Source organism: Onychostoma macrolepis, chromosome 19 (assembly GCF_012432095.1).
Source record: "Onychostoma macrolepis isolate SWU-2019 chromosome 19, ASM1243209v1, whole genome shotgun sequence".
Taxonomy (NCBI): domain Eukaryota; kingdom Metazoa; phylum Chordata; class Actinopteri; order Cypriniformes; family Cyprinidae; genus Onychostoma; species Onychostoma macrolepis.
The window spans coordinates 8,108,156-8,251,706 of NC_081173.1; the positions used below are offsets into that span (position 1 = coordinate 8,108,156).

The 143,551-nt window shown below is 36.7% G+C and overlaps 11 protein-coding genes across 18 annotated transcripts; 3 read left to right on the forward strand and 8 right to left on the reverse strand.

Moving 5' to 3' along the window:
• Nucleotides 1–4,206: 4,206 nt before the first annotated feature.
• Nucleotides 4,207–9,413, reverse strand: neu1 (neuraminidase 1). The gene is made up of 6 exons (XM_058753938.1): nt 8,994–9,413; nt 8,280–8,469; nt 7,929–8,191; nt 5,574–5,756; nt 5,236–5,455; nt 4,207–4,852 (listed from the first exon to the last, which is right to left on the reverse strand). The coding sequence occupies exons 1-6, from the start codon at nt 9,057–9,059 to the stop codon at nt 4,632–4,634; spliced, it is 1,143 nt and encodes a 380-aa protein (XP_058609921.1). The 5' UTR covers nt 9,060–9,413; the 3' UTR covers nt 4,207–4,631.
• Nucleotides 9,414–10,298: 885 nt separating this feature from the next.
• On the reverse strand, nt 10,299–15,791 carry LOC131526200 (sialidase-1-like). The gene is made up of 6 exons (XM_058754361.1): nt 15,526–15,791; nt 14,744–14,933; nt 14,400–14,662; nt 13,987–14,169; nt 11,501–11,720; nt 10,299–11,415 (listed from the first exon to the last, which is right to left on the reverse strand). The coding sequence occupies exons 1-6, from the start codon at nt 15,598–15,600 to the stop codon at nt 11,195–11,197; spliced, it is 1,152 nt and encodes a 383-aa protein (XP_058610344.1). The 5' UTR covers nt 15,601–15,791; the 3' UTR covers nt 10,299–11,194.
• A 1,647-nt stretch (nt 15,792–17,438) lies between these two features.
• tmem268 (transmembrane protein 268) lies at nt 17,439–24,925 on the forward strand. 2 transcript variants are annotated; one of them, XM_058754363.1, is made up of 11 exons: nt 17,439–17,995; nt 18,080–18,138; nt 18,455–18,504; nt 20,052–20,184; nt 20,564–20,658; nt 20,744–20,851; nt 21,999–22,157; nt 22,269–22,379; nt 23,307–23,396; nt 23,796–24,008; nt 24,596–24,925. In XM_058754363.1, exons 4-11 carry the CDS (start codon nt 20,073–20,075, stop codon nt 24,758–24,760), a joined length of 1,053 nt encoding a protein of 350 aa, XP_058610346.1. In that variant the 5' UTR covers nt 17,439–17,995; nt 18,080–18,138; nt 18,455–18,504; nt 20,052–20,072; the 3' UTR covers nt 24,761–24,925. The 2 variants fall into 2 exon arrangements, with proteins under 2 accessions (XP_058610346.1, XP_058610345.1); XM_058754362.1 differs by having other exon boundaries at nt 17,444–17,995; nt 20,049–20,184.
• A 4,828-nt stretch (nt 24,926–29,753) lies between these two features.
• On the reverse strand, nt 29,754–38,924 carry prrt1 (proline-rich transmembrane protein 1). Its single transcript, XM_058753864.1, has 4 exons — nt 38,649–38,924; nt 35,775–36,133; nt 34,531–34,722; nt 29,754–33,421 (listed from the first exon to the last, which is right to left on the reverse strand). Exons 1-4 carry the CDS (start codon nt 38,665–38,667, stop codon nt 33,245–33,247), a joined length of 747 nt encoding a protein of 248 aa, XP_058609847.1. The 5' UTR covers nt 38,668–38,924; the 3' UTR covers nt 29,754–33,244.
• A 584-nt stretch (nt 38,925–39,508) lies between these two features.
• skic2 (SKI2 subunit of superkiller complex) lies at nt 39,509–64,462 on the reverse strand. The gene is made up of 29 exons (XM_058754026.1): nt 64,377–64,462; nt 63,968–64,089; nt 63,746–63,867; nt 63,532–63,649; nt 62,372–62,486; nt 62,215–62,289; nt 62,074–62,127; nt 61,643–61,800; nt 61,371–61,541; nt 61,115–61,260; nt 59,505–59,651; nt 59,322–59,406; nt 59,130–59,236; nt 58,890–59,036; nt 57,719–57,818; nt 57,385–57,597; nt 56,168–56,278; nt 54,726–54,837; nt 53,221–53,339; nt 49,300–49,431; nt 48,984–49,121; nt 48,086–48,190; nt 47,302–47,437; nt 46,977–47,103; nt 46,690–46,900; nt 45,194–45,304; nt 42,181–42,399; nt 40,721–40,861; nt 39,509–40,392 (listed from the first exon to the last, which is right to left on the reverse strand). Exons 1-29 carry the CDS (start codon nt 64,387–64,389, stop codon nt 40,192–40,194), a joined length of 3,756 nt encoding a protein of 1,251 aa, XP_058610009.1. The 5' UTR covers nt 64,390–64,462; the 3' UTR covers nt 39,509–40,191.
• A 128-nt stretch (nt 64,463–64,590) lies between these two features.
• nelfe (negative elongation factor complex member E) lies at nt 64,591–68,838 on the forward strand. The gene is made up of 11 exons (XM_058754027.1): nt 64,591–64,702; nt 64,872–64,956; nt 65,258–65,327; nt 65,430–65,575; nt 65,673–65,747; nt 66,180–66,217; nt 66,313–66,572; nt 66,736–66,880; nt 67,185–67,239; nt 68,329–68,431; nt 68,557–68,838. Exons 2-11 carry the CDS (start codon nt 64,882–64,884, stop codon nt 68,625–68,627), a joined length of 1,038 nt encoding a protein of 345 aa, XP_058610010.1. The 5' UTR covers nt 64,591–64,702; nt 64,872–64,881; the 3' UTR covers nt 68,628–68,838.
• Nucleotides 68,839–70,937: 2,099 nt separating this feature from the next.
• Nucleotides 70,938–74,980, reverse strand: LOC131525764 (zinc finger and BTB domain-containing protein 12-like). 3 transcript variants are annotated; one of them, XM_058753695.1, is made up of 4 exons: nt 74,870–74,980; nt 73,681–73,897; nt 72,667–72,939; nt 70,938–72,306 (listed from the first exon to the last, which is right to left on the reverse strand). In XM_058753695.1, the coding sequence occupies exons 2-4, from the start codon at nt 73,888–73,890 to the stop codon at nt 71,266–71,268; spliced, it is 1,524 nt and encodes a 507-aa protein (XP_058609678.1). In that variant the 5' UTR covers nt 73,891–73,897; nt 74,870–74,980; the 3' UTR covers nt 70,938–71,265. The 3 variants fall into 3 exon arrangements, with proteins under 3 accessions (XP_058609678.1, XP_058609676.1, XP_058609679.1); XM_058753693.1 differs by lacking the exon at nt 74,870–74,980 and adding an exon at nt 74,667–74,829; XM_058753696.1 differs by lacking the exon at nt 74,870–74,980 and adding an exon at nt 74,667–74,828 and having other exon boundaries at nt 72,667–72,936.
• A 6,168-nt stretch (nt 74,981–81,148) lies between these two features.
• LOC131525957 (uncharacterized) lies at nt 81,149–84,172 on the reverse strand. Its single transcript, XM_058753976.1, has 2 exons — nt 83,895–84,172; nt 81,149–82,533 (listed from the first exon to the last, which is right to left on the reverse strand). Exons 1-2 carry the CDS (start codon nt 84,091–84,093, stop codon nt 81,296–81,298), a joined length of 1,437 nt encoding a protein of 478 aa, XP_058609959.1. The 5' UTR covers nt 84,094–84,172; the 3' UTR covers nt 81,149–81,295.
• A 7,892-nt stretch (nt 84,173–92,064) lies between these two features.
• Nucleotides 92,065–104,621, reverse strand: zbtb12.2 (zinc finger and BTB domain containing 12, tandem duplicate 2). Of its 4 annotated transcripts, none has more exons than XM_058753085.1 (5): nt 104,540–104,621; nt 102,178–102,400; nt 98,576–98,767; nt 96,038–96,229; nt 92,065–95,342 (listed from the first exon to the last, which is right to left on the reverse strand). In XM_058753085.1, exons 1-5 carry the CDS (start codon nt 104,545–104,547, stop codon nt 94,323–94,325), a joined length of 1,635 nt encoding a protein of 544 aa, XP_058609068.1. In that variant the 5' UTR covers nt 104,548–104,621; the 3' UTR covers nt 92,065–94,322. The 4 variants fall into 4 exon arrangements, with proteins under 4 accessions (XP_058609068.1, XP_058609067.1, XP_058609069.1 ...); XM_058753084.1 differs by having other exon boundaries at nt 92,066–95,342; nt 98,576–98,770; XM_058753086.1 differs by lacking the exon at nt 104,540–104,621 and adding an exon at nt 102,837–103,151 and having other exon boundaries at nt 92,066–95,342; nt 98,576–98,770.
• Nucleotides 104,622–104,848: 227 nt separating this feature from the next.
• On the reverse strand, nt 104,849–129,003 carry sacm1la (SAC1 like phosphatidylinositide phosphatase a). Of its 2 annotated transcripts, none has more exons than XM_058753082.1 (21): nt 128,876–129,003; nt 121,058–121,193; nt 118,378–118,475; nt 116,569–116,643; nt 116,329–116,456; nt 112,535–112,684; nt 111,964–112,023; nt 111,850–111,883; nt 111,495–111,596; nt 111,331–111,416; nt 111,137–111,223; nt 110,853–110,921; nt 110,687–110,766; nt 109,510–109,608; nt 109,273–109,411; nt 108,926–108,995; nt 108,749–108,821; nt 108,578–108,671; nt 108,410–108,502; nt 108,157–108,214; nt 104,849–107,124 (listed from the first exon to the last, which is right to left on the reverse strand). In XM_058753082.1, exons 2-21 carry the CDS (start codon nt 121,084–121,086, stop codon nt 106,988–106,990), a joined length of 1,761 nt encoding a protein of 586 aa, XP_058609065.1. In that variant the 5' UTR covers nt 121,087–121,193; nt 128,876–129,003; the 3' UTR covers nt 104,849–106,987. The 2 variants fall into 2 exon arrangements, with proteins under 2 accessions (XP_058609065.1, XP_058609064.1); XM_058753081.1 differs by lacking the exon at nt 128,876–129,003 and adding an exon at nt 127,338–127,467.
• Nucleotides 127,144–129,714, forward strand: tnfa (tumor necrosis factor a (TNF superfamily, member 2)). The gene is made up of 4 exons (XM_058753089.1): nt 127,144–127,459; nt 127,563–127,590; nt 127,704–127,775; nt 128,702–129,714. The coding sequence occupies exons 1-4, from the start codon at nt 127,289–127,291 to the stop codon at nt 129,139–129,141; spliced, it is 711 nt and encodes a 236-aa protein (XP_058609072.1). The 5' UTR covers nt 127,144–127,288; the 3' UTR covers nt 129,142–129,714.
• Nucleotides 129,715–143,551: the final 13,837 nt, after the last annotated feature.

Sequence of the window (143,551 nt, forward strand, 5' to 3'; positions counted from 1 at the left end):
AAAAGAAGCAGCTCAGCAGATGATGAGTTTGCTGAAGAATAAAAATCTGACTGAAATCAAAGAATCAGTTCTGCCCTATCAGGGGAAACTGTGGCATCAGTGGTGTCAGAAGAACAAAGAACTACATCGACCTCAAGCTAATGAATTAGACACGAGGAGTAAAAAAAGCAGAGACTTGATGAAAATCTGTGAACAGCAGCATGAGCATGACATCAGTGAGTTTATGAAGCTCTTCATTAAAGAAATGAACTCAGGTTCTGCAAAAAAGATGTTTTTCCTAAAATGGCTTGGAATCCTCCTTGATGAAAACATCTCAGCTGACCTTTCTGCTCTTCATCAGAAGTATGATGAACAGTGGTCAACAGTCATAAAACGGAAAGAGAGCAACAAGAAATCTGAACAGCTTAAGACTGAACAAACAAAACTTGAGGCAATATCTGAGGAACTTCAAGCTGCAGCCTTTGGCTTGGAGCACATCATGAGGGAGATCGGTCAGATCTATGAGTCATGTTCATCTGTGCAGAAGATCAAGGTCGGTCTGGAGTCTGAGATCTCTTCTCTGCCAAGTCTTGCAGCGGAGATGATGATCTCTGGATTTCCACTGGAGCTGATGGATGGAGATGCTGCTCATGTTCCTGTGATCTGGATTACTGCTGTTCTAGATGAACTTATCAAGAAACTTGGAGACATGAGAGTGTTTGTGATATCAGTTTTAGGGGTTCAGAGCTCTGGTAAATCCACCATGTTAAACGCCATGTTTGGTCTGCAGTTTGCCGTCAGCGCTGGCAGGTGCACCAGAGGAGCTTTCATGCAGCTGGTCAGAGTGTCAGACGAGATGAAAGCACAGCTGAACTTTGACTATATTCTGGTTGTAGATACTGAAGGTCTTCGTAGTTCTGAAATGGCTGTAAGATCAACAAGACATCATGCCAATGAAATGGCCACATTTGTTGTTGGTCTCTCAAATGTGACATTGATCAACATCTTTGGAGAAAACCTATCTGAGATGCAGGACATTCTTCAGATAGTTGTTCAGGCTTTCCTGAGGATGAAGAAGGTCAGACTGAATCCCAGCTGTGTGTTTGTGCATCAGAACGTTTCAGACGTCACAGCTGGAGAGAAAGACATGGAGGTAAGGAGACGACTGCAGGAGACTCTGGATAAGATGACAAAACTCGCTGCTAAAGATGAAGTCTACGATGCAGAATGTTTCAGTGATGTAATTGAATTTGATATAAGTAATGATGTGAAGTACTTTGCTCAGCTCTGGGAGGGCAACCCACCCATGGCACCAACAAACCCAAACTACTGTGAGAATATACAAGAACTGAAGGAAACTATTATGTCTCATGTGTCTAAATCAGATAGAATGAAGCTGATAGACTTAAAAGATCGCATTCAAGAGCTTTGGGAATTATCGTTTTTATTATTATTCTCTGTTTTTGATTGAAATAAACAGAGAACATCCATCCTTTGGTAAGAGTAGAAGTCACAATTTCAAACTGTAGCTGACTTATTTGGGGGATATCATATTCATAAATTAATTTCCACAAAGAATCCAATTGTTCACTTTTAAGACGTTACTGTTGTGATTAGTAATTAATTGGTTATTCTTTATTAATTGGTCATAGTTCACAAGTAGTTCTCAATGAGGAGATTTTTATTTAATAATTATCACATATCTAATAAGGAACTACCTTTCTCCTAAATTTGCTATTACTTACTGCTTAGTTAATCTTGCTTCTCTATTAGTTAACAGTATTAAGTTGAGTGTTAATGTAGTACTACCTATTACTTCCTGCATAGTTACTTGTTAACAACGGACCATTATTCTAAAGTGTTACCCATTAATCATCCCAGAGAGCACTTTGAGAATTTGATCAGAGATGAAGTCAGTCAGTATATGACTCGTAGGTTCGGTCTCAGTGTTTTGCCCACGATGCAGAAGAACACTGAACTCCTGCAGAAGAAGATCACTGATGCTGTTCATGAATCTACTGAACGAGTTCAAACAAACAGTGGAAATGTTGATTTGTGGTTGAAGACTTTCACACAGCAGCTTTCAGATGTGCTGATATTCTCTGAAAAAGACCTCAGTGGAGTCAAACATGATGATGTTGATGATTTCAACCTCCTCAAAGAAGTGATAACAACAAAGCTTCCTGCTATAATGCCTGACACGAGCAAAGAGTTCAACACAGATACATTTTATGAAAAACTGGACCTCAAGGACAGGCCAGATGAGATTCTGATTGATCAGTTCTGTCAGTGCTGTTGGGTTCAGTGTCCCTTCTGTAAAGCCACCTGCACCCAAACAGAAAACCATGATGGAGATCACTGTGTTCTTTCACACAGAATAACTGGAATCAGTGGGCACTATTATGATGGAACTGATAATCTGTGTAGAGATTTTTGCTCAGCTGCAGTGGCAAGTAATAAATGTTTTAAATCATCAGGTAAGTGGATACCATATAAAGAATACAGAATAGCAAGAGAAGTTCATGATGACCGGTTTTGGCGCTTAGTATTCACAGGACCTTTTCCTATCTGGATTTACTGGAGGTGGTTTGTGCACAGATTCCAAAAAGATCTGGAAGAGTACTATGAGAAATCCTGTGAGGGGCAGGGTTGGTTCCCAATAATTAGGAAATTCCACACAAAAGAAGAGGCAATTTATAGTCTACATTTACACTGGCCATTTGAATACATTGGTTAGAAACACCCTGTTATTTTATATATTTAGTGCTGTCAATCGATTAAAAAATGTAATCGCGTTAATCACAGTCGTGATTATCACCTCTATGATAATTAGGCCCTTTGGGGTAATGCAGTTATTCTAAACAAATCTAGGTGTGAGTGGAATTAACATTTTAGAGCAAGATTGTATTTTTTACAGATGTCTTTGAAGATTAAACTACTGCACATAAGCTTGAACATGAACAAGCCATTGTGATAGAAACAAATAAGCAATTGTTCAGCATGAAACCTGAAGAAAAAGACTGATACTCAGAACATCATAAAAATACTCTCTTTGAAAAAAACTTTAAAAAACTGAAATGTCTTTGTAAAAGTGTGCTTGGGCTCTGTTTCTTTCAACTAAATGGCACTTGTTTTATTTGCTTATAATCCAAAGCTTACATTTATACTTTTTCAATTGTGGCTTAAGTGTCCAAATATGTTTTGGGGCCATTTTTGCTATTACAAGCAGTATCAGTAATAATAGTATTAGTATTACACATATATTAGTAGTAGTAGTAATTTGTACATTTTGTTCTCAGTTGAAAACTGACAACTAAGAACATTCTCAATGAATAAATAAATAAAATAAATAAATGGTTATTCATTTGTTTTTGTTTTTTCTTGATGTGTTTTGATTAGCTGTGTCCTGTTTTCTGAATTTAATAAAATCAACAACGCAGCTTTAAGGAATAGTGCCTTGTTTTCTCTATATGCAGAGCTGGGTTTCATTGTCACCAATTTCTATCACCTTACCCTAACCCTACAACTAAACTTACCCCTCACAAAAAACTTCATGCTATTTTAGATATTCAAAAATATATAAATAAAATAACTTCATTCTGTAAGATTTAAGGTGTTTTCCTCGTGGGGTCCAAAATATGTCCCCACAGGGACAGAAATGACTGGTATTAATATACTTGTGGGTCATTTGGTCCTCATAACATAGGGAATACCAGGACCAATTTCTAACTCAACATAAATACTAAATAAAAAAATACTAATATTTTATTTTCAAATATCTATGTACATTTTGACTGTACAATTTATAATAATTTGAATTTGTTTTAACATAGGAGATCTGTCAATCCATGGAGTCTTGCAACCATCTACTGGCCAGAAAATGCAATTTCACCTTTTTGCAATTTTCAAGTACTTTTTCCCTCCAGCAGAGGTCACCAGAGATTCATTAAATAATTCATTCATTAAAACAATTTGGACAAATCTTTTCACTGACTGAAAGTTTTTCTTTTTTTTTTAAAGTTTAGATTAAAAAGAATAACACTAATTTTATATAAAAAAATAAATTAGTCATTTTGAGGTTATAAATTAAAATAAAAACACCACAATCCTAAAATAAATGTATACATATCCTGTTTTTTATTTTATGTTATTTTATATTAGTCTGTTTATATTTCATTTTTGGGAAAAAGGCCTGTGGGTGTAAAAAGGGTGTCTTTCACTGCAACAAAATTCTGTATTAGGCTCTTTTAATATATAACTAGATAAAAGGGATAATAATAAAAAATCAGGATCTCAGACAAGCTTGTATGCCATTGTATTTCTATATTTCCGTATTAATCCTCAGAGAAATAATAGACAGGTGTGGTAAAACAAATTAAAACATGATTAAAAAAACAAAAAAAAGTCTGTGTAAAGCAATATGAAAGATGTATTCAGAGATTGTCACACCACATAAAAATGTGTTATTAACCAACCAGCCAAATAAAAAAGAAAAAACCGCCAAGTAAATAAAATACGATACAAAAATCTTGAAGAAAAAAAAGCAGTATTCTCTGGTCTCAAACGCTGGGGGCAGTCGTCATATCATGCCTGTCCTCTTTTAAACCATTTTCATAGGTTTCATGTTAAATTGTTGGCTTGGAAAATATGTTTCATTGGTTGCTGTACAGGTCGATTTTCACAAAGGAGATGGATTCAAAATAATCCTTTTGGCCTTTCTCATAGATGGCATAGATGTACTTATGATCCACAGTTTCATTGCCTTTAAGTGACGTCATACATGAGTATCCACTTGGTCCAGCCCAGATCTTCAGAGTATCTTTCACCCATGATTTACCGCGATTCAGAGACCAGCGAAGGGTGAGGTTCACTCCTGAGGAAAACAACACCACATTTAAAGTAGCTTATAGCTATATGTATAAGCATGAATGAACTATCACACATGCTGCTTTTATCAATGCACACACAAAACCACAGACATCAGAATCAAAACAACAGAGAATAATGATTTGGAATCAAGGTATGTGTAAATGGTGGTCAGAGAATAATTTCATTGCAGAGTTCACAGAAAACCTTAACAAGAATTTGAATTATTCTAAAAGTTGTTTGTTAATAAAACTTTTTCTCACAATACTACAGCACAGCACATTTTGGAGGTCTCTCTAATGAGGTGTGTTAAAAGAGAAAGCTCCATAAGGTGCAGTCCTGTGGTACTCCACAACCAGGACTCAGAAACACTGATATCATCATGCTCACTGCTGTTAGTGTTGGCTGGGTTGGTGAAGTAAAGCACTCCTTCCTTCTCTAAAGCTCCAGCTGCGACCGCAGGATCCTCCAGTGTGTGATCAAACACCAGCTGCTCCACCGGCAGAGACTCTCCTCCATCCAGACTGCGTACGACCATACGACAGCGGCAGTGGTAGTTTTTATTGTTGCGCACATTAATCACGATGCTGCCGTCATCCAGCTCCACTGGCTTTGACGAAACACAAGACAGAAGTTTGAAGATTTTACAAACTCTTCTGATCCATATTTCTGTCACACAACCACCAATATTGCTAAAACAGAACAGTGAAAAGTTATCATCTTCATACCTGACACTCATCTGGTTCAAAGTCAAGGTTGTTTTTGCGCTGGTTGTAGGGAATGCTCTTCAGTTCAGCTCCATATCTCCATGTGTTTCCATGATCGTCACTCAGGATACAAAACACTCCGTCTCCAGCGATGCTGCCGTGGCCACACACCACCAGACGCCCAACAGCAGGCGGATGGCGTTTCTGTAAGCACCATTAGATGAACACATGGTCTGAGATCACGAAGAATCATTTAATGAAATGAGTATTTTGCACAGTCTGTGGTATCAGTTATTTCAGATAAACCCAATGCTAAGTGTCAAGAAAAACTAAAAATATAATATGATGCTTTTATGTCACTCAGTAATGACACTAAAATATGACACTTACACCGTAGACAACAGAAATCACTACAATTTATTAACGGCATATAAAACTAATAATCATGTATTAATAAACAAATGTTCATCAAAAAGTGTGGGTCTCAGCCAACTGTTTCCATATGAATATTCCAGAACATAAACATATTTCCAGTGTTGGAGAAAGTTACTTTTAGAAATAATGCATTACAATATTGTGTTACTCCCTGAAAAAGTAACTAATTGTGTTAGTTACTTTTTTTTTTGGAAAGTAATGCGCTATGTTAGATTTACGTTACTTTTTCTCATCTGGGCTGGACTTGCTTGTTTGTTCTTAATAATAAAAAAGTTATATTTCTGGCAAATGTAAAAGCCCTTTCACACCAAAAGTGAAATTAATAAGCTTCAGGCTGAAGGAAATGTAAATTTACGTCTGTAGAGGATGCAGAAGAAGAAAGTTCAACACTCTTCAGCAATAAAGTATCTAAAGTCATTTTTGCTTACTATGATCGAATTTGATCATTGAAATTCAGCAGCAAAGACATTGGTTAATAAAATGGGATATTTATGTTAATTAACATATTTAATTATTGCAAGTTTGCATCATATTCTGAGTTTGCATTTCACTGTTTTATTCATTTTGAGGAATACCCAATCTGTTTTTGTGTAAGTGAGGTGAGTAAATGCATGTTCACATTTAGTCTAGAACTACAGTAACATCATGTTAACACAGTTACAATGCCTCTGAACTTACTTCTGATTTCTCTCAACATGGGGACATGAGCTGTCTATCAATATCAACATGGAAAAACAAAGTAACTGGCGTTACTTATTTGAGAAAGTAAAAAAATTTTTTTTTGTCAATTAAAAAGTAATGCGTTACTTTACTAGTTACTTGAAAAAAAGAAATCTGATTACGTAACTCGTGTTACTTGTAATGCGTTACCCCCAACACTGCATATTTCAGCTGAGCATCTGTTGGGAGAATTCACGTTATCTGAGACAGCCTCGGTTAATGATAATCAGCTTATGTTTTCTTTAGGTTTCTGTGTTCATGGACTCCTATTTTGATCATTTTATTTTGCGCTATGTGTGTTCTTTTCCTGTTTGCTTTGTTTCCTTGTTTTCAAAGAATGTGCTTATTTGTTTCCATTGTTTCTCATTTTGTTTAGTTCTTCTATACCCTGTGCATGTTTAGCCCATGTTTCAGTTCAGTGTTCGTCTTGTCAAAATATAGTGCTGGTTTGCTATTCTCAGTTCCCTTGTGCTCACAAGTGCTTTGTTTCATTTAAAAAAAATACAGATCCTATGTGCAAACAGATCCTCACCTTGCCTGCAAACAACCTGAGACACAATTATTGAATTCTGTGATCAATGCATTACATTTTAATTCTCAAATCATACATATAAAACAAAATTCATAAGTTTTAAACCAAACAGCTTACTAGCTACATTTGCTGGTATTAACTGAACTTATGTTATACTTAGAAAAAACACAAATATTTAAATAAATATATTTTAAACAATTTGTTTATATATTAGATCAATTTAAATATTCATTTAATTTTTAATTAAATAAAAACTTTTTTAAATATGAATACATTTTTGAGTGCATTAAAGGCACAAAAGTCACATAGCAAAGTTTTGGTGCAATATCGCAGGGAAATTTTTTTACAATGTCCATTATCAATAGTGTAGAGGTGCACAAAACACAGCTCACACTTCAAATGAAGTAGCTTTCTGTTGACCATCGTGGTGAATTTCAATGACCATCTTAAACCTGATGCGAAATCTGCATAGATAATTTTTTTTTTGCATTTACATTAAATTCCATAGCATGCAAATTCCTATGAAATTCCATGAAATTTCACAGAACAATAATAAATTTAATTATTTTCATAATCATATTCTGACTGACAATTGGCCACTTATTGTAGCCACTTACATGGCTATGTGAGTCTATGGGAGTTGTGAGTGAGGTGTAAATGATATGAAATTAGGCATCTAAGTGGAATACCTGTATACCAAAGCCAGGTCCAGGAACAAAACTCATGAGCCCCAGTTGAGGGTTAAGGTTTCGTGGGGCGCTCCAGGTGAACCCGTCATCCAGACTCTGCACCATCATTGTGTCGGAGGGCTTGCAGTGGTAACGGTGGAAACACAATGAGTAGATGAGTATCACAGCACCAGTCTCTTCATCCACAACAACCGAACCTAGATTCAACCCATCTGCTAGAGAACCATCATCCACTATAAATGAAGTGGGAGACCAGGTGGCTCCTGAGAGCGTGTCAGAAGAAAGAGATGGTTGGAAAAGAAAATGGGAATGAAAACAGAATCTTGTCTAGGACGACTCAATCTGACACACCTCTGTCTGTGGAGCGTCTTAAAGCGATGAACTTGGCTCCGATGTCCTTGAACGACAGCTTCCGGGCCTCTGCAAAAGCCAGAAGACTTCCCTGAGTAGTGAAGGTGAGCAGGGGAATTCTGTAGGTGTGAACTTCTCCAGCTTCACCACCGACCCAGAGCAGCTGCTCATCAATGATAGCTGGATTGATCTGTGCATGTAAAAAAGTAAAGGAATAAAATGATACAGGTCAAAACTATGTAATGAATAGCTAAATAAATAAATAGCTGAGATGAGGCTAGTTGTGTTTACTCTTGAAAGACAAGTTCTGTGTAGGCACATACCAATGAGACTTGACTAGATAAATTGAACATTTCCTCAGTTTTTGCTCAGGAAAATATTCAGATCAATGAACATCAGAATTCACATACATTATCCTCATTTAAGACAGTTTTGAGCAGTGTTAAACACAATACAATAGCTACACAAAATAACTGCTAGAGAAAACACATTTGTCCGTGGACTTCTGACACAAACATGTATAGCCTAGTTACTGATATATAGCCCATAAACTTCCTCTTGTCTTGTGACAACCTGCCACCTCACTTTAACAAGTAAAGTACAGCTACCTTGCAAAATGAATGTTGTATTGTGGATTCATTCTTGGAATATTTGTTCGTAATTTGATCTTTCTAATCGACATAGATATGATAGAACAAAATCGTATTAGCCTACCGTTTCATTTTGCGCAAATGAACACAACACCGAAAGAAGCAAAATCCGCAGAAGAGTCTGATTCATGACGGAAAGTTTTGTCAAGTCATGTGCGAACTACTGTGACTTCTTCTGAAGGCTATAAAGTCCACACAAGCGCTCAACGGAGTCAGCCGACGAATGACAAAAGACGAGAGAACTGGTTTAACAGACCGGTTTAGTTTACAGTAATGAGTTAAGCGGCAAATCAATCAGCTGCACCTTTAGACTTCACTTGACTAACCTACTTGGACACCATTAGATAAAACTAAGTCAAAGATGGTAAATATCGACAAATCTTTAGGTACTAAAACGACCTGTTTAAATGAGTAAATTTATCTAAAATTTCTTTCTTTATATTTGTGTGACAGTTGATGGCTGTGATAGAAAATGTGACAATCACAAAACAAACAAATCTTGTCCTTCAAGATTAAGGCTGAGTTACATAATTTTACAAATGTTTTCATAAATATGACAGTGCTGACAGTAGGGACCTTATAAAATAGGTTCGTTCTTAACCTCTTCCTTTTTTTTTTTAAAGAAATGAATACTTAAGCAGGCTACTATTTATTTATTTACCATAAATATAAATTTGTTCTTTAAACTTATCTAACTTCCCATCAGCGAAGCACCAGATGGACCCCGTGCAAGAACAATGTATTTTGATTTCCACAAATATTTTAAGCAGTCCAACAGGTTTCAACACTGATAATAATAAATGTTTCTTGAGCTGCAAATCAACATATTAGAATGATTTCTGGAGGATCATGTGGCACTGAAGACTGCAGTAATTCAGCTTTGCATGAGAGGAATAAATTACAATTTAAACCATATTCAGAAAGAAAACAGTTATCGTAAATTTTAATAATATTTTACAATATTCACAACATGTTTAATGAAATAACTGCAGCCTTGGTGAGCAGAAGAGCCATTTTTCAAAAAAAATTACTTTTGAACAGTACTGTGCTTGTGTATTTTTCTGTTTTTCTTAAGTGTGATATGTTTTAGTCTCTATGAGTTATTGTGTGAGGACAGGTGGACGGAGTGATGTACCATGCAATTAAATATGGTTCATTTGTGTTCAGAACCTTCTAGTGGTCATCTCTGATTAATTAGTAGAAATGCTGCTCTACTAAAATATAACGTCAGGTAAAGCTGTATTTTTATTTGTCTTGGATATGGTTGGAACTAAAAGAAACAAGGAGTTGCTGTATCAAAATAGAAAAATTTATTGAACAATAAAATGTGTCCCTGTGTAATCCGGCAAATAAAGTGAAAAGTCAAATGTGTTACTATGAAATTTAATTAAGTGAAAGCCTTTTAACATAAACTTGCATGTACTATTTAAAATTCACCTACAGTAAGATGTTACCAAAATAATTGTCTGACATCTAAATGTACAACATCTATGGCCACAAAAAGGCCACACTGGGTAAATAACACCATATAACCTGAAGCACATGAATGACACAGTTCAATATACAATGAGGTTTTCTGACTTCACAGTTGTATAATTTGGAGAACAAACACTGAATGCTTAGAGTGTCTATGTGTCTCAAACCCTTGTGTCTTCCCGTTTACGTCAGTCATTTTAGAGGCCTTTGTTCATTTAAGCAACATCAGGGATTGGAAAACACCTGATAATTCAATACAATTTCTGTATTCAAAACATTAATTCAAGACTTACAAATCAATCACTGTTATACAGTAGGAAACAACCATTTTAAGAATGTTGTAGCTTCGTGAAGATTCACTTAATTTACATTATTGTAAACAACACAAAAATAAAAGGATCAGCAAGACAAACAGCGCCTGAGCGATCAAATAGTCCCAAAAACTTGTGCGACCAATGTGCAGCTCACCAGCTGCACAAAGTATGAGAACTTCAAGACTTACAGAAAGTTTTGTGCACTGACAGGTAAACAACCAGTGGGTACAATCATGGTTGTTTTTGTATTATATTGCTGTATACTGCAGATCAATCTCACACTGAAGCAGGGTGTCTTGATTCTTTCTGGAGTGAAATTCATATAAAACAGTTCATAGCATAGACCAGATTTAATGAACGTTTAAGAAACGTAGAAATTACTTTGCATCAGGATGATACCTTGGCTTTCTCAAAAAAAAAAAATTAATTTTTAAATTCCTAAATATCCCTTTTTCTTGGCTCCTCCACCTGTATGTTATTTCCCTCCGTATAGATGGATTTTGACAAAAGAGACTGTCTCATAGTAATCTTTATGGCCCTTTTCGTAAATGACAAAGATGTATTTGCTGTCCTCAGGAGAATCTTCCTTGAGTGATGTCATAGACGAATAACCGCTTGGCCCCGCCCAGATCTGGACTGCCTCCTTTTCCCATGACTTCCCATCAGTGAAGGACCAGCGAAGAGTTAGATTGACCCCTGTGCAAGAAAATAACAATTAATCTTCCACGAAGCTTTAACGTTGATATTTCTGAGTAATACTTTGTGAGCTGCTCTTCCTCACGGTGCTGAGTGCTGGAGGGGTTGGTGAAGTACATCACTCCTTGTTTCTGTAGTGCTCCGGCTGCGACGGCGGGGTCGATCAGTGTCTTGTCAAACACCAGCTCCTCCACAGGAAGAGTCTCACCTCCGTCCAAACTCCGCACTATTATTCGACAGCGGCAGTGGTAGTTGTTCTGGTTGCGCACATTGATGACTATACTTCCGTCCTCTAGTTCCACTGGCTGTTAAGGATGTGAGAGAGTATGTCAAGTCAAATAGGAGGAAGTCAATTGGTGCAAGTTTTATGGTGCAAACATGTTTGCACATTTTATTAGAGGAAAAAAAAAAAAATAGAATACAGTAAAGCAAAAACTTGTAAATTGGTTAACTGCAAAATACCTTACCATTTACAGTGATGGTTTAACATCACATTACACGTAATTTTACCGTGAAAATAATTTTTACTTTATGGTGTTTGGACTTAAACTATGAGTTACCATATAATTTACAATGAAAGACAGTAAAATGACCCAGAAGTCCCTGTGTGACACTTCACATGATATTTTATATATTATAACATATTTTGCTTCTGATTTTTGTTATCATTATTATACATTAGGGAGTTTTGTGTTACATTTTTTGTTATTTATTGAGTGTATATTGCATTATTTTAGTGTCATGTGTGTTACCCTGATGGCGTTTGTCTTGACTCTGTGCACAATCTACATTTGAGTATTGGCAATGTTTATGGTCGAAATAATTATGATGAACTCTTATGCATCATGTGCTTTTTTATTTATATTTTACCACTTTATTATAAAGCAGATTTTGGTAATTCAGATAACATAATATCACCATAAGTTGTAAAATATGCTATCCAATAATACAAGAAAAATTAATTGTCACAACAGTTTTTTACGGTGAATTAAATTTATTTATTTATTTTTTTCACAATTTTAACACACACACACACACACACACACACACACACACACACACATACATATATGTGACCCTGGACCACAAAAGCAGTCTTAAGTCGCTGGGGTATATTTGTAGCAATAGCCAAAAATACATTGTATGGGTCAAAATTATTGATTTTTCTTTTATGCCAAAAAACATTACGATATTAAGAAAAGATCATTTTCCATGAAGATATTTTGTAAATTTCCTACCGTAAATATATAAAAACTTCATTTTTGATTAGTAATATGCATTGCTAAGAACTTCATTTGGACAGCTTTAAAGGTGATTTTCTCAATATTTAGATTTTTTTGCACCCTCAGATTCCAGATTTTCAAATAGTTGTATCTCGGGCCAAATATTGTCCTATCCTAACAAACCATACATCAATGGAAAGCTTATTTATTCAGCTTTCAGATTATGTATAAATCTCAATTTTGAAAAATTGAAACATTATGACTGGTTTTGTGGTCCAATGCAGCACACCGAACGAACGACAGTCGCGCATCACAGATCAGATTTCATTTATCACGTGAGGAGAGTGAGTCGAGCTGACTGACAAGAAGAGTGAGGTGAGACAGACAAGACGATGGCAGAAGAGTTTCAAAACGAATGTAAAAGCACCTGTTTTAAAAATATTTTGGATTTTGAAAAGCCTGTTGACCTGCTAAGGTGATATTGGAAGTTTTTTTTTAACATTCGTTTCTCATTTATTTGGTTCCACGGTATTTGCTGATTTTTATTTTATTTAAACTGTAATTTTTCCCCATTATTTTACATCGAGGTGTATGCAGTCCGTGCCTCCAAACTTTCTTAATCGTTTTGCTAATAAACATTCCACGTTTTATAATTAGGCTATTTGTTCCCTCAGTCTTTACTGATTTTCAGTTTTGTATAGGCTACCTATTTAAAATTTATAAGTTATTTATTATTTTATATTAGACATGTAGCATGGTGTATTTTTATTCGTTTTGTTAATAAAAGTTATAGGCTATGTTCTACGTTGTATTTTTTTGTTGCTTGAATTGAATTCAAGCAATTGATGCCGAATTGCCGCTGATTTACAAGTGAAAGTAAAATGCGCACGGTGCTTTTACAAGCTATTTAAAAGCGGAGGAAAGTGAGGGAAAGAGGGAAAACTCAAACGACCCCCCACCACAGTGATACCAGTATTACCGGTGTTGTCACACGTCGATTAACCGGTGGGAAAATTTCCTCACCGTCACAACCCTAGTGCCTTGGAGTCAAAAAGCTTAAGAACCACTGACTTATAGGGCTTCAAAGGCTCAAAAAGAGCCACTCAGAAGCAGAAAGTCTGACATACTGTTCATAACATGCAAGAAATAACTCAAAGAAACAAAGCATTGCAATGGCCACATTCAATTAAACCCACTAATTTTTATATAGACTTGAATACATTTGAAGTGGATCAAAACCTTTCATCAAAGTTGTCCTATAAACCCTAAAACCAAAATGTGTTCTTGTTTTAGTAACACTTCAGTATAGATACACATACACACTGTGTGCGGAGTTGTTTAATATTACCTGACACTCATCTGGGTTGAAGTCCAGGTCTTGTTTAGGCTGGTTGTAAGGGATGCTCTTCAGGGCAGCTCCATATCTCCAGGATTTACCATGATCATCACTCAGGATGCAGAAGACCCCATCACCAGCAATGGATCCATGGCCACACACCACCAGACGGCCCACATTGGGAGCATACCTTTTCTGTAAACACAGGCATAAGATGGACTAAAAGCAAATTAAAATAGCTGGAAAAGTACCATGTCAGATTTTTTATTCTGCTTTATAAACCAACACTTAACCACATAGACAATAAAATGTCATTTTTTATAACCCAAGAAGCCATAACAGCAAACATAAAAAACAGGAAGTCATAAACCATGCTTGAGTTTTCCCCTGAAGGAGGAACAGAAACGAGACAGCGCTAACCACACCTGTATGCCAAAGCCAGGCCCTGGAGCAAAGCTCTTCACCCCCAGCTCAACGGAGAGGTTTCGTGGGGTGCTCCAGGTGAACCCTTCATCCAGACTCTGCACCATCATTGTGCTGGAGGGGTCGCAGTGGTAACGGTGGAAACACAATGAGTAGATGAGTATCACAGCACCAGTCTCTTCATCCACAACAACCGAACCTAGATTCAACCCATCTACTAGAGAACCATCATCCACTATGAATGAGGTGGGAGACCAGGTGGCTCCTGAGAGATATACGAAAGAGATTGCAATTCAGTTTCATCTAAAATAGCCATTTATGACTGTAGTGAAAGTGGATGGCCCACCTTTGTCTGTGGAGCGTCTCAGTGCGATGAACTTTGCACCGATGTCACCGGAAGACATTTTCCTGGCCTCAGAGAACGCCAGCAGACTTCCACGCGTCGTGAAGGTTAGCAGAGGGATCCTGTAAGTGCTGACCTGACCCGCTCCACCGCCGACCCATAGCAACTGCTCCTCGTATATCAGCGGGTCAATCTGTGGGGAATTACAACAGTAAAACAAGGGAATAAAGAACTGACTTATGAGAGATATTTAAAATTTCCTCCATATGACAGTCACATGACAAAACTCTGCGTCAACACGTTTAATCAGTGCAAATTATTCTAGGACAAAAAAGCATTTAACAGCAATATGAATAAACAAATAAAAATAATATATAAGCATGAATAAATGAATTAAATAAACCCTCTAAAATAGACCACTTTACTGGTTCTTTAACAGTATCTCTGAAAGAAAATAATCTTAGTTGGTACAGGTTAATGTGCATGTGACTGATTGTATGGAATGTACACAATATGTAAATATAATTATTTTTAATGAGGTCTGTTAAATAGCACAACAGGTGCAAAACTGAACACTGTATTCTTTTGGTGAAAAACCACTAAACACTAGAAGACATCACTTGCATCATAAAACTTTAGTTCAATTACACACTTAATTCTGCATATACATATTATAGTCAAACACATTACCAGCATGTATTTAAAAGCACTAATAACAAAAAAAAAAATAATGCAGTTTGAGGACAGAACAGGACATTATCATGTGACAGAAGTCATGTATTCACCTGAGGCTCGTCTGCACGCGCGCCGGAGAGCACCGCAATTACAAGCAGAACTCCAGTCTGTCGAATAAAATCCATTGGAATAACAAAAGACAGCGACAACAGCGCAGATATGACTGCAATACGCAAATAAGAAGCGACAATTTCTTGATTAAGGTATTTATTTCCTTTAATAAGACTTGTGAATCCTGAAGTACCTACATGGCAACAACACACGACTCACATCCTAAAACCAGAGAGTCATGTGACTGCCACCGCGTGACAGAGTCACATGCCACATCAATTTACATAAGAAAAAAAAGGGCGGAAGTGGGAAATATGTTATTTTATCTTATTTATTAAATTATTTTAAAACGAGTGTTGTTTTAAATGTAATAGCATGATCTTTGTAGACTCGGTTGGTTTTTAATTTTGGTTACATTTTATGAATAAACTAAAAATATTGTAATTGTAATTTTTGTATATTTATACACAATAGCCTATGTTATATTTATAATAGGCTAATGCATTATACAAGATAATATGTAATAATATTTTTTACGTAACAATTTTTACATTAATTTGATTTCTCTTAATAGAAAAAAAAAAAAAGAAAAACTAAAAATTGGGTTTCTGAGGCATTTGGGAGTATAAATTAAGTCTACTGCTATCAGACCGACCTCAACCAAAATATTTCTACATTAACGTCGTGTCTTACCTGCAAATTGGATTCAGTTCGTTAACTGTATTGTGTACTCTTGTGGTCACTTTTATCTCCCAGCAGGTGGAGTCAGTGAGTGAGCGGCCCTGGTGTCTAGTCTAGAGCCAAGAGTTGTTTGTATCAGAGTCCATGATCATATTTTACTTGATTAAAGTTGATTAATGAGTACTGTATGTGTTCATATGGAGCTCTAAACCGATGTATGCAGTATCTTCTAAGCGTGCTGGTCTGGATTAGCCTATAGCAGCAGAGACTAATTCTGTTCACCATTAGCTAGATTAATCTTGAGGGAAGACGACTCTGTAAATTTCACAAAAGTTGCACTTATTACACACATAAATGTCTTTAATAATTTTAAACTGAACCTCTTTAGCCTTTGGGAAGCTATCTGTAAGATTATGATTTTTGTTACTAAATAAATGGTCACAAGATGTTGGTTGAAAAGTAGGCTACATCTTGACAGATGTAACAGATATTATTTTAATAAATAAAGTATATGTGTAAGACATCAGAGGACCTTGAGACAGTTTAAGGAACACATTAGGCCTACTCAAAAACATTTTGACCAGTCCTGTGTTGCATTGAGTGCTGCACTAGACATCTTCAGTTTTGATCGCTTACTTTCTATATTAATGCTGAAGTTAAAATGTAATTGAATTGAAATGAGCTTTAATTGAATTAAAATATATTTCTTACAAATTTGTCTCCAGCATGCTGCGTATTATATTATTAATCATCATCATAGAACATAACACATTACAATAAACGCTTATCAAACATTGCCATACAAGTGTACCAAATTTATATTTTTTAAATAACTAAATACAGCAACAACAAATAGTTTTGTCTTTGTAAATGCTACTTCTGCATATTATTATATAACTACAAATGGTTACGTATGCACCTGAGTGACTGTGATAATTCAGATGCATTTTTTAACAAAGCCTGTTGATGGCATTAGTGCACTGCCAATTTTATTTTCATGCTTTTTATTTTTACATATTTTTTGCCCTAGCCTTAAAGCCTTAGCTAAAAGTAAATAAATACAAAATCCAACAAACATTATAAAAATATAATGAAACTGACATTTTAGTTAGGAGCACTATCAGCAGGTGTATAAAACCAACACACTAAGCCACTCCTAGAGAACCGTGCAACTGGACTTTTGACTCGAAACCTGTTTTGTTTATTTTCTACAAACTCAATGACCAGCACCAATTTTGGCAACAGTAAATACACGTAAAAAAACCATAAAATTTTTATCTCATGTCTCTTTCTCTTTCCTTGTCTCACACACATTCAAGCACAAGCATACACAGATTTCGCCATGGGTCTGTGAAATTGTGTGTACATTCCTGCAGTCATGTGTTCAGACTGAGCTGAGTCACAAGCTGAGAGAAAAAGAAACGACACAAAATAAAGAGATAGAGGAAGAGCATGAGGGGGAGGGTTTAGAATCAGTTTTGCATTCACATAAAGGAGGAAGACACACTCAGAGGGAGTGAAAGAGAAAGAGAGAGCTTACGAGACCACAAGAGGAGCCTGATGGGAAAAAAGCAGAAAGACAAAGCAAATATGAAGATATAAATAAAAGATAGTTTAAATAGTAGGAGGAGCCTAACAAAAAAAAAAAAAAAGGAGTGAAGGTTGTGGCAACAGCAGGCATGACTGAGGCAGACACAATGAGAGAAATGAAGAGATGGTTTTGCTGTCACATTCACACTCTGTTCTTCAGCAGTCAAACATGTTTGCTGTATTAAAAAACTAGCAAAGGTAAGTGAGAATGAAATCATTTTCAGGGTAAGCGATGTATATAGACACATGTTGTATAATATCTGCGTCTATCATTTCCTTCAGCTTGCAGGCTGCAGTGGAGTCAGCTGTGAATGCTATCGCGTCAGTTGCTGTGCTTACAGGTTTGTTGAAATTGCTGTAAAACCATCATGATTTGAGTTCCCCGGGTCACAATGGTGAAACATTAACAGCTCTCTGAAGCATTTTCTCTATAATATATGCAAAGGTTAATGCATATTGATGCATGCTATATAAAAACACTGCTTGTAGCCACTTACAATAACTCAGAAGAACATACAGAATTTTGAAAAATAAAATTGGTTAAGAAATGTCAGTTTCTTTACTGTTGAGAAACCTAACATCTTCCTCACTTTTTTGTATACGAAACTCTAAAAAGAGAAGTTGACTGTAAGTTTTGTGTTTCCTGGTCTTAAACAGGCAGTGCACTGTGCTGAGAGCATCGACTGAGACAAGCTGGGCCCTGACAGGTTTGCCATCATGCTCTTTGTTTTTTTTTTTGTCTTATTTGAAGTTTGAACCTTTCGTCTGAGTTTCCTTTCTGAGTCAGAGATCTCATTTGAATGACATAGCATATGTTCTTTAGAAATATGGAATTATACTATGTACATTATACATTACGTCTTTAGTTTGTGGTGCTTGTTGAGGCAATATATTGTGGCCATAAATTAAAGTTGGCATGAAATGAAATTTCACCCTTTCTAGTTATTAAATGCATGTTATAGTGCATATCGAGGGGTGAGAACCAGAAGGGCGTAAGTGACATTTTTGGTGAAATGGAGATATAAAGCTCTTAACGAGCTCTTTCTACTGGCAAAATTACTGTCATCCATGAGTGTACAAATTTTTATTATAAACAATTGAAATCAGTACACAAAGTCAGATCAAACTATGGTACAATTTTTGTTTTTGGCTCTCCTGTAAAGTTTCAATAATCTGTTATGTTACAGTGTAGAAGAAAATAAATGTTGTTGTTGTGACTTCACTGTAAAAAAAAAAAAAAGTTTAGCCAACATAAAATTTGAAAAACCAGCTTCAGCAGATTTTTGAGTTTTCTCAACTTGTCATTTTAAGTTTATACAACAAAAATTTGAGAATCTCCCATAAGAAATAAGTTGAGCAAACTCAAAACTCTGCTGAAGCTGGTTGCCTTAAAATTTTAATTTGGCTCAACTTTTTTTTTTTTTTTTTTACAGTGTTTAAGAATGTGTTCCAATGACATTTGTTTACTTGATTTAGGGAAACTGTAGCCACAATTTAACTTAATTAAAACTAGGAAACCAATGCAGCCATGGTATACCTAAAACAAAGTAACAAATGAATCAACCGTGGCGATAATTTAACTAAAATGAGGGAACTAATTAATAAGTTGTGGAAACATAGTCTTAATTTGTGGCCACAAAATGTATTTTATTCCTGCATATCATGTGCTCTGTACTTTCTTAAGCTTTAAGGCTTATATTGTTTGTTTGTTTTTCTTTCTTTGCTTGTTTTTGTTTTGTTTTTTAATTGAAACAGAATACAGGCTGCATTGCCACTGTATTTGTCCTTATGGCAAGACACTATAGACAAAACCTTTTTTCATGATTTTTTTTTTTTTTTGAAGATTTTGTAATGTATGTGTGTTGTTGTTGACAGTATTGTCTGATTTATGTTGTAATGAAAACAGAAATCCAAAATCACCAGTGTAAAACCCCCACTGTAAAAAAGTATGTCAACAAAATGAAACAAGAGGTTTATGTTCTTGAAATGTATTCAAATTAGTGCATTTTCAATTAGATAATGCCTTATTTGCATATTTAAACAAAACATTCCAGAAACTTGTAATACAAAACAACTGTCTTAATCTACTGTGATTAAAAAAGTATGGTGATATCTGTTATATTTGCCATTTTCACCTGTGGTGTTTTGCCTGGAGCACACATATTGAATAGTTTGTTCATATATTTCTTTGATATGTAACTCAAACTGCAGTTGCAGTGTCTGGTAATATTTGGGTGCATGTGTTTTCCAGCAGGTTCTGACAGTGGCCGTCACCATGGAGGAGAGGGAGCGGCAGTGTAATGGAGAGGAAAGATGTGATGTTGAATCCCCCACAGGACAGTCAGTCACTGCAGGAGAACCAGGCACAGCGTCCACATGGAGGAATGGTACATATTGCCCAGTTTCTCTCTCAGTATTAACAACAAACCAGCTAACGGAAATCATCAAACACTGAGTGGTAATGTGACTGCAGTGTGATTTTTACCGCCCTGGTTTATTGCCCTGAAGGACACAACGGTACTGAATTAAATGCTTGTAATGACTCTTTCATAACATGTCATACTGCAGATCTTCTTTAAGGCCATGGGAATTAAAAATATGTGATCCAGTAAATCCACTTCTTTCAAATGCATTACTTTCATTTTTAATTCTTAATAGGCTTAATGCAGCTTAAATTCTCCCTGACAACAAGAGACGCTGGCCTATTAAAGATGGGATTTCAGTTTTTAACTGTTTAATTGACCTCATCTGGTGTCTTTCTGTCAGGTCAGTGTGTGGTGTCTGTGTCCACATCCACATGGTTCACTCCCACGTTTGACTTCTCACACTGCAGGACTCTTCTGGAAACCAAAGGCTTCCAGGCTAGTCAATTTACAGCATCCAATCATTTCCAAATGAACCAACATCTTACTTCTATGTTGTATTTTAATGTTCAATCTATTTCAGATTCCAGCAGAAGACTTTGAGGGTCCACTTCGTTTAGCGCTGGACCACCCGTCCGTCAGAAGATACCTGCTTTTCAACTCAAACATTTTTAATGTCATCATGGCACCCGTAAGAAACAGCCTGTAAAAGATTGCAGTTCACACATATTCCAGCACTGAGCAAAGCCAGTAGGATTATGGGAAACTCATAGAACCTGTTATGTATAAGCCCAGGTCATATTTCAATCCAAAATCAAAAGAACTACAAGGGTTAGACAAGTCTCTCAAAGAAATTACCACTGAGATTTCCACTTTCACTTATTAAACCAAATATAAATTAAATAAGTTGATTAAATAAACAAATTGTAAATAGTAAAATTAAATAAATCATTAAAATGTAAATCATTTAAATGTTTATTCAATTGTACACTGAAAACAAACAGACATTTCAGTCAGGACATTATCCATTAACTGTAAAACACAACGCAATGCAAAATTCAAAATGCAGGTGAAACACAGAAAATTCCTTTATATTAAAACAGTACATTGTGGCCTTTTTTGGACAATACACATGTATTTAAATGACTGTAGTTTTGCTTTTATGTATGTGTAAAAAGAAATGTGTTAATGGACTTCACACCAAGAATGACAACTATAAAGATAACTATAACGCTAACTATATTAGTGATCTCACCACTGGGTGATAGTTTTCTGTTTATTTGAATCATGCACTGCTGTTTTTGTTGTCTGCCGTTATGAATGCTCCAACAATATCATTCCTCACTATTCTCATAGAATGATTATTACAACTTTATAGCTACAGACATAGTTATACTTAGTGTTATGGTTATTGCCCTTGGTGTGAATGGATTTTTACAGTAAAGGTTTAAAGGTTGTAATGCAGTGAAAATGACTATATTGTAATAATAGGAATCTAATGAGAATCATCAGTGAAAATAATTACTGAAAAAGTAAAATGGCTTTATGGTGATAAGATTCATTTTCTGTATGTAAAAAGAAATTTCTCATTTTTACGTTTTCATTTTGGGATGAAATGTTACCTGGTCATGTTGTCAAGCGATTAATTTTTTATTCAACAGTACAAGAAAACTAAAAGTAGTACATTTTGGATTTAGAAATCATGCCTGACCTTATGACCACGTTTCACTATTTTGCACACAAACACATCCAACCAGCAGACGGTAGAAATAAGCAGGCATGAATTTGGAGGATCAGGTGACTGCAAGGAAATACAGTGTGTTGCGTTTCTGTTGCAGGTCTTGTATGTGGTGCTGTGGTGCGCTGTGTACTCGACCATTCACATGTACCTCGATGGCAGCACAGCGGAGTTCTGGGTGCTCTGTCTGTGTGTCAGTCTGGTTTCCGTGATCCTCACCGCCACCATCAACCTCATCTTTCACTACAGCAACAAAGAGGTGGGCTGATGTGACGTATCACCTCCGATCACATCACTTGCTCTTTCTTGTAAAAACAAACCCGTATTCCCTTTTGATTGTAGCTGAGATTAAGAGGTGTATATGTTTCAGATCAACATGAACACAGATGTGCGGTTGGTGGGGGTTAATGAGCACATGGTCAGACACAAGCTGCTTTTGGGAGTGGCTGACTGGGTCCAGAAATGCAGAGGAAAACTGCAGGTAATTACTCCTGTGCTTAATATAATGCGTGTTTACTGTATATACTTTATCTCGACTCTTGTCATCATTAAAGTTTTATGGTAGAAGGTAACAGGTATTGATCATCACTGTTGATTGTGCAATGTACTTTGTACACATTTTATGAGATCAAGCTTGCCAGAAAGTATTACTAATTAACCAGTATTTGTTGTGTGTTACTCACAAAACTACATTTCCCATCATCCTCTGCAGCAGCATGATAAATTTAAAGGGATAGTTCCCCCAAATATGAAGACTGTCATCGTTTCTTACTCACCCTCATGCCGTTCCAAACCTGTTTGACATTTTTATTTTGCAGAATGTCTCAGTGTTATTTTTGGAAATCATTGTGTGCCAAAATTGTTTGGTTATGAGCGTTCCTCAAAATATAATCTTTTGTGTTCCAGAGAATAAAAAAGTCAAACGGGTTTGGAAAGAGATTAGGGTGTGTAAACGAAGACAGAATTTTCATTTCTGTGTGAACTATCCCTTTAAAATACACATATGAAGCATCAGCCACACACATACCAGGATCCTTTGCTCTTAATTTTCTTGCATTATTGCTAAAAAGCTTCTTGTTGTTTGTTTGGGAGTGAAATAGAGAAAAAGAAATATTGAGATTTAAATGAATGTGTCTATTTTGACCAAATTTATTTGCATGCATATCACATCTTTAATAAGATTTCTGAATTAGTAAGAAAGTTGAGAGTAACGGTTGACAGTCTAGTGGTATGAGAGTAAGAGAGATAAACTGTACTGTATAATCAGATAACCGAATGCCTTCCTGAGCTACATCCTTATCTTGGTTATTTTCTTCTGTATTCTCTCTGATGGAGCTGATAATGTGTAGAGAGCCATGAACAGACTTGTGTAACTGCTCTTCTGCTTGATCTTCCCTTCTGTCTGCAGCTCTTCTGTATGTACTGGGACTTGTCCCCATGTCTGATTTCTCTGACTGAAGCGCTGGACGACATGAGTTTTGTCAGAGATCAAGTACAGGTTGGCTTTCTTTTGTTCAATGATTTTTTTCTTATGTTGATGCTTCAGGGCTCCATAGAAAACTATGGAGCTATCTCTATCTCACTCAGATAGGCAGACAAAAATTATGAGCGAACAGGGTTATTATAGTTAATGAAAGCTAAAAAATGTAATGCTAACTGAAATAAAGTAAAATATTTTTATTTCAGGTAGTTGACAGCATCATTTCTCATTTTCATTTAGTTTTACTTGATGTACTAAAATAATTAAAAATAAAAACAAAATTAATAAACTATGTAGACATATTTAAAACAAAAACAATAACAAAAACTTTAACTAAAAATATGAATAAAACTATAATAGTATGTCAACACTGCAAAAGAAAGAAAAATGTCACAAAGTTGCCATTTCGCCCTGCAGAACAAACTCAAGAAAAGAATGTCCCACCTAGTTCTAGTGACCGAGGTCACGACCCTGGATCCCGAGGTTGTATTACAGGACGAGGAGCTTCCAGAAGAAGAGCAGCCGCTGCTGCTGGAGGGACGAGAGCGAAGCACATCAACTAGTCAACGGGAAGACTCGAAACTCACCAAAAACTTCAGCTTGATGCCTGACACCACTCTCTCAAATCAGGTGAAAAAATTCATCATATACAAATAAGCATCCCTATATTCTGACCAATGGTGGTTTGAATAAGAACTTTAGATGAAAGCTAATTAAAATTAAAATTGATCAAATACAACTCATGGTAACAATAGAAGATTATAGTATTTTACCATATATATATATATATTAAGAAATCCTTGATCATTAAAGCGGCATAATAATATTTCCCATCACCAAACCAATAACTGGGACAAATCAGGCAGGTCATCTGAAGGTTTAGGCGACCTCCTCCTATAATGTATTTGTTTATTTATATGGAAATGATGTTCCAGGATTGGTTAGTTTATGCATCATAGGAGACTAGTCAACAAGACTCCTCTCTTTCATTTATGCAGTAATTCAAAGTCACCTAGACGTTAATTAAAATACATCTTTATTAATTAAATGCAACTTAATTATTCTCACAGGGGACAAAAATGGTCAAAAAGAGAATTAATTGAATTGCTTTAGTTATATTTTGAATAAACTTCCTTTGCCTACTTTGATTGGTCACCAGAGTCTTTGGTTAAATCTTACAGCAATTCAAGTGAAAAATGTGCCACTGTTTTCTTCAGGCGATTGCACAGCAGCTCCTCATGACCTACAGTGCACTTTATGTCAGACTGCTGGTATCAAACAAGCTTCCTGCTCCTCCCCAGCGGCCTTCAGGTGCAGCGAAAAATCATTCCACTTCCTGTCTGTGTCTGTGTGAGTATGTGGAGCTGAAGGTCCTGCGGTAGATGGACTATCAAATTTCCCATTCAAAAGTATTATTTAGTATAGCCCATTTCTCTGGGATGATTGTTTTGCTGTCAATTATGATACAATCACAGACTGGTCCTGCTGCTCTTGAAACTGTTATGATTTCATCTGTGTACTGAAATATATATTTTTTTGTTTCCTGACTTATTGTGGTTCTCTGTTTATAACCATATGCTTGCCATGTGTGAAAGAATGAAATGACGCTTGATTATTTTCTCTTCCGTGTTAAGTTCTTGACACACTTCAGTGGCACTTCTCCAAAATCTTGTTCAACATAGTTGTATTTTTTTGATACATGACTTGATCTCTTTATGAGATTCTGATTAACAAATTTAATTTAGCAAATTTCCAGATGATATTCAACCAAGCAAAAAATTAGGATGGTCAAAGGACTTGACTTTATCGGAAGCACTTTACAACAGTTTGTATAGTTATAAAGTTTGGGAGGAGAAAGCCAATCTAATCTTCTAATTATTACCAGGATATAAAAGCAGCCTCTTACTTCTTTCCAGCGCCTTTCTTCATTCCTCCTCCTCCCCTTTCCCTCCTTTATGTAGTTTACCAATGTAATCATCCGTAGGCAAATCTGAGCTTGAGTAGAACATCCTCCCTGAGCCCCTCCATAGCAGACATCCAAAAACTGCTTACCATGTTTGCCAAGATTATATGGGTGCATGCAAGGTCTCATTTGTTAACATTATATTTAACATGAACTAACAATGAAAAATACTTCTAAATCATTTATTAATTTCAACATTTTGTAATACATCAAATCAAAACTGTTAAATTATTACTTAAAGGAATAGTTCACCCAAAAATGAAAGTAAGCTGAAAATGGCCATCCAGGATGTTTCTTCATCAGAAATTAAGCATTACATCATTTGGATTAATGAGTCCAAACAGCTGATAAAAACATCACAATAATCCACAAGTAATCCACACCACTCCAGTCCATCAGTTAATGTCTTGTGAAGTGAAAAGCTTTAAACCGTCACTTCTTGCCAAAATACAAGTCCATAATCTATACTTCCTCACATCACATATTTGTTTAGAACAGTTTGGACAGTTTTTGCTTTGTAAACGTTTTTTTGATCTGTGCATATTTCTCTCCTGATTCAGTTGAGACAACTTTTTCACTGGAGAAAACAATTTTATAGATAGAGGACTTTTCGCTGGAAGCAATGGTTTGAAGTTTAAAATGTCTTAATGATGGATTTGTTTCTTACAAAATTTATGTACTGGAGTGGTGTGGATTACTTGCAGATTACTGTGATGTTTTTATTAGCTTCTTTGGACTCTCATTCTGACGGCACCCATTCACTGCAGAGGATCTATTGGTGAGCAAGTGATGCAATTCTCTAAATCTATTCCTATGAAGAAACAAACTCCTGAAGTGGGTGAACTATTCTCTTAATGTGACTTCATGCATTAGCTAATGTTAACGAATATTACCTTACTGTAAAGTGTTACCATTTTATTGGAAGGAAATGGATTGGATAGTGAAAAGTGTCTCTATTTACAAAGTAGTTTGAGGCGCGGGGCTAAAAATTAGAGGGACTGATAATGTCAGCCAAATAGGAAAGTTATTTACATGTACTTTTGCTTTGTTTGGAAGAAAGTGCACTGATGAATCATTCACAAAATGACCAAGAGCATGTTTTAAAGGAAGGGTCGGTTTTGATTTGTTATCTTAATCTGTGGTGAGCACAAGCAGTTTTTAAACATGAAATATGTGATTTTGCTGCTTTTTTGCTTTCCGTGTGAACAGAGAAATTACTTGTCACTGGAAACTTGTCGTGTCTAGTTAGGACACTGTGTAAAGCGCGGGTCTTATGTAAGTCTGGTGAGGGGAGGACAGTGCAGGGAGAGCGGAGAGATAGGGAATGACAGTAAGGGTGTCAACATGAATCAAGCAGCGAGTCAGTGAATATACACTGCACTGCTCAAAGCTTGGCACAAATAGCACTTGGGTATGCAATCCTAACCAACCGAGCACAGAGCGGCTCCAAACAGCACTGCGCCGTGAGGGACGTGTACACCAGATGTAGCCGACCAACACAGGTTGTTAATCAGCCTTGATGGAGCTGTGGAGGTGATTGGTGGGTGAGTACATGGGCGCAGTATGGGCGACATAACACTCGGCGTGAGGGTCAGAGCAGAAGAGACAAAACTGTGTGGAGGAAGACGGCAGGCCTGCGGTGTTAAATGATTACTGAAACGATGGGTCTCTTTGGGAGGCTAAACGACCATCTGTGATCCTACTGACACAGTCTGGCCTGCTTCCTTCTTCTAACTCCATTCATCTCTCTTCTCTCTCACCGCTTTGCATTTTGGATGAAACTCACAAAATCTGTCAAGAACACTTCTGGGTCATATTTCCCCAAAATCAAAGAGAAATCACATTTTAAAAATGAAGAAGACAGTTTTAAGCAGTGTTATTTTAGTATTATTTATACACTATTATAATATTTATCTGTAGTATTAGTATAGTATTTATTTCCCTCCAACATGTTTAAATTCGTGAAACATACATCCAGTGACCACCGTTTAATTCACAAATCAAATCACAAAATGCACTAGATATTACAATTATGCTAGCCTAAAACTTTACAATAAATTTCAGAATAAGCACTATATTATTATATTTAATAACATAACTTCAATATTAGTTTTAGTAATATTAGTACTTGCAAAAATGTTTTCATCTAATATTTTAGGTTTACTTGCAATTGATTTCAGCTTTATTTCAATTAACGAAAACTATTTTAATTGTTCTAGTTTTAATTATCAACAATAATGCTTTTTTTTCAGAACCATTGTGAACCCCCAACACTGCATTACAATACATTTTTAATGTAATCTATATCCATTAGACTATCTAATGAGAATCGTTTTTTTAAGAATAAAGACAAATCATGGTAATAAAATTTGTTTATGACACAGAACAATCCAAAAGATGAACATAATAACTATTTCCTCATTTTACCACTAAATAAATGAATAGTTTAAAACATATAAAGTAACAGGAGATGAAGACTCACATGACCAACATAAATCTACTCACTTTTTCTCTGTAACCCATCTTCTATTGCACACTCTCACTCATCAAATAAATGAATCCTGAATCATAACTTCCTGCAAAAAGTGCATTTTTTTCTGTCCTGTGCAGCCAGGCACGGTCATGCCGATGCTTTCTGATAGCTAGCTTCACTCCCTCACTGTGATGGCCGAGCGTCATATTGAATTTGATCCACAGAGCGACAGATGCCCTCACAGATTGAGAAGAGCTGCAGCCCCTGGGCTATTACTGTACACCACGTAATAGATACAATATGCAAATGAGAGGATTTTAAGAGGCACTGGCGCCCTCCTATCAGTTATGTGATGTGGAGATACACTAGCTCCAGTGACACAAGGGAAAAAGATTCAGAGATGGAGAGGAAAAAACAGGGCAACTATAAATAGCACCTCTGAGACAAAGAGAAAGGCCAAACGCGAGAGAGAGGCAGAGAAAACACAACACAATCGATTCTTGCACAACCAGGTATTCCTCTTTAATTAAAATCACTGGATTCATACACAGCAAATCAATGCTTGGTCTCATTAAGAGGGCAAATCTCACAAAAACATGTCCGAGTCGCAATTCACATCCAAAATCAAAGGAAAGAAAAATGCATTCTTTTTTTTTAATAAAGAAAATGAAGCCTTTTTGACATTATTTTACAGAGCAATTTTTGACAAACACTCTCATGTCTGAAATGCATCAGGATGTTTTACTCTTCTGAGAAATTATCATTGGATTTGCATTACGATAAGAAATATTGTTTTTGTTTTTTTTAAATGGGTAAAATGTTTAATTGCAATCAAAGTTATGCAAAAAATGATAATAGTCCTTAAATAAGCTTCATTTTATTTAAATATAACTTTATATTTCTTTCTACTGACTTGAGGTGGAATGTGTTCTTCGCAGGTTTTTGTGAGATTCAGCTCAGAATAAACCTCCAAAAGCACACAAACACAAGGGAGCTTGCGGCTTTTTGAATAAACCAACCGCATTTACAAGCTCAGAGAAACCGTGTGCAGTAACTATAGGCAATCAGATCTCAGTGGCCATGTTTATAACAATAAAGCATTTGCTTTATATCACAACTGTGTGAAAAAGCATATTGCTGGGCTAATTATAAACAGGAGCTAGGTTCACATCAACTGTACAGTGTTTGCACAACTTTAAAACACCAAAATAAAATGTATCGGACAAGCTTGTCTCATTAACAGACAGGATATCTTTTGAAACTAAGCTCTCTTAGTTAGAAAATGAGGGTCATATTTTTAGACGTAGCCCATATAAACATGACCATGTGCAATCACACCTCTAACAGGTATAAACGATACATCAGAAGTCATTCAACAAACAGTTCAGCGAAACACTTGCAATATGCTGCAAGTCATTTGTTCAAAAATAGATCAGAAAGATATTAGAAATCGATTAAAGAGAGCAGGAAAAGAACGATATGACGCAGTTCAAATTACACAAGCAAAATAAATACATAAAACTGAATGACATGGCAGAAGAGGACAGAAAGTAAGTGCTCAAAATGGATGCAAAAGATGATCTTCTCCCGTCTTTCACATTTGGACACTTGTTTATCAAAATTGGCTGTTCTCTTTCTAGTATTTCACTGAAACAATGAAGCTCGTTTTACTCTCGGCACGACTGTCAAGCCTGAAATGTAGAAATCCTAAAGCTTTATACATAAATTAAAAGATAATCCACTGAATTAATCCAAAAAGGAAAAATCTGGCCTTACTTTTATTTCCATGTTGTTCAAAACCTTTACAACTTTCTTTCATGGAACACAACATGTAGCAGATTCAGGCTGGTGTTTCACAATGAAAAAAAAATAATAATAATAAAAAAAAAAAAAAAAAAATAAAATAAAAATAAAATAAAATAAAATAAAATAAAATAAAATAAAATAAAATAAAATAAAATAAAATAAAATAAAATAAAATAAAATAAAATAAAATAAAATAAAATAAAATAAAATAAAATAAAATAAAATAAAATTTTTGGCCACTATATTACAAATCTTGTTAAAGCCAAATAATATATTTGACTCCATTTTTTAAACACTGGTTGTTGTTTTTTTGGTCTTTTTTGGAGTTTAACAGCCTCAGATTATGGAATACTCAACATTTTGGTCTATTTATCCTTTTATGCTCCATAGAAGAAAGAAAGTCATAAAGGTTTTTGGACTGGTATGAGGGTGAGTAAATGACAGACTTTTCATTTTGGGTGAACTCTTGTTTGAAAACAAAGAGTTTTACAGATTATACAGTCAGTGGATGGCACAAATGGATGCATTTTTTAAAGCAGTAAGAGATTAATTCACATACTGGAGTCCTAAAATAAAAATCTAAAACATTGCATCCATGTTTCAGTACAATATATATATATATATATATGTATATATATATATATATATATGTGTGTGTGTAGGACCACTCTAGGATTGTTTGATTCTTTTCATTCAACCAAACCATTGTGCTAAATGCGTTTACCTAACAAACTACAGCTAACTGACAGCAGCATGTGAGGAGTTTCAATGAGGTCAGAACTGGAAGCAAGTTACACTCTCATCTACAAAGAAGTGAGACAAACTAGCTACTTGCTTACTGAGCATAAAAGTGCATATTATCACATGCGTCATAAAAATATGCCAGCTGAGCAATCATCTGTGATGATTGACTGTTATCTAGGAAAGATAACCAAATATTTCAGCACAACAGTTAGACCTATGATTACATATTTCAATAAATATAGAAGTATCAATTTAATACACAAATGAATAATTTAGTGTTTAAACAATAAATAATACACTAGTTCACAACACACAAATCTCATGTGTTCCTTCAATGAAGAGCCAATTTACAATAGTCAGTAATGAAGTAATAATTTCACCCTAGAATACATTCTTTCAACACCTCTGAACTGGATTGATTCAAGACCGGTTTGCAAACAAGACGCTTGGGAACACTTAGGCCCAAGACATACACTACGCAAGTACATGAACACAAATGCTTTTAGCTATTTTCATATATTGCTGCATTGTAAACTTGTCAGCAATGATACGCAAATACACATTGCAATTCTCAATTCACAGTAGTTATATCGTTTTTTTACCTCTGATCCACCGCAATGTCCAACTGTACTGAGCTCGTTCACAACAACCGGTGCAACGCATTTTCTTCTTCTTCTTGCTTTACAGTGGATAATTGAGATTGTAGATAGTGTCAATGGTCCATTTAAGAGAATGCAAGAAGAAGAAGACTCGTCACGCGCCGGCTGTTGTGAACGCGCTCAGGACAGTTGGACAGTGTGGCGGATCAGAGATAAAAAACGATATAAATACTGTTCAGTTTCTTACACAAACCGATCGTTTCGTGTCTTAAGACCTCAATGTATCGTCACGAGCCGCAGGGTTTAATTTGGTTTTGTCTGTGTATGTTTTTTTTTCTCTCAAAGCCGTGGGTCCCATTGACTGACATTATATGACTGACAGACTGCAACGGTTTGAGTTAAAAATCTTTGTTTGTGTTCTACTGAAGAAACAAAGTCACCTACATCTTGGATGCCCTGGGGGTAAGCAGATAAACATCAAATTTAAATTTTTGGGTGAACTATCCCTTTAATAACGTGTTTTAATGTCGGTAATAATTTTACCACCACCAACGCATCTGCCTTAATATTCAAATAGTTTCCATGTTACCCTTACGAAAATTAACCATGGTTTTACTACGAATAAAACCCAATAAATCATGGTTCTTTTAGCCATGTAACCACAAATTAACCACGGTTTAGTTACATCAAATAATAATTTACAAAAAAGTATTCAAATAATATTTTTTGTGGTAATTAAAACAGACCAGCGAACAACAGCCTTTAAAATGACTTAAAATGCATTGAATAAAAACAATGAGGCAATAATGATTGGTTAATTAATAAAACTGTTAAAATACAAAATGTAATACAAAATAAACAATTTATGTACATTACATATTATTACAAATGCCTGCAAGGGCACCAAAGGCCTGTAATTGCTGTTGTTACACTTACGATCAGATCATTGTTTAATATTGACCAAACAATTAATTCAAATATCCACTTAATCTTTCATTTTTGGCCACCTTTTTGCAATAGAAATCCTACAACCTCTATAATTTCTTCAACAAAAACTTATGGACATCACAACCCTTACAAAAATTAACCGTGGTTTTATCGTAGTAAAACTGCTTAATTTTCTTTTGTGTGATTTCTGAATGCTTGAGACCATAAACTCAATCAGACAACTGTATTAATAAAACCATAGCCATAGGTAACTGTCTAGCTACAACTTGTACTTTTTAAATAATACAATTTAATTGTACTTTTATAATTTATTAAAGTTCTATTTTGACCCCTATGTGTGTGTTTTTTTTTTAAACTTCTATAAAATTTGGGGGAGGGGGCACAACAATACAATTCTGCTAAGGGCTCCCATTTGGCCAGCAGCGGCCCTGATAAACACAACACCCTGAATAGCATAGAGTTCAAATACCCAAATTTAATTACCCAGACATCGGTTTTCAGCTAAATTACAACTTTAATTTGGCTTTCGGAGCATCACTAGCTTTAAATATGTACAACAGAACTGCATGCAAGCATTTGCATCTGTGTTTGTGTACTGCGTTGAGTAGACTTCTGGCTTTGGGTTTCAGAAAAGAAACCACTGAGTACTCAATACTGATATCCACTCTTCTGAAGCACACAACAGAAGTTCCTTTAGGTGAAATTCCAGTTCTACTATATTGAAACTTATTTCAGTAATCTATTAGTCTTTCGACTTAATACATTATGTTACACTTTTCAATAATTAGTGTATAGAAAACACAATTTATCTACACTTTCAGTTACTAAATTTGTCAGTTTATCCTGCAAAGAAATATATTATCTTTCTAAACAGATAAATGGCACAAATAATAGATGGAATGTTTTGAACGTCAAAAAACACAATTATACCAAAATTATGTTCTTGTAATACTTTTTTGGCAAATGTCAAGAGCAAATGATAACACACCTGACCTGACTCAAGTCTTTAGTACGCTATGTTTCTAACTACTGATCTAGCAAAGGCTTTTGTTTAGGAGAAACAGGAAGTGTTCAGGTAGGTTTCTGTGAGTGTGAGCGTACACCGCTTACGACATGGTAGATGCGCTGTGTTCCCCACGCTCGGATTTACCATACCGTCAAACTATTTTGTAACTAATACATGGGCAAATGGCTGTAAAAGCATATTTTGGACTGCAGATTAGGATGTGGTGGCTTGAGCGTCAGAACTGTGCTGTGTGACAGAAAAAGCAGAATACCGACTGGAATGATGGCCTGGGGTCAGGATGGGGAGGTGCATCCCGCGCTGGGCTCTCTAGGGCTCCCAGTCGTCATCGTGGTGCTGAGAGGCGATGATGACCACAACGGTGAGTATGGTGCAGAGCACGATGGAGGCGATTCCCACCGCCAGACTGATGAAGGAGAAGTTACGTGCCTCGCGCGAGGCGATCTCTGCTGTAACCATATCGCCTCGAGCCACAGCGGTACGCACCTGAACCAAGAGATTCTATTTAGTAGATATCTAGGAAAATAGATCAAATACCTGTTCACACCAAATCTGAAATTATTATATCAAATTCAGTTAAATCGTTTGATGCTGAGAAAAACCCTAATTGGACAGAATTCGGTGTAAATCATTGTAAACTTAGATGATAAAATGTCACACTGAAATGCAGCCACTAGACAAAAAATATCCTATTTACTAGAATAAATCGATAAAATACCTGTTCACACTAAGTCTGAAATTAAATTGAATTAAATCATTAAACTCAATTCAATTTCATGTCTGAAATTAAATTATTAAAAAAAATTAATTTGTTTGTAAACCTAATTAAACCAAATTTTGTGTAAATTGTTTGTAATTTTATATAGACAATGTGACAACGAAATGCAACCACTAAACAAATGACAAATAATCCTATTTATATATCTAAAAAAAAAAAAAAAGATAAAATACCTGTTCATGCCAAGTTAAATGAAATGAAATCAAATTATTAACTTGTTTGATGTTAAAAAAAAAAACATAACTGAACAAAATTTTGTGAATCGTTTGTCACCTTTGTGTAACCACTAAAGACATATCACATAAAAATCGTATTTAGTAGATATCTAGAAAAAAACTGAATAAAAATAAAATGCCTGTTCAAAGCAAGTGTGAAATTAAATTAGTACATTAAATTAAGTTGTTTACTGTCAAAACAACCAAACTGAATGAAATTCTGTGTAAATTATTTACAAACACCCACTAAACAAATATGACAAAAAATGTTTTGCTAAAAATCTAGAAAAAGTCTGATATTGAAATTAAATAATTTTTTTTATTTAAATTAAATGAAAACAAAAAATTAAATTAAATTAAATTAAATTAAATTAAATCGTTTGATGTAAAAAGTCGAATTGTGTGTAAATCATTTGTAAACATAGTTAATATTCCAGACTTAAATGCAACCATTTACCTAATGGTTTTATGAACATGTGTTTAGTTCTTAGTAGTTCACTTGTGTGAACAGCCAGCATAAAACAGAAATTATATCCATGAGCTGATTCATATCTCAGCCCTGCTGGCATCAGAGCACCAGAGCTCTGTCTGGGCTCAATTACCTGCACGGCTTTGATGATGGCGATTATTCCTGTTGGCCAGAAACAGCAGACAGTGGTGAGGACGGCGATGGGCAGGTAGTCATGAGGAGGACGGCGAGACTCCATCAGAGCAATGCCATTTGGCATATGCATGGCCATCTGGCCGGGGGCAACACCTGGATGAGGTGCACCGTTGGGCATGTAAGGCTGCGCCTGAGGAAAAGAAACACACAGGAAAGGCCATTTCAGAAACTGGTGCACAATTCTGATGCATAATTCCTATATTTTTACTGGACATGACATTATTATACTGGACAGGCATTATTTCCTTGAAAATGTGAAAATTCCTTAAATTTTTGACAATGACAATTTCTGTTTATCTTCTTTAGCAGCACAGGAACTGAAATAGGGCTGCACAATCAATCGAAATAAAATAAAATCATGATATACCTTAGTGCGATTATCAAATCAATCATGATTAAACACTATGGATTTATCATGTATGCCGGTTCAATTTATTTTCGCATAATTACCAATATTTTTGAGGAAAGAAGTTTTCAGCCTTTTACAAGATTTGTAATGAGAAACCTTTTGAAAGTGAAGACATTAACATAACTATTAGTATTATAACATTACTATTGTAGTGTAAAATATTATCTTTTTACAATAGTTGTGTATTTAGTTTTTTTATTATTAACATATCTCAGTTCAAATTGCAGTTCAAAATAGAATTGCAATATATGACAAAATCACAAATTAATTTTTTTAATAAATTGCAGCCCTAATCTTAAATAATCTAGTTTTTGCTATGGTACAAAAGTCGGTACCAAGAACAATTAAATTTTACTGGTATCTAAATCTAAAAATTCAACATTTACTATATCAGTCAAGAAATGTCGAGATTTTACTAATACATTTTCAAAATTTACTAATATGTTGCAGATAAGAGTTATATTCTGGATATATCATGCACATCATCTCCGCTGGTATTTTTCTAACTTGGAAAGGTATTTGTCCTCCAGGGATGCACAGGAGTCACATCACATTTCACATAATCTTTTAAGCATAAGAGAATCTGCTTATTCTATTTAAAGAGCAAGCCTATGGCTATTAAAATAACACACACATAAAAATACATACTGTTAACAGAACCATTCATCTCCCTATGTTTTACTACTATAGTATGTTGTATCCCGCTCTCACGCTATATACATCTGGATTATCCTGAGCAGTTTAAACACCTTACGAAATGAATCCCCACTCACCCCTGTGCCTATGGGATAGACGGGCACGTAGGCCGTGCAGGGCTGCAGCTGGAGGGGGTATCCTGTATGTAAATAGCCCACCGGGGGATGAGGGACGGTGCCCACTGGTCCGTGCGTCTGCACCGGGTATCCGTTCGGAGCTCCCTGGGGCCCGAGGGTGCCGCAGTGGAACTGGGTTTCCTGCAGGTACCCCTCTGATCCAGGAGGAGGAGGGGGAGGGGGGTAATTGGGCTGCGGGGCACAGCCGGGTGGAGGAGGATGCGGGGGCATGTTGGGGTCCTGGGTGGGGAGGTATGGAGGCGGAGCCATCTGCATCATCGGCTGAGACATGGACTGCCTCCCCGCTGCCTCCTCCAATCCTGAGCCGTGACACAAACACAATCATATACCACAAATATTTATAAGAGCAAAGGCCCGTTCACACCATGGACGATAAGCATAAGAGAAGCTGCATATTTTATTTAAAAAGCCAGCCTATAACCATAAAGATAAAGTTCTAATTCTATGAAAATAGGGAAGTTTACACGACCGTTATAACGATAACAACACAGAGGAACAATATTGTTGGAATCACTATCAGGATGATTATTTTCAAGCTGATGAACAATCAGAATCCATCTGATTTTAAAAATCTCAAACATTTAAAGTGGTAGGTAACAAATCTGCATCTAGTGCTTAAAAGTAACAGAACATTTTTGGTGGTGTGTGGACGCTAATACATTTACAGTTATAGTTATCTTCTTATTCTTGTTTAGTACTGAGAAACGGTGTGCGTGTTCGTGATGGTGATATTAGTTACATTGTTTCGCCATTAGATGGTGACAAGAGACTGTTTTTACGAGTCAGCAGTAAAGACTTTTATATTGGAAAAATAAATGCTGTAACGAAAGTTATTTTTACTTTCAACAGCAGCTTGTATGCAGCCAACAAATGCACTGAGCAGCGCTGTCATCGGAAATCACCCTTAACAGATGAAAGGATAGTACAAGACTATCAGACATTGTTTTATTGTGAATATGAGATTGATCTGAAGAATTAATGTTGTATCAGATGCAGGTAATCACACTCGCTCTGTCAATCTCTCTCTCACAATATCTACTATACATAATACACTGCTTTTACTACAGTAATACAATAAGCTTTTAATGAAGCAACTCCACGTTCCTTCGTTACTAGCTCTAAAGTGACGTTTAGGAATTAGTAACGGAGGCTTGGGCTCAGCTGTTAAACTGTCAATTTTAGATTTGAATCCGTGGCGGAAGGAAGTAGTTCTGCACAAAAGAGGGCTTTTAAAGACACTCCGTTGTTGTTTCTTATGTATTTGCCGTCGAACTGTTGTATAAAAGCAATATCACACTCATAGATGTGAGATATGGCTGTATATCGGCACGCTGTGATTACCTACGGCACTCAGCCTGCGGCCGAATCACAGCCGTGCCAATATTCATGAGTATTTTGAGAGCGTTCCCTGCAGAAATATTTTGGTGTGATTTGCTCACCGCGACTCTCTGATTGGTGGAGGTTTTTTTTTTTTTGCAGAATTGTGGGAAAAGTAGTTTTTCACCACCAAAATAAGTTAAAATAATAACTGATGGTCTCAACTAAAGCATATAACATTGATTAACAACCTCAGAGAGTACGGCAGTTAAAATCAGATTCCCTATGAAGAAAATGAATGGAATTTTTAACTCGACCAGTGAACTCTATCATTTAGACAAATTTCCAATGAACTATTCCTTAACTTGTATTCAATCTTGAATAGTCCTTTACAATAAAGGTTTAATGATATTTACACCAGTTTATGTCGCCCAAGAGAGTTCAGTGTGTGTTTCTATGTGTACTGTAAACGATTAGATCATTATGCAATCCTTCACAATAGGGGGCTTTCAGGCACTTCAATTCATATTTAATTTTTAGTGTGGGGGGGGGGGATACACAGGGATACATATTTAATGCATAATTTTCTGAGCATATTTAAATAATCTTGTCTATTGTGTTCTATCTTTCTTTCTTTCTAACATCCTGCAGGTATATTAAACAATGAATGAATCATTAAAGTCCGCATGAAATCAAAATTTACTTTAATTCTTTGTCTAAATTGACAAAGAGATGAGAGGGATTGCAAGACATTGATTCACAAAAAAAAAAATCAAAAAATCATAAGATTACTGATAGGCGAATCTAAAAGGTTCTTATATGTAAACCATATCTGCGTTATTTCAGAAAATCACATTAGCTTCAAGTGATTTAGGGCCCTCCATCGCTCAGCGCAGTGAATCACGGACCCGAGGGACCTCATGCCTGAAGTAGGGCCTCAAACAACACCCTTTAAACCACATACTGCGCCTATTCTCGCATTTGATGAAACTCCACACAGCCGTTTCTAATGTAGCCTATGTGTTCAACGCGACACTATACCAGAGAGAATAACGGACACGACGGCTGTGTCTCAAATACTAGCGAGCTGCCTACACACAGCGTTTATGGGGATCATCTGCTAGTTTTAATTTCTCGAAAGGCACATATGATGCCCAAAACGCGCAGCATATTAGACTATAACAGGCAAAACTGCAGCACACGACTATAGACATTAGGCTAACTTGCGCGCTGATTTTGATGCCTAGATAGGCAGCTCACTAGGATTTGACACACAGTCTAAATATGACTATATATAGATGAAATAAGGATGAACAATGAAAAAGGGAAGGGGGATATTAACAACACTATTCATGAATGGTCGTATAATAGCGTTTTAAAATGACATTGCTTCTCATTTATTTTATATTAAATACCTTTGATTTAAATGAGTCGTCCAGCTGCATGAACTGATTTAATTAGCTGTGGTATGACCAAATACAAAATAGACATTTTTACCGTGTTTTTCCGACGACATCGCGTTTATTTATTCGTTTCGACGATGTTCAGTTTGTCCCTCAGTTATAAAACCCCAAATCCAAACAGTACGTCTGTCTTTGTGTCAGATCACAACAGAGGATGCTGATGACTTCTCCAGGCTAATTATAACGCATCTTCAGATGGTAATCCTGATGTATGCTGTGTAAAGCCTGGGTTATCTGTGTGTAAAAGCGACTGGATGTCTGTTGCTGCTTTTTTCGTCGGACACACTGCAACATCCAGAGCATCAGCAGCAGCAGCAGAGAAACAGGTTTCAACTAACGCATCTAGTTACACTGAATTAACCAGAGCGTCTTAAAGAGACAGTAAACCCACACTACAGCATCCATGAGGCACATATCATCACGTTAATATGATTAATTTAAAAATACTAAAACTAATAAAGTGTATTTACAAGAAGAAATGAAGAGACAGAAATTTAAAACAGAAAAGACATTAAAAATGCCGAATAATGTGGTTACCATGGTAACTAGTTTCCGATAAACTACCATCGTGTTACAGTAAACTGTGGAAACTTGGCATTAGCTAAAACTGACATTAAAATATTACAGTCACACATTATTATGGTTTTACAATATAATATCTGTAACTGTAGTATTGTACTTTGGGTTGTATGCAGCTTAAGTAAATCATAAAATAAAAAATGATTCAAAATATTTTATATTTTCTAAAATTAGACCTGGACTAACAAAAAACTGTTTTATTAATATGAAAAGTTGGCCTATATTGACTGCTCGTCACAATAGAGATGTATTTGTGAAATATTCATATGGCTCTATTATAAACTGTTTATTTATTGAAAGCAGAATAATACAAAAGTTAATATAAAATTCTTGAGATACTGTGAAAACTAATCAAATATTCAGAACTGGGAAGACCAAATGTAAAACTTAAAGAATCATGAATTAAAAAAAAAAAAAAAACATATGATCGTTTGCCGTATCTGAAAATTGTCCTGACTGATCTGAGGGCTAATTTATGATTTTTTATTTATGAACTATATTTAATGATAAAAAGTGGGTGCAGAGGGTTAAGAGAGAGCAAAAATGCAGTGCAACCAGAATAAAGAAACGTCCCTCATGACAAAAGTAAAATAATAAAAAAATAAAAATGACAGCAAATGTGAGAATAGCAATGATATCGACACACAAACATAAAAGAAAACACCACTGCAGTTCTCATTAAAATGCTCACAATGCAAAAGCACTGTATAATTTTTAGTTTTTCCTGACAATATGGATGAAACCAGTGTTCCACATACAGCTCATTTTATTGCTGTACAATTAATTACAGTTCATGGCTGATGTCAATCTCCATTTTATATTGAGATCACATCTGTGGTCAGGTATGAGGAGTGAATTACTCCTTCACTCGCACATGCATACTCAACTCAATGTAAACATGCACTCAGTAATTCAAGAACAGTTTCTCAGGTCCATAATCTGTACGCTCTATTCTGTATCCAACACACAAACACATTCTGCCTCTTGCTCTCTCTCTCTCAGTGCGTGTAGAGCGATGCGGTGAACACAATGTCTCTGCGTATGGCCAGTGAGGCTCTTTCCATCTTGCTGCCCAGGACGGAGTCGCCCACAATGCGCGCAGCCTGTCTCACTTCCTTCAGGACCTCGTCCAGCCTCTGGATGCAGCGTACGATCGTCCCCTCCTGCACATCCGTCAGCTGCGCAATCTCAGAAAACGGCTACCAAACACAAAAACATAACATCATTATCCCAATAAGGTCCTACTTTGAAAATGATTTTCTTTATACAAAGAAGAATATAGTGACTTTAATATCATTGCATTACAAAAATATGAATATTTGTGCAAAGTGCTATTATTAGAGAAGCTACATTTAATATAGATAGATAGATGGACAGAGTTTCATAATTAGGTCTTCCTTAAAGGATAAATTAATTTGTCTCTATGATATTATTATATAAAAACTATAATATCAAGTGAACTAAATGAGCACCATAATAAGGCCACTGTGATGGTTGGATCATTTGCGTTTTAAGGTCAGTGCTCACCATGCCTCTTGCCCAGCAGTATACAACCTCAGTCAGGCCAAACTTGAACTGGGCCACAAAGTCTTCAGCAGTCTGAGCTATCCCACAATCCCTCTGCAGCTCACCAATACGCTGTGCCACATTGAGCACTTGATTGATGCCCTACAAAAGCAAGAGAATGGAAAAATGATTTATAAAATGATTTACACAATTATAAAATGATTTAAATTACATTTTGAAATACACACACAGCTATGGAAAGAAATTAAGAGACCACTAGAAAATTCTCAGTTTCTCTGGATTTTCTCTGGTTTGAGTAAAATGTAATTTTTGTTATATTCTGTAAACTACTGATGACATTTCTTCCATATTTTAAATAACAATTTTCATTTTGAGCATTTTTGACAATTAGTCAAAATAACAAAAAGATGCCTTGTTTTCCGACATGTTTATGTTCATGTTTAGACAACAAACAATACCAATTTTTTTTTAACTTCGGAAGAGTTAAGAAATCAATATTTGGTGGAATAACCCTGATTTTCAATCACAACAAATGAAAACATTTATTTTGATTAAATTAATTGTCATTTTCTAAATTTTATTTGAAATTTGGAAGAAATGTTACCAGACCTTTATAGAATAAAACAAATATTAACATTTTTCTCAAACCATACCTAGTAAATCCAGAGAAACTTAAGGATTTTCAAGCGGTCTCTTACGTTTTTTTACATAGCTGTATATGCATTGTGTAATATCTTAATTATTTACTCATCATTTAATGTTTTATCTTCAATTAAAGTTATTGTTATTGTTATATGTGACAAACAGTGATTAATTCAATTAATTAAGTGGCTTCTTGTGTAATTAATTAAATTAGCTGGCCTAAACATATAGTTTTACCTATTAGTCATAATGAGATCTCTTAGCACTGCGTCAGTTTCTTTTGTCCTGTGCTCCACTCTCGTCTCCATCTGCTGTCTAAGTGCTTACACAGCTAGAGCAAGGCAGGCAATGTAGTCATGCAGTCAAACTGCAGCTATATTACCTGTACACCCTCACCTCGCAGCGTTTGAACAGCAAGGGCTTTTTCATATTGGTCTACGAGCCTCTGTGAACTATATAACTCTTGTGTGTCATGACTTATTCACGGTCCCTTTAAAGCAATTCCATGTTTCTGGGCCATTCGACAACACACACCTACACGTTCGTGTGCGACTGCATCCTTTGCTAAAGGCATAAAGCTAAGCATCCTGGCCGCATCCACTACATTCTTATGAACATCTCTTGGGTGTTGAGCTCAGAGAGCCGTATGAATTCACATCCATCCATAACCATGACGACAGGAGTATCTGATGCTTTATATTCTAATGGCTGTGGGCTCAAACAAATTGCTCAATGTTTTTTCAGATGGGCATAATGCATTAGCATGTGTAATTCACAGGATTTCCTCAGCTTTTAATCTCCGGCAAGCTCTGCATTACCTCTTGTAGCGTGTTGGTAAGGTGCGGGTTGATCTGGGTGTTTTGCGTGAAGATGAGGCAGGACAGCAGGGCGGCGCTCTCCTCCGGGGCGAGAGGACTCAGTGTGTTCTCAAACAGGAGTTCAGTCAGCAGTAGCTCATGACTGCTGATCTGACACGCCACACGACCCTTCAGCTGAACCGCCCCAGTGCTGTCCACATACTGCAGCGCTTCCAACACCTGCGAATACAACACTATACTGTTAGCACTGACTGTGGTTATAATATCTGTGACATTAGCAAACATATAATGATGAACAAAGCATGGCAAAAAAATGTTAATGACTTGATGCACAAAATATCATCCGCTGTATCAGTATTGGCCAATATTAACATTTAAATAATTAATTCTGGTCTGATCAAGATTTTTTTTCTTCCCATAATTAGAATAGTTCACACTTTTCTGTCCCAGGTTTCAAAGGCATTATACGGTTATCTATTTTTTTCTATTGTACATACAATAATGGTGTATGTACACCAAATAGTTCACTCAAAAATGAAAATTTGCTAAAAATTCACTCACCCTCAGGCCATTTAAGGTATAGATGAGTTTGTTTCTTCATCAGAATAGTTTTAAAGAAGTTTAGTATTACATCACTTGCTCACCAATGGATGCTCTGCAGTGAATGGGTGCCGTCAGAATGAGAGTCCAAACAACTGATAAAAACATTATAATAATCCACAAGTAATCCACATGACTCCAGTCCATCAGTTAACGAGCGTCGCTTCTGTCCAAATTATGATCCTATAATCCATAATAATGTTTTCTCCAGTGACAAAGTCCATCTCCTGATGTTCTCTCATATCAATATCCACTGACATATTTGTTTAGAACTGTTTTGGCTTGTAAATGGTGCTGGATCTGTGCATATTTCTCTCTTGATTAAGACAAGAAGACCTTTTCACTGGATAGAGGGCTTTATTTTAGCTGGATTTAAATTAAAATTATGGATTTGTTTCTTACAAATACACAGCTTTTTGCTTCACAAGATGTTAATTGATGGACCGGAGTTGTGTGGATTACATGTGGATTATTGTGATGTTTTTATCAGCTGTTTGGACTCTCATTCTGACGGCACCCATTCACTGCAGAGGATCCGTTGGTGAGCAAGTGATGTAATGCTAAATTTCTCCAAATCTGTTCTGATGAAGAATCAAACTCATCTACATCTTGGATGGCCTGAGGGTGAGTAAATTGTCAACATATTTTCATTTTTGGGCTTTTAAGGAATAGTTTGGCCAAAAATCCCATTGATAATTCTGTTGTTGTTTATTTACTCAGCTTCTTTTATTCACACATAAACATTGATCAAAGCACATACACTGTGTGCAGAATTATTAGGCAAGTTGATATTCTGGTCAGATTTTTTTTCCAAGAACATTTTACCAATTCCAAACCACATCAATCTTAATAACTACTATTGATTTTGTATTTAATAATTTATAAGTGATATATAATTGTCCATGAAGGCTGATAGTCAGAAACTTCTTATTTCAGGTGTGCAGAATTATTAGGCAGGTTTTCCTTTACAGATAAAATGAGCCAAAAAAGAGATTGAACTCAAGAATAAAAGTTAAAAAAATTATTAAATGCCCATGAGAAGGATGCAATACTAATGCAATAATAGAATTAGCAAAGTTAAGGCATGACCACTGGGCAGCTAAATGCTCATTGGGTCAGCAAGGTCAGAAAAAACAGGTTGAGAGGAAAAGACACGTTAACTGCAAAAGAATAAAGAATTAAGGTGAAGAATTATGTGAGAAACCATCAGGAATCATTTAGCATCACATCCTCTTGTACCACAGTTTGAAGAATTTATCTTCCAGAATCTGGCAGTAAGTTTTGGGAGCTCATTTTAGTTCATCTCCTATCCTGAAAAGTCTGTCTTGCAGGATTGATTAAAAATGAGCTCCTAAAACTTACTGCCAGATTCTGGAAGATAAATTCTTCAAACTGTGGTACAAGAGGATGTGATGCTGGTCCTTCAAGAGTCACTCTCAACTTATCTGTCCATAAATCCTATACAAAATCAGTCTTCATGTATTTCACAACACTTCAGCATGTTATTCTTATTAAGTGAGGGCCATTTTAAAGAATTTTTTACCCAAGCAAAGTCTCTGAGAACCTGACACCTTGTAATTCTGGAGACTCCAGGAAGGTTGCAGTTCTGGAAAATGATGGCGCTGGAGACTAAATGATTCCTGATGGTTTCACACCTAATTCTTCACCTTAATTCTTAATTATTTTGCAGTTAACGTGTCTTTTCTTCTCCACCTGTTTTTTCTGACCCTGCTGACCCAATGAGCATTTAGCTGCCCAATGGTCATGCCTTAACTTTGCTAATTCTATTATTGAATTAGTATTGCATCCTTCTCATGGGCATTTAATTATTATTATTTTTTTTTTACTTTGAGTTCAATCTCTTTTTTGGCTCATTTTATCTGTAAAAGAAAACCTGCCTAATAATTCAGCACACCTGAAATAAGAAGTTTCTGACTATCAGCCTTCATGGACAATTATATATAACTTAGAAATTATTAAATACAAAATCAATAGTAGTTATTAAGATTGATGTGGTTTGGAATTGGTAAAATTTTCTTGGCAAAAAAATATGACCATAATATCAACTTGCCTAATAATTCTGCACACAGTGTATATAGAGCACAACATTATATGTGAACAAAAGCCTAAATTAAATAAAACATGAATATTTGGTCATTAATTACTTGTTTGAATTATACAGTACCAAACTTTAGTCTAAAAAGTATAAAAAGGTTATAGGCAGGCCCACATATAATTAATGGATGCTAATACACACACACACACACACACACGTGCTTGTGTCTGCATGTTTATATACAAAATTCTTGTTATTATTCATTTCATGACTGCATATCAAAGAACATATTACTGTGGTACTGAAACATATCCATTTATAACGTGGACATGCAGCAGAATGAGTAGATGGACTGACCTTGATTCTCTGATGGTAGTCAGGCAGCAGTGTCAATGACTGATCTGACACCAGGAACAGAAGCTTGTCAAGCTCCTCCTGTACACTCATCCTCTCCTGCACACGCGCAAACTGAGCAAGACATTCACACACAGAGAGAGAATATGAAAATGACAGTGAGAAAGAGCGAGTTTATCACTCTACTCCATCAGTACACTGCAGAAGGTGAATGCTGGAAGTGATTACTGAGAGCTAATGAGACACATCCTTGCTCCTCCCTGCCACTGTCACACTTGATAAATTAGAGTCTGTGCACTTGGGAGAGTTACTGTGCCAAATTACTAAATATGGATGAGAAAATACAGCCGAGGATACATTTAGATTAGAAATTTATTTTTTTTCCTTTTGTCTGCACAGTGGACTTGGACATGACCTAAAACAGAAGGAAAAACACTACCAATCAAAAGTTCGGGGTCGGTAAGATTTTTTGTTTTTGAAAGAAGTGTCTGAAATATTATTACAATCTAAAACAACTGTTTTCTATTTGACACGGTTTCTGCAGGCTTTATGACTTTTTAGAACCAAGTAAAAAACTTTTAGAAATAAATTGAATAGAACACAATACATCAATATGGTCTGTAAATGTAAATGTCTTGTATTAGCAATGCTTCAAAGTATAAAAATTAGTGCTGTCAAACGATTAATTGCAATTAATCGCATCCAAAATAAAAGTTTTGGTTCACATAGTATATGTGTGTGTTATTATGCATATATAAATAAATACACACCCATGCATGTATATATTTAACTTTTATTTTTATTTTTTATGTTTATATATTAAATATATTTATATATAATATAAATTCTATGAATGTAAATATAAATACATGTAAATATTTTCTAAATATATACTGTATTTGTGTGTGTGTGTGTGTGTGTCTATTTATATATACATAATAAATATACACAGTACATATAAACTTTTATTTTGGATTAATTGTTTGACAGCATTAATAAAAATACAACTTCCAACAGATCTAGAGTAAAACAAACAAACAAACAAACAAAAAAGTAAATGTCTAAAGATTCTTAAATCAAAATTCATTTACCTGAAAAGCAAAAATATATAAAATAAGAAGTCTTGTTTTATGAGAAATTGATCAAAATGAAGTGAATTTGATGATTACAACAAGAACAAATATCTTCCAAAAGGCTCAGAAAAATCTATTTAATTCAAAGGGAAAACATGTTGAGAGCAAATTTGCTGCTTAATATTTTTGCGGAAATGTTATTAATTTTTTTAGGTTTTATTTGTTTATTTTTTGATGAATTAAAGGTTCAAAAGAACAGCATTTATCTGAAATATAAATATTTTGTAACATGTCACTTTTGATCCATTTAATTCATCCTTGCTGAATAAAAGTATTAATTTCTTTAAAAAAATAAAATAAATCTTACTGGCCACAAACTTCTGAGCGGTGATGTATGAATGTGACACATGAATATAATAAACAGACCTGTTCAGTGAAGGTGGGCGAGTGGATGCAGTGGAAGTCTTTCAGACAGTCCTGTAACACTCGTTGCCTTATCACTCCCTCCACCACATCCACACCCTTCAGGTGCAGGTCATTCACAGGGTCAAGGGTTGTAATGCCATTTGGATTGGCCTCAGCCAATCGCAGGAGCTCCTGAGTTGCTGTAGAAATAGCTTGACCTGGTGGATCCAGTCTAGGAAGGAAAGTTTTTTTATTATCAGTACCACAGTTCAACAAATGCAAAACAATCGAGATGAGCACATACACACCTGAAGCGTGGCTGCTGTCTTTTATTGTAGTTGTCGATGATTCTCTCTGGAATGACCTTGAGGGTTTTGGCTGTGATGGCAGAGACGTCCTGCAACTTCAGTTTCTGCACCGTATGACTGCAGGGTCCTACACACACAGTCACACTCTAATGACACTTTAACAACAAAAGAAGCTGTAGAAGTAGGTGTGACGTTCATGACGGTACTCTCCAAGCTAACCGGTGGTGATTTACTGTGTGGGCAAGTAAGATTTGGGGGTGGATGTGATGCTGTGTGTGTGTGTGTGTGTGTGTGTGTGTGTGTGTGTGTACACGTGTCTGCTCACCCTCTGGAATAAACAGTGAAGTGCTGTAGATGAGATGTAAGACTTTATTAGACTGATCATCACCCGCCGCCTCCTCATTACCCTTCTCACAGATAATGAGAGCGGTGAAAGTGCGATTTACTGCATCGTTGGACACCTGTGGGAGGAGATGATGGGAAAGAGAGAGAGGAAAACAAATAGGGGCGAGTGAGGTAAGCTGTGCAACTTTCTACTTAAGTTGTCCTCTCGGAAATACACTACTGTTCAAAATTTGGGGTCATTAAGATTTTTTTTTTTTTAAAGAAATTAAACGCATTAAATTGAAAAAAAAGGGACAGTACAGATAGTTACAGAATATTTCTATTTCAAATAAATTATGTTCTTTTGAATTTTATATTTATCCTTGAACTTGAATCTATCCTTGAAAAAATGCATTATGGTTTCCACAAAAATATGAAGCAGCTGTTTTCAACACTGATAATAATCAGAAATGCTTCATCAGCAGCAAATCACCATATTAGAATGATTTCTGACACTGAAAACTGGAGTAATATTGATGAAAAGCCTAACTGTGTGATGAACCATTAAGGAATACAAAAATAACTTGCATTCAAATAAAATTATAAACACAAATGAGTAAAACAACTAATGCACATTGCATCTGCAATAGTAATAATAACAGTGTTTGGTGGATTAAGTGTTGGCCCATCTTACCCGACTTTCCCCAACTGAATATGTGACAGTGTCAGTGGTCATTGTTGCAGAGAAGATGACAGTAAAATGTGTTCATTATTCAGTCACACACCTGTAGAATGACTCCCAGGGCGTTGTGATGCTGGCCATTGTTCACTATTACCACCCTCCCCACAGACAGAGCTTTGAGTCCATTCATTGACTCCAGCACAGCTCGCTGCCACACACACAGAGAGAGACGTCATTATTATAAAATACAATGCAATTTATATATATTTTTTTTCTTTCAATGTTATATATAAATAATAATATACTAAAAATAATAAAACAAAATGGTATATATAAATTAGCTTAATGTTATCATAATGACAATTGTTTTATTTAATTAAGAAGAAAGTCATTTTTGCTCACATCTTTTATATCACCTGTTATATTGTAATGTGTAGAATTGTAAATATTTTAACAATTTAAATCATATCAGTGTTATTTTAGTATCATTTCACTGAAATACTAGAATCATTTTTAATAACATTTAATTAGTTTTTATTTTTATATTTTTTTGTTTATTACATTTGTATCACTTTTATTTGTTTTTAGGGAATTTTTAAGATGTCCATGTAGCTTTTTATTACTTTTATTTCAGTTTTAGTTATTTTAGTACATCAAATTAAACAAAATGAAAATGAGAAATGTTGTCTTAGCAAGTTTTTTTATTTATTTTACTTAACATATTTTTTTTTTTAAATTTTGAAGTAATACAATTTTTTTTTTATGGTTTCAGTTTTTGTTTAGTAACCCTGAATAAAATTTAAATCAAGATCATTCTTTTTTTTTTTTTTTTAAATTCGATCAATTCAGTTCTGTCATTTAATCTGAAATCAACTGCCCAGTGTTTTTCTTAGCTGGTTTGTAACTGAATATAATTGCTCAAATGCTGTGAATCAAGTGTACAGCTCTGTGATAGTGCTCACTGTGCTCATATAAATGTGTGTGTATGTGTGTGTGTGTACCTGCAGGGTCTCTGTGGTGATGCGCAGCTCTGTGATGGTGTGGTAATATGAAAGTATATCAGATAACTGCCCCTCCGTGTCCAGCGGAGGGAGAGAGGAGACTGTGTTCCTCAGTTCACTTATTCTCTTCTCGTGAGCCTAAGCAACACAAAGACAGAAATGACTTGGCTAACCAAAAGGGTTTCATAACATTTCATCACATATTTCATATTTCGGCCTTTTGCAAGATTGAATTACCGAGGCAGTTACTGGGGCATGCAAACCCCACAGACATTTCAGCGTCACCCAGGGGCTGCTGGGAAATGAGGCCGTTTACCTGCGTATCCCTGTGGTTCTCAGAAAAGCTCCTCCTCATCATGTCGGTGACCCTCAGGGCCTCCACACGCAGCAGATTCAGGATCATGGTGTAGGTCAGTCTGAACTGAGACTGCAGGACTGTCGGCTTCCCCTGACAAAGAGAGAACCGCCACACATTAACACCATCTCTCTGTGCTCTTGCATATTTAACTCCATTTCATTTAAAGGTAATAGATCATGAAAATCAGACTTTTTCCGTGTTTAAGTGCTATAATTGGGTCCTCAGTGTATCTACCAACCCAGAAAACGTGAAAAAGAACAACCTAGTAATTTTGTTGAAAGCTTGTGAACAAACGAGCCGCTCAGATTTGACGAGCCCCCAGTGATGTATAAAGGGGATCTTATTATAATATTACCGCCCCTTAATCTGCAAGTTTCCACCGACAATGCCGCCATTGTGTTTTCACAAGCGTCAACGGTGTACCAGTTCTAATGCCATGGCGAAAGTTTGAGCAATGCATGCTAACTGTTCTGTCTTTGTCTGCACTGACGAGCACAGAACACTATTTATAGTCCCAGCCTCAGAGGAGACGAGCAGTGGATTTATTGATTTATTTACTGTATATTATGCTGCTGCCCCACAGGTCGAATATAAACATGTGATTTCTTTCCCAGCTGTTTACCTTCACAGACATAACCTACTGGTTTTGTAACTCATGTGTTTTTAACATAAACTTGCATGTATTTGACAGTTTAAGCGCAATAAGACATGAAAGAGAGCTTATTTTGTTTAAACTAATATGGCTTTAAAACATGATAATCAAAACCAAACAGATGTTTTTTTAGCAGAGTCTCTGAGGTACGAGCTGTAAAGACACAGCTCTATTCTGGAAAATGGGGCGGGGAGCAGCAGCTCATTTGCATTTAAAGAGGCATGCACAAAAACAGCGTGTTTTTGCTTCCACTCAAAATAGGCATTTTCAAAATGATATAATAAATTATCTGTGGGGTATTTTGAACTAAAACTTCAGACACATTCTGGGGACACCTGAAACTTATATACATATTGTAAAAAGGGACATAATAGAATGAATGAATGAATGATGCATTTATATAGCGCTTATAATCGGTCTCCTTTAAAACAACCATCATCGATTAATTTATCGATTGCCAATATTTAAACTAAGACTATGGCGTACAGACTAGGGCTGCAACTAATGATTATTTTAATAATCGATTAATCTGTCGATTATTTTTTCGATTAATCGATGAATCGGATTTAAAAAAAAAAAAAGCATTCATTTCCAACCCTTTATTCAAAAACAGAACTAAAATCTTTAGAAAGTGCACAAACATGTTGCTCCTTGAACATCCCTGAGCTGTTATAATAATAATAAAATAAAATAAAATGGACTAACACAAAAACATACACATGTATGCTTTACATCTGCCACATATATAGACTTTTGGGAGTGCAAAAATTAAATAATTTACAACACTGCGTCGTTAGCGTTGGTATTGTATCAGACACCTGCACTTAACATTATATGAAAATCAAGCTCAAATGGAGTTAATAATGTTTTTGACCAGAGAATGACGGAGATGGAGTGTTTTGTCTGTCGTTAGAACGGCTGTTATGCAGTGCATTAAGTGCATTATGCTTTCATCAACTTTTACAGGTTATATAACTTTGATTGTAGCTATATGGGCGCTTAGTTTTTTCTTGTTGTTTAATACACTTGGCCAAAATCTCAAATTAAGCGCTTATGCACATAATGCACAGGATATTTAAAACGTATATAGACAGCAAATAACTAATTCTTCTCCACTCTTCAAACACACAAAACATTATCCTTTACTGACATAGTGTTTGAGTAAAGAAAACGCTGTACTATTCAAACACCAATTATTTATTCACCCTTGCATTGCGAAAAAGCAGAGATCTCATCTTCTCCAGGCTGTGCGCGCGCGTCAATCTGAACGGAGGCGGGTGAAGTTACGAGGTCTCGCTGAGAGCTCGATGATCCAATGGCGTTACGAAGTTTTACTGACAAGTTATTTTAATGCTTATCATTGGTTTACTATTTTTAAAACTCTCTGATTTAAAATAATAAAACGAATTATAAGCGACTCAAGTTTGGATAATTTTTCACAGCACCTGACTGGGCTAGGGTATGGCAACTGCCATACTCTGCCATACGCAAACGCCGCCCCTGCTCCCACACCTTGGATGACTTGGGTCGCACGGATTTCTCTGCCTCCGCCATGTATCTTTCCTCTACCTCCGCTCTTTTTTTTTTTTTTACTTTTGTTTTTATTTATGAGGCGCCAAACTCTGCTAGCATCCGTGCGCGAGAGAGACCGAGTGTGTTCACTCCGCTCCTCGCTCAACTAAAGTTTTTTTTTTTTTTAATAATCAAACGTCTCCGCGTCGCGCGACACAACGAATCGATTATGAAATTCGTTGCCAACGCTTTTAGTAATCGATTTTTATCGATTTAATCGATTCGTTGTTGCAGCCCTAGTACAGACAACAACAAATTGGCTTCAAACCATGAAAATAATAGCATGAAGACACAATGTAAGGATGTGTGTATCATGATACTCTTTGTGCTCATCCAGGGTAATTAGAGTGGGGAAATGGAGTTGACATACAGCAGAGATCCAATCACACAGCGGCCCTTGACAACATACTGTGCGTTATTACAGCATCAGCTGCTGTTGCCATGACTTCCATGACATGGAGCTGATCAGCACACAGATTACTGGCCCATTTGAGAAAAAACGCATCCCGCAAGGACTGGGTCAAACTCATCAGCAGCTCAAATGGATGGGGAAAATCTAATTTTTCATGCTCTGTCTTTTTTTTTTTTTTTTTAAACAGTATGGAAATTACTCGTAAAACTAACTATATCATTACATTTTCTGAGGATCTGCCTGTGGAAAACTCACCACCATGATGCTAGGGGTTGTGGGAGACTGCCAGGATATTGCTATGCGTTTGCAAACATGTCAGAGTATCTTAAGCATATCACTGAGGTGGTTTCTGACTGATCCAATTCAAAAGAGTCCAGGTCTCTATATAACTGATATTCTGGCCTTTGAAAATGAATTGTTGCCTCTTCAGTGTAAGTCTACAGGATTTATTTGCCTAAATTATTACCTTACAAATGCCAAATGCAAAATTAAGCTTAAGAAATTAAGCTAAAACTAATACTAAAACTATTAAAAAACATTTTTGTGTATATATATATATATATATAAAAAAGCATTAAAATGTCAAAAGTACATAAAAACTTCAACTAAAATTAAAACAAAATATTAAAAGGTAATTAAAAATATTAACATTACCAACATAAAATAATAACACTGGTTCACTAACACTAATAACACTCAAAATCAGCCCTCACAACTGTGGATTCTGGTATGTGCAATGTAGAGAGCAAAATGACAACAGCACTAGTGAATGCTGGTGAATTTCGTGCTGGAATGGCAGTGTATGCGGTCAGGGAATCAGGGACAGGGTTAATTGACTGAATAGCCGTGATGTGAAACACTGAGAGGTTAAAACAGCTCCAGCACGCTGGACGCTCTAATGAAGAGGAGCCCATTCACCCACACTCCATCCACAAGAGGAGGACAGAGGTGCACTCACACACTCATGACTCTAAAAAAAGACCAGCAGCGTTTGTATTTGGCTCCAGATTAAACAATCAGGCAGTGATTTACAAAGAGGAGATTGCTACAGAGAGTGCTACAATAATGATGGTAAAAATGGAGGACTTCACTAATCATGTCCAATTTGTTTTTTGTTTTTTTCTTTTTTCATGTTTCTGAGTTTTAGTCATCCTGAGGAGAATCATCAGCAGTGAGGCGTCAGGCCTGAACCTTTAGGAGAGAGCTGTAGGTGTTTAACACAGACTCAGACTGCAGAACTGACCAGCATCATGGCGTGGAGGTCTCCCATATCATGAACTCCAGCCTTACAGAGGATGATAACGGTCCCTGTAGCATCCAAACCTCTTCTGCCTGCACGGCCCGCCATCTGTATGTACTCACCTACACACACACACACACACACACACACACACACACACACACACATACACATACACATACACACACACACATACACACACACACACACACACACACACACAAAATTTAGTACTGTGATACTCTTGATCAACATCAGACTAAACCAAAAAAATTCTATACATTCACATATATTAAACAACAACATTGAGCTTCTTTTTTTTCTTTTTACCATTTGAGGCCATTATGATTTTTTGGCATTGTGACACTATTTTCATGACAATGATTCAGGGGGAAAAAAATCTGTGAATTTTATTTTAGATTAAAATAATCATAAATTTAGTACAACAAATATTACCATGATAGTATCATTTAATGTTTTGGAATCAGTAAGATTCAAATTAATCAAAAGTGCCAGTAAATACATTTCTAATGTTACAAAAGATTTCTATTTCAAATAAATGCTGTTATTTTCAACAGTCTGCACAAAAATATTAAGCAGCACAACTGTTTTTAACATTGAGAATAATAAGAAATGCTTCTTGAGCAAATAAAAATTGAAAATTACATTTTAAAATACATTAAAATAGAAAACTTTAAGAATATTTCACATTATTACTGTTCTTACTGTATCTTTGATCAAATTTTGAAACATAAAGAAATGCTAAACTTTTCAATAGTAGTATATACTCAGAATTATCTTTCACAGTTAATGTATTTATTTTTAATTACATTTTTTTTCTTCTTTTTTTTACATTACAGTAGGTTACAGAGAGAGAGTTTAATTGTGTTTAATTGTCATAAAAATCACTTGAAAAATGTTCCTAAAACGGGTATTGTTTTCTTAATTTTTTATTGAAGTAAAATTTTCATTTTAGTAAAACGTATAATTGTCTTAAAAATTAAAAATAATAATAATTTATAATTTTTCTTTATTTTGATTTTGGGGGTGAAACATGACCCAGACACACTTTTGATATATATTGTCACATTTACCCAAATGTTTTATAAATATCTATTTTTTCTGTCTTGTGTACTCAAACATCTCTCTCACACATACATACACACATCAAAAGCCTCCTGCTGTCTTTCCCCCAGTCTGACTGCAGTCCAGTCACATGTGCACAAACATCTGCACTACTCCAGCATAATTAATCTGCTCATTCATTAGAGATGGCTAATTCATCAAACACCTGGCCATCAGCAGCGTCTGTCTGCCTGTAGCGCCTCCGCTAACAAGTATCTGACAGCTTCTTATAACGTCTATTGTTATGATAATACAAATCGATTATCATTTTAAATGAGAATACCTGCAACAGGCGTAGTTAAGAGATGCAAGTCAGGTATGTTTGGACAAAACAGGCATTTTGTTGTTTGTAATGTAAGACAGCAAAGGAGCTGTGTTTTTACCAGGCAGCAGGTTTCTGAAACCCGTGCCGTCATGTTTGCGGATGCTGTCGAACACGACGGTTCTGGCAGGCATGTTCACACCCATAGCAAACGTCTCTGTAGCAAACAGCACCTGAAAGAGAGAAAGACTGTACGTCATCAACCTTTTTTTGTCTTTAATCAAATATACAGTTGTGCTCATAAGTTTACATACCCCTTGCAGAATGTGCAAAATGTTAATAATTGAAACAAAATAAAAGCGATCATGAAAACTGCATGCTATTTTTTATTTAGTACTGTCCTGAATACGCCATTTCACATAACAGATGTTTACATATACTCCACAAGACAAAATAATAACTGAATTTATAAAAATGACCCCATTCAAAAGTTTACATACCCTTGAATCTTAATACGTGGATGATCCACAACTGTTTTTATATTTTGTGATAGTTGTTTATGAGTCCCTTGTTGGTCCTGAGCAGTTCAACTGCCTGCTGTTCTTCAGAAAAATCCTCCAGCTCCTGCACATTCTTTGGTTTTCCAGCATCTTCTGCATATTTAAACCCTTTCCAATAGTGACTGTATGATTTTGAGATCCATATTTTCACACTGAGGACAACTAAGGGACTCATACACAGCTATTACAAAAGATGAAAACATTTACTGATGCTCAAGAAGACAACACAATACATTAAGAGCCAGAGGGTGTACACTTTTGAACAAGATGATGATGTGTAATTTTTTTCTTATTTTGTTAAAAGATCATATTTTTTTTCATTTGGTGCTGCACTTAAGAAGCTACATAAATACTTAAATGTTTCCCAGAAGACAAAATAAGTACAATTTACCCTGATCATCCAATTCAAAAAGTTTACCCCCTCCCCCAGCTCTTAATGCATTGTGTTGCCTTCTTGAGCATCAGTAAATGTTTTCACCTTATATAATAGTTATGTATGAGTCCCCCAATTGTCCTCTATGTGAAAAGATGGATCTCAAAATCATAGTCTGTTGGAAAGGGATCAAATATGCAGAAAATGTTGGAAAACCAAAGAATGTGCAGGAGCTGGAGGATTTGTCTGAAGAACAGCAGGCAGTTGAACTGCTCAGGACCAACAAGGGGCTCATGAACAGCTATCACAAAACTGAAAAACAGTCATGGATCATCCAGGAAACGACACACAGTATTAAGATTCAAGGGTATGTAAACTTTTGAACGGGGTAATTTTTATAAATTCAGTTATTATTTTGTCTTGTGGAGAATATATAAACATGTGTTATGTGAAATCGCTTATTCAGGACAGTATTAAATAAAAAAATAACATGCAATTTTCATGATCCCTCTTATTTTGTTAAAATGATTAACATTTTCCATATTCTGAAAGGGATATGTAAACTTATGAGCACAACTGTAGCTATAAATTTAGCTTTTGTCTATTCATATATAGCTCCATAAAACAAACCTTTACTAAACCTCTGGAGAAAAGCATCTCAATAATCTCCTTCAGGATTGGCAGGATGCCGCTGTGGTGAACACCAATCCCTCTCTTTAGCAAATCACGCATCAACAGGATCTGTGACGAAAAAACAACGCTGATAAACACCATAACTCTATTAAATTGACTTTTAAAGGCTAATTAATCAACAAATATACTGCAATTTTTAATACTGGAAATTTGTTTGTAAAAGGATAATGCATATCTTTGGTTTTCAAATATGTTTTTTAAAATATATTTTAAAATACATAAAATAGAAAACAGCTTTAATATTTCACAATATTAAAGATTTAACTGTATTTTTGGTCATATGGTCACATATGGCCTTGGTGAGCATAATAGAATTCCGGTAACTTTACTTTGCTTAATTTTACTTAAAGCCATTATGTATAATGCATTATAAAGGTATTCATAATGTACACTGCAATGCATTTCATAATTTCATAAGCAATTGTAACCAAAGATTAATTGCATTATAATATTTGCTAATTCATTGTTACATCTGATATTGGTCATTTTCGTGTGTTTTTATGCATTATACTTTTTAAAGATGTAACTATGAATAGACAAGTGCTATAATGTATAATAACATTCATAGGATCAAAAGATGCATTACAAAGCATAATTAACGCATTAAAAACACTTTTATAATGCATTACTGGTAAATATAAAGGCTTTAAGTTTTACTGACCCCAAACCTTTGAACAGCAGTGTATTCTTAGAATTGTCTTTAAAAATTAAATAATGCATTTTCTTTTATTGCATTACAGTAGTTTAATAATTTTTTCTTTTTTTATTATTACAATTGGTTACTGAGAGTTTAACTGTATTTAACTGTCATTAACCTACTGTCATGTAAAAAAACAAAACATTATTTATGCAAAATGCAAAAAAAATGTATTATTTAATTTTGAAAGACAACTCGAAGTATACACTACTATTTAGTACACACTAATTAACTTAGGACAGTTCAACAGTGCAAAACATCATAAAGTTCCTAAAAACAGCCTTCAAGTAAAATTTTGTAAAATAAGTGTTGATTTAATTTCAGCATTTTTGCTTATCATTAAATTGAGTTATATATAATTTATCAGCATTACATTGGGTATAAGCCACCTTGTTTTCCAGATATCTGAAACAGCCAATGAAAAACCTGTTGGACACTGGAGCCAAACCTCATGTACCTGCGGTAACTGGCGATCGCCTCCTCTCAGCCTGGTCAGGCTCTTCTGCAGGAAGGAGTGGATCTCGCTCTTCTCTATGGAGCTGGTGAGGTCCAGAGAGGTCAAAGAGCGGGCGTTTTCATCACAGCGTGTCCGAGAGAATGTGAACGCCACCACTGGAGTCTGCTGCCTCTGAGACAGATAGTTCAGCAGCGTCTGCCACACGGCTCGATCCTGGGAGGAGCACAACGAGGATGAAGAAAACACCATGAAAACACTGTAGTTGTTAGAAATAAAGACCTGCTATGTTATATAGCCTGTTTAAAAAGAAAAGATGAGAGGTTCAGACACTGACCTGACTGGCTGTTGTGTTGTGCTGCGATACATTCTTTGTGCCAAAAGACTGTGCATGTTTACTAGTGCGTTCCTTCTTGGTATCTACTGCGGTATAGTAGCTGGAAAACAAAACATTTGTTTCAATTTGAAAGCCCTTAGCTATATCTTTGAAAACCTCTTCTAAAGTCCATCTACAATGTTAGTCGAAATATGTTAATCAAAGTTGTTTTTGTGTAAATGTAATTTTATACACCACTTTCAACCCTTTTCTGGCACTTATTTACTAAATATTAAACACATCCAAAATAAAGGTTTTGTTTACATTATATATGTATATATATATATATATATATATTATGTATATATAAATACACACATTTATATTCATATTCTGATATTTTGTTTTAAATATAAATATATGTAATAATATTTAATATAAACATATTTTTCTTAAATATATACATGCATGTGTTTGTATTTATATGTACATAACAAATATACACAGTATACATACATATATTATGTAAACAAAAACTTTTATTTTGGATGTGATTAATCACGATTAATTGTTTGACAGCACTAATAAATACATTTGAGTTAAAATGTTATCTTAAAATTTTATCTCTAGCTAAAGAACAGTCAAAGAAGACATTGCAATCACATTATAATATTAATTGATTTATTATTATTAATCCGCATTCCAAATTTATTTTCTCTATTTTACATTCTCTTTTATTATATATTTCAAATAAATGCTGTTACTTTGAGCTTTCTATTCATCAAAGAATTGTAAAAAAAAAAAAAACCCATATCACAGTTTCCCAAAAATATGAAGCAGCACAACTGTTTTTAACGTTGATATAAGAAGAAATGTTTCTTGAGCAGCAAATCAGCCTATTAGAATGATTTCTGAAGGATCATGTGACACTGAAGACTGGAGTAATGATGCTGAAAATTCAGCTTTGATCACAGGAATGAGTTACATTTTAAAATATATTCTTATAGAAAACACTTATTTTAAATCGTAATAATATTTCACAATATTACATTTTTATTGTATTTTTGATCAAATACATGCAGCCTTGTTGAGCATAGTTATTTAAAAAATATTTGAAAACAGTAGAATAAACTGAGCTCTAAACATCTTGAATAAATCTGAAATGCATCCAACTATCTGTGACTTAACGTACCCTTTAGTAAGGAAGTTTCCAGTGGGGTCCAGCAACAGGAAGAGCTCTTTCTGAGTCTTGGTGCTGTTGCCAGTATACAGATAGTGCTCTAGAGGAACAGGCCTTTTAACTGTGCTGATCACATAGATGTGCCGCTTCTTGATACGCCTGAGGACAGAGAAAGCACAGTAAAACCGTATGAGCCACACAATCTACATAGAGCAGGATCAAATCTGGTTTCACGGCTTTGATAACACACACCCAATCCATTCACTGAACTCCACTGCGTTTGGCACTGTGGCACTCAGCAGGATGATGCTAACATGCTCCGGCAACATGATGAGCACTTCCTCCCACACCACTCCCCTCTGACAAACAACAACATCATATGAGATCTGAATGCAGTAAAGAGAAAAGCATAACTGAACTAGATTTTTGAACTAAAACCATCACCTCTGCATCATTGATATAGTGAACCTCATCAAAAATGACCCATTCCAGATCTCGAATGACCTCGGACCCGTTATAGAGCATAGATCTGTTAGGAGGAAGACATACTGATTAACAAAGAGTGTAAAAAAAAAAAAAAGATGAATTATGAGTAACTGATGTGAAGGCTTGCTATTGGATAATCACCTCAAGATCTCAGTGGTCATGATGAGACACGAGGATTCAGGGCTCAGCTGGACATCTCCAGTCAAAAGTCCCACATCCCTGAACGTGTTCTTGAAGTCTCGGAACTTCTGATTGGACAAGGCCTTAATGGGGGACGTGTAAATGGTCCTGTCAGGAGGAACAGTGATATTAGTGTGAGCCATTCATCTAACGTCACAGTAAGGAAAGATAAGTGTACTTATTTAGCACATTTCACACACAATGGGAATTCAAAGTGCTTTACATTTATGCTTTTAACTCAGTTTAAAAAAGATCACCAAAATCGCAATTAAATTTTTTAAATATCTAATATTCTTATCAGCAAGAATGCATGTTATTTCTGAGAAATAAAGCAGTGTTATTTTTGTATCACTGATAATTATTATATTTGTTTCTGAATTTTTTTTGTTTATTTTTTTTTTCTGATTTTATACTTTCTATTTTCACTTTAATTTTAATTAAAGTTTTAGGAATTTTGCTGTTTTTTTTATTTTAAATGTTTTCATATGTGACCCTGCACCACAAAACCAGCCATAAGCATCACGGGTATATTTGTAGCAACAGCCAACAATACATTGTTTGGGTCAAAATTATCGATTTTTCTTTTATGCCAAAAATAATTAGGATATTAAGAAAAGATCATGTTTCATGAAGATATTTTGTAAATTTCCTACCATAAATATATGAAAACTTAATTTTTGATTAGCAATATACATTGCTAAGGACTTACTTTGAAGGTGATTTTCTCAATATTTAGATTTTTTTGCACTCTCAGATTCCAGATTTTCAAATAGTTTTATCTCGGCCAAATATTATCCGATCCTAACAACCCATACATCAATGGAAACCTTATTTATTCAACTTTCAGATGATGTATAAATCTCAATTTAAATAAATTTACCTTTCTGACTGGTTTTGTGGTCCAGGGTCACATATAGTTTTTATTGATTTGTATTATTAGTTTTAGTTTATTTAGTCATTTTAATACTTCAAATTACACTAAAGTTAAACTACAAGAAATGTTGCCTTGGTAGCTGAAATAAAATAAGCAAAAGAATAAATAATTTTTACATTTTGTTTTATTTTGGTTAACTTTTTTATGGTTTTAGTTTTAGTTTAACTATAGTAAACCTGCGGTAAAGACATGTAAAACATTACAAAATATTTCTATTTTAAATGAATGTTGTCCTTTTGAACTTTCCGTTTCATCAAAGACTCCTGAAAAACATGTTTATGGTTTCCATTTCCAAATATTAAGCAGCGCAATTTCATCACTGATAATAATAATAAATGTTTCTTGAGCATCAAATCAGCATATTAGAATGATTTCTGAAGGATCATGTGACACTGAAGACTGGAGTAATGATGCTGAAAATTCAGCTTTGCATCACAGAAATAAATTACATTTTAACATGTCATCAAATAGAAATTAGCTCTTTTGTATTGCAATAATATTTCACTATTTACTCTATTTCTAATCAAATAAATGCTGCCTTGGTGAACATAAGAGACTTCTAAAGATCCCAATCTTATTAAAAAGAAAAAATAACTAAAATGACGCAATCTGCTGACATTGGGTCTCACATACACACCTGGTCATGTGTTTCTGGGAAAGTGCAATTGCATATTCAGCCACCACAGTCTTGCCAGCTGATGTGTGAGCCGCGACAAACACAGAGTCATGAGCTTCGAGTCGGAGAATAGCCTGCTTCTGAAACACGTCCAGCTCGAAGGGATACTATAAAAAATGAACAAACTTTTATTTCAGCAAACTCACAAAAACCACGTGCATAACAGCAGCTTTGCACTAAAACATTGCAAAATGATGAACATATAGTGAGTTCTGACCTTGAAGGCCGGATCAGGGATACGCTTGTAGAAGTCTTCACAGGGTGAGGTGATGTCCACAGGAATGGCCCATTTTTTATGGTCTCCCTTGCCTTCTTGCTGCAGTTTCTTCTTTTGCTCACTCAGACTTACTGTGTTCGCCGAAGGCTGAGAAGGAGAGTTGCCTGAATCCTGAGGAGTACATGTGGTTAAGAAGAACATATTTTGAAAACGACAAACTAAACAAACGGTTAAATAATCAAATGAGAAGCCTTTCTAAAAGTCATACACACTTTAATTCCCAGGTCCTCCAGGCTGTTAGTTCTGGGAAGTTTAACAGTCTCCTCTTTTTGTGAAACTCCCTCTTTCTCCTCAGGCAGAGCGTCAATGGCATCATCAAAGGTTGACAGGAGGGAAAGCAGGTTCACCGCACTCTTCGTGGTTTTAGCTTCTAAAGCCATTAAAGAGATAGTCCACTCAAAAACGAAAATCCTGTCATCATTTACTTATCCTCATGTCGCTCCAAACCTGAAAGACTTTCTTTTTCGGCAGAGTATTAGAGATTAAAGACAAATGTTCTGCTGAAGAAAGAAAGTCATACGAGTTTGGAAAGTAATTGAGGTGAGTAATTGATGATAGAATTTTTATTGTTGGATAATAATGCACAGCTTTAAAATGGGATGATGACATGGTATGTATGCAGAGAGCAATAATGAAATCCGACCTTTGTCACTGAAGTCCATACCAGCCTTCAGCCCAGGAGGAACCGTCAACAAATCTAAGGCAAGAAACAAACTGTCACGGTTTCGTTTTTTCTCTCACACACAAAGCATTGTTCACTGACAAAACAAAACAGACCACCAACCTTTCGCAAAGTCAATGTCTTCTTCCAGCTCTGACTTTTTCTTAATCTGCTCTAACGTCAGTTCTTCCATTCCAGCTGTACAAGGACAGCAGAGTTTAAAATCTGGATCATTTTAAACGCAATTATGAGAAACGGATCTAAATAGGAGTTACTGAACCTGGCAGGAATGGATAGTTTGTGTTGCTCCCTCTCAGGCTCTCTGATGGGGGTCCAGGCTGTCTTTGTAATGACAGAGAATTTTTGGCAGACAATCCTGTGTCCACTAATAACACCTGACATAAGGAAAAACAATGTTATATGTGACCCTTGACCACAAAACCAGTCTTAAGTGTCAATTTTTGGCCGAGATACAACTATTTGAAAATCTGGAATCTGAGGGTGCAAAATCATCAAAATATTGAGAAAATCGCCTTTAAAGTTGTCCAAATGAAGTTCTTAGCAATGCATATTACTAATCAAAAATTAAGTTTTGATATATTTATGGTAAGAAATTTACAAAATATCTTCATGGAACATGATCTTTACTTAATATCCTAATGATTTTTGGCATTAAAGAAAAATCAATCATTTTGACCCATACAGTGTATTTTTGGCTATTGCTACAAACATACCCCAGCGACTTAAGACTGGTTTTGTGCTCCAGGGTCACATATTCATTATAAAAATTACATTATATTTTAAAGAACATTTACTGTGGTTTCCTTGTCCACATTTAAAAAAAAAAAAAAGGAATTTTAATTTAAAGATGAAGATCATATTTTAGGCAACACTACTGGCAGTAACTGAATTGCAAAATAATGATTGTTTCCAAACAGATTTCCATTGGCTGGGCAAAACAGATAGTCTGACTCAAACGGACTCCATTGGTTGAGTTGGAAGATGACATATTGGGACGTTCAAATAAACAAAGCAATATTTTTATGAATCACAGTTTTTACATTCTTCCAGAAATCAACCTACTGTGTTTATTAACGTTTTAAATTTGGGTTTTTGTAATTTTATACTTTTTATTAGTTTTTGTTTGCATTTAAATATTTATATTTCATTTATTTTTCATTTCGGTTTCAGTAATTAATTGTAATACTTCAGCTACCTATTTTAATTAGTTGCCAAGGTAACATTTTTAGTTTTTAAGTTTTTATATTTTATATTACATCTAATATTTATTTTTTTACTTCAATTTCATTTTAATTAACAAAAACAATTTTAATAGTTTTAGCTTTAGGTACAACAACAATACTGAATCTAAATTTGAGGATTAAAATGGAATAAAAAAAACAACTTTAAGTAAATGTAGTAAATATTTTCCAGCGTTACCTCAGTGAAATCCAGCAGCATACCGGTGGTGGGATCTCTGACCACAGACAGACCGGAGTGCAGTGGAGACAGTGAGCAGTGCAGGAGTGAGTCCACCTCTTTGTCTCGCGTACTTATCCTAAAGGACAAATTTGTAACAGACAAAACTGAGTAAAGATATAATATATATTTTGCAAAGACAAGCACTATGTTCTGCATGTGTCTCATTTCATACTTCAGGAACTTGTGGAAGGCATCATCTACATCGTGTACCGGAAGCCAAGCAGGGTCTTGGAGAAAACGCTTTTCTACCTCTGTTTTTAGATCCAGACAAGTAGGAGGGAGCCCATGGGGAAGCTGAAAAAAAGAGAAAGATTATAGAATGTACCACAGAATATAATGTATTATCTTACACAAATGAATCCCACTATTATTATAGTACTATTATATGACTAACCGTGCTGTGTGGAGGCAGGGGTTTGTTTTTGGGCAGTGGGTGTGTGATGAGCTCAAATCTCCCCGAGCAGCCCATCTCCAGCAGAGACAGGGGCAAATCATCAGGACCCACTGGGGGCAAATCTGCACACAGAAGAAAACAGCAGTTCAACAGTACCACTGCAGCTACAGGCAAATACAAAGACTAAAATCTGGGGTGACACCAAAATACTCATAAAACCCATTGGATCATTACTGTCAGATGCAGTTTGGCAATGTAGTTGCTGAGCTGGCTGTCAAAGTAGCGAATTATGACACAAATCAGCTAAATTCAGAACTGGCTGCTAATCATATTATTACACCACACCAGGTAAACACGCAGAATTACAAATCCCAAATAAAATAAACTACTACTATATTTAAATTCATACCTATTTTGTCCATGTCACTCAGCAGTTCTTCAGTATCAATAAAGTTTCAGTCCTGCAGGAAGCTGCGCAGAACTAAAGGGACGGAAGTTTATTATTATTATTATTATTTTGTTTCGTTTAATACTTTACAGCATAATGTTATGTGTGTGCGAGCTAAAATTAATTTACGTTTTTAATATACGTCAACAAATTATAAAATAAAAAATAATAATTAAGGACAAACTATTTTGTTTGAGCTGGTTCCGCGGATGACAACAGATTACGTCATAATTGTGCGCCGAGTGAGGGATTATTTCAGACGCTTATTCTCAGTTTCTGAATTTAAGGTAATTTAATATGAAGATCTGTCTTTTATGCAGTTTGCATTCTTAAAAAGAAAAGAAAAATGAACACAGCTGTGACGGAAACATCGATAGCGTGTTAATATGGTGATGCATTGATTGGAAAAGATATAGAGCATCTGCTCAAACATTGCTGTTGTTTTTTTCCCTTGAGATCCACGAAAATGGCAATATTTCCCAGCTCACTGACAGACGAGGAGGAAGCACTACAGAAGAAATATGCTAAACTAAAGAAAAAGGTGAAACTATAATATGTTTGTTAAGGCTACATTTTGTAACCGTTAAAAGCACTATCGTAAAATAATAATATTCAAAAAAGTAAAGTCTTATTTAAATTCATAAATACAGGAAAATAATGTTGTCTTAATGTTCCAAAATTCATTAATTATGAAACTGTAAAGCCAGTTCGATGTTGATTCAGTTACTGTATTTTAAGCCCCAGCTGCCAAAGCTGAAAAAGACACATATATGCATATATGTAATAAATAAACAATCCTTTTGACATGTAGTGTGTTATCTACGTTCACTTCCGTCATGTAGAAAAAGGCCCTAATGGCTCTGAAGAAACAGAGCTCCACCAATCAGACGAGTCAGACAGGACTGAAGCGCAGTAAGTCAATTTATGGATTTCTAAACTTTCCAGATGCTCCTGAAATAAGTTTTGCATGAAATCTGTGATCTACGAATGATCTCTCCGATTTTCTCTGTAAAGCTTTGTCAGATCAGCCGGTGGTGGACACAGCGACTGCAACAGAGCAGGCCAAAATGCTGATCAAGTCTGGAGCGATCAGCGCCATCAAATCAGAGAACAAGAACTCAGGCTTCAAGCGCTCCAGAACACTTGAGGGCAAACTGAAAGTAAGAGACGTTTTCACGTCATTAATGGCAAGTCAACATAAATTTGATGAGTTTATTTTTCATACAGAGCTTATTATGGATTTTCTTTGTATCTCAGGATCCTGAGAAAGGTTCTGCCCCAGCATTCCTGCCATTTCAAAGAAGCGTCTCCACAGATGAGGAGCCTCCTGATGTAATGCTGTTTTACACTACGGAAATGATCCACTCAAGGCTGCATTTATTTGATCAAAAATCAGTAATATTTTGAAATATTATTAGAATTTAAAATAACCGTTTTCTATTTGAATATATTTTAAAATGTAATTTATTGCTGTGATGCAAAGCTGAATTTTCAGCACCATTACTCCAGTCTTCAGTGTCACATGATCCTTCAGAAATCATTCTGATATGCTGATTTTTTTTTTTTGTAACACAATAACACATTTTTCACAATATTACTGTTTCTACTTTAATTTGCAGCCTTTTAAAAACATTAAAAAAAAAAAAACTTTTGATTGGTTGTGTCAAAAGTGTGAATGTATGTTATATGTAAATAGGCCTGTTGAGTATATTAAATATTGTCTGTAGACTTGACTTTACACCATGTTGTTTCTTCTTGCTGTAGTCTGCTAAACGAGTCCACAGGAAATCCTTGTATGAGAGGTGAGACTCAGTGTAAAAAAATAATACTCATAATCTAATACCTTCATAGAAACAGTATTACAGTCAAATTTAAAGCTGTTTTCTTCTTCCTATAGTTTTGTTCTTGGAGATCGATCTCGTGATGAAGAGGGAGGAATGTCGAGTCGAGATCCTGAGCGTGATCGGGAAAGAGAGGTGGATTGGGAGAGAGATCGAGAAAGAGACAGAGACCGAGACAGAGAGAGGGACCGTGAAAGAGGCAGGGAGAGAGAACGGGACCGTGAACATGAACGGGACCGGAGCCGGGATAGAGAAAGGGACAGAGAACGAGATCGAGAAAGAGAACGAGACAGAGAGCGGGACGGACCCTACAGACGTAAGTGAATTTGTGCTCAAATAAATCACTTCACGTTCAGTGCTCATTTTGTGTCATTACAGTGTTTGTAAACAACTGAGAATATTTCATGCATTTGCCATTTCTAAATAGTCACTGATAATAAGCGTCGTTCTGTCTAATAATCATCTCTAATGCTGTTCAGGGTCAGACTCGTATCCAGAGCGCAGAGGTGTGCGCAAAGGAAACACTGTGTATGTATACGGCACAGGTTTAGTGGAAGACAGTTTGCGCTCGGCCTTTGCACAACATGGAAACATCATCGACCTTTCGATGGACTCACCACGCAAGTAAGATTGTTTTCTGATTCTTTTGGGCATTTAGAAAGGTTTCTTGAGCATAAAATCCTTTCTCATTATTATCCGTCTTGAAAACAGTTGTGCTGCTTCATATTTTTGTGAAAACTGTGATATATTTTTTTCAAAATATAAATCTTTTGTAACATTGTAAATGTCTTCACTGTCACTTTTGATCAATTTAATGCAGTCTTGCTAAATAAAAGTGATCTTTAATCTTGGTTCCTTCGTTTGAACTGAGAAATGTCTGAGAAAACACAAAATATTTAACTCATTTTTGCCCTCTGTCTCTTACTAGTTGTGCCTTTGTCACCTATGAGAAGATTGAATCAGCAGACCAGGCTGTGACAGAGGTTAGTAGAGCCCATTTAAGGAGCCACTTTCCACACTTTTGTATTGTCATATTTTCATACTTCCTCTCTGTACCTTTTAAGAATTCTATATATAAATGACCTCAGTTTACTTCACATCTAATTATGTAATTTGCATGTGTGTGTATATATATATATATATATATATATATATATGTGTGTATGTTGAAGTCAAAAGTTTAGATCCACCTTTCAGAATCTGCAAAATGTTAATTATTTTACCAAAATAAGAGGGATCATACAAAATGCATGTTATTGTTTATTTAGTATAACTATTATTTTCTCTTGTGGACTGTATGTAAACATCTTTTATGTGAAATATCTTATTCAGGTCAGTACTAAATAAACAATAAATATATATATATATATATATATATATATATATATATATATATATATATATATAAAATCATAAGTGGTGATTAAATACTAGTCGTGATCTGTGTTTGTAAAACTTGAGCAGTTAGCATTTACAAAGTACATCAACGTTATTCAAGTATTATTCAGATACCAATATTGGATTTAATAATATTGTATTTTTTTTTTTTAATTATAGTTTAAGATTTAGAAATGTTATGTGCTTTTGTCATTTTAATTAGTTTTATAATATAAGTTTAGTTTGTAATATTTTATTTCAGTTTTAGTAATTCTAGTACTTCAGCTTGCACTTATTTCAGTTGAAGTTGTTTTATTTTATATTATTTAAGCTGTATTTTAATTACCAAAAACAGTTCTAGATAGTTCTGGTACACTAAAAGCCAACCACACAAGTGATCTGAGGATCCACCGACTACTTTTATGGAAAGTCATGCAAGTGGTCATGTGTTAATGAGCTCATGGTTCTGACATATCAATACCATGTTGATTTCTGATGTTTTGCAGCTTTACATCCATAAAGAGTTTTTGTACTGTGTATATTTAAGCTTGTTTGCATTGCATGTTAACACTCCAGCATTACAAATGCATGGGAAAAAATCAGTTTTCTGTGATAGGACCTTTTGTCAGTATTTAACATAACTTTATTTATTTACTGTAAGAAAACCCTGTTTTTAAACTATTTCTGTCTCTCAGCTGAATGGCACCACTGTGGGTGACGTCAACATCAAAGTCAGCATTGCCAGGAAGCAGCCCATGCTTGATGCTGCCACAGGGAAATCTGTCTGGGCTTCTCTCGGTAAATAAAGACATTTCACTGGGAAATAAAAAAAAACTGTCAAGCAGGCTGAGTGTTGCACACTTGACTAACCCATTTCTATTTCTGTCTTCTTTTCTTGCTCCTGCTTTTTTCGTCCTTCACAGCTGTGCAGAACAGTGCCAAGGGCTCATACAGAGACAAACGGAGCCAGGTCGTCTACACTGAAGATTTTTGAAAACCGTTATTTAGCATATGTTAAACTTGTAAACAGGTCCAGCATTAGATTTTGTCTACATACAGCAGACACTTTGTTTTTCAAAGACGTGATAAAGTAAACATGTTACTTTTCTGTCATTTAATTAGCAGCGTTTACTGCTCAGTGTTTCTGGACATTTAACTCAGTCATGGATTGTCATTGTGTTCAATAAATAATCAATAAACTTTTCCATCAGCGTGCCTGGGTTAACTTCATAATATGGGCAAACTAAAAAACAATTACCTCAGTGAAACATCTATACAGTGCATCTTCAGAGACGGACAGGCAGAAACTATAAGCCTGTTGAGTTTTCACCTGTGACGTCAAGCAAATCTGAGCTTTGTATAATGGGTTTGTGTATGAATAATAACTGATTTACTGCAGACCTCTGCTGTGTGGAACAAGCTTTTCCCCGCAACAATTCACAACATTAGGTGGTATTGATGAAATGAGCTCTAGTTCAGACCTTCCAGTGCTCTTTTTGCCTAAAGGGAAACAGAATACTGAGAACACAAATACAGAGGCATGCACTGTTATATAAACTCTCTGCATACTAAAGAGTAGCATATCAGATTTAATGGGAAACACATAACTTTTTTTTTTTTTTTAAATTGAGAAACTGCAACAATATTTCAGCATTAAGAAACAAAGTCTATAAGCTTACAGTTACAAGAGCCAATGGGTAAATGCACTGTCTGATATGTATCTTATGTGGACAAGGTGCATAAGAATTAGTCTGACAAGTAATAATAGTGTAAAATACAAGTAAATGGTGGTTTTAGGCTGATGTTGGAGATTTTGCTCTTTCCCAGTTGCTCATTCAAGTATGTAAAAGCTGTGACTACAAAAAGCTGCCCACATGTCTCAGTGCGAGGCAGTTGTTATATTAGGATTTGTGAAAAACCATACATATACATGGTGGAATACTTTGTGGAATGGTGGAAACCAAGCTTAATATGTTTAGTTTAGCTTTTTATAAAGAATGCATAGATTGAGTAAAACAATATGAAGAGTTGCCTGAAGGTTCTGGGTGGAAGAGAGGAGATACTCCAGCTGGTGAAAGATGAAGCTTGCAAACAGACGAGCAAGAGGAGGAGAGTCTGGAGATATTATGAGATATGCGAATAAGGGGTAGGTTAGCAGTATTGAGGGGATCAGTGAGAATGCAAGAGCGGAGAAAGAGGGAGTTGTTTAGTTTGTAGTTTATCTACTGGAAGAAAAAGGGAGTGGTGACCTATGGAGAGTGATGGCTTTATATCGAAGGAACAGGAATCCACTAACCTCACTCATTTTCAAGTATTGAATTTTTAGGGGAAGATTTTCTTTTCAGTGATAACAGGAAGAAGCTGCCGGAAGGCAGTTGTCACAGGATTGCCTGGGTGTGTAGAACATGCATTGATGATATAGGAGCAGATCTAGACTGCCAAGAAGGTCAATTTCAAATTCAGTTTATTTCCAACCTGCTTCAGCTCACCTGGCCTGTGACTTTTCAAGTGATCCTGAAGGCCCTGATATCCTTCATTGTGGAGGGGGAAAGAGAGAGCTGGTAGAGCAGTCAACTCAAAGCTAAGAGAGAGGTGACTGAAGTAACTACGATGAAAGAAGGGTGTCTTGATTAGAGTGGTAAACCAGAAGCAGAAAGAATGTTGGAGGTTACATCTGACAAAGCTCTAAGGTTGATGGACGTGTGGTAGGTGCCCCAGGCTAGGTTAAGATTTTAATATGATCTGGTTGACTGATTGCAAGATCGCCTTGGTGCGGGGATGGTGTAGATGGTGATATAATCAGGTTCTGTGTAAGTTGGCAGACATGCTTAAGATGTATATAAAGGCAAACAAAAGCTGCCCTGCCTCACAATGGCAGTTCATAGAATTTGTGAAAATGGGAGGGCTTTGCCAAGTCTTGCCCAGAGGGAACCAAATCAAAAAGAATTGTTGAATAAAGTCACACAAAAAATATTCTTGTAGCTCCATAAAATTATGACTGAACATGGACTATTTTAACGATGTCCTTACTACCTTTCTGGGCCTTGAATGTAATAGTTACTATTGTTGTCTATGCAGGGTCAGAAAGCTCTCGTATTTCATCAAAAATATCTTAATTTGTGTTCCGAAGATGAACAAAGGTCTTGCAGGTTTGGAACGACATGAGGGTGAGTAATTAATGGCAGAAATTTTAGGGTGAACTACCCCTTTAATGGGGTAAAATATCTAAGAAAGATCGCAGCTGGACTGAAGGCACTGACAGAGATGCAGCATGCAGTAATTCCCAACAGGTACCTGTATATTTAACAGTGGAGTCACTATTGTTTGGACCCTATTGATTTTTATTGTATATTGTACAAAAAACAGTTAAATATATTATTTTGTGTTCAACAGAAGAAAGTCAGAGGAGAAAGTCATAGGTTTGACACAACATTAGAGTGAATAAATCATGGCAGAATTTTCATTTTTAGGCAAATTATTTTACTGAATAATCAGTCATTCATTCACTCCAGGCTATAGAGCTCAAATGCATAGTAATTACTTATCGATTTCAAAGACATTTTCATGGCTGTGCAAAGTTAAAATAGAGAAGTGTATAATGAAAAAATATCATTTTCATTATAACACCTACTTTACCTATTCAAATATGATTTAAACCCTAGCCCAGCACCACCCTCATTGTTTTGCTGCATCTCCATGTGGTTTTGGGGCATGGTCTTTCCGTGTTGCTCCATCAGGTGACGGCGTAGAGCAGACTTGTGGGCAAAGCTGACATGGCAGTACGCGCACACATACGGGCGCTCTCCACTGTGCACATTCATGTGGTCATACAGTGTTGACTTTTGAGTGAAGGTCTTTTGGCACAGGGGGCAACAGTGGAGCTTGGAAACTCCACGGTGGACGATCATGTGGCGATTGAGGATATTAAAGTGGCTGAAGTGCTTCCCGCAGCATGGACACACGTACAGCCGGTGTGACACCAGGGAATGCATGGCTAAGTCCTGCAATGAGCAAAGCGCTAGTCCGCACTGCTCGCACACCACTGGTCCCGCTACACAGGACGTGGATCCCACCTCTGCCACAGACTCGTCAGCAGCTCCGTGTTCATTTGTATGTGTCCCGACTCCCATTCCCTCTTCCCCGCTGGAAGCTTCCACACCAAAGTGTGCAGGACCTCCATCAGGGCCAATCTCTTCTCCTTGTCCCTCTCCAGGCCTGTACTCAATGCGGATGGCACCGTCTGCGAGATGCTGATTGGACTTGTAATCGGCCTGAAAGTCCACTCCAAAATCATCCATTGTCTCATCTGGCGTCGGAAGGTGCTCCTGATAATCCTGATAGTTACCCATGAGCTTGCGGTCTTTGAATATGTACCGCTTCCTGTGTTTAAAGCCTCTTCCTCTGCCTCCCCTGTGCTCTCCGTGCCGTCGTCTCCACATGCGACCCGCCCCTCTGATGCCGTTGCCTTTGGCTCGCCCTTCCATATTGGGCTCCTCTATATCTGCGTCCAGCTGACCGTGGTCATCCAACACAACAACAGCTTCTCTGTCTTCCTCCTCAGCACCAGAGGTCTTCTCTGGGTCCTGATGTTCATCGTTGATCTGCACCTGAATGATGTCACTCTCAGGCCCGTCCTCTCCCACGAATTGGCCAGATGCATCTGATCCTCTAACCTGTTATGGTAAAAACATAAATTAGTAAACCACAGCCAAGCAAACTACCACACTAAGAGCTGATCTAATACTTTTGGGTGTTCAGATTGGTTCAGACAGGTCTTTTTGTAAAATGCAAATCATCTGTGGTGCAAGGGAAACTACCCAATAAGGTTGGATGATATATTGAATATTCATGATCTGCAATGATTTGACTGGTGGTATTGTGAATGTTACAATAATTCTAATGAAATGTTTCCAAAAGAGCATTATACAAATTTCCAGATCCTTCATTGTCTCAATGAGCATTATTAGCTTCTATAGCAAATCCAACATAGATTTACATGGATGTTGGAGAGATCCCAGTGAATGAGTACTTACACTGACAATCACTGGCATAGACGGATAGTCTTCTGATTTCACAGTCTGAATAGACTTGGTTGAGGTTGAGACATTTACAACTGGGCTGCAGCTCTGGGGCTGCATGTACTGGCTCAGGGCTCCTCTGCATTTCTCCACCACATGCTCCATCTGCAGGTAGCTGGCTGCAGTCAGGTAGTTCACAATCTCTTTGGCACTGAACTGCAGCATCCCTGTGTAACAGGACTGGAGGAGCTCACATACCACCGCTGAGCTGTGCAACATTGACACCTGCTGGATAGACAAAGTACTTGTTGACAGAATCAAAACAACTACTGTTAATATAAAAATAAAATTAAAAATAATCATGTCCATCTAGCAAAAGTATGCTCCGATTTTTTAAGCAACACCAAACAGAACTGCATAAATTTAAACAACAAATACCAAAGGTCCATTCGCACCAAGTACAATAACTATACGGTTAACTACTGTATATTTGCGTCCATACCAATGCACGACAACATTCTGTATATTATAATCACGTGCTGGACTTATGTTGTCTGCCACTTTATATGCTCAACCTCTCTAAAGCTGGAAGGAATTTAATTGCCTGTCAATGTTTTATTGTTCATCAGCTAGAAAACAAAATCACTCTGAAAATGATTTCAATGATACATTTCTCTGTTGTTCCATATTCTCATAAAAATGTAAATTTTTATTTTTAAATTATTTAAATTTTTTTCATTATTGTCCCTTAACACCAAGTGCCACCAAGCCATATCTAAAACATTTAAGAGACAATGAGATTACTTAAAATAGTTCAAATGAAAATGTATATCAACATTTTTGCATGCTTTTAAGGGATGAGTTCATCTAAAATCAATGACACGAAAACTGATGTGCATCAAAAGCGGTTATTACTTCAGGCTGTCCAGATGTTATTAGATTTTACCTTATACATAAAAAAATAAGATGCACCGAAGTAACACTAATCATACAGAAGATTTCACAGAACTTGACAACAAATGGCTTTACCTGTAGCTCTGATGAGGGGTTCATGAGAAACTGGTCCCTGAGAAAAACAGAGCAAGCAGCCAGTACGACCTTGTGACCCTTGAACATGCGCCTGCCTCCCGCCACAATGGTAACATCACAGAAGTGCTGCTGTGTCCGCAGGAAGTTCATGTTACTCAGGGCGGTGTCTCCATGCCCAGGCAAACGGAAACTCACTACATCCACTTCCATGTTTTTACTACAGGAAGCAAAAGAAAAAATATGTATATAATTACTATTTGATATGATTTCATATGAATGCCCACAAAACAAACATCTACACTTAAAAAAGATCAAGTTACTGTCACTACAATAGTTGCATCTCAAAACCATACAGTCACTGTTGGAAAGAGCTTGAATGTACAGAAGATGCTGGAAATCCAAACAATATGCAGGACATGGAGAATATTTCTGAAGAATTGTGGGTTGTTTAACTGCTCAGGGCTGCTTTTCCAAAAGCATCGTAAGCCTAAGTAGACCGTAGAACCATTGATACCAATGATGCTCTTGAGAAACACAGCCCAGGACAAACAAGGGACTCATGAACAACTATCACAAAATATAAAATCAGCTGTAGATCAATAACAACACACAGTATTAAGAATTAAGCCTACATTTTGTTTAGTTATAAATATATTGAGTTATTATTAAATACATTGTTCAGGTATGATCCGTCTCACTATTTTTGTTAACTTATTAACATTTTGCAGATTCTGAAAGGTGTGTAAACGTATGATTTCAACTATATATTTATAATTAGAGTAAAGCAGCAGCACGGTCTTCGTTGTATGTATTCTGTGTCATCAGTGTTATTGTTTACATCAGTGTTAAGCTAAAGTAGCTGGCACTGTAGCATCTTTTGTTTCAGACAGACTGTTTAACACACTACCCTCAATACACTTCACTGATCTGATCTTGAGTGATTTAGTGAAGAGAAATACATAATTATACAACACACACGAACACACATTTATGATATCTAGATATCAGTGCATCTCCATCAACTGGACGAGCGAAGACACCGAACTAAAACACTCGCACTGATCTCGTTGTCTTTATGTGTCTGATTTCGGTCATTCCTACTAACGTTATATATTTTCTATTGTGCTCTGTGTGTTTTAAAACAATTACGGCTAAGATTCGCAGAATGAAATGAAGTCATGAAACTTACCAAGAAATATTGAATACGAAAGATGATTTTCAGAATAAAAGCCCCCTTTGGACAACAATAAACCAATGGTTTGTAACCTGGGTTTCGGGACCCCCGGGGGTCTCAAAGCGGTAAAGGGGGTCGTGGGAAAAATGTTAATTTTGAACGAGTGTACTCGCCTAATGGCCCCATCTACCGGCGAAATAATATAAAGTTTAATAAATTGAAAGCGTCACTGGTTGACATGGCAACCGCAATGGCAGAGGGGCTCAGAAAATCCACATGTATTAACTTTGTAAAGTAAAAAAAAAAATAAATAAATAATAATTTCTTATTCATAGAAAGTCCTTTGATTCATATCACATCGAGGCAGTCAGAGTTGTGCGACCTGCAATCGCCGTTTACGGATCCCATAGGAATGAATGGGAAGAGCCGTAAACTGAATCCCACCTGTCGCAAAAAGTCAGTGACTTTTCTTATAAAACGGCGGGGTTTTTTTTCGTGGTAAACTCTAAAAATAATTCAATCCAGAAGTATTGTTTAGTGTAAAACATGTTGAAGATTAGCAAATAGGCTGTCGATTTATTAAATGATAAGCTGTTTCCTCAAAAAAAAGCTGTTTATTCAGCGTAGTGAAGCCTCTCCTCCATTGATATTCATTCAAAAAAAAATAAATAAATAAAATTAAAACAAATTCGGCCTCTGGTCTCCTTTCCCACGTGCTGCCAGACCGGAAGCGTTAGCTTTAGACTTGCCTGCCCTTCTATGGTCCTCACTGCAGAACACAAGATCCAGGGGGGTGTGGTTGGCTAGATCCAACTCCTCCCATCATTTACCTAAACCTACCCGTCTCCACCCCCTGATCCCTAAACCCACCCATCCCCATCCATAGACATAATATACGTAGACGCCTCGTACAACGCAGCCGCCATCTTGGATCACAATGCGCCCCTCCTGCATTTATTTCTACTGAGGAATGTGTATCCCCAACTACAATAATCATAACTCCCCGAATTTTTACCGGATTTTCACACGGTTTGGTTTGTTACAAACGGCAGAGATTTAGTTATGATACAGGACGCTGTCACACATTGAAAAATACGTGCTTTCATGCTAAAAGACTTTGTATTATGCTCTTTAGCAAAGACATGGTAGGCTGTGGCATATTGATAAATGTATAAATGAATGAATTTTATATTTTAATAAAGAAACAAGTTTGATTGTTCATTTGAATTTATTTCTCTCTCTCTCTCTCACACACACACACACACACGTGAAAAGAACTTAAAATAATAGTGGAAACAACTTAAAATACGCCATAATGTTTGCTCATAAAGGTAAGAGTAATACATCATTCGGAACTGTAAAGGGTCTACTTTTATTTGTGTGCATTCACGATATCAACAAAACCTTGTGCTTTTATTAAAATAAATAGGAAAACAGAGGATAGGCTTGCTGTCTCGTCTTGAGGAGCGCTTCAATGATGAACCGAAACTCAACGAATTGAGTCACAAATATGATAAATATATCTATAGAAAGCTTTAAATGACTACTTTAAAACGAAATAATTCAAATCGAAAACAAAAACTCTTTCATTATGTAATCCGTAAAGATGCATTTCTCTCTAAAGGCTCGTCCAATGAGGAGATGGCAAGCCATTTTTCATCACCATCTAAAATATAAAAATAAGGAAAAGCCTAAAACAGGCCCGATTATATTTTTTCTGATTTTTACGTTGCTCTGCTCTTAATTTCTTAACATTTGCAACGTAATTTTGTCTGCATGTGAATTATTTATTAGCCTATTTTTTAATCCATGCAGCAAAATGCTTTAAAAACAGCTGTAAAAATTACTTTATTGCATTCCAGATGATTTTAAAGAACTTTTCACTATAAATTTTACGGGTAGCTTGAATGTAAAACATTGTCATGACTTTCGTTGTATTCCCATTTGTAAAATAGGCTACCTGACCTGATTATAAGATACCTGGATCTTTGTTCTGCAGTGAGGGGCTACTGCTTCTAGGGGCTTTGGCGGAGCTACATGGTGGCCAACGCACACTAACATCTGTTTGGCCATCCCAGGTGCTACGAGATGTCTTGCGATTGACTTGTTTTAATGCTATTACGTTGTAAGAAACGTTGGAACACTTTTAGCCAAAAATCTGAAATTGCAGATTTGCTAATTAAATCGGATGAATTATACTTATCAAAGGCTAGGGGTGCTTATATAAGATCCAGGAAAAAATGGCTGAAGAGGGAGAACTCAATTCCGCATATTTTTTTAAGCTTGAAAAGCGTAATTTTACCCTCTCAACAATTGAATAACTATGTGTTGATGGCAAAATTGTTAAAGGTCCAAAGGAAATAGCAAACTACAGTGCCAGTTTTTATAAGAATCTTTATAGTTCAAGGTATTCTGAGCAGACAGTGTCCTCAGTAGACTCAGTTAATTATGTTAAGGTTATATCTGAAAGTGATAGCATTGTTACTCCTGAGGAAGTACAAAGAGCAATTAAGAGTTTGAAAAACAATAAATCCCCAGGGTGTGAGGGACTTACTCCCTTTTTAACGGTTTAGAGAAAGTATTGAAAAAGAGGCTTTACCTCCTATCATAACGTTAATTCCTAAGAAAGATCTTACCAACTTAGACAATTGGTCACCCATCACACTCCTTAACAATGACTATAACATTTCCGCCATATTATTTGCTAAATGACTTAAAGGTTGTTTGGATACTGTTATAGATGAGACTCAGTCTGGATTTACAGTGCACAGCATAAATGAGTACACCCCCTCTGAATAAATATAAAGATGTATTTTCTTAATGATCACTAATAATTCATGGAAAGATGGCAAAATTGAAATGTATTAAACATATACTTAATAAAAACAACAAAATATATGCCAATATTTTCTGTAAGATAAGTAAATTAGCCAATTTTGTATGAAGGATTGCAGAAACGAGTACACCCTAGATTTAATTCAGCAAATGTATAGTATTGTAGTACTTAGTATGTCCTCCAGAACTTTAAGTATACTGCTCTGACCCTCTTAGCACTGAGTGTACAAGTTCATGACAAATCTTCACATCTGTCCTGTTTCACTCCTGGAAGAAGACCTCCTTAAATGCTCTGGTCTTTAATGGTGAGTTTTGCTCAGCTCGTCTCTACAGAATCCCCCGCAGCTTTCTCAAGTGCGCTAAGATTGAGTGAAATAAATGTCCACTGACGGATTTTGACCTTGGAAGAATGAATATCTTCATTGTCATGCTGAAAAAATGCCCAAAAATGCAGGGAATGAGGGGAGGGTAGCATCTATCACACAGTGGTGTGTGAATTCATGACAGCGTTGATAAAGCACAACTCCCTCACACCTTCAGCACTCACTCATCCTTATATAAGAGCTTTACTACCACTGAACGTCACTGTGGGTACCGAGCACTTCTCACTGTACTCCTCCTCTAGCAACACCACAACATTTTGGATCCGAAATGATTGACTTGGTCTCTTGAGACCAGAGTATGGATTCCCAGAAGTCTCTATTTTGTAAATATAGGCCTTGGAAGAGGTTAAATGAGTTTATTTTGCTTTGGCTAATTCTAGCGGTGACAACAACCATGCATGTCACTTCTGCAGGCTGCGTCATACTCTGTTAGATAAAGTGTCACTCTTTTCATAGCTTTTGCCGGCTCTGAGACACTTGCATGTTATTTCTCCTGCTCTTTTTCTAGCAAAAATTCACTCATCACTAAATGAAAACTTAAAGTGAAGACCTGATTATTTCAGGAGCCTTGTCACAAGTCCATTGTTTTTTAATGTCGGTGCTACTTCTGCTATATTTTCACACTTAAAACAATAATTTGGTATTCCTCTTGTAACATTGTCCTCTTTTATGCTAAGAAATAAGTCACCTGGCAGTTCTCTCCCAAGTGGTTCCACTGCTGCCAGCATTAAGTCTGAGTATGATTCAGTGGGCTACATAACACTTTTAATTGTCAGGAAATTACTTGTCTTTAAAAGTTTTGGTTCAATATACTTACCCGTTGATCAAAAAATAACCTTAAACCTAAACACTTTTTTGTTTTAGTTTTATTTAGTAACTTTCAGGAGAGTGTACTCATTTTTGAAACACAACATTTTATCACTTTGATAAGAAAATCTTATTTTGCTGAATAATTTTGACATTCTTCTTTGGTAATTGATCAAGCAGGCTTGATGGAACATTATACAGTGGGGCAAAAAAGTATTTAGTCAGCCACCAATTGTGCAAGTTCTCCCACTTAAAAAGATGAGAGAGGCCTGTAATTTTCATCATAGGTATACCTCAACTATGAGAGACAAAATGAGAAAAAAAAATCCAGAAAATCACATTGTAGGATTTTTAAAGAATTAATTGGTAAATTCCTCGGTAAAATAAGTATTTGGTCACCTACAAACAAGCAAGATTTCTGGCTCTCACAGACCTGTAACTTCTTCTTTAAGAGGCTTCTCTGTCCTCGACTCGTTACCTGTATTAATGGCACATGTTTGAACTTGTTATCAGTATAAAAGACACCTGTCCACAACCTCAAACAGTCCAACTCCAAACTCCACCATGGCCAAGACCAAAGAGCTGTCAAAGGACACCAGAAACAAAATTGTAGACCTGCGCCAGGCTGGGAAGACTGAATCTGCAATAGGTAAGCAGCTTGGTGTGAAGAAATCAACTGTGGGAGCAATTATTAGAAAATGGAAGACATACAAGACCACTGATAATCTCCCTCGATCTGGGGCTCCACGCAAGATCTCACCCCGTGGGGTCAAAATGATTACAAGAACTGTGAGCAAAAATCCCAGAACTACACGGGGGGACCTAGTGAATGACCTGCAGAGAGCTGGGACCAAAGTAACAAAGGCTACCATCAGTAACACACTGCGCCTCCAGGGACTCAAATCCTGCAGTGCCAGACGTGTCCGGCCCGTCTGAAGTTTGCTAGAGAGCATTTGGATGATGAAGAAGAGGATTGGGACAATGTCATATGGTCAGATGAAACCAAAATAGAACTTTTTGGTAAAAACTCAACTTGTCGTGTTTGGAGGAGAAAGAATGCTGAGTTGCATCCAAAGAACACCATACCTACTGTGAAGCATGGGGGTGGAAACATCATGCTTTGGGGCTGTTTTTCTGCAAAGGGACCAGGACGACTGATCCGTGTAAACGAAAGAATGAATGGGGCCATGTATCGTGAGATTTTGAGTGAAAACCTCCTTCCATCAGCAAGGGCATTGAAGATGAAACGTGGCTGGGTCTTTCAGCATGACAATGATCCCAAACACACCGCCTGGCAACGAAGGAGTGGCTTCGTAGAAGCATTTCAAGGTCCTGGAGTGGCCTAGCCAGTCTCCAGATCTCAACCCCATCGAAAATCTTTGGAGTCCGTGTTGCCCAGCGACAGCCCCAAAACATTACTGCTCTAGAGGAGATCTGCATGGAGGAATGGGCCAAAATACCAGCAACAGTGTGTGAAAACCTTGTGAAGACTTACAGAAAACGTTTGACCTCTTGTCATTGCCAACAAAGGGTATATAACAAAGTATTGAGATGAAATTTTGTTATTGACCAAATACTTATTTTCCACCATAATTTGCAAATAAATTCCTTAAAAATCCTACAATGTGATTTTCTGGATTTTTTTTTTTTCTCATTTTGTCTCTCATAGTTGAGGTATACCTATGATGAAAATTACAGGCCTCTCTCATCTTTTTAAGTGGGAGAACTTGCACAATTGGTGGCTGACTAAATACTTTTTTGCCCCACTGTATCTCCAAAGAACCCTAACATGACATCTAAGTAAAGAGTAATTGCTGAATTTAAGTTTTAGAGGGGATGTACTCATTTATGCTGTGCACTGTATAATAAATAATAATAAAGCTTTTGATTCAGTTGAACATAAATTTATATTTAAATCAGTAGAAAATTTAAATCAGGCCTGATGTCATTTAACTTAATCAGTTGCTAGATGTTCTCCCAGCTAAATCTTTTCAAAATGTCTTGCTTTTTCAGTCCTTTATTGCCCCCGTGCCAACTTTTTTGAGACCTGTAGCAGGCATCAAATTTGAAATGAGCTCATTTAGTGGATAAGTGTAAAATTTCTGTTTAAACATTAGTCATGTTATCTATGTTCTATTGTGAATAAAACATTGGCTCATACGATTCGAAAATCTTTTAGTTTTCATTTTATTCAAATAATAATAAAAAAAAAATGTCCCAACATTTCCGGAATTCAGGTTGTAGTTAGAAAATCATTAAAGATCAAGCATAAGTCAAAGAAAAATTTATATACAAATGACATACACAGTGCAACTTGTCATATGCTAAATCTGCTACTAATATTAATGCTGTACACAATCAGTTACAGTAAATTTAATTATAGCAAAATAAAGGTTTTATAACCACTTGTCAGTGTCTATGATATATTTTTCTGTTGAATTAATGACTTGTCCAAATTAGATAATGCAGAACATACGAGTAATATTTTATCAACTGTTGCCACTGTGTCTTTGGGTCTTCGCTTGACCAAGTTTATGGGGAGTGTTTGTTGCAGAATACAGTAATTTTTAATGCGGCCAATAGCTCTTTCCACATGAATCCTCATCCTTGACATGTGACGTGACACGGACACTTCCTGTCCTGAAAGCGGTGTCTTTCCATGAGTTGAAGCTGGTATGAGTAGCTGGACCCCTTTTGCAGCAAAATACTCAGGGAAATTAAACCCTCTGTCAGCCATGACAATGTCTCCTTCTTCCAAAAGATCAATTAAACCAGATGATTTGGTGATTGTTTTGTGACTGGCTCTCCCACCCCAAGACTTGGAAAGGAATGTGATTGACCCTCTTGGACTGATGCCAACCAGGAATTTTATTGTGTTGTGGGACTTATAGTTGGAGCAGGTCATTGCTCTTGCACTGAGTGATGTTGGTTGATCAATGATTATCTCGCTGCAGTCTATGATACATCTCACTGAATTGAAAGGGGGGCTTCTGAACAGGACAGGAAGATTCTTTTTAATTTCTTCCCTTGAAGGCCAATGAATTAGAGAGGTGAAACGCTGTGCCATTATGTTCAACCAGTCATGAAATATGGCAGAGATTGTTGCACAACTGCAATGAAACCTGAAGGCAAGATCTTTATGAGGGAGGCCAAGTCTCAGTTTCATTAAGACCAAGTAAAACTGGAGAGCTGTTGGAGGACTCAGTGTTCTCGGACTCCAAGCAGTGGTGAGATACGTCAGAAGTGCGTAGAAGACTTGGGATGAACGAAGGCCAGTGTAGAAGTGAATGATCTGATCATCCTTTAAATCCACATCGGATTTCAGTTGTTTCCTCTCACAGGTGAGCATTTGAACCTTTGACTCTAGGCTTCTCACTTGCTCTTTGTAAGATATGCTCAGTTTCTCCATGTCTCCAATATCCCTCATAGTGAGATCTGTTCCAACACACATATCACTGTAGGACTTAACTTCTGTTACATCTGTGTCCATGTCCTCTACTTCCTCCGTAGGCTGAACTGTAGTGCTCATCTCATATACCTCTGATGCTCGTCTCAGAGACCTCTGATATCGGTCCATTTTTCTGGAGCGGTCAGGTCTGTGTGGAAGCTTTGATGGAATGTAGTCTGGACTTAGAGGGTCATCTGATGGCTTGCCTAAAGACAAAAGTAGTAAAACATTATTGGGATAAGCTACAGCTTTCATACATCACTGGTTGATGAGTTTTTGTCTTGCTTCCAGTCCAAATATCTAACAATTTTATGTCAAGACGCATTTACTAAACAAGTAAAACGTATCGTCTTGTTTTTTAAAAAAAAAAAAAAAATTAAATTAAGTCAAAGACAAGCAAAATAGTCTGCCAATAGGGTAAGAAAAATCTTTTTTTTCAAACTGAAAACAAGGTTATTTTTCTTATCCCATTAGTAGATAATTTTGCTCGTTTTAAGCAAAAACTCAATTTTGACCGTTTTTTCAGACAACAAGACAATAGTTTTTATTTCTCTAGTAAATGCTTCTTGATTTGAGAACTTTTAGATATTTGGACTGGAAACGAGGCAAAAATACCAAGCAAGAAAGCTTTTTTTTCTTTCTTTTTTGCAGTGAAAATTATGAACATTGAGCAAAAGCCAAGAGCATTTTGGTGAATGATGGACACAAGATGAAAAAAACATTTAACTGTATTAACACTTAATTTCATGCTAGCAGTTGAGTGGTCTCAATTTGTAGATATTCAATTGATATCTACAAATAAACTAACAAGCTACCAGTATGACCACCGCATACCACCCTGTAACACTTTTAAAAGGGTTTTAAATTAGTAAATATTTTAGGTATCATGAAAAATCAATTAACATTTTACAGCATTTGACGACTTTAATTTATATAAATTTACAAAAGTTCATAAAGAACAGTATTGCTTGTTTGTGGATTAACATTTTTGTTTGTGGATTAATCATATGGAAAATCAAGTTAAAACATGAAAACATTTTTTTTATTAAAGAATATTTCTTCAATATTTATTTAATTAATATTTAACTTACCCAGGTTAGTTAAGTTAAATGTTAAAAATGATAATGTCATTGTTACATTAGTGCATGATGGAATTAACATTAAAAAAGCTTAATAAGTGAAGGAAAAAATGTTTACCATTATCTTTTGGGAAGTAATGCAGTTGGCTAATGTAACACAAACAAATTCTTGTAAAGTGCTACACATTGCATCTGTCAGCTGAATAGATAGCTAGACAACTAATGTAAACTGCTACTTTCCTAATTACAGCCCACAGAATATTTAGAAATGAAAACGGAAATAAATCCTGGCTTTTTTTTTTTTTTGTTATACTGTAAATTTATCAAAAAGCTAATGCTAGCTATCTACATATGAAAACAAAGACGGAGCCACAATGCTAGCTTAAATTTAGATTCAACATAACGTTAACTTACTTAACTAGTGAACATACGGGAATACAAATTGATGTAGTAATAATTACTCACTTACAAAAACGGTGTTTACTTACCAGATACAAAATGTGTGCTACATATCCTCGAGTTGCTAGTCGGTATCCAGCCCTCTCTCTTCACTGCTGCAATCCAAGCATCACGTTGCGTTTTGTTTTTCGGAAATCTAAACACTTTAATTTCCGACAGCAAGTTAGTTCCTGGCCTGAGAGAGCATCCAACCACCGAACAGCATGGTCCTAGTTTTAATTTAGCCATTTTTTAATCGCAAGAATAAATAAACTGTCGCAATATCACGGTGTACAAACAATCTCCCGCTAATGTTTTGAATGTGCGCGTCAACTAACCGGAAACGTCCAAGGACCAAAGACGTCACTTCCTTACATGCAGTTGAACTATGACGTCACTTTGTAGGCGGATCGGCGGTTAGCATGAAACTGGTTCCTCGACAAAAGGGACAGGATTTTTCCATAGGCTTTTGGATTATCGCAAAAAATAAGCTCTGTGTTCAGTCATTCATGAAACTTACACGTTTTGCCCATCAAGATAATCTTCCCAACATAATGTAATGTTGACTAATTTTGAAGCCTAAATAAAAGCGCCAGAACTGAAAAGCTAAACTTAGGCTATAAATGAACTACAGCACCACGGTCGCGCGCCTTCAGAGTCAGCACCAGCGCGCTCCCGACAACTGTTTCACTTATTTTTAACATGTTCAGTGAAGGATTTACTCTGTGAATGAATTTTAATCCACGCTACATGAACCGTGTCATATAAACTGGAATAAATACAAAACTAGAGCCAAACTAAAACTGAAATGAGACATTAGTAATAAATAGTATAGTGAATAAATGAAATAATCATAACTAAAGGACATTTGAAAGCACGTATTTCTGTACATTTCGAAATAAGGTGCATTAAAAGTCAATAAATCCTTGATTAATATGAATGTTTTAATTAAAAACGTATCCCCGCGTACTATTCAATGAAATTCTAGTGAATTTAATCTATTAAATAACAGCAGAGTGAGCGAGTTTTTGGATATGGTAAGATTAAACTTATTTTAGTGAACAAAGTACCACATTTCAGCTATCATTTTGTTAGGGTGGTTACACAAAATGTTATTTTATCCTTGCTTCTAGGAAATCCTCAATGTATATGCTTTCTAACAGCTTAATGTGGCCATAAACATTTAATTAACGTGGCTTTAAGCACTATGCATCATTACATTTTCACTTTAACCATGTAAAGCCGGTAAATGTGGTGTTTACATGTAATAATCGTAATATGAGTTTACCTTATGGTACAAACCCAGAGTATCAGTACAGTGTTGCCAATTTAGCAATTTTGTTGCTAAATTTAGCAACTTTTCAGACTACCCTAGCAACTTTTTCTTCCAAAAGCCCCTAGCAACAAATTCAGCCATTTTTAAATTTATTTGGCAACATTTGATAAGTGACTTAAATGATAAAAAGGAACATTTACCATTTAAATTACACAAAAAGAGAAAACCAAAGATGCCTAGTACACTGTAAAAAAAAAAAGAAAAAAAAGTTGAGCGAACTTAAAATTTTAAGGCAACCAGCTTCAGCAGATTTTTGAGTTTTCTCAACTTGTTGTTTTAAGTTTATACAACAAAAACTCAAAAATCTCCCACAAAAATAAATTGAGCAAACTCAAAAATCTGCTGAAGCTGGTTGCCTTAATTTTAAGTTGGCTCAACTTTTTTTTTTTTTTTACAGTGTAGTGCACACATCACGTGAATTAAGTTAGCTGCTATTTGCAATTGTTTAATTTAATATTAATAGTAAAAAATAATTCCGTAATTTAATAATTGTTCATTTATGATACACTTTGTTAGTAGCTTGTACTTGCAATTGTTCATCAGTTGGTACACTGTAAGTAAAATATATAGAAAAATGCAAAAGGTACTAGTAATTTTCCAGGACATTATCCGTTATCTGCTGTAACCTGAAAACACAAAATGCAATGCGTAATTAAAAATGCAGGTAAAAAAACCTGTGGAAAAATCAATACAGAGAATTCCTTCAACATAGTAGATTGTGCCCTATTTTACAGACTTTTCTTGGAGTGTAGCACACTAACTAATTACTAATACACTGCTTAAAACTATAACTGTCCAGAATGTGTAGTTTTACTTGTTTACTAGCTAATAAAAAAAAACTTAAATTGTAATCGTTCAAAAATGTGTAAGTTTTCAAAAATGTAATGTATTTAAAAACAGTTATTTACATTTTAATATTATATTACGCATTTATATTATTTTATGAAAAAAATCGAAATACACATATATAAAATGTATTTTTTGCTGAGATTTGATGCAGTGACAATTTTGCGTCGTGATTACATAATGACGTCATCGCGCAGTGATGTCACAACATCATTTAGCAACTTAGCAACAAATCAACCTTCCTTTATAGCAACTTCCCCTGAAAAATAGTTGGCAAGACTGTATCAGTAGGAAAGCGATTTAAAGGAGCATCTTCCATCCGAAGATGTTGCATTTCGGGGCAAAGCAAAAAAACATTGTCGAACAACAATGTAAAATGTGGGAAACTATTCATTGGTTATTCTACAATTAATTGAATTACAAATTCTACTACGAATGGAAAATACTGTAAATTGATAAACTGTTCGGCGTGATGACGTTGAATGTCTCCGACAGCGCCTGTAGTCCCATTTAGCAACTTGTTAGCAACCGTCTTTTTTAAGAAACATAACAGTTTAAAAAAAATCATGAGTGGGGTGTGACTGGTGTGTTTTATGTCGTAGAATAAAACGTGAAAGTATCTTGAGCCTGTGTGAACCACGGACCTTATTTAAGGGATTTAACCAAAATCCCATTCAAAAAACCCATTGACTCTGGGACGTTGGAACCGGAAGCGCTCAAATGCACTCGCTTCCGGGTTTTCGCCTACAAAGTGACATCATAGTTCCACCACTCTATTCCAAAAGGCTTTTTTGCGCCCTTGATGGGCACTTCGGGAAGGGTACGTTCCAAAGGAAAGTGAGCAACTGAATCTCTTCACGAAGGGCCCTTCCAGAAGTCCGTTAGCAACGGAAACATCGATGGTCACTGGAAGTGATTTCCGTTTGTAATCATGTGATCTGCAGTTAGGAGATCTTGCGATGTATTTTAAAGTAAAGTTGGTGTTGATTTCGACTTCACATACAATCGTAAGTAGAATAAGCTGATTAAATTTGTATTTATTTTAATGTAATTCAAAATATTTTTCATCAGAGATAGAAATATGATTTAAGATGGTAGTGTAAGCAAGTTTAGTTTGAAAAAGTGTAATAGTAAATGAGACACAATTAGACAATATTTGAATAAACTAATAATAATAAGAAATATTCATTTGCAACAATTGATGGAGCGCTGAAAGCTGGATGCACCGGGTGTGCCTCACACGTCCTGAAAAGTGAAGCTGCGGGCTCTTTGATCGTCTCCTGGTGGCTGGCTGCAGTACAGGTCATAAACCCCGCCCTCTCCATGTAAACGAATGGGACTTGAGTCAAAATAAAAAAATTAATTACACTTCCAATACAATTTTCCAAAATAAGGTTTTGGCCATTTAAGGTAGTTTTTATCATGCTGATATATGTTCAATTGTTCGTTTTTGTGATAAGTTTGATTTTAGCTAGTAATTTGATGCTATTAAAAAGGGGCGTGTCGTTATGGTTGATTGGGTCTGAGGGAGTTTGGGCGGGAGTTTGATTCCGCATTTTAATGCTTTAAAATGCATTGCTAGAGCTCCTAACTGACGATCACATTATCACAAACGGAAATCACTTCCGTGAAGTGACCATCGCATGTTCCCTTTGCTAGCGGACTTCTGGAAGGGCCCTTCGTGAAGGCATTCAGTTGCTCACTTTCATTTGGAACGTCCCTACAAATAGCGTCCCCTTCCCAAAGTGCCCTTGAAGGGCACAAAAAAGCCATTTGGAATTCGTCTAGTAATGCCCTACACCAGAGGTCCCCAACCTCCGGGTCGCCTTTGAAGGGAGTAGGGCATAGGGGTGCTCACTTCTGTTTGGAATTCGCCCCATCTATGGTGAAATATTGCCTTTTTCGACAAATTAAATACGGAAGAGATGTTGGAGGTTTTTACTAATTCCTGCTCCATTTCTATTGACTTTGTTGCTCCCCTTAAGCCAAGGAAAGTGAAGAGAAACAACACTTGGTTAAATGCTATCACCCGTGCTCAGACAGGAGTGTCGTAAGGTAGAGAGAAAATGGAAAAGGGACAAACTCCAAGTCTCATATCAGTGTCTAAGAGCATGCTTAGCTAGTTACCAAAAATCAGGCTAAGTCTGAATTCCTTTCTAAACTTATTACTGAAAATGTGAACCGGCTGAGGATGCTGTTTAAGACTTTTGATTTGGTACTAAATCCCGTACCTGCCCCATCTTTTGATCCATCTCGGGAGACCTGTGAGAACTTTTTAAAAGTTTTTGACAATAAAGTACTGGATATCAGAGCTTCTATTAAGCCATCAATATTTGATCCTCCATTGAGCTGTTCACCTACAGAGTTGTTAACCTGTTTTCACCCCATTTCCTCTGCACAGCTAGCTGGTATTGTTTCTAAGGTTAAATTGTCCACCTGTGAGTCTGATGTCATTCCAGCTCGTCTACTTAAGGAAGTGTTTGCAACCTTGAGTCCGGCTGTAACAGCTATCATTAATAACTCTTTGGAAAGTGGAGTTGTACCTGCTAGTTTTAAACATGCTATAGTTCATCCTCTGCTAAAGAAACCTCATCTTGACCATTCTATTTTCAGTAATTTCAGGCCTATTTCCAAATTACCTTTTATCTCAAAACTGTTAGAGAGAGTTGTCTACAGTCAGTTGAATTCCTACATTATTACGTCCAATGTTCTGGACACTTTCCAGTCGGGTTTTAGATCACTACACAGCACTGAAACTGCATTGTTAAAAGTCAGCAATGACCTTCTGCAAGTTCTTGACACTTTTGTTGGATCTTAGTGTGGCATCCGACACAATTGATCATAGTATTCTGTTACAGCGGCTGGAAAAGTTGGTGGGTATTCAGGGTGTCGCTCTGCAGTGGTTGGCCTCTTATCTTAAAGATAGAACCTTCTCAGTGAGTATTGAGAAGTTTTCTTCTTCATTGGCTCCTTTGTTATGTGGCGTGCCCCAAGGTTCCATCTTAGGCCCTCTTCTTTTTTCACTATACATGCTTCCTTTGGGTGCCATTTTTAAGAAATATAAGATCTCCTACCACTGTGCTGACGATACACAGTTTTATCTTCCAGCAAAAACTGATGGCGGTGGCTCTCTGGATGTGCTGTACGATTGTCTTGAGGAGATAAAAGGTTGGATGGCTGATAATTTTCTACAGTTAAATGAAAGTAAAAGTGAAATTTTGATTTTAGCTCACTCTAGAACTTCATCCGATTTTAATTTAGGGTCCCTTTCCGCTAGTGTTCAACCCTATGTAAGAAATCTTGGGGTTACATTTGATTCGTTTCTCAACTTCAATAAACAAATTAGTACAGTGGTAAAGGGCAGCTTTTTCCATCTTAGATCCATTGCTAAGTTGAAACAGTTGTTGCCTCATGAAGACTTGGAGACTGTAATACATGCTTTCATAACATCTCGCCTGGACTACTGTAATTCCCTTTATTGTGGACTGCCTCAAATGGCGATTTCTCGTTTACAAATTGTCCAGAATGCTGCAGCGAGGCTTCTTACTGGAACAAGAAAGAAGGATCACATTTCTCCAATCTAAGCATCTTTACATTGGCTTCCTGTAAAGTTCAGAATCGATTTAAAAATAGCTGTTTTTGTGTACAAGGCGTTAGCTGGCCTTGCACCAAAATATATCAGTGACCTTCTGATTGCTTACTCTCCTCAAAGAGCTCTTAGGTCCAGTAATCAGTTTCTCTTAATGGTCCCTCGTTGTCGCTGTAAGGGTGGCCGGGCTTTTTCAGCTACCGCCCCGAAACTTTGGAATAGTCTGCCTGTAAATGTGAGACTCGCTTCTTCACTAGCTAGTTTTAAGTCTGCTCTCAAATCTTATTTGTTCTCCTGGCTTTTGAATAATGCCTGCTTAAGGCTCTGTTGCCAATTTGGCTTAGATTCTGTTTTATGTTTTTAATTTTCATATGATGTTATATACTGTATTTACTGAATTGTATTTGTATCCGTTGTACAGCACTTTGGCGCAACTCTGTTGCTTTTAAACGTGCTATAGAAATAAACTTTGACTTGACTTGACTTTGAAATTACTGGGGGAATTCCAAGTGGAAGTGAGCATCCCTATGCCCTACTTTCTTCGAAAGTAGCCTACAAAGCTTTGAATTGCTTCGCAAAATGATTTGATGTTTCGAAGTGCTCGAAACACCACATAGTGATGCCAGCTGGTCAAAAGTGTGTAGATTCAACAAAAACTCAGGCTAAAACATGCATAAAAACTGCTTTTAAAAACCCCACTGCAAATGTTTTATTGAAAGTGTAATACATTAAATGCAATAAAAATAATAAAATACCATTAAGTATAAAGTCAATATAATATGTGGTTTTAAAAATATTTTATATTAATTTGCGGGGCTTGTTTTGTTCGTTTTATGGAGAGCTTGTATAAGAAACAATCATTTTAATTACACAAATGTATTGTTAAAAATGTCTACAAATGAAAGAAACGGATCCGATCAGGTAAAAACCATAGACAGTGGTTCGATCGCTGGGAGGCGATCTCAGTGAACTCGCTTGATTCATGGGTTCACAGAAATCATTGCCCCCCCAGTTGCAAACCATTGAAATTTCGTTTAGCTACTGAAATCACATGACTTTGGCAGTTGATACACTCTCCGAAAGTTGATTCACAAAATTTTCGAAGCTTCATGAAGCAGTGCTTCGAAAGCACCCAGCACTACCATAGATATATATACGTAGATTCCTCATTAGCTACTGTTTCTATGGGCCGCTATACTTAATCTTTGTGCCTGGAGCGGTCGAATGGGGCTTCAATATGATCACTTCCTACCTACGTGTCGGTATCCGCCATTTTGTCCGACAAACAAAGCAGACGGTAGAGTTAGCAGACATTGGTGGACTTGAATTTGTAAAATGGTGTGTATTTTCGTGGTTGAAACAACATACCTTCTGATGTTCATTAACGTTTATTTGGTTCTGCAGTAGTCCTGAAGAGGAATATACGGTCGGTTCACATGCTGCTTGAACTGAGGTGCTACATCAGTCAACCTGCTCTGTCTTGTCGCACGTTGTCAATGTCTCCTTTGCTCCACTATGTATTTTTCACTGCATAAGAACATATTACAATTCGGAGTAGAGGGAAAACTTAAGAATAATGTCACAGAGTTCATTTAAAAGAGCACAGGTCGCCTCTGTGTGTAGTTTAATAAGTGTAATATACAGCCAGTCGTTACCTCTGATTATCACAAAACAAACACAAGGTGATCAGGACCAAGATGTTGAGCTTTTTACACAGATTGTTAACGAATACGTCAAAATAAAAGATTGATTTGATTTTAAAGTGCCATATATTTTAACCTTTCCTGCATTTTATGCCAAGAAGAAAAACACTGAAATAATATTACTTTTTATTCTTACTGAAGCTCTTTGAGGTAATTTTCACAAATGGTAGACGTAAGATGGCGTCGATTGCATTTGAATGAAAATTAGTTTGAGTGAGTTTGCAGTGTTTCGAAACAGAAGTATCGCCAATTCAGTTACCCAGATGAGCACTGTACGATTTACAACATTTCCATAGGAATTAGGAAACTGACTTCTGTATGCTGTGATTGACCATTCAGGATCAAATACTGATTGGAATTAGGTAAGAGTCTTAAGCATTGAGGTTAAGACAGTAAATTCTCTTAACTTCGATGATTTTGTTTACAAATAACTATTAAATTAATATTCCTTTAAATGTTTTACTTCTTTGAATTGTGAAATTGACTGTGAATGGTGAAATTATATTTAATAGGTGCTGCAGAATAAAAGCATTCACCTGAAAGTAGCTGTTAAGATCAATGAATATATTACTGACTAGTGTTAGATACTGTAGTAGTCTATGTGAAAATGCAAAGTAAGAAATAAACATGGGATTTACAGGAATCTCACTTTATGCATCTACACTGAAAAATGTGCTTCATAAGGTAACATCAAAATTAATTGATTTTATTAAAGTTAGAAAACTTTAAACATCACTGAATTAACCTATACAGGATACAGTGAATAAATTAAATTTGAGGGTTAGATTAGACAGAAATGGCTCCCCAAGGTAACAACAGCATATATCTATATAGACTTTTTTTCCATCACCCATCCAGCCTGGCCCCCCATTTAGCATATGCTGCATCGGCCGCATACAAATTCAGAGGCATGCCCTTTTAAAACAGCAACATTATCAAATCTAACTAAAAAAATTCAAAGCAATTAAAGGAATTATTGTCGGGATCAAGTCATTTCTGTTAGGGCGTTACTTTTTTTGGATTACAGTGTCCTGACCATCCTGTTAGGTGTATTGCTTGACCAAATAGCTTTTTTTGTGTTTTCAGTTGCAATGTCCTGGCAATGTAATATTAATTCACAACAAAAAAAAAATTACAGTTGGGACAAAATCTTTTTAATACGGCTTTGTTGAATTAGTAACATACGGACACTAAAGTTGCACTACAACAAAAATGACAGACATGTTTTCTTACTTTCCTCATCACGCCACAGTACTAATTCATGAACATATTTTGTTTTGTTTGTATTAACATTTATCACTCTTAAAAGCCATAGATATGCTAGACCTTCACTTGGCATCCATTATTGTCTGCTCGCTTGTAGTAAAAGACTTAACCTGTAAAGAAAAACAGAAAACTGTAGTATTTGTGCTTTTATGTGGTATAAAGAGGGGAAATTCTGTCATCTTTACAAATGAAGATGTTTTGAAGAACGCTGAAGTTTAAACAACATCATTAACCGCTTTACCACTGTCAGGTTGAATGGTTCTAAGAACAGTAAGGAATGGTTACAGTTAGATTTCCACTTGAGCCGAACCGTGTTGGTAGAATGAGTGTAGTGACGTCACCACTCAGGATGGGTCACTTGTTTGTTGTCTGATTCTGGCTGCTAGATTCTCTCTGTAGCTGGCCAAGCACACTATTTGAGTGAAGTAAAAGGAAATATCTGATCATCCTCCATAGCACGGTCGCTATCTATCTCATACCACATGTAAACACTTGCATTACCAAGACAATGACTGACACATTTGCATTACGAGCTCTATTGTCAGGCCCACAGTGGAAAATGAAACCATACCAGCTGGGCCAGATCAGCATGGAATGAAATGGTTCGGCCCGACGGTAAAAAAGCTTATACTGACTTGAAAAATTCAGACAAAGACTTGTTTTGTGTTTCAGGTTTGAAATGACACGAGGGTGAGAAAATTAAGCCCGGTTCAGACTACACAATTGTTTTGACGGTTACGACAGTCACTGTGCCAGATTACACGATTTTGACTCCTAAAATCTTGTTGTGTCGTGAACAAGAAACATGTCAGACTACACATTTCTACCTGAACATTATTCGCTTGCCGTCTTTAACGACGTGCGTGCTGTCATCGATAGCGTGGGACTAGTCAGGTGGTGACATGAGCGTAAACAAACAATGGCTAGCAAACAGCATGTTCTGCCCTGTCTCGTCGTCAGAAAAGACCAAAAAGAAAGAAAACCTGACAGTGAACACAAATCTGGATTGCATGAAGAGGACTGCAAAGAGAACTGAGGTAAAATAGTCGCGGTAATCCCTCAAAAAAACATCATAAATGCAGGAGTATTATTGCCATAGCTCCACGAACATTTCCTCCATTGTAAAATTACACCTAGGAGGACTGATATCGTTCTCTCTTTTGCTTCGGCATGTTTGAAAGCATGTACGAAGGCGCTTCTGTGCTCCTATTGGCCTGTGTCATAGCTGTGACGGAACTTGTCGTGGACGACAGAAAAAATAAAAATAAAAAACAAACATGCTTGACTTTCTGTGTTGATGCCGTGAAGCGTCGCAGACATGGCATTGGTTGTCGTGCACTATGACACACTACATGAGATTGAATCTTGCGTCCCGACACCCATTGTCATATACGAATCCCCACGATACCCTAGGTCAAGCAAAACGTGCCAAAATCGGTCTAAAATTGTGTAGTCTGAATGGGGCTTTATATAATTTTCACTATTGGATGAACTGTTGCTATGAGAGAGTATGAAGTTATTCATTCTTTCCAGGCTCAAATGCTTTGGCAGTGTTCGGCCTGCACATTGACAATTCTGAATCATTTTGAAGCAACGATATGGTTATTACATACTGATTACAAAGACGTACATTTTAACCTAATGTGCACTGATAAATTGTGCACAATAAACCTAGAAATGTGTATTAAGAAAGTAAATAGGGTTAATTCTGATTTCATTGACACATTTTAAATGTGATCTAAACCCCGTCCCCAGCACCACCCTCATTGTTTCGCTGCATTTCCAGATAATTTTGGGCCGTGGTTCTCCCGTGTTGCTCCTTCAGGTGACGGCGTAGAGCAGGCTTGTGGGCAAAGCTGACATGGCAGTACGCGCACACATGCGGGCGCTCTCCACTGTGCAGGTTCATGTGGTCGCACAGTGTTGACTTCTGAGTGAAGGTCTTGTGGCACAGGGGGCAGCAGTGGAGCTTGGAAACTCCACGGTGGACGATCATGTGGCGATTGAGGTTACTGGAGTGGCTAAAGTGCTTCCCGCAGCATGGACACACGTACAGCCGGTGTGTTGACAGGGAATGCATGGCTAAATCCTGCGTTGAGGAAAACGCTAGTCCGCACTGCTCGCACACCACTGGTCCCGCTACACAGGACGTGGATCCCACCACTGCCACAGACTCGTCAGCAGCTCCGTGTTCATTTGTATGTGTCCCGACTCCCATTCCCTCTTCCCCGCTGGAAGCTTCCACACCAAAGTGTGCAGGACCTCCATCAGGGCCAATCTCTTCTCCTTGTCCCTCTCCAGGCCTGTACTCAATGCGGATGGTACCATCTGCGAGATGCTGATTAGACAGGTAATCAGCCCCAAAGTCTGCTCCAAAATTGCCCATGATCTCATCAGGGGTTGGGAACCGCCAAGCTTCCTGGTAGTTACCCAAGAGCTTGCGATCCTTGAAAGTGTATCGCTTCCTGTGTTTAAAGCCTCTTCCTCTGCCTCCCCTGTGCTCTCCGTGCCGTCGTCTCCACATGCGACCCGCCCCTCTGATGCCGTTGCCTTTGGCTCGCCCTTCCATATTGGGCTCCTCTATATCTGCGTCCAGCTGACCGTGGTCATCCAACACAACAACAGCTTCTCTGTCTTCCTCCTCAGCACCAGAGGTCTTCTCTGGGTCCTGATGTTCATCGTTGATCTGCACCTGAAAGACATCACTCTCAGGCCCGTCCTCTCCCTCGAAATGACCAGATGCATCTGATCCTTTAATCTGTTATGGTGAAAACATAAATTAGTAAACCACAACTGAGCAAATGACCAAAATAAGTGCTGATATGACCCTCTTTGATTTAGGACTGCCAGCAACCATGTTTGATTTTGCTGGCAAATATCGCAATATTTTTAATGCAGTTTGCATTTAGCCATTAAATTTCCAGAAGACAATTTTACAAATTTTCAGACCCTTCTCCCTGGTCTCAAAACCTGCAATTATTAGCAATGTGAAATATTTTAATAGTGTCCTTTTATAAACTTCAGTTTAGTGGTCAAGGCCGATATATCGGCCGATATTTGGCATTTTTCAAATATCGGCATCGACCGATGCATTCAGACTTTTATTTTAACGGCGCGGCGGACTTTTATTTTGACGGCACTGAGAACGGCAGTGCCTGAGCACACAGTGCTCACATTCTCCCGTCTTTTTCACCGTCGTCTTTAACAGTTCTTCTGTCTAATATGGATAGAAGTCTAATAATCAGATAGAACTGTTAAACAAAGGGATTAAAATGTATACAAAATTATTATAAAGATTGCTTTTATATTATTAATAACAATCAAAAAACCAATATCGGTCAACCACTTCTTCAGTTGCAAAAACAGATAGCTTGAGAGTTTGAATGCTAATAATCATTAAAGTTACATCTTTTGTCACTGTTAGCATATGCGGCAAATCCAACAGATATTTACACGGTGTATGGTCAAATCGCTGTCTTCTTTGTGAGGGATGTTGGAGAGTTCGGCATCGGCAGCCTGGAGCTCCTTTCCTGAACTGTGAGGATGCAGTGACGCGGTATCAGAAGGGGAAGAAATGGATCCCAATGAATGGGTACTTCCACTGACAATCACTGGCATAGACTGAGGGTCTTCTGATTTCACAGTCTAAATAATTAATGGGAGAAACAGAGAGGAGGACAAACATAAGTAAGATTTGTACGGTTAAACTAATTTTTTTGCATTATACTACTTTTTATAGGCACAGTTCAAAAATAAATATTCTGTCATCATCTATGCGCATGTTAAGTTGCTTTTTTGTTTACCAAAATGAATTAAACAATCAGCACAGGCTGTCAAGCCCCAAAAATACCAAAAGAGCCATTAGTCACAAAACAATATTATGGCTTAAGATAATTTGGAATGCAAATCTCTGATCACATGGCCCCTTTTATGGTGTTTTACAGTGTTGTCTACTAGTCTTTTTTTGGAGCATGAAACTATGCTTTGCTAAGATTTTGAGAAGCATCTCAGGTGAAAAACAAGTACACTTCCATAATATACTTAAAGTGCTCTATTTTCGCGAACTAATTTTGTACTTTATATACTAAAAATGATCCTGTAGTACTTCTTAAGGTCAACTTTAGACAGATTTGTGAACAATATTTGAGAGAAATAGGCCTTTTGTGTACATAGAAAAAGTCTTAGATCTTTGAGTTCAGCTCATGAAAAATGGGGGCAAAAACAAAAGTGTTGCGTTTATAATTTTGTTCAGTATATATACAGTTGTGATATAGATGATAGAATGGGATAGAATAGAATAGAAGGAGATGCAGGGATGTCCTAGGATGGAGGTGGTAGCAAATAAATAAGGTTAGTGCACATTGTTCATATGAATATGCATTTAACTGTTCATAAGTTGGATTGCCTGGGGGAAGAAACTGTTCTTGTGCCTGGCTGTCCTGGTAATTGGGGCTCTGTAGCGCCAGCCAGATGGCAAAAGTTCAAAAAGGGCATATTCACAGAGCATATTCTGTGCAATGAAGCCCACCGCGTTTGTCTCTAGCGCACACACGGGCGGGAAAAAGCCAAGCTCAAATTTTAAAGTTGAGAGTGCATTTTTAATACTCTTATGACTAGCGCATATGTAAATGACGTCCGCATCGCAATGCATCGATTAATTTCGACACCCCTAAAAGTCACATAACTTTTGAAAGCTCATGTGGGATTTTTTCGCAAAATGTATTTCCATCTCCCATTATTCTCATTAACCCTTTTTTGCACAAGTCAAAAACCACCTCAAGCGAGCATAAGAACTTTTTTGCGAATTAAGGGATTTCTTTTTGGAAATTTGGCATTTCCATCACTGGTTTCTGATGTGATACTTCAAAATGCGCATAAAAAGAGGGTGATGGAAACAGCTAATGAGGCACAAAGTTGCTTTCCCAGACCTTCACCCCTCCGTGCTCATCTTTGGTGGAATGAGCTGTCAACCTCCACCCAAACTACTGAGATCAGGGGTGGACAGATTTGGTCCCCCACAGTCCTGCAATGTTTTGCTCCAACCCTAATCAAACACACCTGAACAAGGTAATCAGGGTCAAAGGGTTACAAAGGCTGCGGGTGCATCTCAATCAGCTCCCTTGTTCAGTAGTCAGGGCACTGATCAGGGAGTTGGCCATTTTAAGGGCCGTCTCAATCGCGAAATCCTTTCAGTTCCCTGGAACTTTCGCTCCCTGAAAAATCCCACAATGCACCGCAAAAACTAGAGAGCATTGGCGCTCACTATGCTCCCTTACTGAAATAACGTCACATTTCTGAAGCGTAAAACATAAACCACACGAGCCAACTCGATAAATATAATGACACGCGATAGAAGATTTGAAAAGACAAACTGTTTTTTTTTGTGTATATTTCAACAGAACACACGTCGCTAGACAGGTGATGAACACATTTATAATTAAAATTCAGCTGAAATGTTGTAAGAACATGTAACAGAACGATGTGTTTAAAGAGAATAAAAAATAATATCAAAAAGAGATCGGTCCTGTCTGTTGTTTATTAATTCAAGCAGTGATGTTCTACTATGCTGTCTGTTGACGCTGTAATGTACTTAGTCATGTCGCTGGAATTCGAGTGATCACTGTCCCAACGTGCAGTGAGTCAGGGAACTGACCAGTGAACGAATTTGTGTACACAATCTACTGATTCTCAATCTCGGGAATATCTCAATTGAGATGCACCCTGCGTTCCACTTAGCTTTTAGATACACACTTGCGAACTTCCCCAAACACTTCCCCTCGGGGGAATCCCCACCACTATTTTGATCACTTTCCATTTCATGAAGTGGACGAGGGAAGTTTATATGAACAGGCTCTTGACCCCTCAGCTTTGACCGAGGGAGCTAGTCTACTTCATTTGTACATTTCAGGCAGCTCCACAGACCACAATGCAACATGATTGTGACATCACTGCACATTATGTTTGACAAGTGTTTGAGGTTGGGATACTCACAATGGGGCTGCGACTCCGGGGCTGCATGTACTGGCTCAGGGCTCCTCTGCATTTCTCCACCACATGCTCCATCTGCAGGTAGCTGGCTGCAGTCAGGTAGTTCACAATCTCTTTGGCACTGAACTGCAGCATCCCTGTGTAACAGGACTGGAGGAGCTCACATACCACCGCTGAGCTGTGCAACATTGACACCTGCTGGATAGACAAAGTATTTGTTGACAATCAAACAAATGATTTTCAAAATTAAAATTGCAGTGAAATGGAAGTAGCAACAGATCTTCCGTGTTGTGACGTATATCCGAGCAGAACTGATTATTGAAGAAACAAGAAAAACGTAGGGTGGGGCCTTGGCTTTATACACTGATTGGATGGAGGCAGATCTAAATATGAGCTTTCAATGATGGTAATAAAGGGCAGAGTTTAAGTAAACAAAATGATTGGAGAAGTCCGACATGTGTCACCAGAGAGAAGTCTGTTGTTTCACAGAAAGACAGTTACATTTTGATTCAAAATGACAAGGTTAAAAAAAATTAAACTTCTACATGGATGAATCATTCACAATAAGGTCAATAACATGCATTTAGAGAAGGAATTGGGTGAAGTTTCATTTTATGCAGACTTGAAATTCTGCACCACTAGCAACACCAACTGGAACTGCATAAATGATGATTGATTGATTGATTGATTTCAAACAAGTTTCCTGAACACTCCGGGACTCTCCATAGGTGTAATGGTTTTTATACTGACCGAGCCAGTAACTGATTACATGTAATCTGGATTATGTAATCAGATTCCAAAAATTAAGTACTTGTAATTAGATTAAATTACATTTTAAAATACTTATAATCAGACTACAGTTACTTTTTTATGGATTACACAGTTACATATTTACACAATAGTAACAATAATATTTTTCATATTTTATTGATTCTCCCTAATTTCTCTTTTTCCATCTTTTAAATGTTCCTTTCTAAAATACCCTACAAGCTTATATACACTCAGAAAGTCTTCCAGTTTTGTGGACATTCACACAGAGATCAGTTATTAGTCAGGTGGCTGCACAGCATTTGACCATTGTTTTCAGAAAAATCATTTCAGGTTTAAGAAGTGTTTCAACAATTGCATCAACTACTGATAAACACATTCATTTTTATTTGAATTACCAATCAGTTGGTTATTTTACCATGCATTACCTTGGAAGGCGCTTGTCATTCAAACACATTAAAATGCACAAATTCACCAACTTTTGGCAGCTGATCCTCTTTCCCTGAATATATTTTTATTTGAAGTACCCTAAGATTTTAAAATAAATATTTTAATAATTAAGTATTACATTTGCATGTTCACAGTTCTCAGATGTTGGTTTATGGTCATATGACATGCAGGTAAACAAATAAAATATTAAGTTTTTTCAGTAAGTTTTCATTTTGATTGATTTTGAAATTATTTGCTTTAATTTAACATTTTCTACACAGCTCTGCGAGCCAATGATATTCTCTATCCCCCTAACCCCACCACAAAACATAACCCTGACAAAAAAAGAAGAAAAAAAAGTTTAATATGTTTTTAAGTCATTTGGTTTACAAGGACACAGAAAGTTTACATTATAATTCATGTCATTATACAGGTGCATCTCAATAAATTAGAATGTCATGGAAAAGTTCATTTATTTCAGTAATTCAACTCAAATTGTGAAACTCGTGTATTAAATAAATTCAATGCACACAGACTGAAGTAGTTTAAGTCTATGGTTCTTTTAATTGTGATGATTTTGGCTCACATTTAACACAAACCCACCAATTCACTATCTCAACAAATTAGAATATGGTGACATGCCAATCAGCTAATCAACTCAAAACACCTGCAAAGGTTTCCTGAGCCTTCAAAATGGTCTCTCAGTTTGGTTCACTAGGCTACACAATCATGGGGAAGACTGCTGATCTGACAGTTGTCCAGAAGACAATCATTGACACCCTTCACAAGGAGGGTAAGCCACAAACATTCATTGCCAAAGAAGCTCGCTGTTCACAGAGTGCTGTATCCAAGCATGTTAACAGAAAGTTGAGTGGAAGGAAAAAGTGTGGAAGAAAAAGATGCACAACCAACCGAGAGAAACGCAGCCTTATGAGGATTGTCAAGCAAAATCGATTCAAGAATTTGGGTGAACTTCACAAGGAATGGACTGAGGCTGGGGTCAAGGCATCAAGAGCCACCACACACAGACGTGTCAAGGAATTTGGCTACAGTTGTCGTATCCTCTTGTTAAGCCACTCCTGAACCACAGACAACGTCAGGCGTCTTACCTGGGCTAAGGAGAAGAAGAACTGGACTGTTGCCCAGTGGTCCAAAGTCCTCTTTTCAGATGAGAGCAAGTTTTTTTATTTCATTTGGAAATCAAGGTCCTAGAGTCTGGAGGAAGGGTGGAGAAGCTCATAGCCCAAGTTGCTTGAAGTCCAGTGTTAAGTTTCCACAGTCTGTGATGATTTGGGATGCAATGTCATCTGCTGGTGTTGGTCCATTGTGTTTTTGAAACCAAAGTCACTGCACCGTTTACCAAGACATTTTGAGCACTTCATGCTTCCTTCTGCTGACCAGCTTTTTGAAGATGCTGATTTCATTTTCCAGCAGGATTTGGCACCTGCCCACACTGCCAAAAGCACCAAAAGTTGGTTAAATGACCATGGTGTTGGTGTGCTTGACTGGCCAGCAAACTCACCAGACCTGAACCCCAGAGAGAATCTATGGAGTATTGTCAAGAGGAAAATGAGAAACAAGAGACCAAAAAATGCAGATGGGCTGAAGGCCACTGTCAAAGAAACCTGGGCTTCTATACCACCTCAGCAGTGCCACAAACTGATCACCTCCATGCCACGAATTGAGGCAGTAATTAAAGCAAAAGGAGCCCCTACCAAGTATTGAGTACATATACAGTAAATGAACATACTTTCCAGAAGGCCAACAATTCACTTATGAAGTATTCTAATTTGTTGAGATAGTGAATTGGTGGTTTTTTGTTAAATGTGAGCCAAAATCATCACAATTAAAAGAACCAAAGACTTAAACTACTTCAGTCTGTGTGCATTGAATTTATTTAATACACGAGTTTCACAATTTGAGTTAATAAATTAACTTTTCCACGACATTCTAATTTATTGAGATGGATTTCTATACACCTTAAAGAAATAAATAGCAGCGAAATACTGAAACAAAGGTCTTTCTGGACATTTTATATTCAGAAATGTGAGTGTCTTTGAAAGGACCGGTGGAGGGAAAGAATGGAATTCCAGACTTGCTTGGAATGCACAACTACACTGAACAAATAAGCTGCCTTACTTTCTCAATTTATGCAGGTCTAGGTCTAGTTTATGAACCACTACAGTTTATTATTTTTACAAATTTTAGGAGGTAATAATCTGAAATCACTGACACAAATAAGAGCAAATGTGAAGTTTAATGTTATATCTTCAGGGGTGTTTGTGACACTATTTATTAGAGCTCATCCACTAATACAGATCAATGTAACACTAACGACACAGAAGGTCAAATGGGTTGCTTCTGATGTTGTTGTAACAGTCACACTGATGGCATGAGAAGCCCCTCACCTGTAGCTCTGATGAGGGGTTCAGAAGAAACTGGTCCCTGAGAAATGCAGAGCAAGCAGCCAGTACGACCTTGTGACCCCTGAACATGCGCCTGCCTCCCGCCACAATGGTAACATCACAGAAGTGCTGCTGTGTCCGCAGGAAGTTCATGTTACTCAGGGCGGTGTCTCCATGCCCAGGCAAACGGAAACTCACCATATTCACATCCATGTTTTTACTACAGCTAAAACAAACAAAAAAACCAAAAACATACAAAAACACCCAATTATTTTATATACAAACAACTGATATCTACACTTAAAAATATAATGGCATTTGTTACTCTTCATAATTTAAAGAATTTCTGAACAGTAAAAAGCTTTGAATATTTTAATTAATTTATTTATGGAAATTACATATTAACATTAAAAAAAAAAACAGACAATATGTCCATGAATATTCTAATAACGCCATAAATTCACATTTATAAGAAATAAGAGGCACAGCTGTCCATTATATGAGTTCTGTATGATCATTGTTACATGCATGTTTACATCGGTGTTAAGCTAAAGTAACGTTAGCTCACACTGTAGCGTCTTTTGTTTCAGACAGACTGTTTAACACACTACCCTCAATACAATACAAACACTTCACTGATCTGATAAACAACACGAACTTACTTGAGTGATTTAGTGAGGAGAAATCAATAATCCTAAAAAAACACACACGAACTTATCACATTTATGATGTCTAGAGATCAATCCAGCTCCATCCACAACCCTGGACGAGCGAAAACACCAAACTAAAACACTCGCACTGATCTCGTTTACAGAAGTCTGTTGTCTTTATGCGTCTGATTTCGGTCATTCCTACTACATATTTTCTGTAAGTTAGTGCTCCGTGTGTTTTAAAACAATTACAGCTAAAATTCGTAGAATGAAATGAAGTAAGAAAAGTTAAAAGGAAATTTCGAATCCGAAAGACGGATTTCAAAATAAAAGTCCCGTCTAGACAACATCTACACAGTTCTCAAGAGCCAGTCGCCTGTTTGTTTACTCTACAACGCGCTTGCGTATAAACACGGTTATTTAAAAAACATTTAAATGATGCGGACTGATGCTACTACAAAAGCATATACCATCGATTAAATGATTAGCCCACATTAGGTTGTCCTGAAAACCAGTAATGGAGAAAATTACTGTTCGTTTGTATTTAATTCCTTAGTTTGAACATTTATAGATTTTGTAATTTTAAATTTATATCGTCTGTGAATCTAAAAGTCTTTAGAGTGTCAAAAAGCCTAATTTTTTTTTTTGCTTGCATGATCATTTGTATCCAGCAGATAACCACGTGGTGGCACTGTGAATTCAGAATGGCAATAAAATAAATAATTTGCAAACGGATACCGAGACATCCCTGCTGAAAAAAAAATTAAACAATAGAACCCTGCCCAAAACACAATAGAAAATGTATTGGGAATTGTATTGGTTTTAATGGAAACTATAATGGTGTCTACTGGTAGGCTATGCGATGGATGTTAAATCCTATTGGAAAAATGCCCAAAACACACTACAAAAAGAATTTTGTAATGGTTTTACTGGAAAAAGCTAATGGTTTATAATGGTATTTTAATGGAAACCATTGGAATTTCTGTTATGGTTTCTCTTGTTTTGTTTTTAGCAGGGATGAAAAAGGCCTGGAATCTCACAACATGTTAATATAATAGTTAATATCATTGATTACATTTATGTTATTACATGGCATAACACTGTTTGATTGAAGACTAGACATAAACCGATCAGCCACAACATTAAACCCTGCCTAATATTTTGTAGGTTCCTCTCACACGCAGCCAAAACAGCATTGAGGCATGCACTCCACAAGAGCTCTGAACATGTACTGTGGTCTCTGGCACTAAGACATTAGCAGAATATCCTACAAGTTATGAGGTGGGATTGGATTCCTATAGATGCTCAATCGAATTGAGATCTGGGACATATGGAGGCCAAAGAAACACCTTCAACTCTGTCGCGTTCCTCAAAACATTCCTGAATAATTTTTGCAGTGTGGCAGGTGCATTATCCACTGCCATCAGTGAACAAACATTATTGCCATGAAGAGATCTATGTGGTCTGTAATGATCATTAGGTAGGGGTACATGTCAAAGTAACATCCACATGTATGCAGGACCCAAGGTTTCCCAGCAGAACATTGCACACACATCCGCTGGCCTGCCTTCTTCCCATAGTGCATCCTGCCGCCATCATTTTCCCATGTAAACAACACACATGCACCTGGCCATCCACCTGATCTAAAAGAAAATGTGACTTATCAGACCAGGTAACCTTCTTCCATTTCTCCAAGGTCCAGTTCAGACACTCACATGCCCATTGTAGCCACTTTCAGTGATGGACAGGGGTCAAGTTGTCCTTCTTTGCACCACTTTTGGTAGGTACTAATCAAAATGGCAAGTCTTGTAAATCATCACATCCCCACAAGACGTGCCATTTTGGAGATGCTCTGACAGGTGTAACAATATAATCAATGCTAATCACTTCACCTGTCAGTGGTTTTTAATGTTGTGGCTGATCAGCGTAAACAATAGAACCATTTTAACCAACTCAGATCTAATTTTGTCCATTTGTGTTTCAACCCTGTTAATAGCCTTTGCATCAGTAAGAAGCGGGACAAGTTGCATTTTATTGGTAGAATTTATTAAACATGATTTCATCAAGAAACCATCAGTTACAGTGGTTGAAATGTCTTTTAAAATGTATTAAATGACACCTCAATGATCAAAACCAAACAATACCAAGATTATGAGCAATAGTCTCAATGCGGTAGAAGTTCGAGTCTGATAAGGACTGATAGACTACTAAAGACAGCTGATGTTTCACAAACTATTTCCTTGAAATCATGGCTGAGTGCTGAATACTTCTGAATGAGCACAGTAATCAGGAATGCAACTGTAATGTTGAGGCATATAGTCTCTTAATCAAACAAGACGAGAGAGAAGGTTAAACGGGGTTTAAAACACTGTCAGGATCAAATCCAAAAACACAATTAATATTGATAATATGTCATTTAACACACTTCAACCCGAGTGCACCCTGGAAATACAACAATGCGGTTCATAATCTAGGGTATAATGAAAGCCATATTCATCAAGCCCTGTGATGGAAGAATGTGATCAGTAACATCACTCTGATTGATCAATAACTCAATCAGAAAGTGCTAAAGCTATGTTGTTGTAAACTACACTGTACAGTACATGATTACAATGACACTCATATATATATATATATTTATAAATTCTCTTAATTTCTTCCCAATGTACAGTTTACACATCAGATTTATACAGGTAAACATCAAACATACAGGATTCAATTATCAGTGTTCTGTTCACATCCATTCATTTTAATTCCAAGTTGTACTGCATATTCTCTTGATCTTTGTACACAAAGAAAATCAATAAAATACGGCCCATGTGAATTTGATGAAACTCTCAATCGCAATCTCCTGTTGAGATGTGTCCAATATCAGCTTGCATTATCATTTGCAGATGACTACAAAACACACATATAAAGGCATCAAAATCTACATTCTTTGTCAACATTAAACCAAACCGATGAGCATTCAGTGCTAAAGATAGTAATGAGTTCAAAAGGAAGACCTAAAAGTAATTCATTTATCAGTGTCCAGTCCCAATCCCAAAAACACCTTGCTAAATGTGTCAAAATGAAAAGAAATCAGTGGGTTAATTGGTAAGGCATTTTGAAATGCACCATCATGCAAGTGAACATCAATAAAACTGACATTCTTGAAAGCCACTTGTCTAAATAATTTAGTTAAAAGCGAATGCCTTCTGAATTGTCAGTATAGTTTAAGGGAATTCGATTAAAAGTGAGAGTCAATTTGACAGGTATTCTTATAGAAGTCTATTTCCATCTAATGAACTGCCACTGAATTGGTAACATTGAAGAGAAGTGCAGTTGAAGAGCGACTTTATGCGTGCCATATCTGTTAGTGTTCATTGGTCCTCGAAGAGACATAAAGAAATTACACAGGAAAAGTGCTGTTCATATTTTTCTGTAAACTCAAAGAAACAGTGCTTAATACCCCTCTCTCCCCCAGTGCGTCCCACAGCTGTCTAATTTGATCATTTATGAAAAACACAAACCCATAAATATGCTGGCAGAACAAAAGGAAACCACATTAAAACCCAAACTGCCACTGCAAAGAACAACTGAAAATAAAACCGAGGCATAAGGCTGATTTCAGCACAGATTTGAGAGGACAGAAATGGAAATAACCAAGGGCTGAGCCACTGACACATCATGTAATGTTCCCTTGTGTAACAATCTAATTGCAATAGACCTTCATTGATCTGTCAACCCATAGACTGGGCCAATGGGCACACGCTTGGTGTCCAATATCATAAAGCAGAAGCTCTAGAGCCAAAACAATAACTCTAATTTCACAACGGGTCAATTTAGATCGATTGCCAAACAGTAACAACGCAGCAGCCTTTAAAGTAAGACGCAATGTCCACAATGCACTTACAGGCTGGGGATGTTGTGCAACCCATGTGCAATTCTATGATGCAAGTTTTATTCTTAAGGAAATTGTGTAACTTTTGGATACCATGTCCCATGAGTCAAAGGAAATTTGTAGTAACTGATGTGAAATGATATGGTAATACGCTCCATCAATGGGAGCAGAAAACAAGGATGTTGCTTTGCTTAAGTTTAAGGACAGTGTGGAGAGCAGGTCAGGATTGGAGGAAAATAAAGAGGAAACAGAGAGAACAGAAGGAAGGAGGTCTCGATATTCAATCCATCTTCTCTTTTTGGACCAGTTTCGGTGCGTCAACAAACTCCCGTCCGTTGACCACGATGACAGCAGCCGTAAGAGCACTGGCCATTCCCCAGAACAACACATATGCCAGGGTCTCCGTCCAAGTGTCACCTGACAGAGTACCAGATCCATTATTATTCACAAACTAAATACTGTATGTACATTTTCCAAAGAAGCAACAGCAATGGAACCGTATAATGATTAAAAATCATTGCAACGCACATCTCTTGTGGGTCAATGACATATAATGGTAAAAAAAGTATAGGAAAAATATTTTACAAAAAGTTTAAAACAAGTCAAGTTCTTAATGTATTTTTTGTATTCATGTTGGTTCCATTTAAATGTAATGACTCATGCATTAAACCATATGATGTAATATTATTAAAAGTAACATTTTCTTTACCCATTCAATACATGTGAATGTACTTAATCATTATTTAAAAAAAAATATTTTAAAGATATGTATATTTAATTCTTTTTTAGTAATTCATAAATATCATGTTTTTAGGGAGTTGCACCACATGACAATCTGAACTAAACTTGCATTAATAAAATGAGTCTAATATTTCGAGAGACTTCTTGACCTTGATATATAATTATATCTTCCTTTGTTTTTTATTCCTGCATGTTTTTACATGTTGTTTGCACCCCATGATTTTCTAAGTCGCATCACATGACTTTGATTACACTAGAGTTTCAAATATTAATAAGCAGTTTTGTTAAAAAATATATTGTAAATAATACAAAAACATTTTAAGTTCTTATTTATGATATCAGGACATTTGCATCAAAGTGAAATATAATTCAGAAATTAAAACCATTGTTTTTTAAACCACTGCATGCATGAATTCCATTTTTTATTAATTAAATAGATATTAAAAACAGGGTAGCACCATATTTAATTCTTGTCAGGAGACGATGAAACGTCTTTCCAAAAAAACGGCAAAAGACAAAAACTCCATGAAACAGTTTTGAAAAAGCGATCTAAAACCTTTGTCTGCCATTGTAAAGACTCTAAATCTATCCCTCACAGCCTAGTTTTCATCAATCTGGTGTCTAACCTGACTAAGATTTGGACAAAAATGTGTCATGTTATTGACCCTATTGCTTTATTTCATGTTGTGTTATAATGCCAGACCTTACCAGCCATTAGGAGACAAATGATGCACATGGAGAAGGCCACCACCATAATAACAGGAAGCTGTAGAAGAAATTACCGAGATTTATGAATATAAAATAAGCAGGGAATGACCAGCAGCTGGTGTTGTTGAATTATAAATGTTAGGACTGCATGAAGCAGCTTGCAATAAATTTTTCTCTTTTTTATTCATCATAGAAATGACCTCTTTTAATTCGGATTCTCTCTTACAACAAGCAGTATGAGAAAAGCACTGACCAAGAGGAACTTCCAGTCCTTCTGCATGTGCAGAGGCGTCAAGCCATCGGTTTCATCTACTGTATAGTTTCCGAGGAAAAGATCGATGGAGTCCTGTGGGCAAATTCAACTACTTAAAATTCAGTGCAGTCTGATTGAAAGACATAAAGACAAAGAATTCATACGCACTTGTCTGAACCCGTCTGAGAAATTGTTCTTGTAGTAACGGATCATTGAGTTCCAGCCGTCCATTACCAATCCCCAGTGAGTCCTCTTCCCGGTTCTGAGGTCAAAGGTTGAAGGTTACAGCGGTGGACGCACACAACTGCACATATTCTGAAAGGAGTCTGGGATGAATACCTGGTGAAGTCGGTTTTCAATGCTCCGGTTCCTGCGTACTGTTTAGCACAAGCATTGGCATTGTCTGCCCACGCTGAGAGAAAAAGAAAAGGAAAATAATGAGGTTTCTTCCTTTATTTACAGTCCCTAACAAGAGAATTGTGTCTACTAAGGGAATTTCTAGCAAAACAAACACACCGTTCTTATAAATCTTCTCAAAATCAGCCTGTTCCTCAATTTTCTGGCCTACGTGGAGGACACCCATCCTCTGAAATGAAAGACAGCTCAAGGTGATGACAAGTCAATATTTAACCACATTATTAATCCATATAGCTGATTTCTAAATGTCTCCAAGCAATCAAAACCACATAAGAGTTTTACACTTCCTAAGCAAACATGATGCATCAAGTTTCAAGTAAGTGGCCCTAACTGACAGAAAAGCCACAGAATTACAGCCAGTCAGCTTTCTGTAGTGCGTACATGTCCTCAATTGCGTCACACCAAGTTAGGATGCGTCAGACATGCTATTTGTGATGTGGCGTCACCTGTAGCTGGCTCTGTAGGGAGCGTCTGGCCAGCAGGCTCTGAATGACGTTAGTACGGTCCAGACAGTCCATGCAGTTACTGCGGAAGGTTCCAGACTGCTCGGATGTCACCTTCCCGTCTGAGCTCACCATGAAATACCTGCAGAATCAGCATTCAAGAACCAGATCAAAGTGAATCAGTGACAGCATCAGAGACCACAGTCTTTCCTATAGAAAGGTACAGAGATGAATACAAACCCAAACTCATCTTGCACATCAGAAACAGAATCAACGAGAATCTGGAGGCGATGCCATCTCATCTTACTGCATTCTTTGTGAAAGTCATAGGCGATGTACCTCAAAAGAGATGCAAGAGTCACCACACAGCAATACACGAGTAGCGGATAATAAATGTTGAAAAAAATGATAATAAATAAACGTTTCTTGAGCAGCAAATTAGTATATTAGACTGATTTCTGAAGGATCATGTCACACTGAAGACTGGAGTAATGCAGCTTTGACATCACAGGAATAAATGACATTTTAAAACATAAAAATTAAAATAGAAAACAGTTATTTTAAACTGTAATATTTTAATCAATTAAATGCTTTGGTGAAAGTAAGCCCACACTTTTAAAGTCTGATCACTCTGAATACTTAGAAAAGTAACACCTCGTCTCCTTAATAAGCTGCATGGTTTAAGGCATCAATTACGTCTGTAGCACAAATGGTGTAGGATGAGTTATGTGACGCACTTTAATTCTTAGTCTTAAAGGGATAGTTCACCCAAAAATGAAGATTCTGTCATTAATTACTCACCCTCATGTCATTCCAAACCCGTAAGACCATTCAGCTTTAGAACACAAATAAAAGTATTTCTGATGAAATCCGAGAGCTTTCTGACCCTGCATAGACAGCAACACAACTACCACGTTCAAGGCCCAGAAAGGTAGTAAGGACATCGTTAAAATAGTCCATGTGATATCAGTGGCTCAACCTTATTTTAATGAAGCAGAGAATACTTTTTGTGTGCAAAGAAACAAAAATAACAACATTATTCAACAATTTCTTCTCTTCATTTCAGTCTTCAACGTGCCTTCATGATTAAAATAAGGTTGAAGCACTGATGTCACATGGACTGTTTTAACAATGTCCTTACTACCTTTCTGGGCCTTGAACGTGGTAGTTGTGTTGCTGCCTATGCAGGGTCAGAAAGCTCTCGGATTTAATCAGAAATACCTTTATTTGTGTTCTGAAGATGAACAAAGGACTTACGGGTTTGGAACGACATGAGTGTGAGCAATTAATAATAGAATTTTTGGGTGAACTATCCCTATAAGGGTCTGTTCAAAGTATATTCCTAGAATGAGCAACAGTAATAGTAAACACCACTAAAAATGCCTCTGTAGGAATTCAAAGAAACTGCATTAAGTACTTGATGAGTCCGTCCTCTACGCCATTGACCATTTTGGCGAAGGCCTGTTCAAGAGGCAATTCAGATCCTTTCTGATTCACCTGCAGATAAAGCAATTATCTTCAACTATTTGACCAATCACAATCAACTACAATTTTCTGCAGGTGGATTAAAAGATTGTACTCACCAAATTTAGAATGACTTGTTTACCATAAATGAGAACCTGCGACTCAAAATGCCTCCTGAATCCATCCATCTGCAAGGATAGATGGAACGATAGACAGATAGACAGACAGACGGACAGCCAGACGGACAGACAGACGGACAGACAGACGGACGGATAGACGGACGGATAGACGGACGGATAGACAGACAGACAGACGGAAGGACAGACAGAGACGGACAGATATTTTTACCTTTGAATTTAAAAAAAAATAAATAAAGTTGCTGTAGCAGCATAAGTGGTCTTACGTGATTGGTGTCAGTGCTTATCTGTGGTTTGGGCTTGTACCTCAGGTTGGGTCTTTGAGACCAGAAAAAGGGCATGGAGCCTCGAGTCTGTGTAAGAGGTGAGTGAAAGAGCACAAATTAAATATCTGAGGTGAATTCTGGGAGGTCAAAAACAAATATTCTTGTAATAGAGGCCAACAGTAGTTTCCTCCAACCTGCACAAAGGATGCACGGGCATTACTGTACTGGACTATCTGTTCTGTCTCAACGAAGTTAGCAGCATGCCCTTCAGAGTCAATGCCTGATGCACAGGAGAAAATTGTAATATCTGCAGCAAAGACCACCGTGTGAATATGTATAATGCTTGAACACATCTCACCTCTGACATAATATCGGACCCCCGCTCTGAAACAGCTCCGTCTGGAAATGAGGATCCACTCAAACACCTTCCCATTGATGCAGCACGGCTTCATCACAATAACTGAAGCAGTGGGTTAAGCCTCAATATCACACACATTTTCCAACTACTAATTTCTTCAATTTCATCCCAAGCAATTTACAGTGCAAATGTGTTTTTAGATTATGGACAATATGATCAACTAACCATGACCGGTTACATAATGTCATCTTTAACAGAAACAGCTCACAGTTCATAATTTGCTTCCTCCAGACAGTCAAGGATAAATAAAGTGAGCAACTTAACTACAAACAACATGAAACCTATCAAAGGATACATCCGTGGATGACAGGAAATGCAAATTTATGGAGCTGAAAAGGGGAATCAGTGACTTAGTATGTGCAATTTTCTCATACGTTTAATGGTTTCTGAACAAGGTTTATTTTTATACCTCAGGCTGTGCAGTTATTTCTCTTAGAAGGTTTCCATTCCACATGAATCTCTGGTCTGCCTGTGTGGAGAAATGACAGAAGACAGGAATCATCTGAGAAGTTATGGTTGTTTTGAAGGGTCTAATACACAAACAGTGTATCCAAATGTACTCAAGAAGTTTGAACACTCTGAAGTTGAACTTTATGAAAAGGGATAGACAACTGCAAAATTACAGACTGTGTCAAAAGCCAGAGACAAATGCAGAGCACAAACTCTCTCTTTGAAAACATAAAAACAAAATATGAGGGAAATCGCAGTGTGTGCCCGCATGTCAGCAAGTGTGCTTGTAAAACAAGAGCTTTGCAAATCTAGCTTACAAAGAGACAGGCAGCACATCTCCTGTGACGGCCCTTTATTGTAAATGAGGGATGCAGTTTGAGACAATGAGCTGACCGGCCTTGTGTATGTGATACTGATGAAAACCTGCACCCTGCTGTTCTCTGCTTCTCTCTCTACCACTGAAACTTCAAACAGCTCTCGGTCTCTCTCTTCTGCCATCATTATCATCCCTCAGTCTTTGCTCTGCTCACCCTCTCCAGCAGGCTCATCTCCTGGAAGTCCGGGCTGGTGTTGGACAGGCGCTGCTGGGTGTGGGTCAGGTCATAGTCCGTGCAGAAGTAGAAACCATCTGTGTTGAGGACATTGCTTAGCATAGACAGAAACGTCTTGTTGTCCTGCATCTGTGAGAAGGTAACAGTCAGCGAATAAGATTATTGGCAATAAATGATGTGAACAGAAAAAGACTAGGGTCATTGATTTAATTATTAATTTATTTGGGGCCTTTTCCATTTTTATAGTATAAAAGTAATGACAGGACAATAGAGAGAAGATGGAGAAATGGGATGAGGTAAGGTTGAGCAATATTACTTTGATATTAAAACCTGGCAGTCGATATTAATATATTTCACAATATACAGATTTTTATGAAAATGTGTTTAAAATTAACTACTGAAAAAGAAGTACCTTTGGCAGTGTCCAAATTATTGAAATAAAGGTATGCATTTCATTAGAAAAAATAATAGTAATATTCTAATTTATAATTGATTTGAAATTTGACTTTTCATATTTTTAATATATTTTATAACTACTACTACTACTAATAATAATAATAATAATAATAATAATTATTATATATATATACACACTACATACAGTCATGGCCAAAAATATCAGCACCCTTGGTAAATATGATCAAAGAAGGCTGTGAAAATTAATCTGCATTGTTAATCCTTTTGATCTTTTATTAAAAAAATTCACAAAAATCTAACCTTTCATTGGATAATAAGAATTTAAAATGGGGGGAAACATCATTATGAAATAAATGTTTTTCTCTAATATACATTGGCCACAATTATTGGTACCCCTAGAAATTCTTATGAGTAAAATATCTATAGTATATATATCTGTAGTATATTCCCATTTCATATTCACAATTTTGAGCACTCCAGGGTGATTATGAACATGAAAATATCCAGCCATGGCTTCCCGTTTCATATAAATATAAATAGGAAGGAAAACAAAGCTCAAATTCCCTTAATCATCATCACAATGAGAAAAACCAAAGAATCTATTTCTGATGTACAGAAAAAGATAATTGAGCTTCACAAATGAGTGAAGTGGCTTTAAGAAAAAAAAAAAAAAAAAAAAAAAAATTCCCACTTCCGCCATCAGGGCAATAATTAAGAATTTCCAATCAACATAAAATGTTACGAAACTGCCCAGAAGAGGACGTGTGTCTATATCGTCCTAATGCACGGTGAGAAGGAGAGTTTGAGTGGCTAAAGACTCTCCAAGGACCACAGCTGGAGAATTGCAGAAAATAGTTGAGTCTCGGGGTCAGAAAACCTTAAAAAGCCCCTACATCACCACATGTTGTTCGGGAGGGTTTCAATAAAAATTCTTCTCGCTCATCCAAAAACAAACTCCAGCATATTCAGTTATCAGACACGACTGGAACTTCAAATGGCACTGGCTTCTATGGTCAGATGAAACTAAAAAATTAGCTTTTTAGCAGCAAACACTCAAGATGGGTTTGGTGAACACAGGGATAAAAAGTACCCCATGTGTACAATGAAATATACTGCTGTATATTTCTGCTGGAGGTCCTGTACATCTTGTTTAGACACACGGCATCATGGATTCTATCAAATACCAACAGATTAAAAATCAATAAGTGACTGACTCTGTTAGAAATCTTATAATGGGCCATGTTTGGATCTTCCAACCATACAATAATCCAAACACAAACCTCAAAAACAACACAAAAACGGGTCACTGAGCACAAAACCAAGCTTCTGCTGGCCATTCCAGTCCTCTGACCTGAACCCCCATACAAACCCCCTACCTCCTGAAACATGGACCATCTGAAATTTATGGAACTTTTTTCTTTTTGTGCAATCGAAGTGTGCTTCACACAGGTGAGTGGGCCTGTACAAACCACCTGTAGTAGCACACTCTCCTCCTCTATGCGCACTAGTCACTTTTCACTGTATTTATGTAGCACCGTGGTCCTAGGAGGCACGACATTTCGTTCCACTGTATGCCCCCGCATGTAGCGGAATGACAATAAAGCTCAACTTGACTTGACGATCATATTTACCAAGGGTGTCGATATTTTTGGCCATGACTGTATATATGCGTGTATATTATATATAGCAGATGAAGATAAAGAAAATATGCAACAATAAAGTATTATTATCATCATTATACATCAACAATAATATATTAATTTGATAACATAAATTTTAATATATTAATATATATTAATATTTATATTATTTTTAATTATTGCTTATTAATAATTGTTCATACTACTAATAATTATGCTACTAATAACAACATTAATTTGATAAATATTTTAATATATTTGAATATTTATATTATTTTAATTATAATTGTTTATTAATAATTATTAATACTACTAACAATTACACTACTAATAATAAACTATTTGTTTGCATTAATAATATAATATTAATACTATTTAATGATAATACTATTTTGTCTTTCTCTTTATAATAAAAAAAAAAAAAAAACACTTTAAATTTAATTTAAATGTATAATTGACAATTGGCAAATCTGGATTACAATATTCTGAAATCTGAACACTAGATCTCTCTCATGAACACTTAATATGTCTGTAGCATAATAACTAACTGCCAAGTCATGACTTTGACAAAAGTAAGCGGTTTTACATGTTCAAAAAAGGCTGTTTAAAGTGCATATCATGTAGTCAAAACAAGCATGTTCATGAGTTAATTTGCTCCAATGCATCACACAACACTCTTACTTTAGTACAACTCTACTAGTACAACTGAAAACAAGCTTTGCTCCACGTGCAGGTGCCCAAACTAAGCTCTCCACCAATGCCAGGCCTTTCAATCTCAGCATATCCTTTTTGCAGTAACAGGATCACGATCCACTAAGCTCTGGCTCTGGGAATGGAGTGGAACAGGAATGACCTGAATTGATTCCTCCTCCCAGAAGAACCTGGTCAGCAGAACCATTTGCCTTTGTACGCAAACTCATCTCTCACTGCAGTTATTCCCTTCTGCTCAACTCAGAGCTTATAATTACATGCAATTCATTATGAAAATGTCACAATATTCAACACAAAAATTATGTAGACAATTCATGCAAGGAATCATCACCTTCTCAAAAACGTGTGGCACTTTCATCCAGGCCAGAAACAGTTTAGACAAGTATGCAAACATTGCTGAGCATGAAAAATGCACTTGCATTTTGTTATTAATTTGTTTTCTGACACATTCTGGAATGAAACTAACCAAATTAGTCTAGCTAAACGCATTCACTGCAGACCTCATGCGCTTACATCGAACCTTCTGATAAGAGTAGAGATGTTTGGAGTGCTTTAACGATCTAGTTGTTTGCAGTCAAGCCTCCCATGTACTTGTTTCAACTCGAAACACTTCCCGTGTTCAATACTGCTCTACTCACAGGCTGCATCCAAGGCCATTTCAGCCGAAGTCTTATCCTCGCTAAATAATGCAGCAAGTATACAATGCTGTAATGAGATATCGCTGCGCTCGGAGCATAGGCTCAAATGAAAAATTTACTGTATGAGTACACCCAATTTCACAAGCCAAGGGTGAATCTGCTGCGTTGTTCTTACAGCACTTCTGAGTAACTGTAAATGGAAAATTGTGAAAGACAAAAAGTTCAGAGCAGGAAACCTTTCGGTTATGATTTAGAGACGCACTGGGCAACTGATCAAACAACGAATGACATTTATAGCCCACTTTCTACTCAAGGTGTCACAAACATCAGCATTAAACTGAAAGTTGAGGTTAGGGACTTTGATGACCTGAATATCTGTGAGGTGCAAAATGGTCTTCTTATAAGAAATCACATCAAACTCCACCGCTTTCCACACAGTGTGGCCAAACAGGTCGCCCACTTTCCTTTTCCGGGTGATGACTATGAGGTACATCCCTGCAGAACCAAAAACAAAAACATGCGTCATGGTAATCAAAAAGATATGTCATACAATCAACATTCCGAATTCTATGCAAAAATTGGACCATCATAATAACATAGAACCTACCAGCCACCAGGCGAATAGTTCCCATGATTCCACAAATGGGCCTGGTTACGCCTGATGGGGGGATGTCCTTAATACCTTGAAGAGGAAAAAACATTAATGCACCATTCAAATCACAGTAAGCAATTTTGCAGATTGCGCATTTAATATACTTCTCTGCTTCAATAAGAGGAAGTAACAGACCTGTGCTGTGCTAATCCTGGAATACACCTTTAACAACAGACCACAGCAACTACCTCAAACGCAAAATGTCACGCTGACAATACTGATGAAATGTCACTTAGCAAGGAGGTCACCATTAAAACAGAGAACTACAACAAAGTCCAAATAGCTGCAGTAACTTTTCATCGATGTCTGTATACTTTGAAAGGTCTGATTCCCTCATAAGTTGTAGCTGTTCATAAATGTCAGATCACAGCTGCCCAAACTATAAATCTTTCACTGTACTTTTTTTTCCACACGGTCAGAGAAATGAGCTGCTTAACCTTCAGAAAATGTTCATCGCCAACCTCAGGAAGACAAACTATATTTTAAATGAGCCGTTTTATTATTCTATTCCCTTTTAGTAACCATGTTAACGTAATTTGGGGCATAAAGTAGTTTAAAGGGTTAGTACACCCAAAAATGAAAATTCGTTTCATGTCGTGAATTCATGAAGTTTCAAACCCGTAAGACCTTCGTTCGGACCACAAATTAAGATATTTTTTGATGAAATCCAAGAACTTTCTGACCCTGCATAGACAGCAACACAACTGAAATGTTCCCAGGCCCAGAAACATACTAAGGACATCGATCAAACAGCCCATGTGACATGAGTGGCTCAACTTCAATTTTGCGAAGCTACGAGAATACTTTTTGTGCACAAAGAAAACAAAAATAACAATTTATTCAACAACTCTTCTCCTTGAGTTACCATCTTCCTCCATTATGGAGAGTACCACGACGCATCCCCAGAACGTAATCAGCGCTGTTTACGTTCAGAACAAAGCGAGTGCATGCTAAACGTAAACGTCCTTACTACGTTTCTGGATCTGGGAACATTTCAGTTGTGTTGCCGTCTATGGAAGGACAGAGAGCTCTCTGATTTCATCAGAAAATATCTTCATTTGTCTTCTGAAAATAAACGAAGGTCTTATGGGTTTGGAACGACATGAGGGTGAGTAATTAATGACAGAATTTTTGGGTGAACTAACCCTTTAAACACTAGTTTTGCAATAGGCAATAAATAAACATTAGAATTAAACAGACATAATTTTACTGTTCAACACTTTGGGGATGTTTTTAAAAGAAGTCCCTTAAGCTTACCAAGACTGCATTTTTTAAAATCAAAAATACAGTAAAAATATTACTATTGTAAAATATTATTACAATTAAAAATTACTGTTTTCTATTTTAATATATGCTAAAATGTAATTTATTTCTGTGATGCAAAGCTGAATTTTCAGCATCATTATTCCAGTCTTCAGTGTCACGTGATCCTTCAGAAATCAGTCTAATATCCTGATTTGCTGCTCAATTTTTTATTATCATCAATATTGAAAATGGTTGTACTGCTTCATATGCTTGTGAAAAGTGTGATACATTTTTTTCAGGACTCTTTGATTGTTCAAAAGAACAGCACTTATTTGATAAAGAAATCTTTTGTAATATTGTAAATGTCTTTACAGTGTCCTTGCTGAGTGAAAGTATTAAGTTCTTTAAAAAGAACATCTTACTAACTTGTAATCATAAAATGGGCTATTTGCATTCAAGATGAAATGTAATACAACATATTTGAACCGGTTTCCATTCTTACTAGTAGTCAGACCGTACCTGCGAGGGTCATCTCGGAGGACACCCTATCAATAACCAGCACGTCATTAGCTCCATCATCACAGGCCTCAATGTAGAACTTCTCAGGTGTTGCATGCCTATGAAAAAAAGCAGAAAAGAATGTTTTCTGACACTTTTTGTATTGTGCTGCTAAACACACAGGTTTTTCCAGTATAAAACAAGAGGTGAGGGTTTGGCTGGTTAGCATTTGACAGTTAGCTGCATTATGCAAGCAAATGCCTTTGAGATTATTGTGAACGTGATAAACAGCACTGAATAAAGAAATTGTATATGCAATACAGTCAGCTTTTGAGTGGTGATCAGATCAATAAGACAAAACAGCGTCAGAAACATAATAGCTTGAAATTCATTTTCATCTCAGACCATCTGGAGAGAGCAGATTTTCAGCAAAGTCATAAATCAGAACTGCTTTTCCGTTTCGGTCGTGCATATTTTTAAGTAATGTTTAGAGAGAATTACTGATAGACATGGTCTCATGATGCAAGTTTCGAATATACAATGTGAGGAGTTTGAGAGTCTGTTTCAGTAACAACATCGTACATGCTTGTCCCACTTTAATGGCTGGAGTCTTCCTTCCTTACCAAAATGCTGAGCAGCCACTTTCTGTGCACCACTCGATGAGTATGCAACGAGGGAAGGATGCAGCGTTTGCATGGTTAACCTCTGCCCCATTAACCATGATCGCATAATAGGTCAATGGAATCTATCTCAAAATTTATTTGATGGTTCACAGTTTGGTTTCATGACACATAGATGCAACTTCAATTCTCAGAGACTTTTAATTAGGTCATGCAAGTAAAAACAACACAGATGTTCAACTTTAGCCTGCAATTTTGTTTTGTTGCTACAGTCAGTGGTGGCAAATTTGCATCCCTTATAGATCTGTGTCTAGTGTCTGTATATGACAAATCACAGCCATTATGAATTATGTGCACCGTCTCAACAAACACACTGTGTTTCAAAAGGGTTTCTGGCTTATTGTAAACTATGTCATTATAGACAAGCCTTTCTCAGCTGTAATACCATTGGCAATGTTCTGTTTATTGTGCAAGAGGCCATTCATAAAACTGAAGGGCTTACTGTATCTCAAAAAAAAAAAAACAGGCTAATTACATAATTAAAGCAAGATACAAACAATCATTTATAATTTGGTATTTAGTAAGCAAATTAGTGAATCTCAAAAGGCTGTAATAAAAACAATTAAATAAGAAAAAAAAACTTTTAATCAAACATAATTTGTTATTAGCCTACTGTAATGCAAAACATAACTAATTCTAAAAGTAATTCAAAAGATAGATTATTAAAATTGTGAAACATGTAAACAAATATACATCATAGTATTTTAAATTGTAGGTTTTTATAAAGTGAAAAAAGACTCGGAGAGGCCAAATGATGTTAGTTTCTGACATACCGATTGAAAAAAAAATAAATAAATAAAAATCAAAGTGATGCACCAAAATATCAGCAACCAAAAATATTCAGCAGAAATATTAATAAACATCTGCTTGAAATCACATTTACCTTGGGAAAGCCATTCAATGTCCATAAACTCATCAGTTATCTAGAAAAAAATATTCTAGAGAGGAGCATTTTGCTAAATATATACACTGTTACATATTCATTATGTTAGTAAGTCTAAATATATGTTTGAAAAAAAAAGAAAAAAAGTTTTTAAGCGTCACTGCTTAAATGTTTAATTACAACAATAAATTAATATATCATAAAAAGTCAGCAGAAAAACGTACATGCAATCTAAATTTTTATGTACAACTCAGTTTTTATTTGATGGTTAATTATTAAATAAATTTGAACAAATAACTGATTAATAAGTGAACTTCAGTTTCCATTTTAGGTTAAAAAGATAGTTTTGGTGCATCGCTGGTCTCAAACGTTCTTTTCCTTCCATTCAATTGTCATGATAGTTAATGTCTGTGCAAAACAATCTTGGTTCTCAGAACTACTGTACATGTTCAGAAGTAAGTGACTCAGAAAGCACACCACTGTAACTCATATCAGTATCCGAGCGTCTGATAACTCATAACCTGATGGAGATATTCCATCAGGTTCCCCTCCCTCTCATTGGATCAACTACAGTTTCACAATTTGTCAAATAATCAGATATTAATTGTGCATCGTGATACAGTATGCCATATACTCTCTATCATTCGTTTTATACATACATAGCTGGAATAACATTTGACTAAACATGATTTAACATCATCTTTACACTGATGCCTCTACAAAACTGCAGCACTGAAGCTGACTTCAGCATCCTAATGCATAGTCCAAATAAACACCCTAAAATATGAGAACAGATGCTGTTCACACTCGAATCAATGCACCATAACACAGTGAGCTGCATACACAGCACTTTACGCGTTTTGTTGTCGTAATGCAGTATAAAGAGTCTGCTCTCGCGTTTAAATGCTGCCTAGATGTGCAGCTCACTGGGTTTTGAAACATAGCCAATCTGAACAGTGTCTGAACGGCTTAAGCCAGTGCAGCTTCCACCACAACATAAACTGCCCTGTACTGGCAACAACACTTCTGACAGCGGCCACAGACGCTGCCATTAAAAGAGCTGAGCTTCATTAAAGCGAAACTGGGCGCCGTACGTGTTTCTATCCGTCCCTGCGCTCGAATAAAAGTTTCAACTTACAGGTTGAACCTCTCGTAGGCGGTCGCCATCTTCACTTCCGGGTTTGGTCAGTCTGCCGTGACGTATATGTGGGAGTGGTGATTGGAGGGCGCGGCTTCCGGTTGAGACGTCACGGTGCAGGTTGCCTCATTTACACCTAAAAATAAATAAATAAATAATACACTACTAAACGGGGTCCTAAACGGTTTCTTCTGAAACTTCCCTGATCGTTAAACCTTTTAAACTCATTGATAACAATAGGAAGAAGCTTCTTAAGAATTATCATCATTTTTAAAGATCCTAAACAGTTCTTTGACTACAGTTTGTTTGTTTATTGATTAATTGTCTCATTTAATGTACTATTAGGTCTGCCTATGAAAGATGTAGCTATTTATTTAGCTACTTTTCAAGCATTAGTAATGCTTTTGAGCTTATTGGTAACCTACTCAAGACTCGGGAAGTCTTTTTATGTATAATTCTCATAGACTAAGGCCAATTTCTGTCTCATGGTAAAAATCAGGCTTTTGTAACACAATTATGAAATATTAAGTCATAATTACTGTATGACATAAAAAATTAAAATTATGAGATACTGTCATAATTACTGTATGACATAAAAATGTAAAATTATGATATACTAAGTCATAATTATGAAATAAAAAGTCAAAATTACGACATTATTAGTTATGAGATAAAAAAAGGTCAAAATTATGACAAAAACAATTATGACAAAGTAGAAATTATTAGATAAAAAAATTGTGACATTATAATTATGACATAAACATTTAACTTGTCATGTCAGAATGAATTTTTTATTTCTGATTTTCAAGTATGTCATAATTTTTAAAACATGATTATTTTCTTATGTGACAGAAAGGGGCTTCTATACATATAATCTCAATAAGAACTACACATTTCTAAGGCATCATGATCTCAATTTACGGGTAATTTGAGTATATGGTTTTATTTCATATGTACTATAGGTCCTCTGTTTTAATGCAGTGCTTAATGCAGTTATTTGTTTAAATAAATGTAAAAAAATAAAATAAAATAAAAATCCCAACTGAACCTGAGTGAACACTTTTAATAACCACAAATGTTTAAATGTTATATGTGGGGAAAAACTAAAATAAAAACAGTGGCTTCCATAAAAATATACACATTTATAGACAGTATTTTGCATATTGCATAGTAATGTTTTTTTTAAAGAAGTGTAAGATGCCTATAAAGTAGCCCAGGCAATACTTTGAAAGTTCTTGCAGAGCTATAGGAAACTGCGGTCTACACAGGATTACGACACCGGCAGCACATTTCTATTCAGCAGAAATGAAGCAGGTGCGTGTGTGCTGGAGGGTTGTTGGAAGGTCACCTTTGTATGTATGTGTGTGCGTGTGTGTGTGTGAGTGTTTTCTGCAACTATTCAAATTGAACAATCATTAAAAATTCCCAGACCTTGAAGTATTTAGGGAGTGTGATTAGTCCCCCACCCACAAACCCAACCCAAGATGAGTCAAGGTAAAGGTAAAGCCCCTAACTCAGAAAGGTGAGTGTAGGAGAAAGAGGAAACGAGTTCACCTGTGAGACCAGACGCCCACAGAGGATGTTACCCTGAACCGAATAGCTGTGAACACCACTGCATCCACTGACTTGTAGCATAACAGCATTTGTATACGTGATGTCTTGAGCCAACCATAGAATTATATGCATAGAATATATACTGTTCAAAAGTATAGGCCAATAAGGTTGTTTTTGAAAGAAATTAATACTTTTATTCAGCAAAGATGCATTGATGTGATCAAAAGTGACAGTAAAGACTTTTGTAATGTTACATAAGATGTATATTTTTGAACTTTGTTGATATCAAAGAATTCTAGAAAAAATAATATATATATATATAAGAAATAAAGTATATTGGTTGCCACAAAAATATTTATCAGCAGAACTGTTTTAACACTGATAATAATAAATTTTTCTTGAGCAGCAAATCAGCATATTAGAATGATTTCTGAAGGATCATGTGACTCTGAAGACTGGAGTAATGATGCTGAAAATACAGCTTTGCGTCACAAGAATTAATTACATTTGAACATATAATTAAACAGAAAACAGTCATTTTAAGTTGTAATGATATTTTACAATATTACTGTTTTTATTGTATTTTTGGTCAAATAAATGCTAATAAATGGTAAACACTTTCAAAACCCCAAACTCTGAACGGTAGTGTAAATATTAGTATAAAAGCACTTGGACACTTAAAAATGATAATATCAGACTAAATGACTTGATTATGAACAATATATCTGTTGTTTTGTCTTTTTAAAACCAGTGTGCTTGTGCAATGTTTCTTTACCAAAAAACGGTGCTTGGTATAATATTAGTTTATTAATATTAATTGTAATATTTAATTCTAATATATTACAATGGCACATACACGTGTCAGTCCAATGAGCGAATGATTTTTTTCCACCAATACCTGTCAGATTAGCATGCAGTCTCTGTTTAAATAAAGAGGAAATTTTGTTATTGTAAAAGATGATGAGATTAGTCAGACGAGTGTTAGATTACTCAGACGTCTGAATTCCCCTTATCTCTCAACACCTCAATCACTGTCAGACTCTGCCAACAAATATGTGGGAGTAGGTTCATCCCATGATGCTGCACATGGTGGAAGTCGGGGGTCATATTGCGTTGTCATGTACACCGAACATGGCCAATTTCATGAGCGCTGCTGTAATGTCATTATTCAAGGGAAGTGCACAAGCTTGTTGTGTATTATACCTCTGAAAACGGCATCCCATGATCAAACTTTTTGAGCTGTATTTTTAATTTCCCTTCTGTTTCACTTCCTTTGGGCAGCCTGACGATATTTTAAAGAAGTAATGTCATAATTGAGGAGGATGATGAATAAATAGTTAGTAATTTCAGGGGAATCTTTTATCTGTCAATATTTACAATGACTGAATCAAAAGCATGTTGTGGTAAATACGCTATTGCCTGAGATACAATATCTCAACAAAAAGATATACAGTTCTATAATAAAGTCATAGATCAAATGAAGGGCTGCAAGAGAGCTCTGTGTTTTTCAGTTCAGTATTTGCGCTGAAATGTGACCACAGAGATTCAGTACACTATTTTTAAATGTCCTACTTTTGATTTCTCCAGATTCAGTAAAAGCCTACGTATTTCTTACCCCTCTACGTGGTACACTAAAAACTTGCATCATTTGGTCCATGCACTGGAAATTAAATCAGAAAGTTTTTTTTTGACACAGTGCTGTTGGTATAGTGGCGTACCACAGTTTCCCATATAATAAACCCCACATAAACCTGTAATGTTTAAGCAATGTGGTAATGATTGAAACTGCTTGTAAATGCAAAACAGTGTAGGAATGGATTCTTTCACTTCCATGTACATATATGTCTAAAGCTCTGACAGCAGCCATACAACTACGTCAAGATGATGTTGTCCCGCTGTTTCTCTCTCTCTCGTAGTAATTAAATCTTAGCAAAAACTATTTGTTATTGACTGAATCATTTATAAAGAAGTCAAACATGAAGTCAACAGTCGGACCATTTCAGTGTTTGGGAGAAACTAGTTACATGTAACAGAGTTGCGCAATTTAATTACAAAATAAATGTAATGGTAATCACTTACAGTTACTGAATAAAATGTGCAATTAAATTACAGTTACTTATGAAAATGCTAACGATTACAAAGGGGGTCACATTTGAATATTTTCACACACACACACACACAGATTTGATTGAGTTCTTTCCCAAACTGAATCGACTGCTCTAAAATATGATACATCAATGTTTCAGGAGTTTAAGAATAGGACACATGCTAATTCGATAACTGTTTTATTCCCTATTTGGGTTTGTGTATATGCTTTATTTCTTAAGATGAACTGTTTTTCCCCAAGGCATTGTTTCCTGTCATAGCTATGCAAAGATTTGATTTGATCAAAAACAGTATCATTGATATGAAAATGTTTTTAACCTCAGAATTATCTCAAAGTAAGTCTGATTTTGTGGTGGCTGTGTTTTAAAATGAAATTTTTATAATCGCAATTCAATTTATGAAGGATTTCGAAAGTCTGACAGTAATCAGTTTTGAATACTACTGAAAGATTAACCCTGCATGCTTTGATAAACAGTTGAAGACATTCATTCAAAATTTAGAAAAGTAATCAAATGTAATCAGTTACATTACTTTAATAAAGTAACTTAATACATTTCCAAACTTCCCAACACCGGACTGTTTAAAGTATTTGCTGTGTTTGACATTTCATGGTGTTCATGAAGTGTTGTTGAAGTTCTTCGCTTTGTTTCATGCCACTTTATGACATTCTGGTCAAAGAAATGTGGAGTTTGACATTACATAATCACATATTTAGCTGATATGAAAAGATCAAAATCTTTGCCATTTTGGTACAAAATATATAATAATCATACAGAAATTTATACTGGCGCATTTATATATATCTCTCATCCTCTCAGTAATCGGTCTGACAATCTCATTTAGCATGTATTTAAAATATATTTTGCTCAAAATTTTTAAAATCTTTTAAACTGACTTATGCAGCAGAATCCTTGTTTACCTTAATGCAGAACCATTTTTTTCTGTATTGATGTGACATAACCTACTCATAGTTTCTGTTTCTGTGTTTGTGCTTTTACAAGCATCTACCTGTCAAGCAGTGAGTAGAGCTACACTAACATCCCCACTGTCATCAAAACATTGATGTTGTAAGACCTGCATGAAAAGCCATTGTCTGAGATAAATGAACAGAATAATTCCTCTGCTATCACACATTCATGCTTTGAGGCCTATAAAAATGTCAAAAGCACTTATTTCTTTGTGCACTTTCAATCATGTCATGATGAATACACACACACAAAGAGGAAATTGCATCGTTCACCTCTCATTTGCACCGGAGGACTGAGTTTGGTATATAAAAACAGTGAAGAGAGAGCGGAATTTTGCAACAAACAGAGAAAAATCCATTCAAAACTTTTTGATGTATTCTTAGTACAAGGAGGAAAAGCCTCTCTCCATTATCATCTGATATTTTTCAGAATATGTGAAATAAACATAATTATAAATGGGATTATTTTTAATGATTTATTACAAAAGGGTGCCATTCATGTAAAATACTACATTTTCTATATTGATTTTTGCACTGTATAATTTGGCTGAATACTTATAGAGAAATCAAACAGAATACCAGTGAAAGAGATACCTCTTGATTATATTCTGAATTACATAATTCTATGAATTACGTATAGGCTTGTATTCTTAATCGAAGGGCTCGTTAAAATATGATACACTATAAATTAAGATTTAATCACTTGACCTATATGAATAATGATGTTTGAAATATAATTTTTGGAGATATTATGCAATACCTTAATGAATTCTAATAATTATTCAATTAAATAATAAATACACAAGTAACAACATACTGGCCTTTTGTGCTAATTCTAAAGGTGTTTTTCCCCTCAGGTCTCATTTTAACCTCTCAATTTGAAATGAAAATGCAAAAATATGAATTACTGTAACCACAAATTTTCCATTAACAAAATTAGACTTATATAAAAATGTATAATTAAGTTATAAAAATGCATACATCACTGACATCCAAAATAAATTAAATAAATGTAAATTAGGGTTCCAAAAGGGTGTTTTCGCAGTGATGCCATAGAAGAACCTCAAATAACCTTTCAGTGAACAGTTCTTAAAAGAAGCATTTTTTCTTAGTGTAAAGAACATTTTGAAAATCTAAAGAACCCTTTTCCACCATAAAGAACCCCTTTGTGCAGTGAAAAAGTTCTATGAATGTCAAAGGTTCTTCATAGAATCATAAGCCAATAAAGAACCTTTATTTTTAGAGTGATATGATGTCACAAAACTGCAAACAATGGTCCATATAACAATTGGCTTATTTTTGTGATTGTAATTCCCTTTTGTGTGTGTAAATGGGTGAGAATGTATCTGCGTGGGTGTATCTCATGGTTTCTCCTCTCAGTCTCCCTCTACTCTGACATCACTGGAGTTTCCCCTGGTCTGTCAGTCTCTGCTTTAAAAAGAATGAAGAAGCACAACGCTGACAGACAAACCAAGCAAAACACTGAAGTGATAAACTGCGCTGAGGAGACTTTACAAGACCATTTAGAAGTGTACTGACACTCTGCAGTTTTTATATTTGGACATAGTTTAACTTGAGCTTTCGGAGGACTAACAGACACAGTGATGATGGATCTTGAGAGTCAGTTTCTTGAAAAAGAAGCGCTGCTCTTACCACAGGTGATGGTGTCGAGGAGGAAGGCCGGCTCTTCTAAGTCAGGCGTCTGGCGGGTGTGTGGGGTGCTGCTGACTGTGGCCCTGTGCGCCGCCGCTGCGGTCTGCTTCACGCTCAACAAGGTGACTATCCTGACCCATACACATCGAGCATGTCATTCTAAATTTCAGGCACATATCAGTGCATTATTGTGTACTTAATGTTACGTTTTTTTGTTCATTCTAGTCTCAGAACAATCAGGAAGGTGGAAACGGTGAGTTCAGACAGTCAGTTTCATATCCCCTTTTTCCCATTCACATCAGATTATTTGATTTTCTGTTAAACTAAATCATCTTATACGAGTTATTTTGTGTTTTTCCCCATCAGAGCTCAGGCTCACGTTAAGAGATCATCTTTCAAAAGAAAATGTCACTTCCAAGGTTGCCATCCATTTAACAGGTAAGCTTGATTCAAAAGTGCTATAAGCGGTAAATGAGCTGTAAATAAACACTAAACATCACCTCACCTCAGAATGCATTAAAACTTTAAGCAGCTTTGCACTGTCTGTATTGTACATTTTAAATATATTGCAAAAGTCCAAATACTTCTAGGGGTGATTGTATGAAGTCTTAAAAAGTTGACTGGACTATAAACTTTAATCACTTGGTTATGAATCCAAAAATGTAGGATAAAGAAATATATGTCAGATTTCACTCCTATAGAAAGAAGTACAGTTTCAAAATGGGTCTGTTTTTGTTAGTCAAAGGCCAAAGTTACTGTATAGCAGTCAAACTCTACTATAATTTGACACAAATTCATCTGTCAATTAGAAATGAATCAATGGCAGACACCAATATGAACAGGTTACATGACATGCTGTCATCCTTGAAAATTATACAAACTATGCAAATTAAGAGACAATATGACCCTGATTACAGAAGATACAGTTTCACTTACAGTGAGGATAAACATAGTTTTGATGTTTTGTATGGCACCTGCCAAAACTATGAAATATTGAAATTTATAGACATTAAAATTCATTTTAAGAGCATCTGTGTTTATTTTGTTAACATTAATGTATTAAGTATCAATGTAATGTGTCCGTAATTGAATGGACAACTATTTTTACAGCATTCATTAATCTAGGTTAGTGTTACTGTATTCATAGCCTATAGGGTACTATTGTTCATTACTGATTAATGTTTGTTCATAATCTACTAACTAATGTTAATTTAGGCAATTTATGGCAACTTAAGCCATTATGGTAGGTAAGCCTACAGTTTTTAAGGTTGTCACTTGATGTCCAATGTAAAATCTACATCCTGCAGCAAAAACCTATTGAGAAGTACCGACTTAGGGCATGTTTTTGTTGTATTCTCTTCTAGGTGCATATGACCCTGACGTGTGTAAGGATAGCCTAGATTGGAAACAGAACCAGGACCAGGGTTTCGTTTCAGGCGGCTTGGAATTGGTGAACAGAGAGATCATCATTCCTAACGATGGCATTTACTTCGTCTACAGTCAGGTGTCTTTCCACATCAGCTGCAAGAATGACATACCTGAGGACCACAACGTTGTGTATATGAGCCATGCGGTGTGGCGCTACTCCGAGTCCTACGGCAGCTCCAAGCCGCTTTTCAGCGCGATCCGCTCCGCCTGTGTGCACGCGTCTGGCACCGAAGATCTGTTGTACGACACCATTTACCTCGGTGCGGCCTTCAAACTGCGAGCTGGAGACAAACTACACACCAAAACCACCACAAAACTCCTGCCCCGCGTCGAAGAAGGAAACGGAAAAACCTTCTTTGGGGTGTTTGCTTTATGATATGCGCTCTAAAAATCCGGAAAAATAGGACACAATTTACTGTACCTATTTATATGAAGGAACTTTCCGTTTTTATTTATTTATTTTTTACAGGTGTTTTACCAGTATTTTGCACTGCATTGCGTTGTGTTTTATACTTGTACGTAAAATTAATGGATAATGTCCTGGCAGAAAATTACTATACTATATTACTATAGTACATTTTCCATTATGTTTACAGTGTAGCTGGACATCAAGCAAAAAGTAAGCAAAGAATGGAAACCTGTGGGAAGGAAAGCAGTATGCTGAACTTCCAATGCAATGACACTGGTAAGACTGAAATGACCCCTAGTTGATGTTTTATATTAAAACGGGTCAAAATCTATAACTCTTATGGATCAGATATCAGTGGGGGAAATCATGGGCATTTTCAGCTTGCATCCACGAATGCTGAATTAAAGCAATCCAAGTTATTTTTTATACTTTAAAAAAAAAAATTTTTTATACATTATATAACATGTAATTCTAATGTGTATTTATGCCTATTTATTTAACTATTTATTTAACTATTTATTAAAAGAATGAAAAACAACTGCACTGCTACTGTAATGAAATTCAAACATGTAATAAATATGTCTATGTAATTCTGATGTGTAATTTGCATTTTCTCTGCAATTTCCAACTTTCCCTTTAATCAGCTTTGTTTTTGGTTCTGAGGGTATAAACATTGGCTGTGCAGAGGTTACTGCAGGGGAAACATTGGTTGTGATGAAATATCTCTGCAAAAACTATAGTCCCCTCAGCCATTAAGGTATTTGTATTTAAAATTAGAAAGCAGGGTATTAGGGAAATTGCATTTCAGTCATGCATTTGCAAAACCCCTCCATGTGCACGTTTCCGCTGACACTGTTTCCTCGTCAGAGAAAATTGTGTGGTTTCGGTGAGGGGAAACTCCCTTACGTGCACCACCATGTCAGGCTCCAGGGACCACTCATGTAGAGTGGGCATTTTTGTGGTTATACCTCAGGCCTATCTGTTACTCTGATTAATCAACAATGGTTGAGGAGCAATAAAATCAGTGGGTTTTGTGACATAATACAGTGGAAAAACTCGTGTTTGAGGCATTGAGGGATAATGTGTATAGGCTACAATATGGGTGTGATTTTTTAGTTTACTTACAGCTATAATATTATCATATTCGTCTAATGCTATGTTTTTATAGGTGTGTGCTTGAAAAAATCTACTTTTTATTTAAAAGTTTGAATTGTCTACTCTGTATTTTCCATAAATCTGAGCTCAGGGCAAGACGCTTTGTGCAAATTATGAGAGTAAATTCTGTTGAACTGTAAACAATTAGCAACTGCCATTGAACTAGTTTAAAGGCTGAATTCAATAAGAATTTTCAAAAACAGGATTCAATAGAACGCTGCAGATGATGCGTTTTTGCAGGCCAAAACAGCATTTTAGCACTTCTGGTTGAAATCAATGTTTTTTTTATTTTTTATGAGTTTTTGTTGAAATGCCTGAAATAATGTCTGTGGTGAACACAAGCTCAAGCTATTTTCATACTTAATTCAAACACATAAACTACATCAGTAAAACCCCTTTATGACTTTTTATAGCTTTTACTCGTCTTGAAACAGGCAATTGCTAACAAGTCGTTAAATGGCACTGCAGAGGTTGTTGGGGACGTTAAACATCATCACACCGAACAGGTAAATGCCACCGTGGTGTAGTTCGTTTACAGCCTGTGTTTATCTTTTTACATGATTGTATTTAGGTATAAACTTTAGTTGGTAACAGTTCTTTTTTTCCTAATAATCCAAAAGCCAATGGAAAAATCCTTCTGGGTTTTTGTAATAACAAATAATAACAAAATGACGTCATCCCTTTAGCAGTTCTCCTCATCCATCCAAAATCAAAAGGAAACTTAAAAAGTGTGCAAGTATTAGCCAATTACTTTCAGCAGACACCCCCTGCAGCAATATTTCAGACATGTAAAGTATTACTGTAGTAACACATGGAAGTGAATAATTTACGTAACATAAATGTATGTTGCATTGAACAAAAATGTTTTATAATTGGAACATTGATGGAAGTGCTTTCCCTCATTTTGACAGTCAACAAATTATGCTTTTACCTGCTTTAGAAACATTCCATTAAACACTGCTAATAAGGATTAGAAGTAAAAAAAAAAAAAAAAAAGGAGAAAATGGTGTTTAAAAGCATGTGTGAGAGTGAGGATTTGGGAGAAAAAAATGAGATTCTTAGAACATTGTAGTGAATTATTCATGGGATATCGTTCATTAAAAAGTGTAGTCTGTTGTCTTCTTGTCTGTATATTGTCACAAACAAACAAACAAAAAAGCCCGCCCATCACAGATTTTCTTGTGATACCAATGTCACAAATAAAACACCCAGCGTTAAATTATTTTCCTGAGGAATTAAAATAGAGCTTGACAGAAAATGTACAGCTCGTTCATTCAAACTGATGTTCACTGATTATTTGTAGTGCAACATTATTTCTTGGAATTATTTGTTTCAGTTCTTCTGAAGTGGCAGTTACCAAAACTAGAAGTGCCACCCATGTTTTAAAATGCATAAGACTTGTTTGGAAAACAGAAAAAGCATCAAAAAATTTTCTAAATATAGAAATGGGATTAACTCTGGAAGTCCCCTTTGACCGTGACATCCACTGAAATACCATCAGATGCCACATCATATTCTTTTATTATGTCAGTTTTGTCATATTCACACGGTCAGTGCTGAAGGTGACTGACGTGCTTCAAAATCACGAACTGGCAAGTCTTACACTGGACCTGAGGGTAATAAAGCAATTCAAATTATAAAGTAGTTTCTGTGAGTGCTACGTGACTCATCAAACACAAAAACCACTAAAGAGATGAAGAATTATAAAAAATGTAGCAAAAACTACATTTATTTCACCATAGACACCAGTCCAATAGCGTACAGAATCTATCATAGTACAAATACAAATATATTTTCAATACCACATACGAATACCTTTGACTTTATATACTTCATACTTTGTGCAAGAGAATACATTTATCATGTACATTTAGCATTTACACAATTAACATTTGTGCATATCATTGTCTGCATGAACATCACTATCATGATTATTATTGAACCACCATTTGACGAGAAATGATGAATAAAATATTACAGTAGGCCGATAATAAACACCATGGTGGGGTTTGTACTTATGTTCACGACATCCTCCCCAGGATTCCTGGAAAGTCATCTTGTATCGGCTTTGTGTAAATCACCAGAGCAGCATTTAGCCAATCACAAGTGCTTATGACACACCAAATACATGACATCATGATGCAGTTCAATCTCCATCTGTGTTCGGAATGGAGTACTAGTTTACTGTAGCATAGTATAGTACTATACTGCCAGTATATATACTGTATTCTTATTAACAAATAGTATCTCAAACTGTATGCATTACGCTACACTAAACCTTTCAAACTTTAAACTGTGTCCAGTTATTATTTGATAAATAAATATGGTTGATATGCATTTTAATATAACTTTTGGGTGCTTAATATATAATATTTAATATTGTGACTGACAACTTTATTGGTTCTGGGAGTATTTCTCCAAATCATTTTTACCATAGTGATTAAAAAAATCTTCGTTATTAGCCATGAACCAAATCAACCAGCTACGAGATGAATTACAACATTTTTCAACAATTTCACAATCATTTTTGGTTTGAAGCAAAAAAGTATTTGAAAATTGGACAAAAAGACAAAGGTAGAAGACGGGGAAAAACTACAATCCCATGAAGCATTGCAAATGACAAACACATTAAAAAAGATGAAGAAATATAGACCAGTGTTTCTCAGGTTGTCGGGTGTGCTGTGGAAAATTATCTAAAACTTCCATATCTTTATTATATTTTATTATTATTATTTTAAATCAGTGCTATTGGTCATCGTTATGTCTGTTTGTGGGGTTTACAAATATTTAACCAATGAAAAGCATTCAAAAGAGCTTGTGACTAAACCTCGTAACGCCATTGGATCCTCAAATTGTCAGTCAAACCTCATAACTCCACCCCGCCTCCATTCAGAATGAAGCGCCGTGCCGCGCAGTTTGAAGACAGACGTCTACTTCTTCACAATGCAAGGGTAAATAACTGATGTTTGAATAAGAGCAGCATTTCCTTTACTCAAGAAACGCTGTCTATAAAGGCTAATGTTTTTGTATGTTTAAAGAGCAGCCTGTCTTAGCATTTGTTGTCTAGTTGTAGTCAATACACTTTTGTACGTTTTAAAGGTCCCATAGCATGAAAATTTCACTTTATGAGGTTTTTTTAACATTAATATGAGTTCCCCTAGCCTGCCTATGGTCCCCCAGTGGCTAGAAATGGCGATAGGTGTAAACCGAGCCCTTGAGAAAATGAAAGCTCAGATGGCCCAATCTGGAATCTTCCCTTTATGTCGTCATACGGGGAAAGGTTAACCTCCCTTTCTCTGCTTTGCCTGCCCATGAGAAAATGAGCTACTACTGTGCGAGGCGAGCGCAATATTTTTTTTTCCTCGAGAGACATCATGGCTTGCAAATGAGCGAAGCATGACAGTTGCTCAGTGTTTGGATGAACAAATGAACACCGAAGTATTTTTTTAATTCCTTCATCCGAGCCTATGGCTAGCATTAGCTACATGATAATAACTGTAACAGCGTACATAAACAAACCAACTAAAGTACCGTATCCAGACACAATATTTTAAACTAACCATTTAGTTGCTGTAACCGCTGAGTTGCAACTTCTTCATCCGGTGCTTCTCCATCCGGATCAGATTCTGGGTCAAACTGAAAAGCTTGAAAGACTGCGTGTCTATGAGCCATTGCGATACATCCACTGTCAACATTAGCGCATGGTAGCGCAAGCTGGTTAAGACCACACACCCACCCTCCACCTTGCCCCGCCTCTCTGCTCCTCATTAGCATTTAAAGCTACAGACACAGAAATGGCACGTCCTAAGGAAAGCTCATTGTGGGACTGGCTTGTAGTGGCTGAAATTCTGCACCAAGGCTGAATTTTGGGAAACAGACTACAGATAAAGTACTAGGGACCACTTAGGCCTATATAAAAGCATCCAAAAAGCAGCATGTCATGGGACCTTTAAATATCCTGTGCATAGCGGTTCGTCTTTTATATCGTGAGATTTTGGTCAAATGTATTTAACAACAAGAGAAACTGAGTGCCCATACAGCTACAATAAACTTTAAAACTGCAAACTAATGAAAACGTAATGCTATTTATTTACTACCTCAGATGCGGCCGTTCTAATGATGGACAAAACACAGATCTCTGTCAATCGGTCGTCGAAAACCTTGTTAACTCTATTTGAGTAGGATTTTAAGAAATTAAGTGCAAGTGTCTGATCATATATAAAGCCAAAATACCAACTCTGAAGATGCAATGTTTAATTATTGGGAAGCCTTTTCCCCTTTCTATACATATATATATGTTACGTTGACCTGGTTTCCTTAGTTCCCTGATTAGTTAATTAGCTCACCTGTTTCTGTTTCCCCTTGATTACTTCAAGTATTTAAAGCCTGTGTTCTCCCCTGATTCTTTGTCTGCAATTATTTGATCTGTGTGTTTACTACCCCTCGCTCCTGGATTATTTCTGTTTCTTGTGTGGATTAATATTAAAAGACTCTGTTTTGGTTTATTCTTCCTCGTCGTGTGCTTCATTAGCAAGGACACCGTAACAGAATTGCAGACCGAAAAGTGAGTTAATTTTTAAGCTGCGTTTTTCTTTCTGTTTATTTTTTATTTTTTCACGGTCCTCTCCCGGGATGGATCTGCCCGCCGTCCAACTCCTGTGCCTGGAGCAGATGGACCGTTCGCTGGAGGACCATACCAGGGACTTTCTCGATCTGGCGTGCCTTACCCACTTCCCCGACCGCTCTCTGTGTTTTCTACATCACCAGCCTGAGCGAGCGCACGCCTGCCAGCGAACGGTCCCAAAGAGGGACCGCTTGTGTGGAGTGGGTGCTGGAGAATAATGGACTGTTTTTCTCCATCTGCCCCTCAGAGGAGGATATCCCCAGCCCCACTCCTGAACCAGAGACCAGCCAGCCGTCACCCCGTTACTCAGAGCTACTGCCTGAACCCACTGCAGATGGAAAGCCTGAGCCCGCTGCGACTGAGCCCATCATCGCCACAGAGCCTGAGCCTCAAATATCGTCTGACCAAGTGCATGAGTCGGCAACATCGTCCGTCCTCGAGGGAGTTTTGGTGGTGTACGACGGTCTGGAGGGAAGCCCCGCCCGCACTCCCGCGACTGAGGGTGAGCTGCATCTGGTTTCTAGGAGCTATCAAGAGGAACTCATGGACATCTTCCAGATGGACCTTATAGACTGGTTTGGAGAAGTACTAACCTGTGCTCCTGAATCTCCTGCGTCTCCGCTGGTTCCGTCCATCCCTGAATCTCTTGCGTCTCCGCAAGTTCCGTCCAGCCCTGAATCTCCTGCGTCTCCGCTGGTTCCGTCCAGCTCAAGTCCTCCTGTGTTCCCTCCCAGCCTCCCTCTCCCGCCTCCTTTTAAACCAGCTAGTCCCTCGCCCACCCTCAGTCAGCGCCTGCCATGCGCTCTGTTCCGCCGCTTCGGGACTTCCAGTCTCCAGCTCCGCCCAAACATGCGGATCCCCTGTCTCCACTTCCAGCCTCCGAACCTTGGACTACACTTCGGTCCTTCGTCTCGTCTCCACCGTTGCCCGTCATCCCACTGGCTCCACTGGGCTCCCTCGTCCCTCCGGCTCCGCCTTGGTCAGTCGTCGACCATCCGCCGCCTCGGGACTCCACTCCTCTGGCTTTGCCTCGTCACTCCATCCCTCCGGCTCTGTCAGGCTCCTCCTTCCCTCCAGCTCCACCTTCATCCTCAGTCGCACCGGCTCCACCGTGGTCTTCCGGATCCCCACCTTCGCCTCAGTCGCCTGAGCCTTCAGCTCTGCCTTGGCCCTCCGGATCCTCAGTCTCGCCCCGGCTCTCCGTCTGCCCCGTTCCACCTGGGTCTCCACCTCCAGCAGCTCAGTCTCCGTCAATCGCTCCCCTGGTGTTGTCGGTCCCTTCTCCACCATGGCTCCTCCCGCCGTCAACTCCACCGTGGGCCGCCATCCTGGCTGGCCTCTGGATTGCCACCTGGCTCCTCCTGCTCCTGGCTCCTCCCACCCTCCACTCCCCCATGGACTTATGTATTGTATTCCTTTTGCTTTTGTCCCTTCCCCATTGCCTGCCCTTCTCCAGCTCCTCGCCCACCTCCAGAACCCCCACCCTTCCTCCTCTGTTGGACTGCCTTTGTCGGTGCGGGGACGCGCCATTCCGGGAGGGGGCGACATGTTACGTTGACCTAGTTTCCTTAGTTCCCTGATTAGTTAATTAGCTCACCTGTTTCTGTTTCCCCTTGCTTACTTTAAATTACTTCAAGTATTTGAAGCCTGTGTTCTCCCCTGATTCTTTGTCTGCAATTATTTGATCTGTGTGTTTGCTACCCCTAGCTCCTGGATTATTTCTGTTTCTTGTGTGGATTAATATTAAAAGACTCTGTTTTGGTTTATTCTTCCTTGTTGTGTGCTTCATTAGCAAAGAAACCGTAACAATATACAGGTGCATCTCAATAAATTAGAATGTCATGGAAAAATTCATTTATTTCAGTAATTCAACTCAAATTGTGAAACTCGTGTATTAAATAAATTCAATGCACACAGACTGAAGTAGTTTAAGTCTTTGGTTCTTTTAATTGTGATGATTTTGGCTCACATTTAATAACAAATTAGAATACTTCATAAGACCTTCTGGAAAGTATGTTCATTTACTGTATTTGTACTCAATACTTGGTAGGGGCTCCTTTTGCTTTAATTACTACCTTAATTCGGCGTGGCATGGAGGGGATCAGTTTGTGGCACTGCTGAGGTTGTATGGAAGCCCAGGTTTCTTTGACAGTGGCCTTCAGCTCATCTGCATTTTCATCTTGACAATTTCAGGTCTGGTGAGTTTGCTGGCCAGTCAAGCACACCAACACCATGGTCATTTAACCAACTTTTGGTGCTTTTGGCAGTGTGGGCAGGTACCAAATCCTGCTGGAAAATGAAATCAGCATCTTTAAAAAGCTGGTCAGCAGAAGGAAGCATGAAGTGCTCCAAAATTTCTTGGTAAACGGGTGCAGTGACTTTGGTTTTCAAAAAACACAATGGACCAACACCAGCAGATGACATTGCACCCCAAATCATCACAGACTGTGGAAACTTAAACACTGGACTTCAAGCAACTTGGGCTATGAGCTTCTCCACCCTTCCTCCAGACTCTAGGACCTTGGTTTCCAAATGAAATACAAAACTTGCTCTCATCTGAAAAGAGGACTTTGGACCACTGGGCAACAGTCCAGTTCTTCTTCTCCTTAGCCCAGGTAAGACGCCTCTGACGTTGTCTGTGGTTCAGGAGTGGCTTAACAAGAGGAATACGACAACTGTAGCCAAATTCCTTGACACGTCTGTGTGTGGTGGCTCTTGATGCCTTGACCCCAGCCTTAGTCCATTCCTTGTGAAGTTCACCCAAATTCTTGAATCGATTTTGCTTGACAATCCTCATAAGGCTGCGTTTCTCTCAGTTGCATCTTTTTCTTCCACACTTTTTCCTTCCACTCAACTTTCTGTTAACATGCTTGGATACAGCACTCTGTGAACAGCCAGCTTCTTTGGCAATGAATGTTTGTGGCTTACCCTGCTTGTGAAGTGTGTCAATGATTGTCTTCTGGACAACTGTCAGATCAGCAGTCTTCCCCATGATTGTATAGCCTAGTCCAGTGGTTCTCAATTCCAGTGAACCAAACTGAGAGACCATTTTGAAGGCTCAGGAAACCTTTGCAGGTGTTTTGAGTTGATTAGCTGATTGGCATGTCACCATATTCTAATTTGTTGAGATAGTGAATTGGTGGGTTTTTGTTAAATGTGAGCCAAAATCATCACAATTAAAAGAACCAAAGACTTAAACTACTTCAGTCTGTGTGCATTGAATTTATTTAATACACGAGTTTCACAATTTGAGTTGAATTACTGAAATAAATTAACTTTTCCACGACATTCTAATTTATTGAGAAGCACCTGTGTATATATATATATACAGTATATATATATATTACAATGCTTAGTGGTTTGCCATGGGATTTTTTACATATCAAAACTGTGCCACGGCAGAAAAAAGGTTGGGAAACACTGATATAGACTATTGATATAGAAACAATATAGGCTATTTTACTTTTATTGCAAAATGTGCATATTATGCATACAAACATTTAAGTAGTTTAAGAGTGCAGGGAAACTGACTCTAAATCATTTGCAGTGCTTCATGAGATCTTGTGGCGAAATTTACTGCAATTTGGTGGCAATGCAGTTCTCTGATTGGTGGAGATTCTCTGCAGAATCATGGGTAATGTGGTTTTTCCTCAAGGAATTCCACCTTTAAGCATGATTATTTGAAAAATGTGTTGAAATATGGGCTGATGGCTTCAACAGAAGATTATCAACCTCGTAACTCAGAGTAGTTGTCTTTAAAGGTTTAGTTACTATTAAAAAACTAATTTCCCCATTAAGAAAATGAACAGGATTTTTACTTTGTGAACCTGAATGTTTCACTCTATTGCAGTTTGAGAGATTTAATTGTGGGATATGGTACCCACTATACATACTATATACTACACTAAGGGTAGTATGCTAGCATGCTATTCCAAACACAGCCTATATATGTTTGACAAAACCAGCAGCAACATTCCAAATATTATGAGGCATTAACAGTTCTCAAAAATACTGAGCAATGTGCTATTGTCACAAGCACTTATGAATAGACAAATGACTCTCATAGTCCCTGCAGGGATTTTTTTTTTCTGTACATCCTGTCCCTCCAAATGAGAGAGTTTTTGCCGCCGCAAAGAATGAAATGAGGCTGACGAGACAAACTATTTATAGTCCAGCTGAAACCGAGGAAACTTTGCTGTACAGGCCTGCTGATGAATCCAAGCCGCACACACCGAGATAAAGCAAGAGTTTACGAGGGTCAAACAGACGCACAGCTGTGGAGGAAAGCTGCCATTGAAGACTGTCATTTAGGAGGCGCTGCAGACAGGAAATTGGCCTCATGATGAGGTGACCAAGAATTACAGTTCCTCTATACTGTGTTCAGAAATCATGTACTGTACTGTACAGTAGGGTTTCAGTTTTTGATTAAATCAGGAACGTAACGTGGTTTGAGTGACACAAAGCAGCTGATGAGAGTGTGAATGTGCGTGTCCAAGTAAAGTACCGTATTGCACGCTCAACTAATGAACTAATTCCTCTTTTCAAAAATCTTTTTCATTGCTGTGTACCAAACAAACAAAGATGGTTGCACAATGCACTTTTAATGTTATCTGCATTGCAAAGTAGCAGCATCCTGTGACGCTTTCAATATGGCAGGTTTCAGCGACAAGGGGGATCTAATAAAAACAAAACTGTGATGAAATTACGTCTCCTCTGTACAAAGACTTCAAACACCTTCAACAGCTTGTGACTGTTAAACCAGACTCCTTCTGGCACTGTCTTTGAGGTTCCTTCCTTCAATTCTACACAACTTTGACACTTGAATAACACATGCTAATGTCAGGCGGGTAGCATCATGTGTGTCATTGTACAAGTGTTTACCAACCTTAAACATTGCGTTCAGAAATCATGACCTGCATTGACCTGCAAGTTTTCCATCACTAACTCTTTAAAACTCTTTATTCCAGCAGTTTAAGTTTTTCTCTATTAGTGCCCCCCACAATCTGCCTCTGCCTCCAAAACTATCTGGCACAACTGATTTCATAACAACATCGTAATAGCTGCTGTAACTAAAAAGTAACCCAGTACACGTTACCCTCAAATGTACATGGAATAATAAATTCACCCCTACCATTTTTATTACAATATGTTTTCTGTTTGTACTGTTTAGGTTTTAATGTTGCATTGCACATCTGAGCTATTTGCACTATTTTAATACTGCTGCAAACTTTTTATAATTTATAATTTTATATTGCCATTTTAAATCACTTCTATTTTGAAACTTTACTATCAATTTGGAAGTTTCAAAATAAATCTTATTTTACTTGTACAATGACAAAAATATTCTATTCAATTAGCTCATGCTCTCTCTGTATGTAACAAGCCATTGTTCAGTCAAAAATTCAATATAATAATTAAAATAAATGATGGACTTTGTCAAAGATGAGAGCTTTAGTGAGGAAATGTTGTTTTGGAGAGTTTTTTATTATTTATTTATTTATTTTTAACCATTGCTACCCGGATCTCCTCAATTTCCAACTGCTTTTCCAGATGTTGAAACTCCTCCTCAGTTTGTCCAATTCTTCTGAGTGTGTTTACTGTATAAATTAATATAGATTAATCTTTGGCAAAGCTGTGTTTGTTCTATTGTTTGCTCTTTCGTCTATTCTTGCACTGTTTTAAAATAGCTTGAGTTTGTAAACACGTAGAAATGATAAAACTTTTACTCTATTATATATTAAATTTTGCAATTAATCCTCTGAACACATGAATGCTGAACCGTGGGCCTTTACGGCTCACTATCATCTGCTCTCTTCAGTAAAATGTCACGGCTCCTAAACATGATAACAAACAATACAGATAAATAATAATGAACACATGTAAAAACGAAAACACAGATACTTACAAGACCAAGTAAGAATGTCCTTTATCGTTTGTTGTTTGCCCGCTGCTCTCTGACAGGTAAAATAGTGCTCTCTCGTGTAAAAACAAAATTCAAAACGCAACAGCGATCTCTACTAACTTTCACGTCTCGCGTTGCCAGTAGTCATGTCTCAGCAGGGCTACAATTTCCTCCCAGCGGTTGGGAATTGTAATTGCATTTTTATTTATAAAATGAACAGATGCAAGTAAACTTTTGAAACATTTAAATTATTTTTGGCATAATAAATAATGCTATATTTAATAATTCTGTAAAAATTTAATAAAATATAAAATAATGCTAATTTAAATGTTTCAAAAGTTCACTTGCATTTGATAAGAAGCTGCGTGGCCGAAAATTAGTCTACACGTAAACAATTTTAAGGCTATTTTGGCTATGCTCGTCGCCAAGCCGCTAAAATTCGACCACTGATTGCCACGATTTCACCGGGTGGGCTAAGAGCAAACTACACGTAGCCCGTCCAATTTAGAGCTAAAACGTGGCTACATACAGACCATATCATGAAATGACACTTATATCTTTGTAGATATTATTGACACTACGAACATGATGGGATATTAACCATCTCATGCGCTGCGTGGCCAAAAACTACAATGAATAAGTTTTGACTATCAGTGGGCTACAAATAGACGCTCTGACTACGAGCTAAACCGAGGCTACGCAAAGAACATATCAAAGAAATGAAACCAAACACCTTGCAAACACTGTTGACTTTGCTTACATGATGGAATATCAAACATCTCACAAGTTATTTTGCCAAAAAACTACATGTAACCAAATTCAAGGTTATTTGGGCTAGGGTTACACATAGCCGGACTAGATCGGGTCTATAGTTAACCGAGATGGTGAAATGACGGCTATTGCTTGCTGGGTCTGATCACTTAGAAAAGCAATAGCACACCTCTCTTCAACAAACTACACGATTTGAGGTATCCGACTCCCAGGGAACACATACTGATAAAATGTAAACTTTAGACGTACTGTAAAATGAATAAATGTAAATGTAAAAAATCTTCCATGTCATTACCACACTGACTCGCGATTGCATTAAGCACTTGTCAGACTAATGAAAACGGCAACAGTTTCGCTATATGATACATATCGCAATACATATATTGCAATTCATCAAAATTAATCAAAATTGAATTTGCGATTGACACTGCACCAAATGTGTGTGAATCTGTCAGTTTCTCTAATGCAGATTCAGAGCTCAAATTTAAAGGGATAGTTCACCTGAAAATGAAAATTCTGTCATTAATCACTCACCCTCATGTCATTCCAAACCCATTAGTCCTTTGTTCGTCTTCCCACGCGTCTGGCCTAAAAGTTGCGCTTGAACATGCTGCGACGGCTACAGCCAAAAGCCAACTAGCAGGTACATTCTGTGCCTACATGAGAGAAAATAACTGCATGTATCAATAGCCTGTATTTGTCATTCAGAAAGGGAAACCTGAAGACTGCATGTATACGATCCGTAAACAAAACCATTTTAAATATGAATAATGTTGTTTTTTTTTAATTCCAGTTGAAAAATTGGACAATATTTGGTTTTAGATGTTATATTAGATGTTCAGGTAAGATGACAAAGAAAAAATTAGAACAGCCTTCTGTCTTTGCCGTTTTGACTTCTTTGCTTGTATTCTCATGCACTTGTTTCTTAAACCGAACAGCCAATCAGAGTTCTCTCTCAACGGATGTCGATTCAAAATGCCACCAATGAGGTCGGTGCTTAACACACGACAAAAACTAGTCTGGGGTGCGTTTCCCAAAAGCATCGTTAGCTTAAGTTAATCGTAGCTCCATTTGTTTCAATGGGTCTACGAGTACGATGTACTTAAAGGGATAGTTCACCCAAAAATGAAAATTCTGTCGTCATTTACTCGCCCTTAAGTTGTTCCAAACCTGTATGAATGTGCTTGTTCTGCTGAACACAAAGGAAGATATTCTGAAGAATGTGGGAAACAGAGCAGTTCTGGGGCACCACTGACTTCCATAGTATTTTTTTTCCTACTATGGAAGTCAATGGAGCCCCAAAACAGCCTGGTTACAAACTTTCTTCAAAATATCTTCCTTTGTGTTCTGCAGAACAAAGATATTCATACAGGTTTGGAACTACTTGACGGTGAGTAAATGATGACAGAATTTTCATTTTTGGGTGAACTAACCCTTTAAGCTTACGATGCTTTTGGGAAACGCAGCCCTGACTGATGCTCTACGATGGCCTGACGTTGGCCGATGGTCAGCTTGGTGTGTCATGGCTTGTATTCAGACAACCTGATTGAACTGTAGGAGCTGTAGAAAATATGAACAAAAAAAGCAAAAACGTATAATTGTGGTATTTCAATATTCATAGATTTCTAAATATTAGTATTTTAAGGGAATAATGGGAATTATGTTTTTGTATGGACATTTTTAGCATGTCATCATTCGTCCACAATTTTCCGAGTCAAAATCAGCTGAGGGTTACTCATTTGAACAATGGAATGGTTCAAGGCATGTGTGGTTTTCAAATACGGTGACACATCAAATGATGTAATCAAAACCAGATTCTCAAGCCTCTTGTTTATAACCTCTCATACCTCTGAAAACGGCATCCCATGATCAAACATTTTGAGCTGTATTTTTAATTTCCCTTCTGTTTCACTTCCTTTGGGCAG

Excerpts from the sequence above, each read along its gene's own strand:
- neu1 (XM_058753938.1), bottom strand. The coding sequence starts at position 9,059 with ATGAATCAGACTCTTCTGCGGATTTTGCTTCTTTCGGTGTTGTGTTCA. Across the intron at positions 5,757-7,928 it reads GACCTGGCTTTGGTATACAG|AAACGCCATCCGCCTGCTGT; the intron begins GTATTCCACTTA and ends TGGTGCTTACAG. Across the intron at positions 5,456-5,573 it reads TTGAACCAGATGAGTGTCAG|CCAGTGGAGCTGGATGACGG; the intron begins GTATGAAGATGA and ends GTTTCGTCAAAG.
- LOC131526200 (XM_058754361.1), bottom strand. The coding sequence starts at position 15,600 with ATGGATTTTATTCGACAGACTGGAGTTCTGCTTGTAATTGCGGTGCTC. Across the intron at positions 14,170-14,399 it reads GGCCTGGCTTTGGCATACAG|AAAAGGTATGCTCCCAATGT; the intron begins GTGTGGTTAGCG and ends CTGTGTTTACAG. Across the intron at positions 11,721-13,986 it reads TCAACCCAGATGAGTGTCAG|CCAGTGGAACTAGAGGACGG; the intron begins GTAATATTAAAC and ends CATCCTTAACAG.
- tmem268 (XM_058754363.1), top strand. The coding sequence starts at position 20,073 with ATGGAGGAGAGGGAGCGGCAGTGTAATGGAGAGGAAAGATGTGATGTT. Across the intron at positions 20,659-20,743 it reads TGGAAACCAAAGGCTTCCAG|ATTCCAGCAGAAGACTTTGA; the intron begins GCTAGTCAATTT and ends AATCTATTTCAG. Across the intron at positions 22,158-22,268 it reads TTCACTACAGCAACAAAGAG|ATCAACATGAACACAGATGT; the intron begins GTGGGCTGATGT and ends TATATGTTTCAG.
- prrt1 (XM_058753864.1), bottom strand. Across the intron at positions 34,723-35,774 it reads TCTATCCCATAGGCACAGGG|GCGCAGCCTTACATGCCCAA; the intron begins GTGAGTGGGGAT and ends TCTTTTCCTCAG. Across the intron at positions 33,422-34,530 it reads CCATCATCAAAGCCGTGCAG|GTGCGTACCGCTGTGGCTCG; the intron begins GTAATTGAGCCC and ends CTCTTGGTTCAG.
- skic2 (XM_058754026.1), bottom strand. Across the intron at positions 59,037-59,129 it reads GAGTTCAGTGAATGGATTGG|GCGTATCAAGAAGCGGCACA; the intron begins GTGTGTGTTATC and ends CTCTGTCCTCAG. Across the intron at positions 49,122-49,299 it reads AGAACCACAGGGATACGCAG|GCTCACGAGAAGAGAATAAG; the intron begins GTAAACGGCCTC and ends TGTGTTGCTTAG.
- nelfe (XM_058754027.1), top strand. The coding sequence starts at position 64,882 with ATGGCAATATTTCCCAGCTCACTGACAGACGAGGAGGAAGCACTACAG. Across the intron at positions 64,957-65,257 it reads ATGCTAAACTAAAGAAAAAG|AAAAAGGCCCTAATGGCTCT; the intron begins GTGAAACTATAA and ends TCCGTCATGTAG. Across the intron at positions 66,573-66,735 it reads GCGGGACGGACCCTACAGAC|GGTCAGACTCGTATCCAGAG; the intron begins GTAAGTGAATTT and ends AATGCTGTTCAG.
- LOC131525764 (XM_058753695.1), bottom strand. The coding sequence starts at position 73,890 with ATGGAAGTGGATGTAGTGAGTTTCCGTTTGCCTGGGCATGGAGACACC. Across the intron at positions 72,940-73,680 it reads ACCCCTCATCAGAGCTACAG|CAGGTGTCAATGTTGCACAG; the intron begins GTAAAGCCATTT and ends TTGTCTATCCAG. Across the intron at positions 72,307-72,666 it reads CTATGCCAGTGATTGTCAGT|GTTAGAGGATCAGATGCATC; the intron begins GTAAGTACTCAT and ends TTACCATAACAG.
- LOC131525957 (XM_058753976.1), bottom strand. The coding sequence starts at position 84,093 with ATGGCTAAATTAAAACTAGGACCATGCTGTTCGGTGGTTGGATGCTCT. Across the intron at positions 82,534-83,894 it reads TAGCACACATTTTGTATCTG|GCAAGCCATCAGATGACCCT; the intron begins GTAAGTAAACAC and ends TTTTGTCTTTAG.
- zbtb12.2 (XM_058753084.1), bottom strand. Across the intron at positions 96,230-98,575 it reads CCCGGAGTCGCAGCCCCATT|ACTGTGAAATCAGAAGACCC; the intron begins GTGAGTATCCCA and ends TTAATTATTTAG. Across the intron at positions 95,343-96,037 it reads GCGATTTGACCATACACCGT|ATTAAAGGATCAGATGCATC; the intron begins GTAAATATCTGT and ends TCACCATAACAG.
- sacm1la (XM_058753082.1), bottom strand. The coding sequence starts at position 121,086 with ATGGCGACCGCCTACGAGAGGTTCAACCT. Across the intron at positions 111,417-111,494 it reads GGTCCGATATTATGTCAGAG|GCATTGACTCTGAAGGGCAT; the intron begins GTGAGATGTGTT and ends CCTGTGCATCAG. Across the intron at positions 108,822-108,925 it reads TGAGAAGATTTATAAGAACG|CGTGGGCAGACAATGCCAAT; the intron begins GTGTGTTTGTTT and ends TTTTTCTCTCAG.
- tnfa (XM_058753089.1), top strand. The coding sequence starts at position 127,289 with ATGATGGATCTTGAGAGTCAGTTTCTTGAAAAAGAAGCGCTGCTCTTA. Across the intron at positions 127,460-127,562 it reads TCTGCTTCACGCTCAACAAG|TCTCAGAACAATCAGGAAGG; the intron begins GTGACTATCCTG and ends TGTTCATTCTAG. Across the intron at positions 127,776-128,701 it reads GGTTGCCATCCATTTAACAG|GTGCATATGACCCTGACGTG; the intron begins GTAAGCTTGATT and ends ATTCTCTTCTAG.